General features: G+C 35.0%; 1 protein-coding gene across 2 annotated transcripts; it reads left to right on the plus strand.

The window, feature by feature from the left end:
* The first annotated feature begins 27120 nt into the window (after positions 1–27120).
* On the plus strand, positions 27121–112149 carry LOC149550590 (1-acyl-sn-glycerol-3-phosphate acyltransferase PLS1-like). 2 transcript variants are annotated; one of them, XM_089793576.1, is made up of 11 exons: positions 27121–27513; positions 42824–42946; positions 43199–43238; positions 43342–43415; positions 43656–43715; positions 83685–83762; positions 83857–84015; positions 84735–84860; positions 85093–85185; positions 85367–85453; positions 111390–112149. In XM_089793576.1, exons 1-11 carry the CDS (start codon positions 27433–27435, stop codon positions 111627–111629), a joined length of 1161 nt encoding a protein of 386 aa, XP_089649702.1. In that variant the 5' UTR covers positions 27121–27432; the 3' UTR covers positions 111630–112149. The 2 variants fall into 2 exon arrangements, with proteins under 2 accessions (XP_089649702.1, XP_089649703.1); XM_089793577.1 differs by lacking the exons at positions 85093–85185; positions 85367–85453.
* The last annotated feature ends 32030 nt before the right edge of the window (positions 112150–144179 follow it).

Raw genomic sequence — 144179 nt, forward strand, 5'->3', positions numbered from 1 at the left:
CTAAAAGTTATATATACAAACTTTATAGCAGGAAGCATTCAACGACTTAGTTAATAAGCCTGAACGATTATAGCACCCATATCGGTTCAGGACTAGGCTGGATCGAGACTCCAAATTGAAGAAGTTGTGTTGGCGGCATCAGTTTCTATGTTTCCAACTAGATATGGAGGACTTTGAACAGACTCGGCAAATTTCATGGAGGCGGCAATTTGAGGTTTTGATATTATTTCCAATTCAGTCCAGGTCTGTTATTAGAAATTGAGAATCTTTTGTAATTAAAAATGTTTCCTTGAAAAAAATGATGGTATTGTTACCTATTGTTGCATCTATGTTATTTGGTGAATCCTATTGGAAATAATACCAAACTGAAGGTTGCATAACAAGCGTTTGACAAATTGTCTCAGTTCATTATTATTTTTGAATAACCCATATAGTAAGAGTTAGTACAGTGGCAACATAGCTTGTTGGCTAGCCGTTTGACGAAATGCCTAACCGTTGAAGTTTTAGAGATTTTTGGTGCTGGAGAAAGCAATAACCTGTCAGGGTTATTTCAATTCAGAGCTTATTCTTACATCTAGAATACATGCTTAGTGATGTTTCATTTGGGGGGAGTAGTCACTTTTTGGACATAGTTATTGAGAACTCTTGAGCATTGTTTAACAATGTCTTTTGACACTTGGTGAGATTCTTCAAGTCATGTTGGAGATGATTGAAATTTGAGAATTGGTATCGTGACACCTTTGTCATTGATGTCAATGGGGGAGAGATATACATGAAAAACCTTATTCATCTATGGGGGAGAGTAACATGAATGGGGGAGAATATTTTATGATGGAGTAAGCAAATGAGGAAGAAATATATTTGGTATTTTTGACACTTTGATGTTTTTAATCATATGTTACCATCAATATCAAAGGGGAAGATTGTTAGCATGAATGCCTAAGGGAGATTGATGGATGTTGATGATATACTAAAGGGGATATCATTAGCATGTTTGGGAGATGATTGAGTTCTTTTTATGTGTTGTATTCATGACTTGGTTTGTCATTGATATCAACATATTAACTTTCTAGACAAAACAGTTAGAGTTACAGAGAGATTTTCATTCAATGTAATCAAAGGATGTAGAGTTATGTTTAGCAGGGTTAGAAGAGTATAATTAGATATGTTTATGATATTTTTAAGTGCACAGAAAGAAATATGAAGATTTGAGTGAGTTATAATAGTTTTTTAGAAGATTGTATGTTGATTCTTGAGTTGAATATTTTTGGCGAAGTTAAAGCTTGTTTGACGGGCTTGGATTTTGGTGAGAGACATGTTTACAATTATGTGTTTGAGGTAGCATAATTGGTTGATCGTTATGTGAAGATCGTTGAAGTGTAACGTGTTGTATGTTCATTTATATATCCACTATGTTATATAATTGATGAAGCATGTATTGTAGCATGTGGAGATTAATTGTAATATCTTTTGATGGTCCTATATTATTCATTGTACATGGGGAAACCTCAAGGATGACTCAATTAGTTTTTTTTAGGAATTGGTATAAATGAAAGACATTTTCTTTGGTTTTAAGTGTGATTGTGTGATAGTGAGTCATATGTGATGTATGCAAACTTTGGATGTGAACTTGATGAGATCAGAGTAGAGGATGGTATTGACGATGTGTTGAGAACTTCAAAGGAATTATATTGGCAAGACACATTGTGATATTAGTCAATTCATTCTTGTATACATTATCCTGAATTGTTTAATGTGAATAGTTTTGAAGCAATTTGGATAGTGGGTTCAGTTGACTTCTCATCATCTCCCAAAAAGGTTGAAGAAACTCCTAATAGGGTTGGAATCTTCTAGTAGGGATTCAAAGTCTCCTAGCATAGCTTATATGTATTGATTGTACTTGTTTAACTCCTAATAGGGTCTTATCCTTTCAAAAGGAACTTTCTATATTAGTACGTCATCTTGTGGGCATCATTCTCATTGAGGCTTTCCCCTTAATCGAGGCTTTCCCCTTCTTGTGGTTGTATTTCTTTTTTTTTATACTTTGGTAAATATTATTTAAAGTGCATAACCGATTCACCCCCCGCCTTCAACTATATTGGTGGACTTTATTTCTAACATGAGTTGTCAAATGGAATACGTATTTCCATTATTTTCAACTTTGTAGATTTAATAGAGTGTTGAGGAAGTAATATAGAGGAGAAACCAACACTTAAGCAATGTTTGATTTCTACCTTTGAGAAGGAGGAGATTGAAGAAATATTGGATAGCCACATGGGAAGGAGTAATATAAATAGGAAGTATGAGGAGTACCCAACGAAGTGGAAAGGATGACCTATGAAGACTCAGCTTGGTTATCCAGGGTGGACGTTGAATGTTTGGGTTTTCCTCAACCAACTCAAATGTGACAGGGTCACTTCTTAAATTACCTTGGGTCTCTGATGCAGAACTATCACCCAAAAATATGTCTAGTGATAGTTTCTATTTGACATTTTTGCAATTTTAGGTACCCATTTGGGCAATTTAGAGATTGCAATTCTCAAATTTTCACAACTACCTTTCTAGATTAGTCTTTTAAACACACACAAAAGTCTAGTAAAATGAGCTATTTTGTAGGAGGGCCATAATTATAAAGAGCGGGAGGGTGTGATTTAATAGGAAGGAGATAATTGACATTTTAAGCACTCTGGAAAAATAATTAGATCAAAAAGTTTCAATGTTTGAAAGTTATTGCATTCTAAATTTGTTTGAAGACCTTTTAAAACCCTTTGGAGTTAGATTTGAGGCACTGAATGAACTCACACGACCCCAAAATATGGGGAATAGTTGTAGGCGGTCAATAGCATTACAAAGCACTCAAAAATCTTTCTAAAGATGTAAATAGTTTGTCAATTGCAGTCCTAGATCAAAAGTTATGCTTCCTACAAGTTGGACCACTTTTTTGTAAAACCTTTTATTTTCACACCCACTTCTACTTTGAATTCCAAATCTTCTATTTAGGTGCCCAACCACTAAATTTCAAAATGTAACTTTTATTCTTAGCCTTGAACCTAAAATGGGCTATTTAAGGCCCGTCCTTATAGTGAAAAGGTAGTTTTTGGGGATTTTTGGGAGAAGGTATTGTATGAAGGGGTTTTCTCCATAATCTAATAGTATTATAGCCCATAGGATACATAGTTGGGTATTTTTAGATCGTAATGCATGTAATAACTTCTTATTCATGAGAACAACAATTTCCTTTTCTATCATGTTCATTTTTGTCTCATGTTGTGCCCTCACCACATTGCATAACAATGTTTAAATTGTAATATTTTATTTTATAATGTAAATACTACACTTAGATGGATATGCAACATTTAGATATTGCTATTGAACATTCTCGTTGAGTTGTATTGTAACATTATATTATTATTCAATGTAATTATCTTATATTGGAGAAATAAATTACATAAAGTTCTCAATGGTGGATGTGGGATCATGGGGTTAGGTAGCACATGGTTTTAACACGTGGTTTTATGTAATACCACTCGGTGGTTTTGTGGGAGCTTATTTCTATAGTATCAACCACAAGGATAGTTACTAAGGTTAGACATGTTATCTAGGGTATGATTTGTGAAGGCTGTAATCATGGCATGGGATGTGTGGATTCATGCTTGTTCACATGGATTGCCTAGTGTTGGCTAGGGATTTGAAGTCTTCCATGGTTGTATTGCAATGGTGTTTTGTTGAATAATACATGGTGATGGATAATTTTGGAGGCTTGGTTTTTCTCTCTTATGAGGGTTTTCTGAAGGATATACCTCATGTCATATTTTTGTGTGCACGTTATCTATTCTCTTACACATGGATTCTAAGTATTTATTTTCTTAAGATCAATTATGGTTATGTGGAAATGGTCATTTATTCACTATAAGTTCTATTACAATACTTTGTGGTCAAGCTACAACATCCATATTTTTTCTCCATCAAAGCTTAAATCTCTTTTGTCTCAACTTGCTCGTTTGAAATCTGTAGTTATTCTCTCTCAAATCCTTATTTCTACACACAATATGATATAAAAATGGTGTTGGGTTGTATAGTGGATTAATGAGATAATCCTTAAGAGTATTTAACCTTTCCTACAGTAAATGGTGGATAAAAGATATTTTGGATATGAAGTAGAATGATAAATAATCTTTGAATTTCCTTGTCTTGAAGCCTCAATGAAATTTTGATAAATTTGGGAGGTTACTTTTGCATTTATTCATTTGTGGAGAGTGCATATGAATTTGATCATGGATGCTATCTTCAATTCTTGAATCTTTGAATGTCAAACCTTATTTTCTTTTCTAATTTGAGGCCCTTTTGGATGGGACATGGTGCCTAGCACTATAGTCTAAAGGGGTTAAGGTGCTACGTACCCTAGTCTACTAAGATCAGGATTTTAGGCATCTAAGTCTTTTCCTAATGTTTATAAATAGGTAAAGGAACCAAAAAATGTTTTAGGCTTCCAAAATTTAAAACTAGTTTGAGAAGAATCAATCAAATTCGAGGGCATAGAAGGATAATGCCAATGTGGTCCCTAAATGAGAAAAATATTGTATAAGGATAAAATGTACAATGATATACATGGGAAAATATTATTTATCCTTCTATTTTTTCAAAAGAAAAAACAATAACTTATTTTTGTTAAAAACAACTTTGTAATTATGTAAAATAATATCTATGATTATTGAAATAATAGTGAATTATTATCCATGCAAAAATAATAATTGAAGATTTTACTAACTTATCAATTTAGGCTTGCTCCAAAATAAGCTACCAAACTAAAACTATTGTAAAAATTGACAATCTAGGTATAATAGAGTCTAAGATAAAATAGAAATATATTTAAGTTAAATTCCACATGGTATCATACCTGTATAAAATATATATATTGAACCACATATGAATCAAGATACTCCCATCTTTTGTTTATAAAGCATCAATGCAATAAGTTGACTAACATTTACATAGAATTCAACCAATGATAGTACTAGTACAAAAGATATTTGTGTCAGAGTGGGAGCTTTAAAATAGAGCATGTACATCCATCGTGGATAGACATTATATGAAGTTTTTCAAATGTTGTAAATGCAAGTATCTTAGTAGAAGTTCAAATAAAAAGATGCCTCAAAGAAATGTGTTTCGGTGTTAAATAAGTAGAACCAACAATAAGATGTGCACATTTTTTGACAAGATGCCTTGAAATAGTGTGGTTTCATAGGAAGAAATTACTAAACACATATTTTGGGTTGATGAAAAGGCCCTAGAATCTTTGAAGTAAAATCTATCGGATGTGTATAATAGCTCACTCCTAAATCTTTGCCAACATATTGCCAACCCGTGCATGAATGAGATATTTCATAGTTGATCTCCAATTTTGAGATAAATCCTAGATTAATAATAACATCTAGATCTTAGAAATTATCCCACGCTCAACCACTACCTTAACATTTATTTTCTTTGTATTTTCCTTTAATTTACCACATAATATTTTTAAAGGATACATGCATATGTTTCTATTAACTTAAAAATATATACACATATCCACAAAAAAGATGGGAGGACATAAGGTCATTCCTCATAGTTATGTGGGTAGTGCTAAAAAAGTAGGATAATATAAATAATAATAATTCCACTAAGTGCAAGAATAACACTAATGAGAAGTAAAGGGGAATGCTTATCTTCTATTTTTTCCCATACATTAATAAGGTTTTAGATAACATCAAGGACAAACCACCCCTTGTTTGTTTTAATTTTTCTATCATACTATTTGTCTTGATTCCTTACAAGTGAGATTTTTATAGCCATTTAAGGGAGCCACTTAAAGTATTCATGCCAACCACGAGCACCACTATCCAAGGGCTAATCTATCATTGAGAGTATTTTTATGCCACTAACATAGAACGAATGCATATAGTTGTACAATATAAAAAGGGGAGCAATGCAAAGAGGTAGACCACTTCTCCTTTTCAAAATTACACATTTAGAATGAAGATATCCCAATAGGGTAGGATAATACAAAGAACTAAGTAGGTAATGATCCTTCACTAAATACATGATTTTGAAATGGGAAATGATAATGAGACACGAAATGTGAATCTAGAATAAAAATAGGATATATGATACTTTAGACCTTAATATTAGACATAAGGAATCCTTGAAATGCCTGTAGCAACTATTTTAATATCACAAGGCTTTACTTACTAGTCAGTCAAATTTGAGCCTATTCTAGAGCATATACAATGAGTGATTGATACCAATGAATATAATGGATGATTCATTTTTTATGCTCAATTTTTTCTCAAAACTTATAGGGGTGCTTTGACTATTACCAATAGCAAATTTTGGATACCTTTGTAGCATGTTCCAACACAAAGAAATATGGAAAAAAAAGGTTGAATAAAGGGGTTTTCCTTAATCAAACCTAATTTTGTGAATCAACCTTAAAATTAAGTGATATAAAGGATTGTGAGCTATTATGTAGCATAGGCTAGATCTAATAAATGAAGTATATATCATAACTTGGAAAAAAGAAAAATTGTTTGAATGTAATCAAATATTTTGATGGAATAGCTTTTGCATGACACAAAAATCCAAAAGTAAATCATGAGAGACAAAACCTAATGAAATGAATGTTATAATTTAACATAGTGCTTGATTGATGGAGAGAGAATCAGACTTGAATGAATGTATATCTCCTTTCATGGTAGAAAACTCACTTACTTGGCCTCCAATGGGGAAATAAGCTAGATAAATGGAGAGAAACACCTTGAATTCTTAAGAATAATGTTAGATTGCTAGATGGATATTTGAAATTGATTTTATTCCATGCACTTTATGTTGGAAATATGAGAGTAACTGAGAGGGGAGGGGTGAATTAGTTACCACTAAAATAAATCCCAGATCCCTTAGATGTCAACACATAACATAAACGTCACTGAAAATATTGTTGCTCGGTAAACACATAGGCAGTTAGTTATTACTAACAATATGTTCTAACTCGGTAACAACTAAAATAACAATTGTAACTCAACAAATGCTTAACATGAAAATCTTATGATATTATCTCTAATTAATCTTAATTAACTTAGTTGCATACACATAAAAAAATAGCACGAACACAAGTGACACCAAGATTTAATGTGGAAACCCAATTTGGGAAAAACCACCAATTGTAACTAGTTACTAATTTTTAGTCTTATGAAGTGAGCCCTATTAGGAGCCAACCCTATTAAAGGTTACAAAACACACTATTAGGTGTGACCATGTTAGAGGATTTAATCACCCTATTAGGAGTGGCCTTGTTAGAGGTCTTCAGACACTTCAATCTAGAAATGCCACCTTGTTAAAGGATTTACAAATAGTTGTTAAGCCAACTCTGTTAAGAGATTTAGATCATTGCTACAATGGTTAGAGAGTAAAAATGAGATGACCTGATTTTTTATGCAATTGTATTGTTTATTTTAGATCTCAATTCTAGCTTGAATACTTGATCCTTTATTATCGAATGTATCTTTGCATCTCCACAAGGATATTCTTCTTATCCTTCTAATTTGCTTCCTCTAAGAATCTCTTATTCTTGTATCCACTTGCATACATTCAATCCTCAACTTGACCTTATACTTATACTTATGCATTGTCAATTTGGCTTGAATACAACTTGGAATAATTAATATTCATCTCCTCAGTCAGCTAGAACCAACAAACAAATCTATTAAACTCAATATGCAACAATAAGAAAATCCTTCTTCAGTTGATCTTGCTCGGTAGATACTAACTCATATATGATTTTTCTGTGTTAACCAAGTGAACTCAGTTAACACTTCATCTTCTCTAACTTCCTTTGGTAACCGAGTGAGCTCGATTAACATTGGTTCCATCCAACTTTTCTTTTGTTAACTGAGTGAGCTCAACACTCAACTTCTGTGAACTTTTCTTTGATGCCCAAGTGAACTCGATAGACATTGTATTTTGAACTTGGTAAACATTGGGATGCTTGGCAGACATGGGAAATTATGTTCATCACCTGAGTGAGCTCGAAATACACTGACTGGTAAAAATATGAAATTTTGTGTAACATCAAAGATAATACACAATTAACCAATTATTTTTAATAATCTCCCTATTTGGCATTGATGGCTACACAAAATATCATAATACAATGAAATTCTAGAGAAAAATAATAGCAAGGAAAGTATCCTTAGTTTCATTATGATTCTCATCTTTGAGAACTCCCTCTATCAGTGTGAATTTCCTCTACCTTCTGTTAACAAACATTCCTTGTTTGATATCATCTCTAAATATTTCAGACCAAGTTCTTCCTGTTTGTCATCTCTGATTGAACTCTCTGTAGACTCTCCCTCATCACTAAACTCTCCATCTTTATAAAATTTATGTGAATATGATAGCAAACTATCCCTCTTTAACATCTTGTGTGAAATAAATTATTCAATGATTATTAATGTACCTCATGTACTAATTCATATGCAATCTATCCTTCTAATATTTGCATCAATTGACTGATCTTCAACATATACTAGTCGATGCATCACTAAACTTCATTTCATGAGCTTCAAATAGGAGAATAACCACTAACTTATCTCTTAGATACAAAAATTCATCCTAAGGTAATGGTTTCGTGAACATGTCTGCAATTTTTTCTTTAGTATTTACATATTCCAATCTTACCTCTTTGTCTTGCACCAATTCTCTCAGAAAATGATATTTTATTATAATGTGCTTGGTCTTGGTATGCATCACATGATTCTTTGATATATTAATTGCACTGGTGCTATCACGGAAGATAACCAGTGGATCCTTGATCTCTACATCCATACCTGCCAATAATTGCTTGAACCAAATGACATTTGAGCAATTAACTGCTATTGCCACATAATCTGCCTCTTATGTAGACTGATAAATGCAATTTTTCTTCTTACTTGTCCAAGACACCAATCTTTTACCAAGAAAGAATGCTTCACCACTAGTGCTCTTCATGTCATCAACACTTCTTGCCCAATCAACATCTGTAAAGGCTTTCAAATCCAGATTGCCTCCTTTCTTGTACCATAAACCATAGTCTTCAATACCCTTCAAATACCTCATGATTCTCTTGATTGCCATCATATGATTTTCTTTATGATTTATTGAGAATCTTTCCACCATACCAACTGCTAATGCAATATCAGGTCTTGTATACACTACATATTGCAGTTTTCCAATCATTGATCTATATGTGGTTTGATCTACCTCCTTGGAATCATCATTCTTGGAAAGCTTATGTCCTATAGACATAGGTGTTCCAACTAGTCTTGAATCTTTCATTCCAAACTTCTTTGGTATCTCCTTGATATATTTGGATTGAGTAATGTAGATACCTTTTTTCTTCTATTGAATCTATAATCCAACAAAGAATTTTATCTCTCCAAACATGGACATCTCAAATTTTGTACTCATCTCTTCTGAAAAAACTTTGCACAAGTCATCATTTGCATTAAACAATGTGTCATCCACAAAGATTTATGCCAACACAATCTTATTGTCTGGTCCTTCTTTTATGTATAGGCTATTATTTTCATTTGTCCTTTGAAAACCAATCTTCATCAAATAGTTATGAAGTCTTTCATACCAAGCTCTGGGAGCTTGCTTGAGTCCATACAATGCTTTGTGCAATTTACAAACCATATCCTTTTTGCTTGGATCTACAAAACCTTCTGGTTATTCTATGTAAACTTTCTCTTCAAGAATTCCAGTGTAGCACAAGCAAGTAAGGTCCTAACACCTTCTAATCTTGAAACAAGAGAAAAAGTTTCACCATAATCTATACCTTCTTCTTGATAATAACCTTTGCATACTAACTTTTGCTTTATTTTTGGAAACTTCTCCATCTTCATTTAGCTTATTTCTGAAAACCCACTTTGTGCCAATTACATTTTTAATCTTGGGTCTAGGAACAAGAGTCCAAGTCTTATTCTTTTCTATCTATTTTATCTCTTCATTCATTGCTCAGATCCAACTTTCATTATCCAAGGCATCTTGAATTAATCTAGGTTCAAATTTAGTAAGAAAACATGTACCTTTCAATTTGTTTCTTGTCATTGTATTATTTGAATTGTCTCTAATGATCTAATCAGGTGCATGGTGCCTTCTGACATATCTTGCTAGGAATGGTACTTTGGATTTAGTACTTGTTCCATTTGCCTCACCGTGATCTTTTGTATCAAGCTTCGGTCCCACTGTCTGTGAATCAGGTCCTTCAGACTTAGTTTGCTCTAGCTACAAGTCAATAGCCTCTAATTGTGACTTGGGTCCTTCAAACTATGACTCAGGTTGCACTAGATGCAAATTGGTAGCTTCTGGATATTTTAGGGAATCGAGAGGTGAATTTTGTTGACTTCCAATTGGATTTGGCAATGTATCAGGTTCATAGTAGATAAACTTTTTGTAGTCCTCAGGTTATGTGTTGCTCTCTTCTTCACTCTTCTCTGCAAACTGATCAATTCTCACATGTGCACTTTCTATGATTTTATGAGTAGACAAATTCAAACATTTGTATGGTTTGCTTCTATGGGAATATCCTAGGAATATGCCTTCATCACCTTTGAAATCAAATATACCATTCCTAGATTCCTTCAAGATATAACATTTGCTACCAAATACTTTCAAGTAACTTACATTAGGTTTGTAGCCATACCATAGTTCATAAAGAGTTCGATTTGAGTCTTTCTTCAGCTATATTCTATTAAAAGTATGCACTGTAGTACTAATTACTTCCTTCCAGTATTTGATTACAACATTCTTTTCTATCATCAAAGTTCTTGCACAATCCATGATGGATTTGTTCCTTCTTTTAGCTATACCATTTTGTTGTGGTGTACTAGGGGCTGATACTTGTCTTTTAATTCCTCTTTTAGTGCAGAATTCATTGAATTCACTAGAGATGAATTCACCACCTCTATCTAACCTCAAACACTTCAACTTCTTTTCACTTTCCTTCTCTACTCTTACCAGATACCACTTAAACTTTTAAAAAGCTTCTGACTTCTCCTTCAGAAACATTACAGTCATCATTATAGAATAATCATCAACAAAAGGAATAAAGTACTTATCTCCACTATGGCTCTCAATTCCAATAGGTCCACATAAGTTAGTATGAACTAGCTCCAAAACTTCTTCAGAATGATAGTTTTTTTGTTTTGAAACTTGTCTTGCCCATCTCACCAATTTGATAATTTTTGCATAGGCCCATATTAGGTTTCCTAAAACGAGGAATACCTCTCACTCTTTTGCTTTTACTTTTCTTGATCAGATTATCAAAGTTCACATGACATAACCTTTTATGTTATAACCAACTTTCTTCTACCTGAGCAAAAAAACATGAACTTTCACTAAGATCTAGGTAGAATAACTTACCTTTTGTTTGATTACTAGACCCAAATAGATTTCCTTTTCCATCCAGCGGCTTGGCCTTCCCATTCATGAATTTTACCTTGAATCTAGTGTTATTCAATTGTGCCACACTCAATAGATTAAGCTCTAGTCCTTCAACCCAATAAACATTATCACATCTAAGTGTTAGGATTAAACCTCAGTCAAAAATAACAATTACATGCAAATATAAATCATATCAGAAAATAATACATCATACAGAAAAGAACACAAAACACCAAGATTTAACATGGTTCACCCAAACCCTAGGCTACGTCCACCAAATAGCAAGTCCAATATATTTTATGATCTAGTGATTACAACCTAATTACAATTTATAATCCCTTATAGCTCAATACCGTCGCAAGAACTAATTTTTGCATCACCTTGTGAAATAATCCCTAACCCTAAGCCTTTTTTATACAAGTATTTTTACTGCTTTAGGGTTATAATTAATAATTACATGTTGGCCCAAAATCTCAATAAAATAGGGCCCAAATTTTTTTATGAAGTATGTACAGTACTTCCATGATCAGTCACCACAAACTAACAAACTCCCACTTGGGGACTGATCAAACTCCACACTAGACAACAACTTCAAATGATTAGGTAAAGGTGTTTTGATAGCTTTAGCATTCTCCATAGAGAAATGTTGAAACACCTTCTCAACATAATTAGCCTAAGATAGCGTCAATTTCTTATCTCGACAAATCTTCATACCAAGGATTTGTTTTGCTGCCCCCAAATCCTTCGTAGCAAATGCATGTGCTAACTGGCATTTCAACCCTTTAATATGATTCATATTAGACCCAACTACAAACATATCATCAACATATAAACATAAAATAATGTAGTTATCATCATCCAACCTCTTAAAGTAAATATAATGATCTGAATGTCACCTGTTATATCCATGCTTATGCATAAAATTGTCAGATTTTAGATACCATTGCCGAAGAGCTTGTTTTAAGCCATATAGACTTTTCTTCAATTTTTACACTAAGTTCTCCTTGCCCTTGACCTCAAATCCCTGTGGCTATGCCATATATATCTCTTCATCCAAATCACCATGAAGGAAGATTGTTTTAACATTAAGCTACTCCAAATGAAAATCTTCAGTAGCCACAATACTTAAAATAGTACGGATAGAAGCCATTTTAACAACAGGAGAAAATATCTCATCAAAATCAATGCCTTTTTTCTATGCAAATCCTTTTACAACTAACCTGGCTTTAAATCCTTTCTTACCTCCATTGTCTTCTTTTAACCTAAACCCATTTATTTTGCAAAGCCTTTTTACACGTAGGCAACTTGCATAAATCCCATGTCTTATTTTTCAGCAAAGAGTCCATTTCATCTTTCATTGTAGACTCCCACTGAGTCTTAGTATCCACCTACACAGTTTCATCATAACATTCAGGTTCACCAACATCAGTAATTAAAATAGAATACAAAGAAGGAGAAAATCTTTCTGTAGGTCTACTCATCCTTGTTGACCATCTAACGTTCATTGGGGTGTGTGGTATTTGTTGTTGTGATTGTTGCAGATCATGAGGTATGGCTAGAACATCATCTTTTGGAGTATCATCTAGCACTACATAATCATCTTCTCTCTTCTAATGTTGCTACAACATATCTTTGTACAACACTTTCTCATTGAATATGACATCCCTGCTTCTTACAATTTTACGATTTTCAAAATTCCAAAGCCTATAACCAAATTTATTAATGCCATATCCAAAAAATACACATTTCTTTGACTTAGCTTCTAACTTGGTTCTATTTTCAGAATCTATATGAAAAAATGCTTCACAACTGAAGGTTTTGAGAAAAGAATAACTCACCTTCTTACCAATCCATGCTTCCTCTAGAATACCACAACCCAAAGGAGTAGAGGAACCTCTATTAATCAAATATACAATTGTATTGATAGCCTCCACCCACATGTGTATGGGCAACCCAACATGCAACCTCATGCTCCTTGCACACTTCATTATAGTCCTGTTCATGTGTTCAACCACTCCATTTTCCTGTGGAGTCCTTGCAATAGTTTTCTATCTATGAATACCATTATTGGAGCAATAGTATTGATATTCATGATTGTAATACTCACCACCATTATCAGATCTCAAACATTTTAATTTCTTACCAGTTTCATTTTCAACCAAGCATTTCCATTTCTTAAAAGTTTGAAATACATCAGATTTTCGTCTAAAGAGATAAACCCATATTTTTCTAGTTGCATCATCAATAAACATAACATAATAATGAGGGCCACCAAGGGAAGATACCTGAGCTAGTCCCCATACATCCATATGCACAAGCTCTAATTTTTCCTTTTAATTTCTTACCAATTTCATTTTCAACCAAGCATTTCCATTTCTTAAAAGTTTGAAATACATCAGATTTTCGTCTAAAGAGATAAACCCATATTTTTCTAGTTGCATCATCAATAAACATAACATAATAATGAGGGCCACCAAGGGAAGATACCTGAGCTAGTCCCCATACATCCATATGCACAAGCTCTAATTTTTCCTTTTTATTTTCCTGCCTAGTCTTCACAAAACTCACTCTTTTTTGTTTTCCATACACACAACTTTCACAGAAATCCATATTAACACAATTCAAACTTGGTAAAACTTCTTTGAATTAAGTAGTTGCATACTTTTCTCACTCATGTGCCCAAGCCTCTTGTGCCACAATGTTGTATCAGAATTTACAACAGCTATTTGTTCTCCTTGCTCAACTGCAACAATTGCTCTTGAACATTCATTTTTCTCTAAAACAATTAAGGTAGAAGGAATAATATGACCTGTACAAAGATACAAGGTGCCTACTTTCACATCTTTTGCTACTACAAGAGAACCTTTTGAAACCTTCCAATTTATATCATTAAAAGTAACTGCACAACCCTCATCACCAAGTTGCCTTGTTGAAATTAAATTCCTACTCAACCTTGGAACATGTCTTACTTCATGTAGTAGCCAACGATTCTCGTTCTACAACTTAATCTTAACTTTTCCCTTTCCAAAAATATGACAGGGTTCATTATCTCCCAAATAAACAAGTCCAAAATCCCTTGGATATAATCAATGAAATAACCTCTATGAGGTGTAGCATGAAATGAAGCACCAGAATCTAAAACCCATGAATCATCAACACTTTCTAAAGAAAGAAGCAAATCATCCTCTTCAAATTTGTTATTTACCACATTTGCCTCCTTGTCTCCATTTGATTTATCTCCTTCATTTTTCTTTCGAGTCCAACAATCTTTCTTTTTATGCCCTATTTTTACCATAGTACCACCAATAGTTTGGTCATCTTGATTGAGACCTCCTCCCCTTTGACTTTCCTCTCTCAATCATTTTGCCTCAACTTTGTGCATTTAAAACACTTTCTAGTTTCCCTACGAGTTTCCTCACTCAAAATAACATAGATCACATCATCATATTTTAGGGTATTAGATCTAGAAACAAAATTACTCACAGCCATTACCATGCCATTCCAACTTTTAGGTAAAGTACACAAAATCAAGAGAGCCCTAATTTCTTCATCAAAATTAATATCCACAGAAGATAACTTACTAGTAACAGTATTAAACTTATTTAAATGATCTGTAATAGATCCACCTTCTGTCATTTTCATATTAAATAAACGCTTCATGAGAAATACCTTGTTTAGAGTGGAGGGTTTTTCATACAATTTCTTTAGGGTTTCCATCAAATTTTTTGTCATCTTTTCTTTTGTAATATTAAATGCCACCGATGGTGCCAGGCATAATTGAATGCTTCCAATTACCTTTCTGTCTAAAAGATCCCATTAGTCATTTGACATAGATCCCAAATTCTTTGTTTTTCCTTCCAACAACTTCCATAAATCCTTTTGATAATGATAATCCTCCATTTTCATTTTCCATAACTAAAAGTTATGCCCATTAAACTTGTCAACCCTCAGCTTACCCTCGCTTGCCATCGCTCCCACTCAAATGTGAGACTCCCACTCAATTGTGAGACTTTCCCACAAAGGATAACTTAAAAAAGAACCTGGCTCTAATACCACTTGTTAGAATTAAACCTTAGACAAAAATATCAATTACATGTAAATATAAACCATATCAAAAAATAATAGATCACACAGAAGACACCAAGATTTAACCTGGTTCATCCAAACCCACGGCCATGTCCACCAAATAAAAAGTCCAATATTTTTATGATCCAGTGATTACAACATGTAATCCCTTAGAGCTCAATACTGCTACAATAACCAATTTCTGCATCACCTTGTGAAACAATCCCTAACCCTAAACCCTTTTATACAAGTAGTTTTACTACTTTAGGGTTATAATTAATAATTACATGTTGGCCCAAATTCCTACAAAAAATAGGGCCCAATTTTTTTTTTTTTAAAGTATGTACAATACTTCCTTGATCAATCACCACAAACTAACACTAAGTTCATTGGTTAGTGAGATATGACCTTTTCCCTTTATGCAACATCATTCATTGTTTCCAAACCTTACACTTCCACCATCATAATGTTCCATATGTTCAAATTTTGTTTTGTCACTAGACATATGATGTAAACAACCACTATCAATAATCCATGTATCATTTTTGCTAACATAAGAGATAAGTGCCATTTTATCTCTTCATCATCAGATTCATCTTTTACAGCAATATAGACCATTTCATCATCTTCACTAGAATCTTTAGCCATGAAACAAGATTTCTTACCTTTGTCCTTATAGTCCTTGGAGTTCTTGAGATCCTTCTTGTCTTTGTACTTACTATGCTTCTTTTCATCTTTGTCTTCTCTATTTGGACACCTTCTAGCAATGTGTCCAACCTCCTCACAAGAAAATTAGATTAAAGGAATTTTGCCTTTGTATTTTCCTTTACCTTTGGGATATCTTCTTCCAAGCAATGCTTCAATGGCTTCAAGATCACTGTCAAAACTATCTTCTTCTTCACTTTCATATTGTTTGCCTTTTGACTTTTTAGCTTTCTTCTTGAGTGACAACTTGGATTCAAAAGCATACTCAAGATTGTTAGAATTAGGAACATAATTATCATAGTTATCTAGCTTAAATGTTGTCAATCTTCCAACTACTGCATCCAATGTTATATCATTCTTTGGATTGCATCTCATTTCTTGAATTGTTGATACTCTGATTGCATATACAGGAAGAAGTGTTCTAAGAAACTTATTACCACTGTCTCATCTTCAATATTTCCTCCTGAAGCTTTGATTACACAAACAATGGCTTTGATTCTGTCACTATACTTTGCAACATTCTCATCTTCTCACATCTTTATTTGATCAAATTGTCCTCTGAGACTTTCAACTTTAGCTCTTCTTACATTATCATGTCCTCCATAGATGGCTTTTAGCTTGATCCACGTCTCATAAGCAGTTTCATAGTCTTTGACTTCATCAAATTTGGCATAGTTTAGAGATAAAGCAATATCAATTATCATAATATCATGACTCTTCTTCTCTACAATTTCTTCAACAGTCATAGTTTCAACAAGTGTCACATATTTGGTGTCTAGGTACTTTAGGCCTAAATCTCCAATGGTTTCCAGATGCAGTCTCATGAGTTCTTGCCATGCCTTGAAGTTATCTCTATTTAGCTAAGGGATCTCCCTTCTATAAGACATCTTGATCTCTAGCTTAGGTCCTTGAAACCTTCTCTACAAGCACCAAAAGATTTGATACCAATTTTTGGAAATATAAGAGAAATTATTGAGAGGGGAGGGGTGAATCAATTACCACTAAAAATAATCCTCGATCCCTTAGATGTCAACACAGAACATAAACTTCACTGCAAATATTGTTGCTTGGTAAACACACAGGCACTTGGTTAATACTAACAATATGTTGTCACTCGATAACCACTGAAATAACAATAGTAACTCAAAAAATGCTTAACATGCAAATCTTATGATATTATCTTTGATTAACCTTAATTAACTTAGTTGCATACACATAAAAGAAATAGCATGAACACAAGTGACACCGAGATTTAATGTGGAAACCCAATTTGGGAAAACCACCAATTGCAACTAGTTATTGATTTTCACTCTTATGAAGTGAGCTCTGTTAGGAGTCAACCTTGTTAAAGGTTACAAAACACACTGTTAGGTGTGACCTTGTTAGAGGATCTAATCACAATATTAGGAGTAGCCTTATTAGAGGTCTTTAGACACTTGAATCTAGAAACACCACCTTTTTAGAGGATTTACAAATAGCTGTTAAGCCAACTCTGTTAAGAGATTTAGATAATTGCTACAATGGTTAGATAGTAACAATGAGATTACTTGATTTTTGATGCAATTATAAAGCTGATTTCATATCTCAATTTTGGCTTGAATACTTGATCCTTTCTGATCGAATGTATCTTTGTAGCTCTACAAGGATATTATGCGTATCCTTCTAATTCACTTCCTCTAAGCATCTTCTATTTTTCTATCCACTTGCACACATGCAATCCTCAACTTGACCTTATACTTATACCTTATGCATTGTAAAGTCAGCTTGAATACAACTTATAATAATTAATATTTATCTCCTTAGTTGGCTAGAACCAACAAAAAAAATCCATTAAACTCAATATGCAACAACAAGAAAATTCTTCATTAGCTAACCCCGATAGACACTAACTCATAAATGATTTTCCTATGTTAACCAAGTGAACTTGGTTAACATTGCATCTTCTCTAACTTTCTTTAGTAACCAAGTGAGCTCGATTAACACTGGTTCCATCCAACTTTCCTTCATTAACCAAGTTAGCTTAGTTAACACTCGACTTCTATGAACTTCTCTTTGACACCCAAGTGAACTTAGTAGACACCATATTTTAAACTTGGCAAACATCAGAATGCTTGGTAGACACAAGAAATTGTCTTCATCACCTGAGTGGGATTGACATACATTGATTGGCAAAGATATGACATTTTGTGTAACATCAAAGACAAAACACAATTAACCAATTCTTTTCAACACTTTATACCTTGATCATGATAATGGAACTACTAATAATGGATAATAGTTACCAAAATGAAAAGAGATATAATGCTCATATACCTCACACAATATCTCAAGGGTTAAAACTCATCTCGACCAACTCTAAGTCTTAATCCTTCATTGAATTTCTAGATCGAGGATCTATTGACACAAAAGTTTGCACCCTTGCATAAGGTATGACCCTCAAGAGACCTTGTGTAACATGGAAAAAACCTCCAAGTATGAGACTTGTGCTTTGAGGTTGAATCTCCAAAGAAGGTCAGCTTCCTCACTATCAGGATGCACCTACACTACCACTTTGAGGGAAAAGGGAGAAAGAGAACATGAAAGAAATTGCAGAAATGAAAGAGGGTGATGCACCGAGATAGAATGGTGGTTACAACTCTACCTACAACTACACAAAAACATGAATAAAACAACTAAATATACATATATTGGCTCAAATATACTCTTTCAAGATTTACATGAAGGTAAAACCAATGAAATGTTGTAGGAAAATAGTTCACAAGACAATATTCAACAACAAACTACACATGATATGGAAACATCAAATAACAAACAAGAAATAATCCATACAAGGCATGAAATGCACAATATATCAGACTAGCAAGATGGGATAGAAGCTAAGTTTTCTATTAATGGAAGGCAAAAGATTACAAATATAGAGCATAATGCTACTACCATGAACCCGAGAAGAACATAAAAGAACCACTAGAAAAAGTATTTACAACTTGCCTTTATAGATCAAGCATAACTTAGATCTAAACTATGGAGTTCAAACCCCAACCAAAGTGGAGTTGAGTTGTAGGGAACAATAAATGAATATCGGAGTAAAATCTGATCTTGAAATCAACTTGGTGTAGTGAAGTGATAGGAAGGGAAAAATAAATGCATCCAGCCATAAGAAATCAATTCCCATGGGATTTGATCATTACAATCAATAAAGAGGCATGGAGATGCAAAAGTGTCATGCAAACAAGGCCAAAGAATGTTGTTCAACATTAAAGAATAATCCTTGTAATGTGTCATGGCCACAACAAATGAATTCGCATCGCTGCCAAAAAATGTGGGATGGTATAACACACAATGTTAACCTACCAAAAAGATGTAAAGTTGACCCACATGGAATTAATATGATTTGTCCCAAAAAAGATGAACCGTCGATGTAGATCTTCATTCTGAAATATACAGCTCAGATGTTGCAAGAAATCTCCTCAATAAGTGATTAAAACCCAATTGTAGATGCAAGTCTTCTTCAAAATAAATGGACAACTGAGATGCATCCAGAAATCCCCACAAGATGCGCCAAAATTTGACGGTCATCGCATCTTTGCCAAAGACCTAAGAAATGATGTGAAAATACAAGCACCATCTAATCAAAAGAAACATTAGCAAAGAATAATCCACTACATGGCATGAATCTATTGGTTGGTACATTCCCAAATGCATAGTGGAGGAGCTATCATGTGATTTCACGATTTTGTGGAAGCAAAAAGGTAAGCCTTCCGAAATAGTGAATTTTGCTAATTTGGAAAAAGCAGAAAAGTCATTCTTCGAAATGGAGAAAATGGTTAACACAAAATATTAACCTTAACAGAAAACGTGTGTTAAACCACAACTCAGTAAATGAGGAAACCAAGTTCACTCGATCAAAGAACAAACTGAACTAGCTCGGTCTATGAAGAGACTGAGTTAACACGAAATGTTAACCTTAGCCAAATTGCATGTTAACCCACAACAAAAAAAATAACCCATTGAAGATATCTCTGATCATTTTTTAATGATGGGTTGAATATGAAGCAGAAATGGCCAAAATTCTTGGCAACTCAAAGGGGATGCTTGCATGCTAAGCATAGATAATTGGCCTTAAGCAATCCATTGGGCATGGAGTCACTACCAAGAATTGATGCGTTATCCCACCTGCAACTTCACAAAAATCTACAACCAATAAAAAACAAAACAACTCTCGAGAGCTCTGAAAAGCTCTAGAACAAGGAGCAAATGTGCTCATGCACTTCTTGGAAAGTAGGAAACATCCACTCTAATATGTACAAATGTTTACAACACAAAAATCAAACAAAGCCATTGACTGGTTTGTTGAAATAACTACCCTTCCTCACAAGATGATTTATTGTTCCATGCACATGGGCAACTGAAAATAGTAGTAGTCATAACAAACATCCTATTGCACGGAACACCTCCTTCCTAGTACTGAAAACAAAACTAGGACACCTTGATCTTGAGCAAGATAGACTTGATCCTCCTTGTGAAAATCTTCCTCATGCTTTGGAATGAGCATGACCAGGGGCAACTTGCATTTTCACGACAGGTTAACATTGCATGTTATCCCATCCTGCATTTTTTGACTACGATGTGAATTCATTTTTTGCAGCCATGACACGTTACAAGAACTATTCTTTAATGTTGAATGATATTCTTTGGCCTTGTTTACATGAGACCTTTACATCTCCATGCCTCTTTATTGATTGTAATGATCAAATCTCATGGGATTTGATTTCTTATGCTTGGATGCATTTTTTTTTGTCCTTCCTGTCACTTCACTACAAGAAGTTGATTTTAAGATCAGATTTTACTTTGATATTCATTTATTTCTCTCTGCAACTCGACTCCACTCTGGCTGGGGTATGAACTCCATAGTTTAGATCTAAGTGATGTTTGATCTATAAAGGCAAGTTGTAAATACTTTTTCAGGGGATTCTTCTCTATTCTTCTCGGGTTCATTTTAGCAGCATTATGCTCTTTATTTGTAATCTTTTTCCTTCCATGAATAGAAAACTTAGCTTCTACCTCATCTTGCTAGTATGATATATTGTGCATTTTATGTTGTGTATGGATTATTTCTTTTTTGTTCTTTCATGTTTGCATATCATGTATAATTTTTTGTTGAATGTTGTCTTGTGAACTATTTCCTTGCAACATTTCATTGGTTTCACCTTCATGTAAATCTTGAAAGACTAGATTTGAGCCAAGATCTATGTATTTAGGTGTTTTATTCATGTTTTGTGCAGTTGTAGGCAGAGTTGTAACCATCATTCTATCTTGGTGCAACACTCCCTTTCATTTCTGCAATTTCTTTCATGTTGTCCTCCCTTTTCCCTCAAAGTGGTAGTGGAGGTGTATCCTGATAGTGAGGAAGCCGACCTTCTCTGAAGATTCAACCTCAGAATGCAAGTCCCACACTTGGAGGTTGTTTCCATATTACGTAAGGTCCCTTGAGGGTCATACCTCAAGCAAGGATACAAACTTTTGTGTCAACATGACCCAATTCAAACTTGGACCCAATCTTCAAGATATATAACAATTGAGTTTTTTGATTGCCTCCAATTAGAGCCTAGATTAATACTATGGGTATCAAGCAATGAGAGGATGCGAGAAAACATGGTATAATTAGTTTCAAGGTCAAGAGAGCATGTAAATGCGATTAATAGTAGCATAGGACTTAGTTGATGAAATAAATTATGGGATTGGAGGAAAGATAGAGGATCGCACTAATAAATAAGGGCTAGCTTCAATTTTGAATTTGATTAAAATGAAAGAGGACCTATATCAAATTTTAGGTGTCCATTATGTTCAATATGAGTTCATGTTCTATGGAAAATACACTAATTGGGGTGCAAAGTGATCCTTAGATTGTACATAATTAGGTGCTTATAATTTAGGACAATACATGAGTATATTCTATCCTCTCTTTTTAAAATTAAATATTCATATAATTTGCAAGATCTGCATAAATGCAACATCTCAAAGGAGAAATACATAATTAATGCTTCGATTTCAAATAATTAAAATATCAAACTTGACATTAGTACCATGCACAATAGAGATAATTAAAGCATAACACGTGGGTTTCTAAGACACAAACACCAAAACCAATTTTAGATTTGATTTTCTGAACAAACCCACATATAAGTAACCACAACTCAATAAGATCAATCCTCATAACTATGCAAACATCCAACCATTTAATCTACAACAAAATGAACACAATCTTATCACAAATATACATACCACAAATTTTAGTTAAGATATAAAACCTACAAAACCATCTCTATAAAATTCAAATCCACTTAAACATCCAAACATTCACATTATACATGTCATATAAATAACGAAACAAGTACATATCTATAAACCCAACAACTAAAAATAGGAGAAAATCTACATCCCAACATGAAAAACAAGATGTCTAGGAGCTTAAAATACATAAAACATATGATCTCCACCACTCATAAAGAGATTAGTAGCTTATCATCCAATGATTTCATGTGACCATGGGCTAAAACCATGAACCCAATAAAGCACTTTAATACGTAGTACAAATAGTTGATATTCCTTCACATGACTAGGACACCAATACCCATCCAATTTGAACATTATTTCAATTCACATGACCACAAGGTAAAGGAAAAGAATACACCAAACCATAGGCAAAACACATATTATCAAATAAGAGCTCATTGTCACCAAATCATAACCAACTCCACAAAGATCCACAATCACGATTTTCTAATTCCCAACATAGATTACCTTAATAATCTAGATGGATTCCAACCTCACAAACCTACAAGAAAAGCTTAACTCTTAAAACATTTATTATGGCCCCATTAACCTTTAAAATGTTTTTTATTCCTTCTAAAATATTCCCATAAGCTGGACAAGATTAAAAAACAAAAATAGAAGAGTGCCTAGAACTAGTAAACCATGCTTAGATCCTTCTTCTTGATGATGCTAAATATTAGCTTACATATTATGGTATAGAATCTTATCTTATGTGAATTTATATCAATAAATAAAAAATATTAATGTCACCACAAATCATCAACATAAGAACACCACATAACACAATATTCGTGTGGAGAAGCCCTTGAAAAAAAAACTACTTTAAGAAGAGAGACCAAATATGCATTATCAATAGTAAATGTAATTATAATGCATACACTTCCATTTTCCTCTTTTTCTCTAATATGGTCACACTCAGGTATATAGGAATAAATTCCTTAAGACCCCCATATACCCTTGTTCCTACAAATTAATCCTACATACAATTGTTCTTCATTTTATATATAGATTCTACATTCAAAGAACTAAATTTATAAATTGGATAGAGCACCAAAGTCCAAAGAAGACTATTCATTCCAAGTGACCATAACCCTTGGATTACCTCCATGAAAGATTAACAAAAACCGACTTTGGCTACAATACCTCCCCTCCAATTTGGGCACCTAGTTTTGCAAGATAAACATTGCATTATATGTAATGATTAACTAAATACCAATAGACACATGTTGCCTCTTTCGACTCTCCACTCGAAGAAGCTCAAAGGTTGCTCATTTTTTCACTTCCCAAGTCACTAATATTCCTATTCTAGGCATCCACATTTGGGGAAACCATATCAAATAATTGTGTCACAACCTACCCTTATTGTTGCTATTTGAACCTTTCATCCCTATGCAGGCATTAAAAATAAGAGAAACATTGCAAAATATATTTCCAATAAATCTTAAGTGCTCTAAGACACTTTCCAAGGATATTAGAACCATGTCATGGATTTGCAAGGTACTTGGCATCGTAATCCCAATAGTTACAAACTTAATTCACATATGTAAAAATGATATATATGTTTTCGATTACTAATAATAATACTCATATCATTATTTGAAACATGTGGCTAAAAAATAGATAATATTGTTGAATACCTTTTTGCTAATTTTCTAATCAATATTCTTTTCCTTACGTTTAATCCTTAGATCAAGATATGATTTAAGATCTAAAAAGCATTTGGTAAAAGCTAATGCAAAACAAATGATTAGAGATACACTAACCAATCATATAATATGCTTAGTGATGAAGATGTAAGTTGATGATGTAATGCAATAGTCTTGGAATCAATAAAAAAATATTTGTGTTTAACCCTATATGATAAATGTGGATTGAGTTCGTCCTTTTATACAACACCTAGCATGCAAATTAACACATTTTGTAACAAAGTCAGTAAGTAACAACTAGTAAGAAGGGAACTAGCTTGGACCCACATAAACTTGAATTAATAAATTAGAAGGTCAATTTTGTGCTTGTAGATCAGATCCATACACAAGAGTAATTAAACTAAAGATCATGATTAATGCTTAAGAATGTGTAAATATATAATCAAGTTAGATATATATCAATCATTACATTAGAAACAACCTTGTCAAATTAAAATTTAAAATAAAATAGAGATCAATTTTTTAAATTTTTATTTAATTGATATATTAAAGTTAATATAACGATTTTTTTGTGTAGGATCACCAAAATACCTCTTAGGAAAAAGATAAAATAAAATTTATTTTTTGAATATTTACATTTTCTCAAAAAATCCCTTATGGCACGTATAAGGGATTTTTGGTTTGACATTGCATTTCTTCGAAGTTTCCTGTTAATAGGCATGCATGGAAGGGGATTGGCTTTCAAATCCTTCTCATCATGCGGGAACTTGTGCACATACAGGGCTCTTTTGTTATTAAAAGCATATGGAAAACTTAGGAAGTTGTCAAGCCTTGGCTTCGTTAGTTTGGTGATGGGTTTCGTGATGGGCTCTCTTTGAATCAATAGAACATTTGGTGGTCTCCATTGTTTGTCATCCAGGGTGTTCCTCTAGCCAAGACTCAAGGTGCCAGTGCTCTACGTTTTTTCAAACATGGCATCAAGACACCTAAGGACCTCTTTTCCAGGGTCTCTACGAGTCTCAAATCTTGGGAAGATATGCAAGTCCAATTCCGTCTTGCCCGTTCAGATCAACAAAATTTTGATCAGTTGCTTTCTACAAATCTAGATCACTTAATTCACAAGGTAGGTATTTAGCTTGTCCGACCCTGTGGACTAACTGGAAGTGGTATCCTACCACTCCCTTCACCAGCTACAAACCAAGTTTGGGGTACCAATGGCTTTTTCCCCATTTGCTGATGGTGGATACCCTCAACCAACACTGGCATCTCTAGTCTTCCCTTTCTTAATGGAGTAAGTGGAGAAAGCATTTTGACACTATTTGGAGTGCCATTATAGAACCCAAGATTGCACATTTTTCTTGTTGCCTAGTTTTTCAAGGTTTTCCCCTTGGGCCTCGACTCAAGCATTTTGGGGTTCTAGATCCTCGGTGTCCATTTTTGAGCAACCAAAGTCTTTTTTGTATATTTTTTGGTTCTGTCGACGTGCTCAAAACTATTGGCACTGGATTCATGATTTCTTTAAGTTGTTTCGACTTGAACCTTTTTCTTGGCATATGGTTCTGTTGGGCGACTCCTAGGTTCCCTAGGCAATTTACCTAGACCTGATATACTTTCAGGATGTAGATTTTGTTTACTTTGTGGAAAGATAGGAATGCTGTTCTTTTCACTCACAATTTTCTTGACATAAATATTGCTATGTACACTAAAGCATGCACTTGTAACAATGTAATGATGCAAATTCAAGTCCAAGCCAATAAGGTGGCTCTGGAGATGGTCCACCTGCAAGAGCTAGAAAATCATTGGGGTAATGCTCCCTATACGGTTGCCAGAGTGCCTCCTAACGTCTCGGCATATCACACTCCACCCAGGTGCCACTTCTGGGGGCGTAGCTCATCTGCTCACCGCTCTCACACGCCATGCTCATAGGCTTCTCGCCACTACTCTCCTAGTGGTGGCAATGGTGGTTGGTGTTGCCGCTTGGCTTCTCTGCCTTGCCGTGGCTTTGATTGGTTGCGAAGTCCGGTGGCTCCCCCTCCTTGTGCTCCTCTTGTGGTTTTTGGCAAATAGCCTTTTCACCTAGAGTTGGCTATTTCACCCCCATGAGCTAATACAAAGGACGGTGACCAGGCCCTTGATGCTGTTGCTGATGGCTAGATTGTTCCTACCAATCCCAAGGATGACTAGGGTTTCCATGGTCGTGATGAAGCACCCCCGTCAACTAGCACTACTCTGGTAGCCTGAAGGGTTGCTTAATGTTTTTTTGATGAATAGTTGTTGATTCTGACTTCGGCTTGTGAACTCTCATGGAATGATCTAGTATCCCTTGACCCTTTTTTGTGAATTGTAACTATTATATTATTTATTAACAAAAAAATACTATTCATAGAAAAAATTTCCTTATAATTTATTTTAAACATAACAACTAATAACAACTCTAAACAACACTTTAACAACTAAATTTACACATGTCATTTTTTTAATTCTTTTTATTTTATTTTTAATATGAACTCTTATATTAAAATTCACAAGTATACTTTCCACCACCTCCTCTTTTCTTTAATAAATATTGTACCATCTTCCTTTTATTATTACACCTAATTCAATAGGATATATTCATAACCACAGAATACACCAAAATTAAACACACATTTTAAAAGCGTTACGAAAATATGAAGGACCCACGAAGGTATAGTAAAGACAACAATAAAGCAAACTATTTCTTACCTTTTCTTCAACAACATCACCTATATAGAAAATGAAAATGATATGTCCGCCTTGCCTTAACCCAAAAAAATACGATCACTTTCCTTTTTATTCGAAAACTACACGTTAACGTGGATACCGATAAACATGGATGAAGGGGCCAATTAAAAATTCTACCAGGCATTTATCATTCGCATGTTATGGGTCAACCACCCCAAATAACAAGCGCTCAATATACATTCTGCTCCGCCCCTCTCCCATTTATGGGAGAAATAGCGATCAGCCCATCTGGATGCAGAAATTAAAAGACTTCTCGACAGTAATGCAGAAGAAAAGTTTCTCGTTTTAAAAGAGACTTTAATTGGTCTTAATTATTATTTTCAGAGTATAGGTTGTATTGCGCTTTCAAGGTTTAGCGTTGCATCTACAAGCAGAAGACATTTCCGCGGGCGAAAAATTTCCCATTTTTTTGGGGACTTATTTGGAAAAGGAGGAGGCCTTATTGAACAAAGAGTTAATTGCAATGGAGCTTCCCTCTGCAGTGGTGGTGCTACCCATGGGAGTGCTCTTTCTTTTTTCAGGCCTTATTGTCAATTGTATACAGGTACTTCGAAGCTACCCAATATATTGGTTTATTTTTGGCCCTTTTCATTTAGTTTGTCTTGCCATTCTGGAGAGTCGTATTGAACACCACTTTGTTTTTTCCCTTTTTCTGCGAGACATGTACAAATTCAAATTGGAATTTGTAGACCCACTCAGATTTTCACTTTTTTCCCTTTATCATTCGGTTATGTTCAAATTTGAAATTCGGTTCACTAATTCTGGATTAAGGTTTAAATGTGAATCGATTTTATTTCCGGAGAGACACGTGGAAATTCAGAGTGGAATTTGTACACCCACTGTGATTGTATAGCGCTTTTACATTCGTCTGTGTTTCAATTATAAGTTGGGTTGATAATCCTGGATTGGGGTTTTAAATATTACTTGCTTACTTTTTAGCAGCGTGGTATGTGGAAATTCAGATTGGAATTTGTATAACCAATTTGAATTTAGCCCCATTGTGTCTACTCTTATTAACGGGGACATTTGATTAAATAGATGTAAATTATGACTTTCAAATAAATAATTCTGGATATCCATGCTAAAATATACCTAATTGATTACTTCATACTGCGCTTCTTATTTAAGTCATGGACTAATCCTTTTCACGACCATGTATTTGGCATCTACCAAATTGGGTGAAATTCCCACCTATTTGTGGTGGTTGGAGTCACTAATTTCTTGGTTGTCTATGCCCGTATTTTTGCTATATATACAGCAGTCACCTCTCACATCTTGTAGTTAGATTGAGTAATGTGAGCATTGCTTGAATTCTCCAGCATTTTTTTCTTGTGGATTCTATATTTAGGGTTATTCTCTCCATTTCTCAATTTCGATCTTCTACCATTTGCTGATTTGAGTGTGTATGATCTACGAGTGACTGTGGATCTTGTTTCAGATTTTCATTTCCTGTACAAACTAACATATATGAACTCCTGTTTTGCCATATCCCAAAAGGTTGTATAATAAATGCACGTCATTCCTATCTTGCCAACTCTTTGATTGGTGAAGCCATATGCCGTCCACTCATTTGAAATGAACATTGGCTTCAAATTCATCTTTTGTTAGTGAAGAGTCTGATATGGAAGGAAATATGTAGCAATTCTTTTTACCTTGGTCGAACTAGTGCCCTGCTCTCTACAAAGGAGTGCATAAAAACAGTACAATTATATCTCTCTCTCTCTCTATATATATAATTTTTTTTTCTCAACTCTTGTTTTAAACACGATGTTTTCCTGACTTGAGCTACTATTCCTTAAAATGTGCTAGCTATGTTTTTTGTCTTTGGTAAGTGATTCATGACTATTCAGCAATAAATCAGGTAGATAATTTTTTGGATAGATCCAACATGCTTGAGTTATGTTTTGAACGTTTTTAAGTGAATATTGGGCTTAGCAAAATGTAGCAAAACTTACTAATCTAAACAAAAGCAGCAGCCAATTTGCAATAGGTCAATCATAGATAATAGAAATAATTGACATGTTCTATAGATAAATATATATACATTTACTACTTAAAATTGATATAGATTCCACGATTCAAAAAGATTGACAGCTGCCCAGCTAAATTAACTGTTTTAAATGTGAGCATATTTGATATTCCTTATATATGAAAACAATTACCATGTTATGTACCCATTGAATCCTTATCTTTGATTTGATTGCAAATTGAAAGAGAACAGCAAAAGACAGGAATAATCACAACTCCTTGTTGATTTTGAGTTAAATCAATCTGCTATCCTCTTACTAGATTGATAGATAAATCCCATTGAGAATACTTGTGCCCATGAGTGAACAACTTCAAGCCAAGCACAATTTTGAAAATGGCTGAAAACCTGAAACTATTAGGATATTGTAATGTTTCTCTAATGCTCATCTTAGTTTGTCTTTAGTTTACTAAACTGTTTGTATTTTTGTTTAGCTCACGGTTGTTTCGTTTAGAAACATTGTCTTTGTAAATCTATATTAGAATTTAGGAGCTTTCATTTGCTTTGTTTAATACAACATCATTTACCATAACATGGTATTATAGCAATCAATGAAATTTCATAAAATTTGGCAATTTTTTAAAGAAAAATTTGAGCCTCTTCTGATTTAATTTTTTTTCCAGGTTTTTTCCTAAATAAAAATCATTGGAGCCATTTTTATGAAAATTTTGTGGTTCACCTTCGAAATTTTTGCTGGAAATTGAAAGCTTGGTTGAGGGTTTGATTGTGCAATTTCGTGGTTTGAGCAAAAGTCTTTGAATTTGAGGGTTGCATGTACTTGCGTTTTGCTTGCATATGTTGTTTACCACATTAAGTCTCATGTTTTGTTGCATGAAGGTTTCTCTGATGGGCTATCGTAAATTGTCCCCCTTAAAAAAATTCTGATGGGATTCAATAATTTTTGATGGGTTTTCATAATTTCTTTCCTTCAAATTTTTTTGATGGGTTTTCAATTTTTTTTCCGTTTAAAAAGTTTATGGTGGGTTTTAATAATTGTCCATTACAAAAAATAATTTATTTGGGGTTTATAATTTGGGTTTGCTCCTGTCAAGGAGGGCTTTCAGGTTTTTAGAAAGATTTTATCCATTGTTCCTTAAAAATGATGTTTTTTGTGTTGATCCATGTCTTTGATTTTGTGTCAGCTGTCAGTTTGGTTTTTTGATTTTTCCCTCAAAATCATTTCTAGATTCTATAATTCGCAAAGTTGTGTGGATTCCCTTGTGGATTTTTACGCCTTTTAAAAAAAAAAATGATTGTAATCTTGGTTTTGGTGATTTTTTCATTAAATATTGTGCTTGTTTGCAATTTGTTCTGTTACGTTGTGCTCTTCTACAAAAGTTTGGAGGGTTTGCCATTTTTCCTCAAAATTGTGGTAGTTATTCTTGGCATGTGTCTCTAGCTATAGTGAGGGACAATTGTGTTATCCAACAACTAGTTGGACATTTTGTGATGATTCTTGGTAAGAATTTATGAAGGTTATGGGAGGGGCTAGTGGTAAACTCATCTTAGTGCCAGAGTCAGTGGCAAGACTCGTCTTAGTGGCAGGCTCTTGTTTCTTGTTGTAGAGCATTCTGAAGAAGGGGGCAGCCCTCTCTAATTTATGTAGAGGTATTTTGGCTACTCTTGTTCGTTGTCACTCTGCAGATCTTGGGAGGGTATCAACAACAACAAAATGTTCTAAATGATTTATGACCACAAGACATGTACAATCTTCTGCACGGTAGTTAGAAGGTGACCGTTAAGGGATTGTATTAGAATATTGTAATGTTGCTTTAATGGTCATCTTGGTTGGTGTTAAGTGTATTAGGCAGTTTCTTTTTGGCCTTTGTTTCACATTTCTTTCTTTTAGAAACATCTCCTCTATTTAATACAAAATCAATTTACCATAGTCACTCACATGACTGCTCTTGCTTGTTATTAAAATATAAATTTTGAAAACAAAAATATCTTCAAGCTTCTCTTCAAAGAAAATGAATAATCTTTTGTAGGTTAAATTCAATACCTCTAGTCTAGAGTTATCTTCTAGTGTCTTTTGCATGTTATTAAAATAGGAAAAATATAAAATTTGAAAGCAAAAACATCTTCAAACTTCTCCTCAAAGAAAATGAATGATATTTTGTAGGTTAAATTCTATCTCTAGTTTGAAGTTATCTTCTAGCGACTTCACTCAAAGCTAGAGGATCTCTTTATCAACATACGATCATTTATTCTCCACATTAATTCCTTTGTTGGTGATTTCTTTAATGGTAATTCTTCTTCATCCTTTTTGTGACTGACATGATCTTCATGGAAATGTGTGGTAACCATCATGAGTGTCTCATATGTGCCTTGAACTTGGCAACAAATTTTGTATTGTCATTATTCTTTCTCAATTTAGATGTCCTGAAGGATGCATAATCTCTGTACTCTCCACATTTGCGTTTTGAATAGCCAATTCTAACAAAACTCTGCTCACACAATGAGTTAATTAGGTGTGTTATATTTTTCAAATCTGATTTCACAATATTGCTTGGCATATTGATGTTAATGAATGTTTGAAATCAAGGCTGCTGTCAATCTATTGTTATTATCTTGGTGGCACTTCTAGCTTTCTTCACCTTGCAGAGTCACTATAATGTTAGCAAACTAATTTACCAAAATGTTACGCTTTTCCATCAAATTAAAAGATTTATCAACTACTAGTTGTTTCAGTTGAAAAATAATCCAAGCTATGACAGAAAATAAAATCTCCACTGCTAATCAGCACAATATCTGTTATGTCAGATCAGGAATACACAATAAACAAATAATTCCATTATGTAAAGACTAAAACTGAATGCATTCAATTCCTTCCTGGTCTTGTTTGAAACTGACTCATATTAGGACTTTGAGGGTCAAAATAGCATTCCAATTTCAGAGCTTCAATATTGTATAAAATTATTATGAAAAAATGTTCATTTGGAAGTTTGTTGTATCTCTTTTCCAACACAAACAGCTCAGTTGAATGTCTGAACTGAAGTACTTTTCCAAATAATACCATATGAGAAATAGCAATTTTTCCAAATGATTCCTGAACAACAAATCGTGGAACCTATGTGTTCTTCAATACTGCTATAATTAAATTTGTACACCACTCATTGGAATCTCCCTATAATTAATCTTACCATTCCATAGCGTTATTTTGAACACCACTTTGGTGTTTTCCTTTACCAACGAGGTATGTGGAAATTCTGATTGGAATTTGTATACCCACTATGTTTGAATTTGAATTTGGCTTCTGCAATTCTGGAATGGAGCTTAAATGCCAATCCCTTTTATTTCCGGAGAGACACGTGAAATTTCAGAGTGGAATAGGTACAGTCCCTATGGTTTTTAGAGCGCTTTTATATTTTTTATGTTTAAATTTAAGTTGGGTGGAGAATTCTGGACTGGGTTTTTAAATATTGCTTGCTCATTTTTAGCAGTGAGGTACGCGGAATTTCAGACTGGATTTCGTATTTCCAATTTGAATCTATCCCCATTGTGTCTACACTTATTAACAGGAACTTTTTATTAAATAGATGCAAATTATGACATTCAAATAAATAATCCTGGATATTTATCCTAAAATATCCATAATTGATTAGTTTATTTTATGCTTCTTGTTTAAGTCATGGACCGATCCTTTTCCCAACCGTGGATTTTGGCATCTACCAAATTAGGTAAAACTCTCTCCTATGTATGGTGGTTGTGTGGTTTTGCTATATATACAGCAGACACCTCTCATATCTTCCTGTTAGATGGAGTAATGTGAGCATTGCTTGAATTCTCATGCATTTTTTTTTGTGAGTTCTCTTTTTAGGTTTATTCTATCTGTTTTGCTATAGCCTATTTTGATCTTAGATCATTTGCTGATCTGAGCGTGTATGATCTTATGACCAACAGTAGATCTTGTTTCAGATTCTTGTTTCTTGTAGAATTTAACTAATATGATCACTTTTTTTTTTCACATCCCAAAAGCTTGTAGAAAAAATGCACTTCATCACTATCTTGTTGACTATTTGATTGGTGGAGCCAGATGCCATTGACTCATTTGAAATGAACATTCACTTCAAATTCATCTTTTGTTAGCAAAGAGTCTACAATGCAAGGAACTATATAGCAAGTCTTGTCACCTTTGTCGAACTAGTGCCTTGCTATCTGCAAAGGAGTGCATTAAAAGGAAACCCCTTATATGGTATTTTTTTATCTTGACTTGTTTTAATGATGTGATCTTTTCTTAAACTATGCTACTATTCTTTAAAATATATATTTTTATGTCATTGGTAAGTGACTTGTGAATATTGAGCTATAACTCAGCTGGATAATTCTGAGAATAGATCCAACATGCCTGAATTATTTTTTGAACATTTTCAAGTGAATATTGGTCTAAGCATAATGTGGTAAAACTCGCTAACTGTTAAGTAAAAGCAGCAGCCAATTTGCAATAGGTCAATCAGAAACTGGAAAGAAGTGGCCTGTTTTATAGAAAATTATATATGCAATTATTGCTAAAAATTGGAATAACTTCCACAAGTCCAAAAGATTTACAGGTGCTAAATTAAAAGTCTTAAATGTGAGCATATGCTTATATATAAAAAACAATTATTATGTTTTTTATTTGTTTTTGTTGCACCAGAGGTATCCCCGTGAGTCGTGACCCAGCCCAGTGCCTGCCCTGCCTTGCCTTCGTTTTACTTGCTGCTCTGATTGCAAATTGAAAGAGAACACGAAAAGATAGGGACAATTGTAATTCTTTTATGATTCTGTGTTAAATCAATCTGCTATCCTATTACTAGATTAATAGATCAATCCCATTTGAAAATACTTGCAGCCAAGAGTGATCAAATTCAAGCCAAGCACAATTTTGACAATAGCTGAAACTGACATGACTACTTTTGCATGTTATTAAAATAATTTTTTTGAAAACAAAAACATTTTCAAATATCTCTTTAAAGAAAACGAATAATTTTTTGTAGGTTAAATTCAATACCTGTAGTCTGGAGTTTTCTTCTAGTGTCTTTACTTAAAGCTAGAGGAACACATTATCATCACACTATCATTTATTCTACACATATTCCCTTGTTGGTGATCTCTTTTATAATAATCCTTGTTCATCTTTTTCATGATATGATCTTTATTGAAATGTTTGGTAACCATCTTGAGCATCTCATACGTGCCTTGAACTTGGTAACAAATTATGTTGTTTCATTAGTCTTTCTTAAATTAGACCTCCTAAAAAACTCATAATCCCTGTGCTCTCCACAAAGCTGTTGTTTGAATAGCCAATTCTTACAAAATGCTGCTCACACAATGAGTTGATTAGGCGTGTTATATTTTTCAAAATTGATTTCACAATATTGCATGGTATATTGATGTTAACGAATATTTGAAATCGAGGCTGCTAGACAATGTACTGTTATTATCTTGGTGATCCTTCTAGCATTCTTTACCTCACAAAGTCACAATAATATTCATGTTAACACAAGCTCACAAATTGTTACCAAAGGAATTTACCAAAATGTTTTTTTTTTCCATCAAATTAACAGAATTATCTACCACTAGTTCATTGCAGTTATTTAAGCTATGCCAGAAATAATATCTGCACTACTAATCAGCACAATATCTGCTATGTCAGACCAGGAATAAGCAATAAACAATTAACTCCATGATGTAAAGACTAAAAGTCTAAAACTATGTATTGTCTGATGCATTCACTTCCTTCCCAGCCTCGTTTGAAATTGACTCATATAGGTTATCACTTGACCACATAGCATTCAAATTTTAGAGCTTCAATATTGTATAAAATATTATGAAAAATGTTCACTTGGAAGTTTCTTCAATCTCATTCCATCAAAAATACCTCAATTGAATGCTTGAATTGAAGTAGTTTCCAAATACTTCATATGAAAAATAATAAATTTTCCAAATGATTTCTATGAGAAAAACAATTTTTCCAAATAACAAGTTGTGGAACCTATATCTTCTTCAATACTGCTTTAAAAGATTCTGTTCAACACTCATTGAATCTCCTTGTCGTATATTTTGCATACAAAATCCAATTTTCTTACATCGCAAGCAAACACTCCAATACAGCATTTTTTTTTCGTGCATTGCATTTATCTTTTTCTACCATGTAGTTTTGAAGCTGGCTTTGATAGCAACTGTAATGCTCTTGGGAAAATGACTTTACTACAACATGTAAATTTATAATAAGGATGTACACCTGCATCCACAAAAGATGGATTGCATACCCATATGCAACTCCTTGTTGAGAGGTGAACAAGTGCATACATTTGTACTGACATGAAAATAAGATTATTACAAGAAATAGATCCCTTATATAGATGAACTCTAAACCAAAAACATGGTGGTATTCCACCTATGACATTACAGTAAGAGTGGTATCTACCACTTAATACCACTTGCTAGATTATTTGTGTGAAGTACAAGCTACTAGCTAGAATCATAGTTCATATACTTTCCAATAGTTAGCAGGTTGGTGAGTGCTCTAGGTTTTTCCTTTTGAAAGAAGCAATTCAAATAGAAATGTGTGACTCAACTGGTATGACTGTAAAACACAATATATTTAATTTATGCTTTTTGCCAAGAAAATTGGCCATTGGATGTCGGATTTCTGTAATTCAATGTGGAAAATGATGTGGATTGACTGTAAGTCACTATGTCGATGATGTGGCATGGCTAGAAATCAACATGGAATAACTGTAATGCAGAAAAACACACAAAGTCAGGTTGCGTAGAATTTCTTTATTGTGGTGTTTCTGAACAGTAATTCTGAATGAAAAAGCTAGAAACTTTTGTATGGATGTTCTTTGTGTTTCTGAATTCCATTTGCTACTGAACAAAGCAAAAGCACTAGAACAGGCAGACAGGACAACACAACTCAGTGATGCTTTTTGGCTATTCTTCAGAATCACAACATTTTTGAATGGATTATGTTGCTCATTTCTTTTACATGCTGAGTGACAATCTATGGATCCTGTAGGCAATGACACACCAGGCTGCAAACTCTCCATTGACATTCTTGCGTTTTTGCCTACCCCTCCATATGCGATCTAGTCGACTCAATCTTCTGATCTGGAGTTATAGTCTCACAACCTTTCAGCCCTTTACCATCTATCCATAGAAGATGACAGTAAACTCCCATATAGCTGCACCTTTTTTTTTATGGCACGAATGGCTAAGCCCCTCTCTATCCATTCCTGTATTTTCTTCTCATCCTTATCAACTTGTGTTGCAAATTGCACTAAAGGTTTCTTGGTGATCAAAAGACCCCTCTTTCGACTGAAATCCTTAAAGAACTCCTTGGGGCTGCCATACTATCACCACTTGTACTCTCATTGCTTCTTAAGATTTTTGTTGATTAAAAATTTCAAGCATTCCTGCAAACTCAAATAAAAGGGTATCAAACTTACAATGCCCTTCTTATGTTAAAAAGTATGAAAATAACTTTAAAAAAATGCAAAGCAAATTGAAAAAACAAAAGTAATACGAAGAAATTACCTCTAATGCAGTGGATTTGCTGTCCTATTCTCCTCTTTCAATTGCTGTTCGCTACTCCTTAACATATTGCTCTTCTCTTGCAATTGTCAAACGAGTAATTATTTTTTCTTTTTGGTTTTTTAAACAAGTAAATAGGTTTAGGTTTTGTTTGAAGGGGTTTTGGGGATCCTTGTGGTCTCTTCCAACATTTTTTGAATTTAAAAATGTGTTTTTAAAAATACGTGTGTAAAAAGTGTTGAGCTATGGGCAACTAGCTGTCCATGAGTTAGGTGGGGTATGCTTGGGTGTCTCTTGTCCATCCTAGGAACAGTTGGTGTTCCTTGCCTTTTGTGCCATGTAATGGGCTACCATGATTTTTGGGGCTTGATAAGGGCATTGGAGAGGTGGGTGGGGGCTGTTTTTGGGCTGTCCTGATGTCCTTGAAATGTCCCCTGTGGGGGATGAGGCAAAAAAATCAACGTTCTTGGGGAGTATGTTTCTGTATATCACTATAAGTATATCTATAGCAAAGGATCCTATATTCAGTATAGAATACAATATATTAAATGCAAGTTAGTACTTATGTTTATGTCTAGTTATGTATCATAGCCCTAGTTAGTAGATATTAATATCCATTAAGGAAATTACTTGGGTACAGGAACAACTGATTAAATGAATATTTGAAATGGATTTTATTAGGGACATTATAGTGGTATTAGAGCATATCACTTAAAAGCAATGTTGCACAGGGACAGGGGTACTTGGTACGGGTATTTTTCGTAATAGGGGACGAGGGTACGTGGGTATGTCAAACTTTATTTTTAATTATACTTTTATATTTATAGAAAAACTGAAATTATGAGTCATGGCAATGGTATTTCAAAACAAGAACAGTGATAAAGTTTGCAAATGTAACGTATTGTTTTCAGTTTCAGATTTGCTATATGTTTGTAATAATAATATATGATAAATGTTTAGATGCATAACAGAGAAGGCAGACTTTAAACATGAACAAGAAGATCATAAATCATATGACAGAGACATATTGCAAATGATAAACTTCTGGCGTGAACAGTGATAAAGTTTATTGTTAATGAATATTCTATCAAAGTTTCAAACTGATTAGGTATTGAATAAAGCTTGATAAATAACAAGCTGATACGCAAACAAAAAACTGAAAAAGATCAGAAATCTTAATCAGGGTGCTGTGATGCTCTCCACCGAGTACCTGGTACTTGGGATATGTGTACCTGGTAATGGGTACGTGGGTACGAGTACCCATGCAACCTTGCTTAAAAGATATAGTTGTAGGTCTTTTAGGGAATATTGCTATTTAGATTTGGTTCACGACATTATAATATCCCTAGTGGAAGTGGTCAATGTCAGAGAAGAGGGCTGTAAAACATATCCTTAGTGACTATGATGTTGGTGTGAAAGGTTACATTATGGTTACCTTGTGGTCGAGGGGTTTTTGTAATGTATTATCCATTGAGGATATTACTTGGGTATGGAAATAACTGATTAAATAAATATTTGAAATGCATTTTATTGGGGACATTATAGTGGTATTAGAGCATATCATTTAAAAGATATAGTTGCAGGTTTTTAAGGAAATAATACTATTTATATTTGATTCAAGACATTACAATATCCCCAGGGGAAGTGTTTAATGTTGGAGAAGAGGGCTGTAAAATATATATCCTTATTGGCTATGATGTGGGTGTGAAAGGATAAAATTACGGGTACCTTGTCGTTAAGGGGTTTTTGTAAATTAGATGTATAATCATTTAAAGAAATGAAATCATCTTCCATGGTAGTGAAACGATAGAAGGAAGAAAAAATGTGATGTACCAAAATCCTTGGAGAGCTTGAAGAGGAGAGCTTAAATAGTTCAAAGAGTTTTGTAGATGAGATAGAACCTCAACCTCAATCATTGAGGAGGTCCGTTTAGCAAAGACTACAGCTAGATATTTATACTACCTCTAATTAGAGATATATTTGCATTGATTACTAACATTGTCAAGCCTAAAATTGTAAATGAGTCTATTGGTACAAAGATGACCATGGACAAGAAGACGGTTACTTTGATTACAAGTAACATACACGACTAGTGCTTTTTCTTGATGGATGAAAGCCTATTGGATGCAAAAGGATGTTACTTTGAAAGATATTTTTAGTTCACACATTTTGTTCTTCTACGTTTGAATAACATTGACTTTACATTTAATCCATATTTAAACATTTGCTAGCTTATGTGTTACAACTTTGCCAAAAACCTCAACTAGGTCAGCCACAACAAAGATATTAAATATCTACACAAAGTCGATCACCATGAATACTTGCACTCAAGGTGGTCTACCCCAGGAGGTAAAGGGGACTCAAATACAACATAACGTGTCTCCCTCAATTAATTTAATAGAAGCACACACAATCCAATATCCTCCATTAAGAACATCAAATGTAACGTGCAACAAAAGTTATAACATTAAAACATGTTAACAAGCCAGCCTAAAAGCACTTTACGATGCACATAACATAATGAGGATCCAACCATGGCATGGGGAGGTCCATATCAATCTCATAATTCTTCCTCCAAAGAATATCCACACCGAAATGTTATAATTTGAACAACATAACACATTAAGTCGGCCAGAGGCCAATGGAGACAATGACACTGAATGTAAAACGACATCTCTTCACTTGCGAAGCATACTAACACAATATATGAATTCGAACACTACACAAACATTCTTAACATGTCCACCAAGCCGCACATCCAAAAACGCTAATGCAAAGCATTTTCTTTGAACTAGTTTTGATGGTAATTTGAATAAAATTACCAAGGAAAGTAAGCTCATTTTGCAACATGCTATTGCATCTAAAAAGCCCACCTTTATGCTTGAATACACTTCATCCATGCTTATTTTATTGGTGCCATATGACTTAAAACTCATGATGAAGGTTGTTTGCAGAGTTGCTTATGATGAAAACATAATAATTCATTATAAGTAAATGTTATGCCGCCCATTTTCCATGCATTCTTCACACATAAAGCATGCTTCCCGCAAATGTTAATACACTACAAAAACCCATCTTTCGGTTTTTCCATCATATAAGCACACACTTTGATCTTAAATGCATATGTCTATTCACTATCCCAAAATTTTCCAGTTATCCTCCATATGCAATGCTCCTAGAAAATCATGTTTTTGAGTTTTTCCCTTATTGGAAGAATTTGTTTTGCCTAAAACCCTTCTCCTTTTGTTACTCAAAGACCTTCCAGTTATATCCTACATGCATACTCTTCCAGATATGCAAAGTTCAAGCTTGAAAGATCATGTTATGGGCTTTTCTGGTAACTAAAGAATGACAATGTAAAAAAAAAAGTGATAAAAGATGGAATGATAGCCGGCATAGAATGCTTTCAAAACAAAGATGGAAAGAAACAAATGTTGTTTGAAGAAACAACCACCGTTATACTTCAGAACATGCAAGTTTCTATTCTAGATCAAGATATTTCCACAAACATGAGCACATCGATCACAAAACATCCTTGTAGCAGCATGAAGACCAACAATGGATGATGTAATGGGGGTTGTGTCTTGTTAGACACTTAGAAGTTTTTCATCATGCATTTGTAATTGTAATTGACATGTTACATGTAATGGAAAAACAAGATGAATTGCATGTGATAGTATCATGTGCAAAATTGTGACATGTAATCATGTTGCAAGTGCTTTAAGCCTTGTAGCATTGAAAAAGTCAAAATTAGTTTGTTAGAGAATAAGTCAAGGTGGTTAAGGCTTTCCCCCTTATTTCTCCACTTTTCTCTCCTCTCATCTCCCATATAAACGAGGGAGATTGTTGCAAATAGTTATCTTTTTGCAAGGCAAGAAAATACTGCTACTTTGTATATACATTCCTAAGACTTTAAGCTTATATGTAAATCTGAGTTGCTTTCAATAAAAGAGGCAGGTTGTTTTGAGATTGTGTGCCAATCCAACCTATTACATGATGACATTTTCTTAAATTGATTGTGAGTTATAATGCTTTGTTCAAGAGAGATTTAAATTCAATTGTGTATACTTTGAGCTGCCTATTGCATTTAGAGCCAATTTGAACTTTTGAAGACTTTGTGCTGTAAGAGGACAAATTGTTATAATTGTTAGCGGCTGCAATTACTTAGAACTGAAGACTTTGGGCTTTAGTTGTAAGTGTGTTTTTATTAAGTTTGAGAGTATCCACTAAGAGACTTTGAGCCTTATTGGATATTCTACTTGAATCTTAATTTGGGATAATCGCTAGAGACTTCGGGCTCTTGTACTTATTCCACAAAATATAAAAAGTAAGCTGCTGCCCCTGGTGTTGTTCTTACGTCAATTTGAGAGTCACCAGTATTATCATAGCAATAAGGCACTTTGTCAAGTTGGAAAGTTGTTGTATGCAAATCATTCCTGAAAAAAGAGGAATTGATTAAGAGATCTTCCTTTTGTGTAATTTCAGTTAAGTTCACATTGAAGCCTCCTACGGTAAGAAGGGAGCCTCCCCTATTGCTGAGAGGAGAGAGAAATCTCATGAGATGTTGCCTAAATTCACATTTTGTAAGTCGTGGTCATAGTGACTTACAAAACTTTTAGCCAGCAATACCCATTTGGATATTATATGTGAAAGAAAAATCAAATACCCCTTATACTTGGCACCAATTTTTGGATTTTTAGTTTTGAGTAATTGACAGATGTGAGTAAAAGAACCCTTCACCCAAAGGCACAATTAACCCGATTCCCACTTATAATATATTATCTCAATTATTTTCAAGGGATCGTATTTCATGGGCATACACAATAAGGGGAATTGGAGCAAGAGAGGGAAACACAAAATTGAGCTCTAACATGCCTAGCATGGTCCTGTGCTTGGATTTTTTTAGGCACTTTATTAAATCCATGGTTCAATACAATGTTTTTGACTATCATTTTCTTAACCTGACCAAGGAATTGATCTTGAACTTGTGCTTGTCCTCTAATGTTAATTGTTTGTATGGAAGATCATGTGCGCTTTATCAGATTAGATCACACTGTTCCAATTTCTCAAAGTCTAAGTAAGTCTTTTTATGTTAAAAGTAGGTTGTTCACAGTGTATTAATTTGCAAGAGTCTTCTGGATCAGCCTACATGGGCAACTTACCAGAATGGATAATGGGTTCACTTGGATAATGGGTTCACTTGGCAAAAGTGGGGCTTCTCAAGGTGATTATTGACAAGATGTAGCAGACAGAGTTGTTGACTTGAACCATATGTCAATTTTAGGGGTGGTTGTCTGTGCATTAGTGAACTTCGGCAGTAAGTCCTAGTTATAAAACCTACTCCAAGCACCTGAGTCAGAGTTCTTTGCTTTAAGCTATCCTCAGTACTAATCCTCTTATCAAAAGTTCGAGTTTCTCATGTAATACTGTCATATCTTGTAGGATTTCTGATGGGAGTATTCTCTTCCAACCTATCATGCCAGCACATTTTATTGGGAGCAATGGACGCATAGCTTGCTTTGATGCTTTTTATTATTAGATTTTGTTTCTACATTGATAAAAGCCACAAAGAGCTACTATACTATATCTTCTATATCAGACATAGTCACAAATCAAAAAGTACGAAAAAAACTGCAATTTATGGGAAAAAATAACAGTTAAAGAAAAATGAAACTATAAACAAAATACAGGAGCGGCATCATGAAAAATAATTTTACTTTAAAACATGCCTTAAATGAGGAAAGTGAAGAAAGGACAAAAGAAATTGGAAATGCAATAAAAAAATGGAGACAAAGATTGATATAATCACAAAACTTTACTGACAGTTAATGTTCTGGCCAAATACATGCTGCCTACTTTCACATTAATAATGCTTAATTTTGGCATACGAGGGCACTGAAGTTATGGAGCCAGTGAGAAAGATGCTATGAGTTTCAGAAAACTTTGTAGTTTTTAGTGACCATATTTAGAAGTGAAAGATGATTTCCAAAAAAAAAAACTTTTATTTACAAATAAAGCTTGGCAGGTGAGTACAGGTGGATTTGGTAACAAGGTAAGGAATTTCCAAAATTAATATTGAGACTTAGAAGGTTCACTTAAATTTTTTAAGGTGATATCTGGTAGAAACGTCTGGTAATCCTTGTTAGTTCATCCTTCCTTTGTTGAAAATAATTTGAAACTCCAATTAACTAAGTTTTCTATGTTTTTCTTTCCTTAATGGTTCTTTGAACTTACATGGCTGTATTTAAGGCAAGGCGTAAAAGCTCTTGTTTCCTTTGGAGTTGATCTAATGTGTCCGTTTCTTTTGCAGGCTCTATGCTATATCATTCTGTGGCCATTTTCAAAGCGTCTATATCGGAAAGCCAATAGAGTCGTGGCAGAGTTACTTTGGTCCGAGCTTGTGTGGCTCGTTGACTGGTGGGCGGGTGTTAAGGTGTTGCTTTTTCCTTGCTACAGGCTTCTAGAATGTGAAAATGTTTGGAGTTAAATGTTTTTTGGTATTTTAAACATTGGTCTTTTGTATCATTTGACCCTTAATATAGGCAGTATTAGATCAAATATCCAGTATGCTATTTTTTGCATTTGATGTAAGAATCAAGCATGATGTGATTATATATGTTCATTTGTACATGAGCACATTAACTCTAGTCCTTTTGTTAATATGAACATTGGATTGTACATGCAGATACGTATATATGCAGAGCCTAGTACAGTACAATGCATGGGTTAGTAGCACATGTAATTATTGTGTATTGGTATTTTAGATTATTGGACTGAGTTTAAGATGATCTTAATTTTTTTTAATGATTATCTTGTTCAACTGTGCAGGAAAAGAACATGCTCTTGTAATCTCTAATCATCGTAGCGATATTGATTGGCTTGTGGGATGGATTTTGGCTCAGGTAAGGAACTTATAAATTGTATTGCTTCAAAGTGAAGGATCAAAAACATGGCCTACAGATAGGATGGATTGCTGACTGCAGCAAAGAGCTATGAATTTTTGCATTTTCTCCTGTAGCAAGATCTGTTAATTATGATCTTGTCAAATTTGACTTGGCAATAAATTTAATGGTGCTTTTTATGGTAGATGAGCTGCATTTGTGATTCTTCATGACTCATTCTCTGTTTATTTTGTCTTGCAGCGCTCTGGTTGCCTTGGTGGCGCTCTTGCTGTTATGAAGAAATCATCAAAGTTTCTTCCTGTGAGTTTCTTCCTTTTGTAATTGATAAGATATCTCTTGTTTATGGAAGTAACATTTATATTTTATCATAAAAAAATTGTTGACTTAATCATGTGGGAATGAGTTTGGAGATTAAGTTGGAGAAGGGTCTGATACACTAGAAGCAAAAAAATGGGATTAAAAATTAGCTTTTAGAAGTCTGGGCAAATTGAAACTGCAACAAGTGGAGTTTCAGAATGTAACGAATTGAAAACACAATTAATCGAGTTCTAATTTCCAAATGCAATTGGGATTTCAATTGCTTCTGCTGCAGGGTCATATTGTTGGAACTTGGGACATTAATGATACAACCTACAATTCATACTAATAGTATTAGGAGAGTGAATTTTTGTATTGAGTAAAATATAATCAAATAAGCCATTGTAGATTCACCAACAGCAGACAAAACAAAAGCAAGTGACAAATTAAAAATAAGGTATTAATATTATTTACAAGGAATTTGTACATTTCAAATTGCACTATTTGATGAAGTCTTGATAGATGGAATCCTAGGAAAACATGCCATTGAATTAGTTTGGGCTTTATAAATGGTAAGCTAGGGTACGATAAGCATAATGGATAGAGTTATATCCAAATTAGAGATTCTGCATAAATTTCAGGTTTCACTGCTTAAGATGCATTCATGAGATTGGAACCTATTCACAGGAACATAATGGTTTGCTAAATGAGAATAGACTGATCTAAAATATTTTCAAAGCTGATTGGCCAGAAAATATCTGTTGAGTGCATATCTACAGGATGGGACAGTACACCAAAATTATTGCAACTTGTTCTTTAGTTGTTTGGGAGGATCCATGTTGTAGTTTTGAAAAGTAGTGTAAAGTTTCTGCAAAATTCTGTTAAGAATCAGACTTAAATTGTACCTTTAATGCTTGCTGTAGGTGATCTTCAATATACAGTCTTGAATGAATGGAGAAAATATAATTCTGGAAATTCTTTTTAATATCTGCAAGTCGTCTTAGGGCAGTATTGATTAAGGAGCAGACTTGTTTTCTTGCTTGTCCTTAAACTTCAACCACACCCACCTCTTATACCATAACCAAAGGGCATGTCCCCTAAAGGGACATGACCATCTCTAGGTTGGCCCACGCTACCTTCTTGAAATTGGTGCTCAAAGGAGATGACTAATGGTTAACCAACATAACTAAATAGTTATTGTTAGTGCATAACAAAAAATGATTGCCAAGGATCACCGCTCATTCTTTAGCCAAGAGTAATTTTTTTAAACGCCTTTAGAATGGTATTCTAAGAGAGAAGAGTAATGTGTGGTCTACACAATCAGACCAGTATGAGTATCGATGTTAGAAGTTTAACACTCCCTCTTAACTTGATAATCATATTGAGAGAGATAACATATCCAGCATCATCAATTACGATGAATAAGCATAGACTGATACTCTGTATCTCTATCTAAATCTTCTAAGCAAGCGGTATCATGGAACACATTATACTACGTTATATAACCATCTTGTGATATGACTTATCACTTATACTAGTGATGTCAGTATTGCATGTAATACAACACACACAGGATAAAATCCGAAGAATGATTAAATTCTTCATTTATCTAGGTTGTGACTCGTAGGTACTGGCAATCCTATATCACAACTTGATCTTGAGTTAAGATCTACTAGAACACAGGATAAGTTGTGAAGAATAAATTCTTTCTTTATCCGAGTTGTGATTCATAGGCATAGAAATGTTTATGTCACAAATGATTTTGAACTCCTCTAGATCTAATAGTAGTTCTCTATTGTTCAACACATTATTTAAGAGATCGTCATGTTTCATAATGTCTTCTATACAAGTACTCATTATCTCAGAGATCGTCACCTCTTAAATAATGAATACAGATGGTGGAGCCCATAACAATCCATAGCCTGATAATAAAATTATTTTATTAATAATTTAAAGAATAAAAAATCTTATAATTCAACCATACCAAGTCTTTTCTTGTAGTGATCTATCTTCACTCGAGAGATAGGTTTGGTAAGAATATTTGCTGTCTGATTTGTAGTACAAATGTATTCTAGTTTTATAGTATTCCTATCTACCATATCTCTAACATAATGGTAAAGAATTTCAATATGCTTGGACCTATCATGGAAAATTGGATTCATAGAAAGTTTGATGGAACCTTGATTATCATAATGAATAATTGTAGGATTCATGGCATGACCAAATAATCTCACAAGTAACTTACTAAGCCAAACTGCTTCCTGAGAGGCCATCGCTGTTGCAATGTATTTAGCTTCTGTGGAACTCTGTGCTATTGAAGATTGCTTTCTGCATATCCATGATATCATTGCTGATCCTAAATTGAAACAACATCCTGAAGGACATTTTCCATCCTTAACACTTCCACACCAATCTGAGTCTATGAATCCATGTAAATCTAAGTCAACTTTCTCATATTTGAGCCCAAGGTTAAGAGTGCCTTGTAAGTATCTCATAATGTGTTTGATTGCAATTAGGTGAATCTCCTTTGGCTCACACATAAACTGACTAAAGGCATTAACAATATAGCAAATATCAAGTCTTGTATTTACCGAGCGCATAAGGGACCAAATCATCTGTCTGTAGAGAGTAGAATCTATGGAAGGTGATTTTGCTGCTGCTTCTTTAAGTTTATGTGGATTAGTCCCCATTGGAGAAGGCATAGACTTGTAGTTTTGCATTCTAAATCTCTTCAAGATATCTAACATAAACTTCTCTTGATTAAGCATAATGCTGTTAAAATTCTGACGTACTTCCAGTCCTAGGAAGTAATGGAGGAGTCCCAAATCTTTCATCTCGAATTCTCTAATTAGATCATTCTTGCATAGATCTATGAGATGATCATCACCTATTATTAGTAAATCATCAACGTATAGTATCAAAATTACCATATCATTTTTATCCCTTTTATAATATAGATTTGGATCGGCTTCATTTTTGGAGAATCCTAAGCCGGTAAGATACTTATCAATTCTTTCATACCAAGCCTTTGGAGCTTGTTTAAGCCCATAAAGAGCTTTCTTGAGCATGCAAACAAAAACTTTAGGATCATGAGTTTCAAATCCTTCAGGTTGCTCCAAATATACCTCTTCTGTAATTTTTCCATATAATGTCCCCATTTGTTGCCAACATCAGAATTTCAGGGATTAGCCTAATATTGGATCCTCGTAGACTAATGAGGATGGTTAGAGGGTATTCCGAGGATTGATTCATCTCCAACATTCAGAGAGATTTATGGATTTGGCCTTCATTCGATATCATTTGGACTCCATTTGCCATACTTACTATGTATAGGAAGTCAGTAGTAATATAGATGGATCCTTTCTATTTTTAGGAAGTGTATTTGGTCACATGGGGAATTATGAGGAGAGATTCCTAATTTAGACGGCATGGCAATTAGACAAGTATTTCAAGAGATATTAAAGTTCAAGTGAGTCAAGTGATTTATTTAAATATTTTAATACTATTATAAAGTTATAAAGTGACTTAAGCGACTAAAGGACAAAATAGGCCTTTTATCCTACATTGCTTAGTAATTCGCTTCTTTCCTCACTTTGAGGTTATAAAGACAAGCATCTACTTTGGGATTATCACCATGAAAAGATATTAACATATTGTTATGAGAATTGGTTGCTTTAATGTGACCGATTGCTTTAAGGACGCAAACCCTTAATAGCAAAGGGAAGAGCTGGACGTAGCCCCAACTGTGTTCTTGGACAAGTGTCTTACTCGTATTTGAACAGTGACTAAAGGATCATCAGCTAATACAGGTACTACTTACTGGAGCTTTGTAGCACCCATGAAAGTTCGTTATGCATTCAGTGTAGCAGCTGTAACCTTTGGAAATATCAGTACTGGTACATCTGATATATAACACAAATTTATATGGTGAAGATGGGAGCTGTAGCAGCTAGGAAGGCATTTGGGTTGGAGATCACGTGACTTCCAGGCAGTTGTGGGTGGTGGCATTTATAATACAGAGCTCCCACATCAGAACCAAATGTGTGGAGTGACGGAGATAAAATGCAACAGGTCTGTAGCAGCAACAGGGACTAAGTGCAGATGTGGTGGTAGTGACTGGAAATCAGCATGCAGACCAGAAGAGTGTTGTTAGCTGTCGGGGGTGAAGTAGAAGTTGCTGCTGGTCATCCAGGTTGCATTGGAAGTAGTAGCAGTTGCAGATGGTTTCATTGTTGCTGTCAGCAGGCATTGCCAAGTCAGGGACATTCCCCAATCGGGTCATCACTGTGGAAAGAACAGATCACAAGTCTGGAGATATATACTCCAGGTTCCATTATTTCTTTATTTGGGGTTGAAAGACTTTATTTAAATGCTTCAAATAATGTGTAATGCTATGTGATCTCATTCCATTCTCTTTGCTTTGCTTTCAAACAGTAACCCGTACATAATATTAAATCTGATATTATTGTTTTTAAGCATTGTTATTGTAAGTGATCTCCACATTATATAAAACTTTCCTAGTAATATTGGCTGCATGATTAGAGTCAGAATATTTTAGTGGCATTGGAGCTTAATTCAAGGATTACACGCCAACTGTTTGACAAAATTCCGTTAGTCCAAATTTAAATTTTTTGATTAGACCAAGCAAGAGTTATTACAGTGGTATCAGAGCTGTGCATCTTGCCAGGCTGTGAAACATACTTTCAGCCTGTGAAACATATTTTTAGGGAATTTTAATGAGAGTGCCAAACTTGCCACTCTGTTGGGTTTATTTTGCATTTGTGAACAAATTAGAAATTGCATAGTTTCCAGAAGTATATTATTGTTGTTATTGCAAAAGTGTTTTGGCAAAGTTGTGGACAGCACCCAAATAAGTCAATTATAATATGCTAGTGAATTTTGTGGTTATTGGTGGTAGCATAAACATCCGATTGGATTCAGTGTGCAGCCAATCTATTATTCATTAGAGCAGTGTATTCTGCCAACCTGTGTGGTTATCGGAAATTGTTTATTAGAAATTCTATTCAAAGATTTCATCAAAAACATTTTAGAAAAGGTTTAATTTGAATGGTTTATATTTTCTGATAAATGTTTTGAAAATTGTATTCTATTGGAGGTTTGGAAGAGTACTTCTATGTGAGAAATAAAGTGATGCTATTGCCAGAGCTATAAATCCTGCTAGCCTGTGGAGTAGGAAAGTTATTTTATTTTCAGATTTGCTATTGCATTTGGAGTGATCAGCACTCTAGCTTTCTTTTTCTATGGGTAGACATAGGAGGATTGGGAGCTCTAGACGCTAGTGGAGTAATGAGGAATTTAGCACGGAAATGAATGCTTTGCAGGAGGGTATGGAAAGACTTAAGCTTCATCAACAAAGGTTGGTGGAGTGCTTTTCGGATCCAAAGATAGTTGAGAGGACAACGGAGTATATAGTTTCTGCCTTTATAAAGCCGACTTTGAGGTTGCAGGGAAGGAAGCTTCAATTTTTCCCTACAGATGTCCTTGATGCAAATGTACTTGTATTTAGTATGAGACCCGCTAGTCCTATTTGTAGTGTTGATGATGGACCCATTTCACAGAGATTAGTAGATGTATCAGTACCCTTGGTGGATAGCGGCACTAAGGTTCAGCACGTTGAGGTCCCCAAAGTTGTTACAGTTAGTGCAGAGATAGTTGAGGCAGTTGTTACTATTGATACTTCGGGCTCTCTTGAGGAGGGAATTATTATTGGAGATTTGTATGCGAGTTGTCACAGTGTTGTTCCAGTGTAGGAGGTATTGTATTTCTCAGGTGGGACCGATGCATGTATGGAGTCACCCAACTGTGATGCCGGTGATTTGGGTGTTACATCGGAGTCAGTAGATGTGGGTTCATGCTTTAGCGTTATTGATTCACAACCTGGAGTAGAGTCATGTGTGCAGAGTCAGGTGATGGCATTTGAGACTCTATTAGGTGATGGGGATGCAAACAGTGTGGACACCTCTAGTGATTTGTTGGATGATGCTATGATTTGCACTGGATATGATACCCTTGTTAGATATTGGGTGATGACTCTTACGAGATTTTGGATGAGTTCGGGGATCAATGTTTACAGGATCTTACTATTGAGGTGGAAGCTAAGACATGTGGGGAGATTGAGATTGCAAGGGCTTCTATTTCTTTGGAGGAGTTGTTTGAGGTACATAGTAGTTGTATCTTGGATGCATAGTTATGTAAGGATGATAGCACATGTATGAGTGATCTTGTGTTGGACAGTTCCGATTCAGTTTCCTATCATGGTGCAGTTAGTGAGACACAGAGCTTGCATAGGAGTCAGGGGTTACAAAGGCATCATGTGACTTATCAGCTGAAGGTGAGTGATAGTGACATTTATTCATCTCTTGATCATTATGATGCTATTCGACATATGCTAGCTACATCTGGTTGGGGTTTCCTAGTGTTAGATGAGCACGGTGATAGTAGTCTTTCCCTAGAAGAGGTTCATGCACTTCGAGAGGCTGTTAGGATCTTGAAGCATAGTTACTCTTAGTTAGTTGATGATAGAGATTACCTTTTGGAGTGGGGTAGCACCTGCTATGAGGCATTGTTACAGAAAGAGGAGGAGGTGGTTGAACTCACCTGGGAGCTTGAGGTGATGGTGGACTCTCTTCAGTATACTTGGTTCTTCAGGAGTCATAGTCACAGTTGGGTGAGGTTACCGTGGAGTTAGAACAGGTATAGTCAACACCAAACCCATACCTTGTTCAGTTACATATTGTGGTTAGTGGTGAGTTTGCTTCTACGGTGGAGGATTGGGGACGTGATGATGTGGTGAACACATTCTTCCAGGATATGAGTGTAGTATGTACAAAGGAGGCAAGAGCATCAGTGGAGACAGGCTCTCATGATGATTTGCTTCCTTCTATTGGAAGTGAATCTATTTCTTCTTTTCATACAACTGGTAACATTGGACAGATGGCATTGTCACATTTTCAGAGAGATCAGATGTGGATTGCAGGAGAGTAGAGTGATGCTTCCACATATAATTTCTACTGTATTGAGTCATCCATGAAGTATTTGCTTGAGAGCTTGGATTTGCAGGAGGTTTCATACATTATATCCGAGGGTGCTCTCATTTGGGGCTCTCGTGCTATTCGACGATTGGTGAGGAAGATTATAGAGATTGTGGCTACGATGCTTCCCAATAGGGATTTTGTGGGTGGACTTGTTGAGAGGGTTGCCCAGAATCCTGCCCAACCAATACTTCAGAGTCAGAGATTGGAACCATCTTCTGATTTCTAGTTTGATGATGATGAGCCCTTGATAGAGAGATTGGGAGTTTTTATTGGCATTACACTGTGAGGAGTGCACATCACTTTCCTTTTGACCCACAGATAGAGGACTTGGTTTTCAGCATTATGTATGGTGACAAAAGGTTTGGTATTCATTACACCCGCAAAGGGCGTACTTCTCCGCCAATGGAGGGAGATTATGAGATATAGGGTATTGTGAAACAATTGGATGTGCTAGTGAATGAGATGAATTAAAATCAGAAACGGATGACCCGACTGATTTCAAAGCCAAGATTTGAGAAGAGAATGATATTACTTTTTCTAAGAGGGAAATGTGATGATATAGTTACGACTTCAGATTTGCGGGACATTTCTTATGAGATATTGCATGAGTTGGGCACAATTGAGGTGGAATATGATGAGGATTTATCTCAAGTTAAGTCAGATGATGTAGTTGTTGGCATGAGTTCCCTGAATCATGTATATGATGGCGATGCAGCGATAGTGGGAGTAGGAGCATGCAAGGATACTGTCATATCAGCAGCCACTTCTGTGTTGGTTGAGCCATCCAATGAGGAGTTTAGCAGTATGCAAGTGGTTGTATTTGTGTGCTCTGATGATAGTACACTTGTTATTGTTGATGAGGTGAGTGATGTAGTGACAGAGTCATGTTACACTATTGATCAACAAAGTGTTGATGTTCACTTCATGGATAATCCTACCTTTGACATGGATGCAATATTGTCTTGTGACAATCCCTTGTTTGAGTTTGAGGTTGATCACTCACCTGAGTGGAGTTGGGCTTAGTTTTCACCATCTGTAAAGATTCAGTTTTGTGTTGCGGTAGTTGGTAATGTTCCCATGTCCACAGATTTTGACATGACTACACCAATGGTTGATACAGTTGGCATGAGTGCATATTATTCTCTTGTAGCTATGTCTCTTCAAGGGATTGTTGATTAGGATTCCAATCTAGTTTATATTATATGGGTGGGGACCAGGATGAAGATATTTTTTGTGGGCTATTCTTTTGGTGATATTCCAACTCCTACATCATTAGCACGAGTTTTGAGTGCTCTGCTGCAGGTTATGTTGTTGGTCTTGATGATGCTAATGGTATGTAGTTAGTTCAATGTTAACAGGGGTGTCACATACTACTTCATTTGGGATCCAGGTGGAGGTTGGAGTTCACTGTGATTGTTGGATTGCTTGAGGGCAAGCAATCTCAGGAAGGGAGGATTGTAATGTTCCCATTTGTTGTCAACTTCAAATTTTAGGGATTAGCCTAATATTGGACCCTCAGGCTAATGAGGATAGTTAGAGGGTCTTTTGAGGATTGAATCATCTACAACATTCAGAGATTTATGGATTTGGCCTTCGTTCAATATCATTTCGACTCCATCTGTCATACTTACTATGTACAGTAAGTTAGGAGTAATAGAGATGGACCCTTTCTATTTTTAGGAAGTGTATTTGGTCACATGCAGAATTATGAGGAGAGATTCCTAATTCAGACAACATGGCAATCAGACAAGTATTTTGAGAGATTAAAGTTCAAGTGACTTAAGTGATTTATTTAACTATTTTAATACTATCATAAAGTTATAAAGTGACTTAAGTGACTAAAGGACAAAATAGGCCTTTTATCCCACATTGCTTAGCTATTCACATCTTCCCTCACTTTGAGGTTATAAAGGCAAGCATCTAGTTTGGGATTATCACCATGAAAAGATATTAATATAATGTTATGAGAATTGGTTACTTTAATGTGACTGATTGCTTTAAGGACACAAACTCTTAATAGCAAAGGGAAGAGCTAGACGTAGCCCCAATTGCCTTCTTGGAGATTCATCTTTAAAGAATTGGTGAAGTGTCTATTACTCTTATTTGGACAGTGACTGAAGGATCATCAGCTAATATAGATACAACTTAGTGGAGCTTTTTAGCACCCCTGAAAGTTCATTATGCATTCAGTGTAGCAACTATAACCTTTGGAAATATCAGTACTGGCACATCTGATATACAACATAGATTTATATGGTGAAGACAAGAGCCGTAGCAGTTAGAAAGACGTTTGGGTTGGAGATCACATGACTTCCAGGTAGTTGTGGGTGGTGGCATTTATAATACAAAGCTCCCACATCAGAACCAAACGTTTGGAGTGAAGGAGATAAAATGCAACAGGTCTGTAGCAGTAATAGGGACTAAGTGCAGATGTGGCGATGGTGACTGGAAATTGGGGTGCAGACCAGAAGAGTGTTGTTAGTAGTCGGGGGTGAAGTAGAAGTTGCTGCTGGTCATTGCAAGTTGCATTGGAAGTAGTAGCAGTTGTGGACGGTTTCATAGTTGCTATCAGCAGGCATTGCCAATTCAGGGACATTCCCCAATTAGGTCACCATTGTGGAAAGAACAGATCACAAGTCCGGAAATATATACTCTAGGTTCCATTATTTCATTGTTTGGGGTTGAAAGACTTTATTTAAATGCTTTGAATAATGTGTAATGCTATGTGATCTTGTTCCATTCTCTTTGCTTTTCTTTTAAACAATAACCCGTACATAATATTAAATTTGATATCATTATTTTTAAGCACTGTTATTGTAAGTAATCTCCACATTATATAAAACTTCCTTAGTAATATTGGCTGCATGATTAGAGTTAGAATATGTTAGTGGCATCATAGCTTAATGCAAGGATTACATGCCAACTGTTTGACAAAATTTCGTTAGTCCAAATTTAAATTTTTTGATTAGGGCAAGCAGGGGTTATTACATTCCATTCATGAATGCTGTTTTTACATCCAGCTGATGTACTTTCCATCCCTTCGATGCTGCAATAGCTAGGACTACACTTACAGAGGTGTATATGGCAACATGAGCAAATGTTTTTTCATAATCAATCTTTTATTTTTGAGAGAATCCTCTGGCTACAAATTTGGCTTTATATATTTCAATGCTACCGTCAGCAACATGCTTTATTTTAAATATCCACTTGGAAAAGACAACAGACTTTCCTTTAGGTTTAGGAACAATTTCCGAAACATCATTCGTCATAATGGATTGGTATTCTTTTGTCATAGCACCCTTCCAAGCTGTATGTTTAATAGCATCTGAAACATTGTTTGGTTCTGATTTAGACAAATCATTCATGTTTGCTATATAACTAGAAAATCTTTTGGGTCTTTTGCTTTCTTTGATTGTTCTAGATGGGGCAGCGAAGTCTTGTGCTTCCTTTGCTGTCTTAATGGCCCAAAGTGGTATTTTCTTAGAATTTTGAGTTTCTTCAAGATTAAGATTTTGAATTTCATCTTCAATTTCTTCAATGTTCTTCCTTTTGGACTTTGATTCAGTATTTCTTTCAGAACTCGGTAATGGAGAGGGTTCTTCAGAACTTAAGGCTCTTTTGAATGCTAAATCTTCTTCAAAAATTACATCCCTACTATGTTCAATATTTTTTTGCCCAGGTATGCAAATCCTATATGCTTTAGATGTTTCACTATACCTTACAAATTTCCTCCTGGAGGGTTCTAACTTAGTTCTCTTTTCTTTTGGAACATGTATATATACCGGGCACCCAAAAAGCCTAAGATGACTTATATTCGGTTTAACCTTAGTAAAGACTTTTTCAAAAGTTTTATCTCTAAGGTAGGAGTGAGGACTTTTGTTTTGAATATAGACAGTAGTACAAGAGGCTTCTACCCAGAGATAATATTCTAGATTTTGATCAAATATCATAGCTCTTGCAGCTTCAATAATTGTTCTATTCTTCCTTTTTGCGACCCCATAATTCCTATTTCTTTACAAAACTTTTTAGACAAATTTGAGGTGTATTCCCCTCCATTATCAGTCCTAAGAGTTTTAATTTTATGTCCTGATAAGTTTTTAGTTAAGGTTTTAAATTCTTTAAATCTCTTCAGGATTTTTTCTGATTCTTTGCATTTTAAGAAGTAAATCCAAGTTTTCCTAGAGAAGTCATCTATACATAGTATATAGTACCAGAATCCTCCAAGAGAAGGAACAAACATAGTCCACATAAATATGAGTGGATTAATGTAACAAACGAATTAACAACAGGTGAATATATATGATGTATTGCAAGGATTTGGGTGCAAGAGGAGTATGGTATTTGGCGGAAAAAGAAAGAGTGTTCAGACGCAAACGTATATGATGGAAAGAACAGTAGATGTAAGAAATATATGCCTCCAATTTTGATCATGACTCCTAAATAACTAAGCCGAGACTCCTCGGCTTCCATTCATTTTTCAAGAAGTCTATTCGGATGCATCAAGAGTTTCAATTTGAAAAGAATTAAAGCAGGAAGAAAATGAAGAGATTTAATCTTTTATTTTATTATTATAAGCTCTTATGTACTTTCATGTATGTATATGGATGAGGTGACATCATTAAATTATATAATTATAATTTATTGGTGCCACTTCATTTTTACATATATGTGTTCGTATTTAAGGGTTTATAATAATGATTAAATAAGAAAATTCAATAATAAATCTTCAAAGGTAAGAATTATATTTAATTAAAATTATTTTAAGTTTTTTATTATTATTTTCCTAATAGCTCATGCGGTCCCATGATGTAACTTGTGGTCAAGTCTTCGTATCCTTTCTCAAGGTAGTCTTAGGTCTGAATCTGATTTTATTTTGGATAAATCTTTCTTAGGTTTGTCATTCTTTTGATTACCCCTTTTCTTCTTGAAATGCTTCTTCTTGTTTTTATAGGAATTTGTATTAAGAACATGAAGTTCTTCATCTTCTATTTTCAATTTTCCTCCTTTCTTAAGTTTTCTGGATTCTTCAAGAAGATTATCTCTGGCACTTACTCCTTGTGCGAATGTTTCCCATGAATTTGGTAATCCATCTATAGCCATTTGTGTTAGTTTTGTGTCATTAATGATGGTTCCTATACTTGCAAGTTCATCTCTTAGGCTGGCTACCCTTAGGAATTAAGAATTTATTGATTGTCCCTTCTTTATTTGTATGTGATTTAGTTGCCTTTTTAGTGTGAGAACTCTAGTTGCATTGGTAACCTCATATGCATTTAGTAATGCATTCATCATATCAAATGCTATTTGATGTTTCATTAGCATGGGTACTATATCATTTTTTACTCCATCTAATATGATCTGAATGGCTTTCCTATTTCCTTTACTTTAGATAGTTTTATGAGGTTTAACAGTAGGTTGTCTGGAAGCTGAATCAACAAATTATTTTACATCATTTTCTTCAAGAAACATCATGATTCTGAATTTCCAAGCATCAAAGTGTTCTTTCCCATCAAACCTGTCCTCGGCTCTAATTGCGTATTGCAGATCCTAGGTTTGACTATCAGAGCTCTGATACTATGTAAAGTTTCTGCTAAGTTCTGTTAAGAATCAAACTTAAATTGTACCTCACATGCTTGCTTTAGATGATCTTTAATATACAGCCTTGAATGAATGGAGAAAATATAATTCTAGAAATTCTTTTTAATTTCTGCAAGTCGTCTTAGGGCAGTATTGATTAAGGAGCAGACTTGTGTTTCTTGTGTGTCCTTAAACTTCAACCACACCCACCTCTTATATCATAACGAGTCTTGATTAAAGAGCAGACTTGTGTTTCTTGTGTGTCCTTAAACTTCAACCACACCCACCGCTTATACCATAACCAAAGGGCATGTCCCCTAAAGGGCATAACCCTCTCTAGGTTGGCCCACACTACCTTCTTGAAATCGGCACTCAAAGGAGATGACTAATGGTTAACCAACATAACTAAATAGTTATTGTTAGTGCATAACAAAAAAATCATTGCCAAGGATCACTGCTCATTCTTTAGCCAAGAGTAATGTATTTAAACGCCTTTAGAATGGTATTCTAAGCGTGAAGAGTAATGTGCGGTCTGCACAGTCAGACCAGTATGATTATCGATGTTAGAGGTTTAACAAGTAGGCCTTATTAGATAGTGTGTTAAAATTTGTGGGAAATCAACAAATTAACTGGGAGATATTCTTTGTCTACCATCATAAATGTGCCGTCCAATGTATATCTCTAAAAAAGGAAATTTAACAATTCTGAGTTAATTTCTAATAAGTGAAGTATGGTTTGTAAAGGCTTTCTGGCATCAGACTATGAGGAGAATCAGAAATACAGGATGAAATTCAGTGGCGCTTAGTGTCTGTTAGCTACAGTGCCTTCTTCAATGTTTACATAAAATCTCTGCATGGTTTGTAACCACCTGAGTTGACAAGGGATCAAAGTCTCCATATCAGTTTGAATTTCACCATTTTTTTTGATCTATGTTGTTCACTAGAACTAAATCTCAAACACACAGCTCTTAATCTAGTTAATGGCTTTGGATTCTGCTACTCAAATTTCTTAAACCTGCCCAATAGATTCTTTTCACTAAATTTTGTGAAATACTTCCCTTATTTATCATTTCTGAATATCTTGAACTTGCCCAATATTCTTTTCACTAAATCGCATCAAATACTTAATTTCCCTTCTTTATCATTTCTAAACCAAATATTAAAATATTTTTTGATAGGGATATGGAGGTCATTGATTCAATTGTGGGTTTTCTTGTTTGGAAAATGTCTATGATTCTTGAGGAAGGAAGATTAGTTCTGCTAATAATTTCTTATGCATCCTTATTCCATTTTCTTCTGTTAATTTCTGCTAACAATATCAACAAATATGGAGCATGGAAGGGCTAAAATTTGTGGAGACCCCTAAGTTATAATCTTAAGCATAGAAATAATACTGATAAAATTCACAATCTCATAAATCAAAAAGAGGATAACAATATTAATGATAAGATTTCTAATAAGAAGACATAAATTAAGATAAAAAATATTAAACAGATTTATCTTCATTCTTATTTGAACTTAACTGTTTAAAAAAATTACATAATTGATGATGACAGATTTATCATTGTATTAAGATGTAGCATTCTGGATTTGATTGTGTGCTGATATTTTTTGCATTAATGTTTTGAATCACACTTGGTGATTCATCATCAGGATGAGAAGAGCTAGAGGAGAAAAAGATTTATCATTATTAATAATTTGAGTATGTGTTAATTTTTTTGCCTTTAGAAATAATAAACCCATTTAAAAATAAATAAATAGGTAATTTAATAAGAGTTAATATAATTGTAGGGAAGATCTTCCTAAAATTATAATTATTATCCTATCTTCTTTAAGGAACAAAGGGCTAACCAAAAATCACATTAATGTTAGACACATTAGCATATGGAAATAACGGTTTAAACTAGCAGTAAACTTAGGAGCAATTTTGAGATTTCTTTTTGGTATTGTACCATAGCTTGTTGCATTGGTAGCATCAATGATTGTCGAGAAGGCTGCCCAACATGCATGGTTAACAGGATATCATTTTGACCCAGACAACCTGCTGAAGGTGTTGCAGTTGTAATAGTGCAGCACTTAACAATAGCAAGTGTTGTACTCAAGAAATCAATAGTTTGTATGCTTTTAGAGATTATTAAATTATAAACTTTGGGATGCATTAAATAAAAAATTAAATTACGGTCTATGGAGTCATAAGATAATCAGCATTTATTGTTGAAACTATAACTTCGATCCTCATAGTGGTCTGACTGTGCAGATCGCACATTCCTCTTATTGCATATAAAACTGTTGTAAAGGCTATTAATACATTGCCCCTTGAATAGACATGATCGGTGATCTTTTGGGGTGATTATAAGTTAGCATTAAACATTAACTAAATTAGTTATGTTTGTTTTTAAAATAAATCTCCTTCTAGGTGCCGATTATGAGAAGACATTGTGGGCCAACCTAGATAGGGTCATGTCCCTTAAAGGGACATGCCCTTTGGTTATGGTATATAAGGAGGGTATTGTTGTAGTTAAAGGACACGCATTAGAATACAAGTCTGCTCCTTTAAGCAACTCTGCCACAAATCGAATACTTGCTGTGATAAATATATTTAAGAAGGACAATTAATATTATCATCTCATTTCAAGGTCAGACATTAAGGAAGATTAGAACAACAAGCTTAAGAAGGTTTTATCTCAGATCTGATTATTCAGAATTTGCAGAAACTTTACATGGTATCAGAGCTCTAGTAGTCGAACTTAGGCTCTGCAAATTAAATAATCAGACTTGATATATATCTAGCATCAATCTCCTAACTTCAATGGCATACACAATCAGACCCAAGGACAGGTTTGATGGGAAAGAACGCTTTGATGCTTGGAAATTCAGAATCATGATGATTCTTGAAGAAAATGATGTAAAACAATTTGTTGATTCAGGATTCAGGCACCCTGCTTTTGAACCTCATAAAACTATTTGGGGAAAGCCATACAAATCATATTAGATGGAGTGAAAAAATGAAATAGTACCCATGAAAACGAAACATCAAACAACATTTGATATGACGTATTCATTTAATAATGCATATGAGGTTAATAATGCAACTAGAGTTCTCGCATTAAAAAGACAACTAAATTATATACAAATAAAGAAGGGAGAATCGATGAATTCTTACTTCCTAAGGGTTGCCAGTCTAAGAGATGAACTTGAAGTATAGGAATCATCATTAATGACACGAAACTAACACTGATGGCTATAGATGGATTACCAGATTCATGGGAAACATTCACACAAGGAGTAAGTGCCAGAGACAATCTTCCTGACTTCAATAGACTTAAGGGAGATTGTCTTCAGGAAGAATCCAAAAAACTTAAGAAAGGAGGAAAGTTGAAAACTGAAGATGAAGCTCTTCATGTTCTTAACACAAATTCCTATAAAGGCAAGAAGAAGCTCTTCAAAAAGAAAAAGGGTAATCAAATGAATGAAAAACCTAAGAAAGATCTATCCAAAATGAAATGCTTTAGTTGCGAAAAGTTTGGGCACTACAGATCTAATTGCCCTGAGAATTCTAAACAGCAAGTGAACTGTACAAACATTACTAGGGAAGAAGATAACTATGCTCCTGAGAATCGTGTATTGTGTTTGACACTATCAAATGAAGTCTCAAGTAAGGCATGGGTGATTGATAGTGGATCATCTCGCCATATTACAGGATACAAAGAAGCACTAGACTCTATATTAGAAAAGGTTAATTCCGAAGTCACCATCGGTGATAATTTAACACATTCCGACAAAGGAATTGGAAATTGCACTTTGAAACTAAAGTCAGGTAGTTCTCTTCTTCTCAAAAGAGTACTCTATGTACCAGGAATAAAAAGGAATCTAACCTCAGTTACAACACTTGAAGATGATAGGCATAATGTTGCATTCATGGACGATAAAGCCATAACTCGAGCTAAGAGCTCCTCAGTTAAGAAAGCAAAAGTGATTGGTCAAAGAAAAGGGTACTTGTATGAATTAAATTCAGAACATAGTCAACCTATTCAAATCTTAATTCATGAAGCTGCTAACATAAATGAAATATGGCACAAAAGGTTAGGATATTTAAATTTCAAAATCTTATCAACTATGGAGAAGATGGTTATTGGTTTATCTAAACTGAATAAAGATCACTCAAGTATATGCAAAGGATGTGCTTTGGGTAAGAATACCAAAAGTCCATTTCATGATAACATTAGAAAAACTACCAATGTTTTGGAATTAATCCGCTCAAATTTATGTGGACCTATGTCTGTTCTTTCTCTTGGAGGATTCTAGTACTATATACTTTTTATAGATGACTTCTCTAGAAAAACTTGGATTTATTTCTTAAAATGCAAAGAATCAAAAGAAATCCCTAAGAGATTTAAAAAATTTAAAACCTTAATTGAAAACTTATCAGGACATAAAATTATAACTCTTAGGACTGATAATGGAGGGGAATATACTTCAGATTTGTTTAAAGAGTTTTGTAAAGGAACAAGAATTAAGAGAGTACAGTTCCTTATAACCCACAACAAAATGGGGTAGCAGAAAGGAAGAATAGGACAATTATAGAAGCTGCAAGAGTTATGATATTCGATCAAAATCTAGAATATTATCTTTGGTCAGAGGCCTCTTGTACTGCTGTCTATATTCAAAACAGAAGTCCTAACTCCTACCTTAGAGATAAAACTCCTGAAGAAGTCTTTACTAAGGTTAAACCTAATATAAGTCATCTTTAGATTTTTGGGTGTCCAGTATATATACATGTCCCAAAAGAAAACAAAACTAAGTTACAAACCTCTTGGAAAAAAGGTATTTTTTGTTGGGTATAGTGAAACATCAAAAGCATATAGGATTTTCATACCTGGTCAGAAAAATATTGAGCCTAGTAGGGATGTCATATTTGAAAAAGATTTAGCATTCAAAAGAACTCTATGTTTTGAAGAATCCTCTCGCTTACCTAGTTCTAAAGGAAATATTGAATCTAAGTCTTAGAGAGAACATTGAAGAAAGTGAAGATGAAATTCAAAACCTAAATCTTGAAAAAACCCAAAATTCTAAGAAAAGACCACTTTAGGGATGTGATATTTGAAAAAGATTTAGCATTCAAAAGAACTCTATGTTTTGAAGAATCCTCTCACTTACCTAGTTCTAAAGGAAATATTGAATCCGAGTCTCAGAGGGAGAACATTGAAGATGAAATTCAAAACTTGAATCTTGAAAAAATCCAAAATTCTAAGAAAAGACCACTTTGGGCGATTAAGATAGGAGAGGAAGCAAAAGACCTTGCTGCATCATCTGGAACACTCAGAGAAAGCAAAAAGACCCTAAAGATTCTCTAGTTATGCAACAAACATGAATGATTTCTCTAAATCAGAACCAACCAATGTTTCAGATGCTATTAAACATACAACTTGGAAGGATGCTATGATAGAAGAATACCAATTCATTATGAAGAATGATGTTTGAGAAATTTTTCGAAGACCTGAAGGAAAATCTGTTGTTTCTTCCAAGTGGATATTTAAAATCAAGCATGCTGCTGACGATAGCATTGAAAAATATAAAGCTAGATTCGTAGCCAAGGGATTCTCTCAAAAAGAAGGGATTGATTATGAAGAAACCTTTGCTCTCGTTGCCAGATACACCTCTGTAAGAGCAGTCTTAGCTATTGCAACATCTAAGGGATGGAAAGTATATCAAATGGATGTAAAAACAACATTTCTGAACGGAAAGATTACAGAAGAGGTATATTTGGAGCAACCAGAAGGATTTGAAACTCGTAACCCTTAAATTTTTGTTTGCAAGATCAAGAAAGCTCTCTACGGGCTTAAACAAGCTCCAAGGGCAGGGTATGAAAGAATTGATAAGTATCTCACCGGCTTAGGATTCTTCAAGAGTGAAGCTGATCCAAATGTATATTATAAAAGGGATAAAGATGATATGGTAATTTTGATATTGTATGTTGATGAGTTACTGATAACATGTGATGATCATCTCATAGAGCAATTCAGGAAAGATCTAATTAGAGAACTTGAGATGAAAGATTTAGGACTCCTTCATTACTTCCTAAGACTGAAAGTATGGCAGAATTCTGACAGCATCATACTCAATCAAGGAATGTATACATTAGACATCTTGAAAAGATTTGGAATGCGGAACTACAGGCCTATGTCTTCTCCCATTGAGACTAATTTACATAAACTTAGGGAAGCAACATCAGAATCACCTTTCATAGATTCCACGCTTTACAGATAGATGATTGGGTCCCTTATGTACTTGGTAAATACAAGACCTAACATTCACTATGTTGTTAATGCATCAATTTAGTTTATGTGTGAGCCAAAGAAGATTCACCTAGTTGCAGTCAAGCACATCATGAGATACTTACAAGGCACTCTTAACCTTGGGCTCAAGTATGAGAAAGTTGAATTAGACCTACATGGATACACAGACTCAGATTGGGCTAGAAGTGTTACTGACAAGAAAAACACTTAAGGATGATGGTTCAGTTTAGGCTCAACAATGATATCATGGATATGCAGAAAGCAGTCTTTAGTAGCACAAAGCTCCACAAAAGCCAAATACATTGCAGCAGCGATGGCCTGTCAGGATGTAGTTTGGCTTAAAAAGTTATTTGTTGGATTATTTGGTCAAGCCATGAAATCAACGATTATTCATTGTGATAATTAGAGTTCAATCAAGCTTTCTGTAAATCTAATTTTTCATAGCAAGTCTAAACATATCGAAATTCCTTACCATTATGTAAGAGATATGGTAGACACGAATACTGTAAAATTAGAATGCATTGGCACTGCAGATCAGACAACAAAGATTCTCACCAAATCTCTCTCTCAAGTGAAGATAGATCACTTTAGGAAAAAACTTGGTATGGTTGAATTGTAATTCATTTGTATTGTTTAAATTATTAATAAAATAATTTCATTGTGATAATTCGAGTTCAATCGAGCTTTCTGTGAATGTAGTTTTTCATGACAGGTCTAAACATATCAAAATTCCTTACCATTATGTAAGAGATATGGTAGACAAGAATACTGTAAAATTAGAATACATTGGCACTGCAGATCAGACAACAAATATTCTCACCAAACCTCTCTATCGAGTGAAGATAGATCCCTTCAGGAAAAGACTTGGTATGTTTGAATTGTAATTCATATGTGTTCTTTAAATTATTAATGAAATAATTTTATTGTCAGGCTATTGACTGTTATGGGCTCTACTATTTGTATTCATTATTTTCATTATTTTAGAGGTAACGATCTCTGAGATAATGAACACTTGTATGAAAGACATTATGAGAGATGCTTATCTCTTTGATAATGTGCTAAACAATAGAAATCTACTGTCAGGTCTAGAGGAGTTTAAGACCACTTTGTGATATAGACATTGTTATGTCCATAAGTCACAGTTTGGATAAAGGAAGAATTCTATTATTCTCCAGAGTTTATCCTATGTTCTGGTATATCTTAACTCAGGATCATAATGTGATATAGGAATGCTAGTACCTATGAGTCACAACTTAAATAAATGAAGGATTTAATTATTCTTTGGATGTTATCTTGTACATTGTATTCATTGCAATACTGTTATCACTAGTATAAGTGATATGTCATATCACAAATATAGTAATATGACATATTAGGGCTTCCGATACCACTGATTCGATTAGGGTTTCTAATACCACTATATCATTTAGGTTTCCAGATTACCACTGAATCAATTAGGGCTTCAGATTCCTTTCCTTTCGATTATCTTAACTGTGGCAATAACTCAAAATTAGTAAATATGCTCATTTTCGATATTCATATAAATGAAAAACAATCCATAAATCTCTCTCGCATCTAGATGTAAAATATCTGTAACGATGAAATAACTCATTAATCTTACCTTCTCGCATATACATCATAAAAGTGATAATACCTGTTTCCGACAACCAATTGAATGTATGGCTTATCTTTGTCCGATGCACGTTCGACAACTTATGGAGAGGTGAAACATTGTCATGGGCTTAACCACCCAACCTCAAACCAAATCTTATCCTCACACAATCTCTAACGAGAAAGGCCCTCCCTACCCGAAATAGGCAGGGGTCATCTTGCCATCCACCAGGCATCCTGGTATTTTAACATACAACTTGGTAGCAAGAGATCATAATTTATGCATGAGCTATTAATTAATTCATATTAAAAATGATAAATGTTGTTATGTCATAACTGATATTGATTCATGTTATTGAAGATTCCTTTTTCTCACCTCATCACCCATCTCCTCTGCTACACAGTTGGGTGAATCCGAGGTGTTCAAAATTCTCAGAACAATTGGTTCTGTCAAATATACAAGAAAATTTCATGCATCCAACATTTCACAATCTGTGATGTTCTTAAAGGATTCCAGAATTTGTTTCTAATTTCCAGTGGCATAATAATTTATGGATCCATACCATGTTTACTTGACTTCCACTTGCCAAGAACAAGGTTAAATTTAAAGGTGGTCAATTTGTAAATGTCAAACTAAATATCATCAAATAATTTTGAGAATTGCTGCTATGAATTTCAATGCTATTGTACTTTTTAATTCAAGTTTTATTGCATTTGGAAAACTTCCCGCAAGAGATACTATTTAACTCTTTTTATGATGATTCTGGAAAACTATGAAGGTTTTGAAGAACATCATTATCAATTACATTGATTATACAACATAGCTTATAACGTGATCCGGAACAAGAAGGAACTTTTCTGAGTCTAGCTGACTGCTATAGAAAATTGAATATAACCTGCAATCTACTATTATGGAGTTCATGAAAGCCCTTAGCAAGTATTCATATAATGATTCCAGTTTTATTAATAATCTCTCTTGACCTAGCCGACTAAGTATGGATACTCAATTAGAAAAGAAAAGAGCTGGAACATATTTGATTTATTCTCTGACCTATCATTATGTATTGACTGAAATAGATATTATACTCAGTGAAAAACGAATCAGGAATTACAGTGCTTCAATGGTTTCCAATCTTGGAATGAGAAATCCAACTGCAGTTGGCTTATCCTTGAAAGAGAGAAAATAGAAACAAGACTTGTGACCTGCAAAAAGAATGTGACCCCCCCTGCCCTGGCTGGAACTCTTGTTCACTCGTTAACTTGAGACTTATTTGCAGATTTCTTTCACTGGCAGATTAAGGGAGAATCAAGGCAATAATGGTTTATGAAAATCAGAATGATTGTTCAACTGAAAAAGTTTATACTCGGCTTGAAAAAGTAGACGCAATGCAGAAAGAAAAAGAGTTGTCTCAAACACGATACATGATACTCTTTTTAATGGTCAGCCGTGACCCTTTGGTTACCATCGGTTTCAAACTAATAAACTATTTGAATTCCAAAATGACCATTCGAATACGTCATAAATTCAAATTTAAAGATAAAGAAAAAAAAGGTTGGAAGAGAAGTTGGAAAGATTGAAAAACAATTCGAATTGCCAAATATTAAATCGATTAAAAGAAAGAATATTAAAATGGAAAACAAAGAATTAGAAGATAATAATTCCATTATTATTAAAATTCGAACGTTATAATTCAAATGTTATTATATTTTGAATATTATTATTATAATATTATATTTATAAATGTACATGTAAACATCACTTTATTAAATTATTAAAATATAATGATGCCAAATCATTTTTATATTTATATGCACGTATACAAATATTTATTAAAATAATATGATGAAAGATAAATTAAAATCCTTTTAGATACATTTCATATTTTAACCCAATTATTTTCTCAATTTATTTGTTTTAATAGCTCATGCGGGTCCCACAGATGTATCTTGTTTCAAGTTGTTAGGTCCTCAACCTATTTGCGTAGTGATGGTGATGCCTTGCCTAATTCTTTTTTGATAATGCTTCCACCCCTTTCAACGTGTTTCTTGTAAGGAATTTCTCCGTAATTAAATTTATATTATCATAATAAATTATTTAATCATAAATAATCACAACGGTTAACCATCTTCTCAATTTTATGAATTTGTGATAAATGATCAACTAACTTGATATCTTCACTTGAAATTATAATGACCAACTATCTTACCATTTCACTAGATTATAACAAATTAAACTGCCAATTGACTTCATGTGAACCTCAACGGCTATATTTCAGATTAGGTCAAAAATTGGGATGTAACATACCATTCCCCTTGTGGTTCATTGTTTTCCATGAACTTGTAACGAACATTATTATGGAGTATTTTAAAATTGGAATGTAACCATTCCCCTTTGTGTTTCATCATCCTCGATGATTTTCTACAAATTATATACTAAAAGAATATTCCAAACACAAGATATATGTAAAGCATCGTGATATCATCAAAATCATGATTGAAACTCAAGATCCATTTTTACTTCAAAGTTTCCATAAAGATACTTGCATGGTAACAATTAAACACGTACTCACCTGAGTTCACTTTATCATACTTGTGTTCATCTTAGCATCAATTGAGTTGATTCTATTTCATGTTCCTGTCATACTCATGTAGACACTCACCATATCATCAATTGGATTCCATATTGATATCTTTAATTAAGAAAATTTTCATGGTTCAATAACAGAAAGTAAGATAAGTAATCAAAATTGGAATTCTTCAGCTAGTAAGTTCTAGATCATAACTTTGATCATAATTTAAATCACTTATACGTACCATCTGGCATATGACACTCATTAATGGGTAGATCATCCTTGTAACTTACTGATCACTTGTAAAGGTTATTAGATCCATGTTTTCCATTTATGTAACTTTGGTATTCATACATATCTCATAACATTTCATTAGAGTAAACATCTCATGATAGGATAATATACAACTTCTTAGTATGTAAAATCAACATTGTATGTGTATTGTTCATGTATAATAGTGTCTCAAGGGGTAAAACATGATTTACTATGCAAGATCATCATACATCTAATCAAGATCATAAGCACCTAAAACAATTTCTCATAAGATTCTTGTCAAGTAGCTCATCATACAATTGTAAGTATTTGGGAATTTATCTTTTCCGTTTTTGTGACTTAGGCTTTCATGCCCATCTTGTTAAAAGTTTACATCTGTAAACAAGCATTGATAGTTTTGATTATGCAAGTGTGTTTACTCCATACTAGAGCACATAATGATTTTGTCGTTTAATCAACATCAGAAAGGATCATGGTTCACAGCTTCGTTTTCCTTCAGTTCAAGTTCAAATAGGTAACAATTTATTTCTGCCATTAATTGCATAAAGAATTATTTAGCCATCGTCATGGATTTCGATAACATTTTATCAAGAGGATAGAAATTGTTTTGGATTGCGCAAGCCTCGGCATCTGGACCCAGTTTAATCTTCTCATTCTCTACTGAGAATTGCCCTCCCTCTTGGGATAAGGCACATGTATCATTTTGCTTCTGTCATCTGAGTAATCAGGTGGTTTGAGTGTCCCAACAATTATTCCCCAAAATAACTGAAGCATCTGGACAAACAAAAAAGATCTCATGATCGACACATCTGCCTGGTTCTACCTTGGCCAAGGATTTCAAAGTTGGGTTCGTAAACTTGATCTCCACCACTTGACTTGCCAATCAGTTTTATCTTCTTAATTAGGTTTTGTCTTTATGATATTATAGTTTATACATTTGTCCATTTTATATCATTTGAGCCTTCCCAACTATTCTGAATGATTTTCCAGTGTGATTTCCAGTTTTGATTGGAATATTCAGTTATGTAAAATAAATCTTTTTCATCATTGCATTTTCAGTTTCTCAAAAACAGTGCTGGTCCCAAGGTTTCAGCATTGAAACCAGCGCTCTGATACCATATGTAACATCCTGTTTTCCCGGGTCTTAATTAATAAATAACATACTCAAAGAAATACAATTATTAATTCATCTTCAAAGGAAGTCAGTTAAATCAGTTTTCGTACATATGAAAAGGGATTGACGGTTAAATCAGTTAAACAAAATTTCTTAACTAAGATCTGAAAAACACCATCAATGAAAATTACTGTAGAAGTTAAAAACCACATACCATGAAATTTGAGATCGAAATCAAAACTAGGGATGCTTCTGCAACCACCCGGGTTAGTCCAAAAATACCACTATAACATATCACATGACGATTACCATCAAAAAACCGCTATTTCAAAATCAAATGATGATTACGATTAAATACCACTATATTTAAAATTAGGGCATCACATACCACTGTATCAATTAGGGCATCGATTACCATTGGATCATTTAGGGCTTTCAATTACCACAGTATCACTTAGGGCTTCTGATACCATTGATTCAATAGGGCTTCTGATACCATTGATTCAATTAGGGCTTCCGATACCACTACATCGTTTAGGGTTCTAGATTACCACTAAATTGATTAGGGCTTTAGATTCCTTTCCTTCCGATTACTTAATTGTGGTAGTAACTCAAAATTAGTAAATATGCTCATTTTCAATATTCATATAAATAAAAAACAATCCATAAATCTATCTCTCGCATCTAGATGTAAAATATCTGTAACGATGAAATAACTCAATTAATCTTACCTTCTCGCATATACATCATAAAAGTGATAATACCTGTTTCCAACAACCAATTGAATGTATGGCTTATCTTTGTCCGATGTACGCTTGACAACTTATGGAGAGGTGAAACATTGTCAGGGGCTTAACCATCCAACCTCGGACCAAATCTTATCCCCACACAATCTCTAACGAGAAAGGCCCTCCCTACCCGAAATAGACAAGGGTCATCTTGGCATCCACTGGGCATCTTGGTATTTTAACATACAACTTGGCAACAGGGGATCATAATTCATGCACGAGCTATTAATTAATTAATATTAAAAATGACAAACATTGTTATGTCATAACTGATACTGATTCATGTTATTGAAGATTCCTTTTTCTTACCTCATCACCCATCTCCTTAGCTACACAGCTGGGTGAGCCCAAGGTGTTCGAAATTCTTAAAACAACCGGTTCTGTCAAATATACAAGAAAATTTCATGCATCCAGCATTTCACAATCTGTGATGTTCTTAAAGGATTCCAAAATTTGTTTCTAATTTCCAGTGGTATAATAATTTATGGATCCATACCATGGTTACTTGACTTCCACTTGCCAAGAACAAGGTTAAATTTAAATGTGGTCAATCTATAAATGTCAAACTAAATATCATCATAATAAATGTTGAGAATTGCTGCTATGAATTTCAATGTTATTGTACTTTTTAATTCAAGTTTTATTGCATTTGGAAAACTTCCCGCAAGAGATACTATTTAACTCTTTTTATGATGATTCTGGAAAACTATGAAAGTTCTGAAGAAAATCATTATCAATTACATTGATTATACAACAAAGCTTATAATGTGATCCAGAACAAGAAGGAACTTTTTTGAGTCTAGCCGACTGCTATAGAAAATCGAATATGACTTGCAATCTATTGTTATGGAGTTCATGAAGCCCTCAGCAAGTATTCATATAATGATTCCAGTTTTATTATTAATCTCTCTTGACCTAGTCGACTAACGATGGATACTCAATTAGAAAAGAAAAGAATTGGAACAAATTTGATTTATTCTCTGACCTATCATTATGTACTGACTGAAAATAGATATTATACTTAGTCAAAAACAAATCAAGGATTACAATGCTTCTATGGTTTCCAATCTTGGATTGAGAAATCTGACTGCAGTCGACTTATCCTTGAAAGAGAAAGAAAATAGAAACAAGACCTATGACCTGTGAAAAGAATGTGACTCTTCCTGCCCTGGTCGGAACTCTTGTTCACCCGTTAACTTGAGACTTATTTGCAGATTTCTTTCACTGGTGGATTAAGGGAGAATCAAGGCAATAATGGTTAATGAAAATCAGAATGATTGTTCAGCCGAAAAAGGTTATACTCGGCTTGAAAAAGTAGACGCAATACAAGAAGAAAAAGAGTTGTCTCAAACATGATACATGATACTCTTTTTAATGGTCAGCCGTGACCCTTTGGCTACCATCGATTTCAAAGTAATAAACTATTCGAATTCCAAGATGACCATTCAAATATATCATAAATTCAAATTTAAAGATAAGAAGAAAAAGGTTGGAAGAGAAGTTGGAAAGATTAAAAAACAATTCGAATTACCAAATATTAAATCGATTAAAAGAAAGAATATTAAAATGGAAAAAAAAGAATTGGAAGATAACAATTCCATTATTATTTGTAATGTTCCAACCCCACAACGACTTGAACAATCTGTCTCTCTCCCTGCGAATTTTGGTACGGTGAGATGGTGTGGATGTATGGCATAATGAAGATGATGCTTGTACGGAAGATAGGGCGGAGCTGCTACAATGGTTGTACGGTGGAGGCTGTACGGTACTAGCCGTTCGTACGGTGGGGCTGTTGTATCAGTGCAATAGGGGAATATTAAGCCGTACATGGACACAAGTGGAGTGGCCGTACGGAGCAAGAGATGAAGTGGAGATGTCAAGCTGTACGGTGTAATGAGAAACCATACGGGATGTGGAAGGCGGATGGACGGACTGTAATGTGCTGACCGTCCAGATTATTAATGGTTTCTGTACAGATTGAGCAAGGGAGATGGAAAGGTGCGGGGTGTTTGGAGGATATGAATGAGAAGGCCGTATGGGATGTTATGGAGATGGTTGATGTGGTGCAGGGAGATATACTATGACAAGGGGAAATGTAGAGTAGTTTGGTGACGCAATATGTAATGCAATTACAATTTATTTAACACAAATAACTTGCAGGTAACACACTTGCATCGAATAATATTCCACATACAATGATGTTTTGATTGTCTAGATTCGAGCCAAGTACATAGACGAAATAGGGTGAGGGTTGAGTCCCACCGAAACTGCATGAGCCAAATAGGGAAGATCTTTTACTTCCGAAATGGCGAACAATTCCAAACTCCGACAGGAATCCACAATATAGAGAGAAATAATCCAAAGCATACCCACAGACATCCTACTAGCCGTGCTTAAATACCCATCGGGGAAACCTTTCCGAGGGTGTACAAAAATAGTTGACGGCAACACAAATTTCGAAAACAAAACAAAAAATAAAAATGGGACTGAGATAATTTAAATCAATTGGTCCGATACAATTATTAATTAAATACATTTATTTTATGACAGGGACATTACATTATTAAAATTCGAACGTTATAATTCAAATGTTATTATATTTTGAATATTATTATTATAATCTTATATTTATAAATGTACATGTAAACATCACTTTATTAAATTATTAAAATATAATAATGCCAAATCATTTTTATATTTATATGCACGTATATAAATATTTATTAGAATAATATGAAAGATAAATTAAAATCCTTTGAGATGCATTTCATATTTTAACCCAATTATTTTCTCAATTTATTTATTTTAATAGCTCATGCGGGTCCCACAGATGTATCCTGTTTCAAGTTGCTAGGTCCTCAACCCATTTGCTCCGTGATGGTGATACCCTACCTAATTCTTTTCTGACACCCTACCTAATTCTTTTCTGACAATGCTTCCACCCCTTTTGACATGTTTCCTGTAAGGAATTTCTCTGTAATTAAATTTATATTATCATAATAAATTATTTAATCATAAATAATCACAACGGTTAACCATCTTCTCAATTTTATGAATTCGTGATAAATGATCAACTAACTTGATATCTTCACTTGAAATTATAACGACTAACTATCTTACCATTTCGTCAGATTATAACAAATTAAACTGCCAACTGACTTCATGTGAACCTCAACGGCTATATTTCAGAGTAGGTCAAAAATTGGGATGTAACACAGACCTATTGGGTAACATCGATTGGTAATCATTTATTGGTCTCATAGTGGTTTGGGCCCATGACCACATTGGATTTGGAAAACTACTTCACATCCTGGTTGAGGAAAAATCTTTTACATGAAAGAAGCACCACAAAGGAGATCTAGTTTGACCATAAAGACTTAACAAAGGATAGGGGAAGGACCCATAGACCAATCACTGTCAACTAGAGTAGAGAGTATAACCTAGGGACCTAGTATTAGTTCACTTAATTTCATAATTATAACTGCATTATTACAAAATTTCTTAATCATATTATAAGGTAAAATTGAGGTGTAACATGTTAACCCATTGCAATAGAAATTTTTGTTATTTCTTTGATTGTGGAATATTTATTGATTCTATCTAGTTCATGTTTAGAAATATGCGTTAAATTGTAACGTTCCCAATTACATTTTTTTTTATTAGGTTAATTAATTAAATGGTCCTAAAATTTAAATAATACTACAAGGACTTAATTAATTAATAAAGGGGCTCAATTTTTAATAATTATCCGTAGGTGTTTGCCGTGTTAGCATTCTCTGAAAACTCTCGAAAGTTTTCTTCGAAGAGGTATTTATGTGTGACATGTAGGAAGTTGTTGTATGTGATTTGGATTATTTTTATTGTATCACAAATTCCTATTGAAGTTCTATATTGTTTGCTATTTTGAAAGTGAAAGATCTTCTCTATTTGGCTTTACATTTTCGATGAGATTTAACCCTCACCCTATTCCGTCCTCTGTGTTGCTTTGCTTCAAATCTGGCACATATGGAGCTCCATCCTTGTTTGCAATTGAAGTCATATTTAATTTGTCTACCTTTTTTTGCTTATCAATTATTCAGTTCTTGTAATATCTGGGGTTTCAATATTCAATTCGTATGCACAAGTTCAAATCAATGACAATTATTTATTAGTCTATTGTTATCATGATATTATCACCACTTCATCATTTGACATTATTGAGAACTCCGACAGAGCACACTAGAATAATTCTTGTGTGGACAATTCAGTGGAAATCCAAGCTCGCACGGAAGGACGAAATCGACAACACTTGTAAAGAAACATTCTTGTATAGTCATTAGACTATGCAACGACAAATGCAATACGATCACAGAATGAAGTCACTAGATGTACATGGGACCCAACAAGCATACTAACAAGGATAAGACACACCATACAACATTAATTTGGAGTCGGACACCATATGATAGTCATTGGGATTTAGACACCGTACAACTTTATCTCATTTTATCGTACAACCTTGAGAAGCTTTTGACATCCGTACAGACTCTGACCGTATAACATCCCCACTCATCGTATGACATCCACAGTTGCTCCTTCACTATTGTATGATCACTTCTAGCTTCTGATAGGGTGAAATATGTTATACAAGTAGCGTAGGGAAACAAAACATTATAGTGACATAAAAGTTGGTAATTCTACTAGCTTGTTGGAAGAATAAAGAGTTTGGACCTGGATCACACTATGACATGCAACAATTGCATATGGTCTTTATCTCAGTTTCTAGTCGATTAGAAGGCATACTTCTTGGTCAAATACTCCAAGAATGCTTTTGCATGCAAATTGATGGATGATGACATTCAGGATAATTGATACATGATAATTGATGCCAACATCATCTACTACAAAGACAAAATCTATTTGGTACCCGAGTCGAAGATGAAGGAAAGGACTTTGGAAGAAGACACTTGCACAGATATTGTTGGACCAACACCTAACGATCAACTTGATGGAAATAAGAGTTCTAATAGCAACCCTTTGAATAAGCAAGCTCTACCGGTGGTTGTTCAACTTGGTCATGTGGACTTGATCGAGGATTGTTTGTAGGAGCAATCTTTACAGTTGGTTGAATATGGATTTCACCCTGTGCCTGGGCCCGAGGCACACATGATTTGCCACCTCTTCATGTGAAGGGCGTCTACTTGGAAACTACAAGTTGTACCTAAGCTATGAGATCCTTGAAGAAATTTATGAGCATGATGGTATGAAGGCTTTGGATCTGATCATTGAGGTGTCTCAGTGGGATTCTAATGATTGGGCATGGCCATGTTTATATTAGAGTGGCGCAATGAAAGTCAGATATTTACTTTTCTTGCCTACATCCAAGTGTGTGTACATGATCATGATGTGGCATTACGACTTTAGTAGGTAAAACTATTAGTGTCCACTCTTGGTTTGGGATCTTGGAGCTGCAATGGGAAAACTGTTTGACGATGGATTGCTTGAGGGCAAGCGATCTTTGGGCGGAGAGGATTTGTAATGTCCTCAATTTTTAATAAAATATTTTAACTAGGTTAAGTAATTAAATAGTCCTAAAAATTAAATAATATCACAAGGTCTTATTTAATTAATAAAGGGGCCCAATTTTTATTAATTATTCGTAGGTGTTTGTTGTGTCGACATTCTTTGTAAACTCTTGGAAGTTTTCTTTGAAGGGGTATTTATGTGCGACATGTAGGAAGTTGTTGGTATGCGATTTGGATTATTTTTATTGTACTGCGAATTCTTGTCGAAGCTCAGTGTTGTTCGCCATTTCGGAAGTGAAAGATCTTCCTTATTTGGCTTTAAACCTCACCTTTTTCTAGTATTGTTTACCATTTTGGTGGGATTTAACCCTCACCCTATTTTGTCCTCTATACTGCTTTGCTTTGGATCTGGTACATTTGGAGCACCATCCTTGTTTACAATTGAAGTCAAATTTAATTTGTAAACCTTTCTTGTATGTATCAATTATTCAATTCTTGCAATATCTGGTGTTTCAATATTCAATTTGTATGCACAAGTATAGATCAATGACAATTACTTATTAGTCTATCATTATCATGACATTATCACCACTTGACCATTTGACATAATTGAGACCTCTGATGAAGTAGGTTAGAATAATTCCCGTGCAGACAATTAAGTGGAAATCTAAGACCGTACAAACTTTCACCGTATGTAAGGACTAGATCGGTGACACTTCCAAAGAAACATTCTTGCATATTCACCATATGTACGTGGGACCCAACATACATACTAACAAGTAGAGGATGCATTGTACTACACCCATTTGGAGTCAAACATAGTATGACAATCATTGGGATTTCGAATCCGTATGACTTAATCTCATCTCACCATGCAACCTTGGCAAGCTTTTGACATCTGTACAAACTTTGTCCATAGGACATCATCACTTTGATCGTACGACATCCATAGTTGCTCCGTCACTTTCGTATGATCAATTCCAATTAGTGACGGGTTGAAATACGTTATAAAGGGAGTGTACAGAAGCAAAACATTACATAAATTTTGATTGTTGATTTGCTCGGATCATCTAATTTGAAGTACTATAGAAGACTGTCTAGTTTGACAATGATTCCTCAATTAGGATGGGAGAAGGATCCAAGTACCAAGTGGTGTCCACTAGAGCATTGTAGAGCCTAGAATATCACCTTGAGTCCAAGGAAAATCATCGTTGAGACTGCACTAGTGTAGAATTTCAACTTTGTAATGTAAGATAAGAATAAGGTGAATCGTGTTGTGAGCCTATCGTGGCATAGACTTTTGTTGTTATTTTGATTTTACAATGTTTCATAGCTAGCCTTTAAAAACACCATATTTGTGTGCATTTGGAAATAAGTTGCACTTCAGGTGGCTCATAATGGATAGTAAAGAAGGGAGACATGAGCTTGTGCCTTGCACACATGCCTTGTAGACAAGGACCTCCATTTCTCTCACACCCTTAGTTTAGCTTAGCATTTTATCATTTCTCTACGTTTGGAGTGTTTTTGTCAATATTTTGCATTTCATCTTTGCATTTAGGGAAATTGAATTTATTTTGCATCATAGAGATTAAGCTAGTTTAAACTCAAAAGCCTACTTATAAGTGAATAAGAAAGGATTTGCATTAAGTGAATAAGAGAGAATTGGGAAATTGGAAAAATAAGTATAGAATGGCTAGAGCTCCCATGGTTATCTAAATCTAAAGTGTCATTTTGATGTTCCCATGATTTTGCAATTTTCAAGTGTCATGGAACAACTAAGTAGAGTTAAAAAGAAATATGGCTAGGTAATAAGTATGGACATTTGTAATGCCCATGGATATCTCCATCACAAATAGACAAGAAAGAGAATATGAAAGGAATATCATCTAAGAGAATGTCAAAATTTTGCTTTAGGTGGAAATTTCTCCTAAAGAGAATTCCACAACGAAGGAGTGGCAGACTTCTAGCAATGATGGGGAGTAGGCTATGTTTTGGATAAATCCAAAGGGGGTAAAATCCCTAACATTGGAAAATATCCAACATACCAAAATCCCTGACATAGTATAAAGGCCACTAGAAAAGAATGTAGATCCTAGTGCTTTTATGATCATGGTGAGGATAGTGGCATAACACGGAAAATCCAAAAAGGCGTGAAATCCTTTCCCTATCTATCAACCTGCCATTCTTCCAATCCACTCCATTTTCATCTCAATTCTACTTGCCATCATTCTTGAGCTCTAAAGTCTAATTTGAAGACATGAAAGGCGTCTCATTCTAGTCTAATTTCCCTCGACATCTGATTTTCCCAAGGCTAAGATCCCAATCCAATATTCCAAACATGAATTTAAAAATCACCTGCAAATCCCAAATTTCGAAGAAAGCCTCCAAATCCGGAAATCCAAAAACCCTCATCACACCTGCCAAATCCGAGTACCCTCCTCATACCAGTCATAATGCAAAATGAGCTATATCCTCCTTTGGTGGGCATTATAGTGTAAAATCGGAAATCCAAGCATGCAAATCCAAAGATCCCTTCCATGCCTGCCTTTCCTTCCAATTCCAAAATCTTCAACTTGCACCAAGATCCAATTCTTCATTCCTTATCCAAATCCACAACTCCCTTCCAAGTCTGACATCCCTCTGTAAGCTGTGAGGTCTTATCTCTTCATAACAGTCCAAATACAGAATATTGGAAGATTCTCACCACTCCTTTCCATGCTTGAAAAGTCCAATCCGAGATGTGGAGAGTTCACTCCATTCTAAAACTATGAATTTGGAATCCTCTTTAAGGCGGAATCCCATTCCAAGATATGAATAATTGCCCACCATTCCATTGCAAGACATAAAATCCATTCATCTTTAGAGTGAAAATGCTAATCCAAGGAGAGCTACAAATGCTGCCATTTCAGCTGAAGCTGGAAATCCTAATTCAAAATGTGATGAATGGATAGTGCTTTTTCCAAGACTTAATGAAAATCTTAATCCACTCTTATCTTGGTCCAACCTGACATTCCATTATTGTGAGTTAAAGTCTATCCAAAGTCTGAAATGATGCTAATCCTCCTATGCTATGCTAAATTTGCGATCCATTGATGCCTATCTATTGCATTGTCATTACTCTTTGATTCTAACAATCCAAAATGAATGAGTGTAATGAAATTGAATTTCAATGTTCTTGATTATGCCTAAACAGTTTTTGGTGTTCTCGTGTAGATATTTGAGGATATATTTGTGAAACATGAAAATATGGACAGATGCCTCTGAAAGGATCAAAGAGTGATGTTCCATCAAAAACACTCAAGATTGACAAGTTACAAGATCATTCAAACTGATTATGACTACAAGGGCATTCAACATTCCTACACACAGGCAAATGTATCCATTGAATAAGCCCAAGGAACAATTTCAAAATTCTTGGAATAAAGAAGAAGTTCTTGGAGAATATCAGTAGAAGATTGAAATATTTAGAGGAGACATATTCAAAATTAGTAGTTAGTGATACAGTTAGGAAGCGTAGTTGCTACAGCAGTAGGAATCGATGAACAAGAATCATTGTAATCAGCATCTGAAGTTAATGCGAGTGGAACATTGAAATTATGGTATCTTTGTGTTTTTCTGAAGAATGCATGGTTTCTATTCCTCAATTTTAATTTGGTTCAGTGATTTTGATGGTGAAATGTGAAGATATTTGATTGGTTTCTGGTTCATACCATTTGTATCTCGCTGATGTAAGTTAGTGCATGATAAGTCTGAACCTAATTGTGCATTAGTTCAATTGTGAATGTATGTTTGAGTTGCAGTAGTATTGGCCCTTGGATACTTGAATGTATGTTTAAAATATAATTTTTTTTTGTTTCCTTTGAAGATTTCACTATTTCTTTGGTGTTGTGAGTAGTCTGATTAAGTAGAAATCAGTTTATGGGATCCTTCTGTCTGTAACATCATCCATTACTGTATTGTTTTTAGGATTTTTAATTAGCTTTCTGAACCTTATTTCATTTTGCTATTTATTTTGAAGCAGTTTAGTAGTGGTAGTAAAGTATTATAGTGAGAGAGAGAATTGTTCACAGTCGAGGGGCATTTGTGTAAGTGCCCTTGTGACTACCAGCAAATCGTATCATACAACTGAGTCTATCCAAGTTAAGTCAAGACTTGACATTAGGAACCTTGGCGTTGTCTCATCCAATCTGGTCTAATAGCACCTGAGATTTCCTTTTTCAAGAGATGATAGAATATACTTGGTATATGTTGTTGTGTTGGTGGTGTGCAAAACCCTCATAAACAAGGCCAAAGTTAAGAAACTTAGCTGCAAAGATCTGAGGTTAGCCTTTAAATACACTTGTAGATCTGAACTGGGGAGATGAATGGGCTAATAGGAAGATTGAATATGGTTAATAAGATGACGGTGACAAGCTAGGATAAAAGTATTTGCTAATTTCCATGCAACCATCTTTGCACACTAGTCAGTACATAAAAGGGTAGGGTATGCAATTTAAGCATTACCAGTATGAACAATTTATATTAACTGCTTGGGTTTCTAAACTATTCTCCAGTGCCAGTAAAATTTATATTATGCTTTGAGTCCCCATTAAATATTCAAATGGTTCCTTGTGGTTTGTGAGTTTCATAGTATTCTTTATGGCATATAGGTCCTTCCTGTAACAAAGTTATAAAGGACCTGCTAGTAGTAGCTAGAAACTATTGTCAGCTATCATGCTAGTCCTTTAATTGAGTGTCCATGTGGTCAGGGTTCAAGATACAAGGCAATTACTGTTGGGTGGATATTTTGCAACCGACAGTTTTGGGTAAAAATTCAGTCGCAAAATAGGATGACCAGCCACAGCGTGTGAGACAGAGTCTCTCCTACCTTAAAGAGAAGGCTCCTCCTTCTCACTGTTCTTTGGATCAACTCAAGGTAGCAAGAAATTGAGAGATTTATAAAGGTGGTGTTACTATTATCCTTTCTTCTTAACTTTCAAGAAAGGATCCACTTATTCGTAAGGCGAATAATGGGCAAGGTGAATCTCTAATTACACTTCTATCACGAGCTGGAAACAGTGATACCGATAAATTTTAACTAACTCAAAGGCTAGCCAAAATGTACCAGTTTGGCTCTAAGTCCTTTTGTACTTCTATGTAGTAAAAGTTTTACAATTAGGGCACAAAGACTCCTAAAAGTAAGAACAATCTAACTATTTTGCGAATTAAGATGAAAATACAAGCCACAGACAAAGCTTCTAGCTGTGGATTTTCACAATTGTTCCTGGTCAAAGCTCGGGCTTCAATTGTTTCTTAACTCTCTATGCTCTTTTATTGAACAAACAATAATAACATGAATCAAGACAATAAGCACAAATTATAGTCAAAGCTTCTAATTTGTTCTATCACAATTGCTTCTAGTCAAAGCTTCGAATCCAATTGCTTCTTTTATTCACTTTTCTCCCAAATTCGTACTACACAATCAAAGTTATGCTTGCACAAATGTGGCAGAGCTTTCTTGTATACAACAAAAGATAATTTTTACAATGAGGGGGCACTGCTTTATACAGGCAAAGAAGTTGAGAAAAAGGGGGAGGAAAAAGTGGGAGCAACTCAACCAACTTTGACCAAGTCTAACTACAAGAGAAAATAAAGGGTTACATGCAACTGCACGTGCAACTCACATTACATCTTTTACATACACATGTAACTCGCATTACATGTAATTACACTTTTACATGTAATACATCTTCTCCAACTACAAACATGAAAGAAGAAGAAAGAAGACAGAAGAGAAAAGAACAATTTTGAAAGGACTTGTACTTGACGATGCAATCCTAGATGATAACAGGATTGGGAGTTCCTATACCTTGTACTGCTGCATTCACGTTGATAATCACAGTGTTGCGTCTTTTGATAACCTCTAGCTGTCTTTGATGAATTGTCCATTATCATGTGGAAACTTGATGTGATCCATCTTTTCTCGCTCAAATTATCGTGAATTCTCCTTTGTAGATTAGCACAAACTGGAGCCTTTGACACTTTGAAAACCTTCTTGACGATGTTCGGATGTACACTCAGAACAACTTTCCATCAGCACCTTTAACTCATGTACACTCAGAACAACTTTCCATCAGCATCTTCAACTCCTTTTTTTTTTTTTTTTTTTTTTTTAAAGTAAAGTGCTTGGCGCATGGGAATGCGTGTAAATGGAAATTACTGATTTTCAAAAAGTGACTTGGGCTTTCAAGATGTCACTGCATGGAAAATGGATTACATGTAAATGCAACATGTAGCGGAAGGTGGAGGGTGAAATGAGATGCAAGTGTAAGTGAAAGATACGCTTTACATGCATATGCGGATGAAGGTTAAGATGAAAAGCATGGAAAGATACGGAAACATGTATTTGCTCATGGAGGTGTGAATGCATATGGAGAGGAGAAAATGACATCTTTTTGACTTTTCAAAAAGTGACTTTTAGTCAAAATTGGACCTTTTAGATGCAATTACACGTAAGATATTTCGTGTAATCGTGTTGTGCGAATGAAAGCGAAAAATGAGATGGATGAAAACGGAAGTGGAAAATGGGATTACATGCATATGCGGATGGCGAATGGGATGAAAAACATGTAATCACATTTCATTGAGTGAGAGATGAAGTGTTGTGAGATGGAAATGGAAAGTGGAGTGAAGTGAAATGTGCTCAAGTTCTTGGGAAAGAACTTGCAATTTCTTCCAAATGGAGAAAAAACCGAAATGCAAACAAGCAAAACATAAAAACAAACACAAAATAAACACATGCTTTTGGCAAAATACTCAAACATGTCAACAAGGAAACCACTTCAATATGCAAATTCGAATTTGGAGTTTGGGGAAATTCCAAAAGTGTGAAAATGAGAGTTTTCATCATTTTTAAAGGCAAAATGCACTTTTCATGGCATATATATGAACAAATGGGCAATTTCAAGCTAAAATATGCATGGAAATAGCAAGATTAGCACAAATTAAATAGCAAGAAAGAAAGGGTCCACTTGTATGAAGATTAAATTCCAAAAGTGAAGGAGAAAGAGCCAAAATAGCAAGTTTTGTACAGACAAATTCTCCCTTAAATCCAGATTTTCAAACAATCTTTTGACTTTTTCCGCACTTGTATGTAATGGACATTCATTGGTCGGATTTGACATGAAAGTGCCAAATAAATGGTCTCTAAAAACAATATCATGCATTTAAAATTCAAAAACAATCCCTCTTGATCAAAGGTATGGGCTGGAAATGCATTTTTTGAATTTTTTGAACAAAAAAATGACTTTTTAATTCAAAAATCTGGGTCGTTTTTGCAAAAACGTGACTAAAAAATGCATGTTTTAAAATCATTTTTGACTTGTGAATGCAAAAACGACTTTCCCAAATGGATATACATGGATCAAAATGCAAAAAAGTGACTTCAAAACACATAAAAGTGGATTAAAACTCCAATTTTCCGGGCATTTTAAGCAAAAACGCGTTTCTCCAAGCAAAAATGATTTGTTGTTTTAACACCAAAATGATGATCACAATGTAATGGAATCAACAAATAAGGTCAAAACAATTTGATTCCAAGCAAAAACATGTTCCAAATTTGAAGATTTATGGAGTTTTTTGCAAAATTGTGCCCTATCTTGCGAGTTTTGAACACATTTTTGGGTGCAATATACTGATTTTTGATGAGGGCAAAATGATCACCTCTCCAAAACATTATGAATGCAACTGATTTCATCCAAATCCATGGAGAAAATTAAAAGTTATGATCAAAATAGGAGGTTTCTGGAGCAAGAACATGTTTTCTTCACATAATAGGACATTTTTATGTTCATTACATATTTTAAAACATGTAGGAAGGCAAAAGAGGACCTTTTAGAGTTCAATGCATGTTTTAAAATATGTCTTGAGATATAATCTCACTTTTTGAAGCCCATTACATATATTAAAATGTGCAAGTCTCCAAAATCTCACTTTTCGGAGTTACATATTTTATAAACATATCTCACCTTTTTCATGCACAAGTATGAAAAATCAACTTTTCATGTCATTGCATCAAAAAGGTCCACTTTGACAAGCTTTTGATGTAATGACTTGAAAAAGGTCTTAAAAATGAATTTTTATATGCATTAGCATAAAAAGTTTCCACTTTTCATAGTTTTTTACATGCAAATGCATATAAAATGTCCACTTTTAGACTTTTAAGTTATGCATTTCACTTATTTTTATAAAAATGTCAACAATATGGGTCAAAAATAATATTTATGTATTATATTAATCAATATAAGTCACAAACATTAAGTTAAAGTGACATTTATATAAGTATTTGATTTAAAAATCAAAAATTTAAAAAGTAACTATATAGTTCTATAGTCACTTTAAGTGAAAAATTAAAAAGTAACTCAACTTAAAATTATAACATAAAGTGCACTATAGTCACTTTAAGTTATAAATTTAAATGAAAAGTAACTTTAAAACATAACAAAAAGTGAGTAAAATGTTATATTTTCAAAAAGTGAATGTCAAAATGAAAATGTCCACTTTTGAGGCACTAAAATGACCATATCTTTTGATTGACAACTTCGATTGACCTCTAGGTTAGACCAAATCGAAGGGGAAAACGAAAGGCATGACATGAGCAAAACCAAAGGACTAAAAACAAACAAACGCAAACTCAAAAGCAAAAATAAAGAACTTTGAAGGCTTCAAAAATCAAGCAAAGGCTCGACAGAAAGCAAAACGAAAAAGACTTGACGAAGGCCTTCAGTAAAAGGATTCATTGTATCAATTGGTATCGATTGGTTAATCAGTACTAACCAATTAAATAATGAAATAAACTCAAATTAATGCGAAACTAATTTGAAAAAGTTTCGTACTGTTACCTATATTTTGTGGTGACAAAATGCAGGACAACAATTACTAATTTTTCTTATTATAAGCAGAGGTTTGCCAATCAATGGACGAGTTACCATCAAAGAACAAATTATTGTAGGTTTGCTACAATTTGCATTTTTTGATGTGCTGCATTTGTGACATTTAGTTACAAGAATTTCTTTTCAGGATGGTTATACATGCATATGTAAAAACATACAATCCAGTGACAGGCTAAGGTACTTTCATTGTAACACCTCATTGTATTTCATTTTCTGTTCTACTTCATTGATTCTTGTTTTATGCCTAATTTTATGTAGGTGATGGGCTGGTCTATGTGGTTTTCAGAGTATGTATTCCTTGAGAGAAGCTGGGCGAGGGATGAGGCCAGATTAGAGGTATTCACTGGCTTTCTGTAGAATATTGAACAGGGTGGCTGATTTTAGTTCACTCGCTGGACCATAGCTAATCAACTGTAATTTGCCATTTCAGTCAGGCTTACAGCGATTGAAAGATTTTACTCAGCCTTTTTGGCTGGCTCTTTTTGTAGAAGGCACCCGCTTTACAAATGCTAAGTTGCTTGCAGCTCAGGAGTACGCAGCATCTAAAGGGTTGCCAGTTCCAAGGAATGTGCTGATCCCTCGTACTAAGGCAAGTTTCTTTAATTAAAATTTGAAGGTTCAATTTAAAAGGAAAACAATCTAATTATACCTACTCATTGTAATCTTGCTGTTTGCAATTGTGACTAACATGGTTATGCAGGTAATTTTAGCTTTTGCCCTTGCGATTAGTTAGATTTTATATAGCTAGCATGCTTTCTATTTCTAAAACTTATCTGCAGAGTGCTTGTCTTTCAGGCTTTCATCCATGCATATCTTCTTGTTATTTGCATTTTCCTACAAAATTTTAGTTTAGGGATTAGAAATCACAATATTACATTGTTTCATTTGACTCTTGAATGTGATTTGTCTGTTTGTACATGCCAAATTTTATTCTCTTAACAGTGATCATCTAATATGTATTTAAAATTCATTTTTATCTGGTTTTTGTAATCTCTGCTGGGCAACATATGTTTTTGCTTCCATGGAAAGTTATGCTTTGTGTAACCGGGCATTAGAGGTTTCTAGAAAGAGTTCATTGAAGAAGCAAATTCTTGTATCCACTTTCATTTCAATTACCAACAAATGCATACATCTAGAAATATGGATATCATTTTTTCATAAAAATATACTGGATTCGACTTCTTTAGTACTGACCTTTCTGTAGAAATTGTCTTCATACAATTAGCAGAATGTAGTATGGTATGAGTTGTTTCCTGAACTAGCATCATTATCTTTCCAATTCTGAAATGATGTTGTATTGGGTTCCAGGGGTTTGTTTCAGCTGTTAGCAACATGCGATCATTTGTTCCTGCCATATATGATGTCACTGTTGCTGTTCCTGTTGATGAGGCTTCTCCTACAATGCTACGTCTTTTCAAGCGCCAACCATCTGTGGTGGGGGTTTGAATAATTGCATTCTACAAATTAAATGACCTTCAACATTTTTGAATGTTTCTATTTAGTGCTTCCCTCCGGAGTTTCTATGTAAACAGTTTTTAATTATATGAACCCTTATTTTTTTATATCTTCATCTTGTATTTGAATAAGATAGATCCTAAATTCTGAGTCTAGTTTTAAAACTTTTTAAGCTGTTCCTGCTTATTGAACTTGATTTACTGTTGCGTAGTTGCATGTCCATATCAAGCGACATCTCATGAGTGAGTTGCCCAACACAGATGATGGAGTTGCACAGTGGTGCAAAGATACATTTGTTGCAAAGGTGTGCTTTGAAAAATTACAAAAAGGATTTTGTTTACATTGCATGGATTGCTACAAACAAATTCAACATTTTCAGCCAAAATATAAATGCAATAATAAGTGGATGTGCTATGGTGAACCTTCAGAGGTGGCTTTGAAATAGTGGTACATGCTAATACACATTTGTTGTTGATGATGAGCAGGATGATTTATTAGATAGACATAGAAGTGAAAACACATTTGGAGAGGAACTCTATCAACCAATTGGTCGTTCTATGACTCCATTGTTGGTAATATACAATTTAAATATACCAGAAGTTCTGTTTATGTGAAACATATTTTATTATTTTCTTTTATGAGTTTTATCCACTACAATGTGCAAGTCTATTACCTCATCAAATTTTCCAAGTAAACTGAATAAATGCTGTAACTACATGAGTGTAAGGGAAGTGAGTGTAAAGTTGATATAAAGGTTCAGAAAATCTGCTAGGGCAAATATCAAATTCAATTCGGCAAGGTATTTTCATATCATAGCGAGCCTCCATAAAGAGACACGCCTTAATTTACAAGCTTTAGACTTGGCTGGTTTTGAAACAAGATTCTGACTTTTCTAAAAGTTAGACTGAGTGAGGCTGTAGGTCATGGAAGGAATATATTTTTAAATAGTATAAGCTTTTTATTTGTGTATTTGGGGATTTTGACATGACATACCATGGGATGGGTGCCTACTTAGACATGAGAGAAAAATCAAGGCAACAGATTTGCCTATTGGATTTATATCATTACATAAAAGCAGTGTAATATAGGGACGTGCACCCGCCTCCCAAACCTCGAAGTACTCGTCCCTGAGATGTCCCCGCACAGGGTGCTTGAGTACCCAAGTACCCCCACCTCCACCATTCCGCAACCATGCTGCTGCTGGGATGGGTACTTGAATTTCTATTTGAATTTTGATTTTTGAATGTTACCATTGGGTATGTAATATCTTACTGTGCTAAATGTTCAATAGTTCTAGCTCATGTTGCAATTTTGCTATATTCAATTTTTTAAATTTGTTACGTTCTACTAAAACATAATTTCATAACTAGCATTTCAAATTCTATGTGTATACTATACAACACCCCTCCCTGCCCTGTCCTCCCATTGCTGCCGTCCCTATGCCATTCCCTAGTCGTCTCGAAAATGAGGATCATTTTCCCTGCGTCCCATAAACTCATCTCGACGTCTTGACATACCCCAGTACTATGGTAACACTGCATAAAAATCTGTCAAAAATAAGCTGGTTTATGATGCAAGAGCATCTTGCATCACAAAAACAAAGGGGGCATGATAAAAAAAAAAATTGTGGAGGAGAGAGTGACGAAAATTAGAGGAAAAATAATAAAAAAATAAAAAAAAGAAAGAGGGGAAAAAGGTATTTCGTTTACCAAGGTGCTTGGGTGTCATAAAATAGAAAAGTAAATAAAAATGGTTGTCATTTCATTTATCGAGGTCTGTAGGTGACAGGTGTCATAAAATAGAAAAATAAATATAAATGGTTGTCATTTCATTTATTGAGGCGTGTAGGTGGCATTTTAGAAGTTTGTGGAAAGTCTCTTAAATCATGCATTTAATATTTGTTTTGATCCACAACGGAAATGTAATTTTCTAATTGGCTACATGGTGGTGCTTAGTTGTACTTGAGTGGGAATTTAATATTTGTTGTAAGGTAGTTACATTTACCTTTTATCTCACATTGGTTGTGTTTGTAATATCTTGGATGGTAAGTGCCTATATAAGCAAGGCATATGAACATTTGTGATCAAGCTCTCAAGGTGTGATCTCTTCTTGTATAGAAGCTCTCATGGTGTAATCTCTTGTAAGCAAGCTTGGAGGTGAAAGATCTTAGCGTGTAAGATCTTGAGATGAAGTCTCTTCTTGGTGAAGCTCTTCTTTGTGAAAGTTCTCTTGGTGGACGCTCTTGGTGAAGCTCTTGGTTTGAAGACTCTTCTTGTGGAAGTTATTAGTTTGTGAAACTTTTGGTTTGCAAGCTAGTTGGAAGCTCTCTCATATTGTTAGAGTTTGGAGTTCTCTCATTTGGATAATTTGTAAGGATTTTCAAGTATAATAAAAGCATGCTTTGTGAAGTATTTTGTCTTCTCTTTATCTCCATATTATTGTGTTTATGATTAAAAAGTTGGTAAGGGTGGTGTGGCTCGTCATCAGTTTAGTATGTGCACATTATACTCTTAGTTTGAACTAATAGGCTGTTTTAAATTGATAATTTTTTTTTAAAGGTGTTGGGTGGATATTTTGCAATCGACAGTTTTGTGAAAATCCAGTCACAAAATAGGTAGACCAGCCACAGCGTGTGAGACAAAGTCTCGCCTACATTAAAGGGAAGGTTCCCCCTTCTCACGATTCCTTGTATCAACTCAAGGTAAGCAAGAAGTTGAGAGATTTGTGAGGGGTGTTACCAATATTCTTTCCTCTTAACTTTCAGGAAAGAATCCACTTACTTGAGAACCGAGTAATGGGCAAGATGAAATCTCTAACTATATTTCTATCTAGTAGCTAGATACGGTGATACCAATAAACCAACACCAACTCAAAGGCTGATTGAAAGCGTACCAGTTTGGCTCTAAGTCCTATTTTAACCTATTCTATCAGAATAACCTCTACCATTGGGGCACAAAGACCTTCAGAAGTAGGGAATTCTAACTATTTTTTGTGAATTTGAGATGGTAAGCTACAGTCAAAGCTCTTAGTCTATGTATCACCACAATCTTTACTAGTCAAAGCTTCGGTTCCGATTGCTTCTTAACTGACTATGCTCTATTATTGAACACACAATATAACATGAATCAAAGATAATAGACACAAACTATAGTCAAAGCTTCTAATTTGCTCTATTACAATTGCTTCCAATTAAAGCTTCGAATCCAATTGCTTCTTTCATTCATTTTTCTCCCAAATTCATACTACACAATCCAAGTTATGCTTGCACAAGTGTGGCAGAGTTTTCTTGCACACAACAAAAGATGATTTTTACAATGAGGGGGCACTCCTTTATATAGGCAAAGGAGTTCAGAAAAAGATTGAGGATAAAGTGGGAGCAACTCAACCAACTTTGACCCTGTCAAACTAATAAGAGAAATTATTGGATTATATGTCATAAGGACATGTAAATTGTATTACATGTAATTACACATTTTGATGTAATATATCCTCTCCATCTACAAACATGAAAACTAAAGAAGGAAGAAGACGAAAGAGAATTGAAACAATCCTAGGGATTGTTCTGAAGGGCCTTGTACTTGGCGATGCTATCCTAGATGATAACAGGTTCAAGAGTTCTTATATTTCGTGCCACTGCATTTACCTTGATAATCATAGTGTCGCATTTTTTGATAGCCTCTGACTCTCTTAGACGAATTGTTGTCATTTGCAAACTTGATGTGATCAAACTTTTTCTCATTCAAGTTGTCGTGAATTCTCCTTTGTAGATTGGCACATTTTGGAGTCTCCAACATCATTTGAACACCTTCTGTATGGTGTCCGCATGTAAACTTGGAGCAACTTTCCCATCGGCACCTGCAACATTTTTTTCTTTTTCAAAGCAAAGTGCTTGGTGCATTCTCACACAAACTTAGGGTCCAAAGCTGCCATTGGGAACGTGGTGACAAAATGAATTACTGCTTCTTTGATTTGAAGCACACCTTTATTTGATGTCTTCATTCTTTATAGAAATTCAGACATATCTTGACTTGCTACAACATGAAAGTTTCAATAGGATTGAATTTATCATTCGAAGATATGGATCCTGACTCCATGAGAATATTGGCAAAATGGATCTCTAAGGAACAATATATTTGGAGTATTCATTAGATACTCATGGAACATATGCAATGAATTGGATGTGATATGGAAAGTACATGTGGAGGGCTAAAATAGGATTTAGGAAGATGGATGACATGTAAATACGTATGGGAAAAGGATGAGTTCTTATAAAGATGCCTTGAGTAATGAAGGCTAAGTGCATGGGAATGTGTGCAAATGATAAATTTTGACATTAAAAGTAACCTTTAGTTAAAAATAGTTTCTGTGGATATCATTACACAAAGTGAATTACATGTAAAACGAACGTGCATTTAGGTTCGGAAGATGGAAATGCGTGTAAATGGGAACGAAGGATGAGATTGCATGTAAATGCGGATGAAGGGTGGGATTACATGTAATTGCATTTGGAGAATGAAACACAATGTGCTATGGCATGTAATGAAACGATGCACTTGCATGAAAAGGGTGAAGAGATGGAATGGAGGGAAAAACTCTTAAAGTTCTTGGGAAAGAACTTGCAATTTCTTCAACAAGTAGAAAAATGAAAAAGCAAACAAACAACCAACGAAAACAAGCACAAAGCAAACACATACCTTTGGTCTTAGAATCAAACATGTCAACAAGCAAGTTTCTTTCAAGTGCGAATTCGAATTTGAAGTTTGGGGAAAATCCAAGAGTGTGAAAATGAGAGTTTTCATCATATTTAAAGGCAAAATGCACTTTTCATGGCATATATATGAATAAGTGTGCAACACAAACCTAAAATATGCATCAAAATAGCAAGATAAGCATGAATTAGTAAGCAAGATTGCAAATGTCCACTTCGAGATCAAAGAGCCAAAATAGCAAGTTTTATAGACTTGAAGACCAATTCTCCCTCAAATCTCGATTCACAAACAACTATTTGACTTCCTTCGCACTTGCAAATAGTGAATGATTAATGAGCATTCAATGGTCGAATTTGGCATGAGAATGCCAAAATCGTGGTCTCCAAAGGCAATAGCATGCATTAAAACTAAAAAACAACCTCAATTGATCCAAACATATGGGCTGGAAATGCCATTTTTTGGGTATTTTAAACAAAAGTGTGCTCTTTTCATGCAAAAATCTAGGCCGTGGCAAAAAAATGCAAGAATTTGAGTCTTTTTTGTCTTGGATGAGTAAAATCGTGACCCCCAAATGTATGTGTATGCATTAAAACTCCAAAATGCCCCCCTTGTGATGGATTTTGAGACATTATATGAGCAGATTTAAGCATTTTTGATGAAAAATGTGTTCTTGGAGGAACAAAACATGAAGTATTTTGGCCCTGGAATCTTCAAATTCAAGTTCACCTTTTGCAAATGCATGAAATACATACAAAACACATTCTCTAGGAGAGATTACATTTTAAAAAATAAATACCTTTTTCCTTTTTCATGCCAAACAGACTCTTGAGGAGTGTTTGCATGTTTTAAAACATGCATTTGGCCAAAAATGCACTCTTGGAGTGCTATTCACATTTTAAAAATGTCATATTACTTGCCCATGTAAAACACGCTTTGAGTGTCATTACACATTTTAAAAAATGTCATATGACTTGCCCATGTAAAACCCACTCTTAGAGTGTTATTACACATTTTAAAAATATGTCATATGCCCTCAAGGTGTAAAACGCAGTGTTGGAGTTGCATTGCATATTTTAAAAATATGAAATTGATAAGCCATTTTAGTGCAAAACGTACTCTAGAAGGGTGATTTCACATTTGAATAACTTGAATATGCATTGCTCACTCTAGAAGGCTTATTGCACATTTTAAGTTAAAGGCATTTGCATGCCTTAAGTTCAAAACTCATTCTCTAGGAGCCTTTACATATTTTACATGCAAATGGGTTAAAAGACATGTTTGCACAACTTAAGTGACCAATAAAGCACATGTTTAATTCTTTTTTGAAAAAATATTACTTAAGCTCTTAAATAATATTTACACTATATAATTTAATATATAATGTGCAAATACCATTCAAAAAGTAATATTTACTAAGATGTTTTGAATTAAAACTCAAAAATTAAATCAAACTATATAGTTAATATAGTCACTTAAGTGAAATTTAAAAAGCAACTCAACATGAAAATATAACATAAAGTGTACTATAGTCACTTAAGTGATAAAGTAACTTAAAAACATAACATAAAGTGGGTTTATGTTATATTTTTTCAAAAAGTGAATGTCAACTTTAAAATATAACATAATTTTTTAAATCATGCAGTTGCACCTGGAGAGTCCACTTTTGACTGCCAAGTCCGATTGTGCTCTAGTATTGACCAAATCGAAGATAGTGATTTGAGCAAAATCAAAAGACCAAAAGCTAACAAACTCACACTCAAAAATAAGAAAAAGGATGATGAAGGCTTCAAAAATCATGCATAGCCTCAACTATCAGAAAAATGAAAAAGACTTGACGAAAGCCTTCAAGAAAAGGATTCATTATATCAATTGGGGTTGATTGGTTGATCAATATTACCCAATTAAATAACGAACTAACTTAGAGAAATGCGAAACTAAGTTGAAAAAGTTTTGTATTGTTACCTGCATTTTGTGGCAACAAAATGCAGAACAACAAAAGGCTTAATTGTTAGAAATGGATCTGTAAACATGACCAGCCTGTCAAAATCTTGCCACTATCAGTTTAAGAGTAGCTATAAGACTTTGTGGTGGTCCAGAACATCTTAGAGAAGCCAAAAAACAAAGGAGCAGGGGCCAAAAGTTGAAGTGTTCAGTGAGGGAGGAACGCATTCGAAGCATTTGAAACCTATTTTACTACCAAAAAAGGGACCTGACATCTGGTGGAAGGGGTGGTTTTCACTTCTAAGTTCATAAATTCAATTTTTGACTGTAAGGGGAAACAAAGGTTTTGCATGGGGCAGTAGCCATCTGCTGGTATAGGAGCTTGTTTTACATGTTGTATGGGGTATAATATGCCTTTCAAACAATTAGTACTCTTCTAGAAGACACAAAAAACACAGCATGTGCAAATTTTTATCATTTGTCTATTGTTTTCTTTCCTACTTCTGAGTTTTTCCAGGCATATCTCATAAGGGAACTGAATAAAGAAATTCAATTATTTGTGAAGTGAATGTTTGAGTTGATTTTGTTAAATTTATGAACCAGAGTATAAGAATGCAATAATAGTATGCAATAACACAAAATTAATGCTTAAGACTTTATCCTGGGAAAAACCTCCTCTTTGAGGAGAACAACCCAGCCTGCAAAAACGATGATGCCTTTATTCAGATATCAAAACTGATCACAAAACTTCTCCTCCTTATTAACATCTTCAGCAAGATGGTCAATAAGCTTAACCAAACGAATCACACAATTTCTTACTGATCACTCCATGATCAGAAACAATATAAAACAACAGAGAATTTCTGACAGAAGCATGATGCACACATATATTGCAATTGCAGTATTAACAAAGTATGCAGAAAATATAATGATGCTGCTCACACACAATACTGAATTTTTTTTCCATTTTCAAAAGAACCCCATAAAAGTCGCCCATAACAGCGACGAATGCCAAGCAATGAAAAGCCATCGTATACAATGAAAAGGCATTTGCCCATGACAATTCCTTGGATTGGTTACAAAAACCACTGCTGAATGAAAGGTGAATCAACACACATAATAAGTGTCGTAATAATCATAAGATTACCGATGACGATAACAACCGTCATGAAAACTGTTGACATGCAGAGCAGAGGAATAGTCATTTCCAGAATAAAATTGTTCACACAGAGGATGAAAACGATTCACACATCATTAGCAACACAAATAAGTCAAGAGGAGAGACAGAGAAACACTTCCAGCAGGACAGAACACATGCCCAATGCCGATAGAGAAAACAATTGAACATAAGAAATTGTGCATGCAAAGGTCAATAGATGCAAAGCTTAGCCAAAAAGGAAGTAATAGAGAACACCCAGAGGTGGGAGAAGAGAGCAGGAGAGCAGCTATGACATATACCTGGCAAATGAACTGTAAATGACTTATAAACAGAGATTTAACAAAATTGCTGAAAATGAACTGTTGGCAAACATCAACAGTAAGGAGATCTCTTTGGTAGCTACCAGATTCAACACTCCCTCTTAGCAAGAGAGAGATCTTCCATATGTCATCACATGACAAGTGCACATAGTTGCAACCAAAAGAGATGTCGACAGAAAAATCTTATTACAGATTAATAAAATTTGTTATCTGAGCATAACAATATTCACCATAGCTACTCCTAGAGGGTTAATCAGAAAAGTAAGGATTAGTCATGGGGTCACACACATGACTTCCACCATTGCTACTCCTAGAGGGTGGGTCCACCATGGCTACCAGATTCAACACTCCTTCTTAGCAAGAGATAGCTCTTCCATATGTCATCACATGACAAGCACACATAACTGCAACCAAAAGAGATGTCAACATAAAAATCTCATTATAGATTTTCTTAATTAAATTTATTATCTCAGCATAACAATATTCACCATAGCTTCTCCTAGAGGGTGAATCAGAAAATCAAGGATTAGTCATGGAGTCACACACAAGGGATTTCACCTAGAATTTCTATCGCAAATAAGAACACATTAAAAAGGGATTTTACCACAAACTTCTCGCACATAAAACTAATTAACAAGGGATCACACTTTGAACTTCTCTCATAGAGAAGAACTCATTAACAAGGGATTGCATCTTGAGCTTTTCTCATAGAGAAGAACTCATTAATCATATGTGGAGAATTACCGAAGTTGAGATTCTCTCTCAGCAAGAGAATCATTCTCCACGATACCAAGCTTATCTTGTAACTAATAAAAAATCATTCTTGGAAGTGGCTTGGTGAGAATGTCCGTGGTCTGCTCCCTTGTAGAAATGTACTCTAGTTCAATTGCTTTCCTTTAAACCACATCTCTCAAGGAATCATATTTAATTTCCACATGTTTTATTCTATCTTGAAAAATTGGATTAACTGAAAGCTTCACACAACTTTGGTTATCACAAAGAATCACTATAGGTTCCAAAAGGCTGCCCAAACAAACTTGTAAGCAATTTTGTAATTCTCCATTTCAGCAGGTCCCAATTCTAGGGTTTGGTTAGTTCATTATTGCGAAGATTGTGAGCTGATAGATTGATTTGAGGGTCTCTGTTGATAGACTTGCTATTTATAGGAAGTCAATTATGGGTGTTTTCTATTTTTAGCAGTGCGGTGGAGGCGAGGCACCTAGTGTTTGGCTTCATCAACATTTCATGCGGTCAATTTATGGAGTTCATGTTGTAAGTTGTTTATTAAGTCACTCTTAATAAATGACTTTATGTTTTAAGTGTTATAATTTTAAAGTGTGTGCAAGAAGCATCTTAAGGGAAAAATGTGTTGGAGAAGCCACACTTTATTTTGTGTAATAAAGAGACTTCATGGAGAAAAGAGAATTAATTCTCTTGGCTATTGTTTTTATTATTTGGTGAAGTTGTTGAAGGTTTCAAACAATAATTTTTAAAAGACTGATTCCTCTTATGATTCACACTTTGAGCCATTGAAAGACATGGTGAATTGTGCCTTCATCTGATAAATTATTCTGATTATTCTGATCACAATCGTGGTGCTGTTGTATACAAAGATTAGTTCTTTATTTGCAACGAATTATTTTATTGGATTGGACGTCTGTTGGGTGGATATTTTGCAATCGACAGTTTTGGGTAAAAATTCAGTCGCAAAATAGGATGACCAGCCACAGCATGTGAGACAGAGTCTCTCCTACCTTAAAGGGAAGGCTCCCCCTTCTCACTGTTCCTTGCATCAACTCAAGGTAAGCAAGAAATTGAGAGATTTATAAAGAGGGTGTTACTATTATCCTTTCTTCTTAACTTTCAAGAAAGAATCCACTTATTTGTAAGGCGAATAATGGGCAAGGTGAATCTCTAATTACATTTCTATCACAAGCTAGAAACAATGATACCGATAAATTTTAACTAACTCAAAGGCTAGCCAAAACGTACCAGTTTGGCTCTAAGTCTTGTTGTACTTCTATGTGGTAAAATCTTTACAATTAGGGCACAAAGACTCCTAAAAGTAACAACAATCTAACTATTGTGCAAATTTAGACGAACACCCAAGCTACAGACAAAGCTAATAGCTATGGATTTTCACAATTGTTCCTGGTCAAAGCTCGGGATTCAATTGTTTCTTAACTCTTTTTAATCAATCACAAGATACAATATCAATGACAAAAGATAGTACGAATCAAAGGTAACTTGAATGAATTATAGACAAAGCTTACAATTCACATAAATAACAATCTCACTTAATCAAAGTTAAGTCTCAGATGCTCCTTTGTATTCACTTTCTCTCAAAATAGTGCTACACAAACAAAGTTCTGTTGGCACAATTTCTCCAGAGCTCTCTTGCATAAAGATAATGATCATTTTACAATGAGGGGGCACTCCTTTATATAGGCAAAGAAGTTGAGAAAAAGGGGGAGGAGAAAGTGAGAGTAACTCAACCAACTTTGACCAAGTCTAACTACAGAAACTAAAGGATTACATGCAACTGCACATGCAACTCGCATTACATCTTTTACATACATGCAATTCGCATTACGTGTAATTACACTTTAACATGCAATGCATCTTAAACAACTATGAAATAGAAATTACATAACAATCTTAAAGATTGCTTCTTAATGCCTTGAATTTCACAATGACGTCATGCACTGTAGGAAGATCAGCAATCTCCATAGTCTTTGATATGGCTTTGATTCTCACTGCATTTTCATATGCTGATTGTACGACTTTGGAATTTGTTGTTGTAGTATCTAACAAGTGTTTTGTCAAGGATTTGTACAAAACGAACATATTCATTGTGTGTGAACCAAAATCTTCGAAATCTACATCAGCATTGATTCCGATTGTATATTCTGAATTCACTCTCTCTGCTGCCAAAAGATTACCAAGATTATCAATAACACGGCATCCCAATTGCTCCAAATCACAAGTAACGCTTGTTTCAACTACTTGACAATCTTCAAGAGCCACTTGCAATTTTGTGATCAACTTTTTTAAGGTCTCTTCCTTGTAACCAATGAGTCCTTGAAATCTGAAGAACATTTCACATGATGGAAGAACGTCACATGAGACCATAGCATTTAGATCAAATTTTATCATTTCATCCCAATCCTCAAGGATTTCCTTTAGGTTATCTGCTTCCTGAGTCAAAGAAGAAATTAAGCTTAGTTACATTTTGTTCATCTCTTTGATACGCTTTAGAACTGCAAGTGTCTCTGTGATAACTCGAACTCCTTCAACAATGATTTCCTGTATGCAAGACTTAGCAGCTTCAATCAACCTTCTCCCTTTAGATGTTTGTGATGCAACAACAACATTCTGAGAAAATTGCTTCTGGATGACCTCATTCAAACGAGCTATTTCCTGTTTCAATTGATTCTTCTTTTCCCAAAGCTCATGACTGCTTTTTGATACATTTGCCAATGCATCATGAGCATCTTGCAAAGAACTCAAACGAGATTGCTTTCCAACTTCAACCTTAGTAAATTTATAATTAGAGCTAGTGAGTTCTTCAACAGGTTTATCTACTAAGGGCTCAGCAATCTCAACATACTTGGTTTTGTCAGAATCAACCAAAATTCTAGAAACAATCTTGTCCTTCAAAGATTTGGATTTAGTCTGCTTCATAGGAAGATTGTCAGGAGGAACAACCACCTTCCTTCTCTTCGTTGTTATTCTACTCAACCATGCAGGTAGGCTGAAACTTTCATCTGTAGAAGCAAGCACAGTGGAGACCATTGGCATTGATCCAGATTATATATTTGTAGCGACTGAACAAGATTCAGTTTGCATTGCTGTAGGCATAGGAACATGTTGTGAAGATTCTGTCATGAAAAGTTCAAATCTTGTCAAAGATGTATCAAGTTGGGAAACTTGACCACTAGTAAGAGTCGGAAAATCTTCAAACACATTTGCTAAGTGTTCAAATTGATCATGTGCAGGAACACGAGGAGCAGCAGATGAAATCGGAAGAGCCATGGTATTAACTTTTGAGACTGGAATAGAGTGAGTGAAAACAGTAGAAAATGAATCTACATCATCATCAACCTCATGCAAAAAGGGCTCTTCATGTGGAGAAGACGTGCAAGCTTGGGAGGAGATATGATTTTTATTTCTCCTTCTTCATCTGAATCTTCTTTCTTGGATTCTGTTTCCAATTCTTCTTCTGATTTTGTCACTGATTCTTGAATTGGTTTAGGAACTTGGGATGATTTAGTCCCTTTTCCACCCTTTAATTTGAATTTGAGAGTATTCTTGACATTTGAAGATGAAGCACCATCTTTTCCTGTAATTTCCAGTTGTGACTTCCTGCCAGGAGGACCAAAGCTTCCACAATCCAGACCCATTTTAGGATTTACTCTTTTTAGGCCTTTACTTTTCAACCACTTGTTAGTGTTTGCTAAGATGGATTGAAACCTGTCCATAATAGATGTACCTTCTTTTTGTTGCCATTGAATAGGAAAAGGACATATTTTATCAAAACCAGCTTGATGAAATTCCGGATCAAGGATGTCGCCGTCATCTTCAACTTGGAAATTTGGAGGGATTTCCAACATATTAAGATCGATTATTTGTTGCAAGGTTAACTTGCAATAATCCATTTTCATAATATCAAGCTCTATTCTCATGTCAATCCAAATGTCTTCAATGCGATGAACATGAGTATAAGCCCTCTTTATCTGAGAGTTTATCTCTCGATAATCAAAGTCAAATCTAGCCTTGAACCTCTTCAATGTAATCAATTGCAACTCTGCTTCCATATTCTTCGCTTTAAGCACAGAAACAATTGAATAATTGCCAATAGATAAAGGCCTAGCTGAGGTGATGCCAAATCCGGGCCTCTATGATGCATGCTGATCACTCTGCACGTCCATGAGTTGTCTGGCTAACTCCATTAGAATGATTCGATCTGTTGCATACCTAGGTAAGGTATATGACTCTCCTTTGAAATATCCACCTCTCAAGTATGTGAAAGTGGGAAATTGAAGAAAAATGCAGCCGTACTGGTTTACCTTTTCCCATGCTGCATCAGATACTCTTTTGATACACAACTGTTTGTCGAACAGACACTTGTAATGTCCAAAGAAAGCATCTTGGACTCTTCTGTAATGGTATTTACTATTAGCCAAAGTAATTTGGTCATAGTATTCCAAACAGGTACTTGAAGACGATCACCTTTGGTGGAAAGCTCCAAAAAAGATCCCATGGTAGCAGCAATGTAAACTAGATATGAATTCATGTAAAAAGGTACTGATGTTCCTACATTGCATATCTGCTGACAGATCACAGTACTGATAAGCTCTCCCCAAAAGATGTGTTCTTTGTTCTCTATGATTTGAAACATAAATTTGTACATCCATGGCTCAAAATCGGAAGAATCCTTCAGACCACAAATTCTGCTAAGAAGGATGATGAGATCCTTGTATTCTTGTTTAAAATTTGACTGATGAAGAGTCTTTGGCCCTCTGGAAAAATTGCTTCGCTTCTTGTCTAACCAGTAAAGGTTGACATACTTTTGATAACTGTCCTTTTGCTCATTCCAACAGGCCAATGATGATCCTTTAGTCAAATCAGCACATTCTGATTTACGAGGAACTTTGAAGACTTGTTCAATCACTTCAAGGTCAAGGCTAATAATAACCTTGCCGTCAGCGTCTTTGATATTCCTTGTCTTAGGAGTGAAGCGCCGAGCACATCCGTAGACAAAATCAGGTTCTATGGCCGCCATGGGAAATGTAGAAACCAAATGAATGTTGCCTCTTTTAATGTGTTTCATCTCATGCGCAGCTGGAGCTTCAATCCTTTGTAGAAAATCGGCTACATCTACGTGACCAATCTTGGTGTCTAGTATGTTATCCAGAACAGACGTAACTGAAGAAGGAATTGCATGAGCCAATTCTTTGTCATATTGGTATTTCATCTTGCCCTTGGATTTGGAAAGCGAGGACATTTCTTGTGCTCGTACTGTAACACAAAAATTCCAAAACACAAATACATCGTCAGAAGGAATCTCCATGTAAGTGGATTCCAGAGTAGCAGTGAAGATTTGAAAATGAATGACTTTCGAAGAGAAAGCGTATGCATATGCAACGGAATGTGAAATGAAATGAAATGAAAGTATGAATATGGAAAATGGAATGGAATGAAAATGCGCGAAGGTGAAATGCATGGGAATGTGTGCAAAGTAAAAGTTGCTGATTTCAAAAGTGACTTAAATGTTTCCAAAGCTTTATTGAATAAAACATGCATATATGTAAATGCAATATGTAACGGAAGGTGGAAAGTGAAATGAGATGTAAGTGCGAATGCGTATACTTTACATGTATATGCGGATGCGGATGGAGGGTAACATGTGAAATATGTTATGAAGTGGAAACATGTATTTATTCATGTAAGTGCGAATGCATATATGAAGATGGAAATGAAACAATGGAGGTGAGATAATGAATTATATAGTCACTTTTGGAGGAAGAAAGAAGTCAAAATTTACGGAAAGCGAAAATAACATCTTTTTTGTCTTTTCAAAATATGACTTTTGATCAAAATCGGACCTTTTGGATGCAATTACACGTAAGGCATTCCGTGTAATCGTGTCGTGCGAATGGAAGCGAAAAATGAGATGGATGAAAAATGGAAACGAAAAATGGGATTACATGCATGTGTGGATGGCGAATGAAGTGAAAAACATGTAATCACATTTGTCGGATGAAATGTGAGATGTAATGACATGGAAACAAAATGTGAAAAAAAATGAAATGATAATGCTTTCGCATGTAGTGAAGGAAAAACAAGTTTTTGGGAAAAAACTTGCAACTTCTCCAAAATGGAGAAAAACCAGCAACAAGCACACAAAACCAAAACAAAAGAAAAACATACCTTTGAAAATAACTCAAAATATGCCAAGATGCAATGCATTCCAAAGATGAAATTCGAATTTGGAACTTGGGGAAGAACCAAAGACATCAAAATGAAAAAGAAATTCATATTTAAAAGAAAAAAGCATATTCTAAGGCAAAGATTTTTACAAATGGCATTCATTCAACGATTTCATGCATAAAATCAGCAAGGATAAGCATGAATTAAAATGTAAGAAAGAAGAGGTCCATGTACATGAGGAATATGTGCTAAAAAAGATGCTCTTTGTTTGAAATTTTCTTCAAAAATGATGAGAACTTTTCAAATCTCCAAAATCTGAATGATGAAGGGCAGCAAACAAGGAGATTATTATGCAAGATCCAAAACGTGCCCTAAATTAGCTCCTCCTTGCCATGTTTTAAAGCTTGCATGTTCTTGAGCCGTTTTTGCCAAAACAAGCAAAAAACGTGATCTTCTAAGTAAAACGTTTTGATGATTTAACACCAAAATAATGATCCTCAACCAATGTAATCAACTAATGAGGTAAAAACGACTTGAGCTCATGCAAAAATGTGATCAAACTTGGCAGATTTATGGAGTTTTATGCAAAAACGTGCCCTAGCTTGCGAGTTTCAAACACGTTTTTGGGTGCAATAACTTGATTTTTGATGAGGGCACAATGATCACCTCTCCAAAACATGATGAATGCAACTGATTTCATTCAAATCCATGGAGAAAATCAAAAGTTATGAGCAAAATCAGAGGTTTTTGGAACAAGAACATGTTTTCTTCACATAATAGGACATTTTTATGTTCATTACATATTTTAAAAACATGTAATAAGACAAAATCGGACCTTTTTGAGTCCAATGCATGTTTTACAATATGTCTTTGATCATAATCTCACTTTTTGAAGCCCATTACATATTTTAAAATGTGCAAGTCTTCAAAATCTCACTTTTTGGAGTCACTTACATATATTATAAACATATCTCACATTTTTCATGCACAAGCATGAAAACTCAACTTTTCATGTCATTGCATCAAAAAGGTCCACTTTTACAAGCTTTTGATGTAATGACTTGAAAAAGGTCCTCAAAATGAGTTTTCATATGCATTAGCATGAAAAGTTTCCACTTTTCATGATTTTTTACATGCATATGCACATAAAATGTCTATTTTTAGACTTTTAAGTTATGCATTTCACTTATTTTTATAAAAATGTCAACAATACGGGTCAAAAATAACATTTATGCATTATATTAATCAATATAAGTCATAAACATTAAGTTAAAGTGACATTTATATAAGTATTTGATTTAAAAATAAAAAATTTAAAAAGGAACTATAAGTGAAAAATTGAAAAGTAACTCAACTTAAAATTATAACATAAAGTGCACTATAGTCACTTTAAGTTATAAATTTAAATGAAAAGTAACTTCAAAACATAACAAAAAGTGAATAAATGTTATATTTTTGAAAAAGTGAATGTCAAAATGAAAATATAACATCATTTTTTAATTCGTGTTGTTGCACATAAAAGGTCCACTTTTTGGGCACTAAAATGACCATATCTCTTAACTGACAACTCCGATTGATCTCTAGGTTAGACCGAATCGAAGGGAAAATCGAAAGGCATAACATGAAGCAAATTCAAAGGACCAAAAACAAGCAAACACAAACTTAAAAGCAAACAACGGACTGTGAAGGCTTCAAAAATCAAACAAAGGCTCGATAGAAAGCAAAAAAAAAACGACTTGACGAAGGCCTTCAGTAAAACAACTTGATATTCGAATTGAAATGGATTAATCGATTAACATTAAGCAATTGAATATCAAATTCAAGCTTAGAGAATTCGAAACTAGCTTGGAAAAGTTTCGTGCTGTTACCAACATTTTGTGGTGACAAAATGCAGGACAACAACGTCTAAGTTTTCAGCCTTTCATATTGTGGCTACTGTGACTGGAAGGTATTTCTTGTGGTGCAATTTACTGTTAATTTTGTCTGCTATATACACCAAGCTGGGCGATCATTTTGTACTGGGTTTGGTGTGGTGTTTGGATGCTTGATTACCCTTTTGGGTCACTGTCTTTGGATGCCATTTAAGGCATTTTTCTGCTGTGGATTTCCCATGCCATTTGTGTGAGTCTGCATCACTGTCGTGGCCTTATCCTGGCAGCCGCAACCTGCATTATTGGAGCTTGATGTTACCTTGTGAGGCTGCGTCTAATAGTATCTCAGTATGCATTGGGCTGGAAATAGAATGGTGTTGTATGTGGTCTTCATCAATTTATTTGCTGCAAGTTGATCCTTATAGCAGTTATTCACAGGTTCTATTACTGCAATTGCAATTTACTTGAGATCTGTTATAATAATTTGCAAATACCATAATTGCAAATCGTTGTCTTGCTTGACATTTAAGGTTTTAATCAGTTGCATTAAATTCTACTATCATTGGAGTCACAAGGAGTTGAATCTCAAGAGCTCTCTCGTTGATATTTAGTTTTTATGCAACTGTTTGCATTAATGTTTAACTGCTGTAGGTGCATATTTACCTTGTATGTGACATCTATATGCATTCGAGAGGTCAACAGAATTGCAATTGCACTTAAGTTCTTTGCTAGACATCATAGTAACCATATGGAAGTATTTAAATCACATTTGGCATCATTTCAAACAATCATTATCAATTTAAAAGCAAAGGACAAGGAGATAAAGGATGCATGCAAAGTATTTGATGAAATGTCGGACATCCAAAAATGAGGTAAATTGATGTTTGTTGGAGTTAGAACGTTTGGGGTTATAATAGTGGTATCAGATCTCGCTTGCAAAGTGTTTTACAAAATGTCAAGCAACTGAATGGTAAAGAAAAATGGCGTTTGTCAAAGTTAGATCCAGCAGGGGTCTTACAAATTTTTGTAGCCACTCAATTTCTCTTGCAGCTACACAAGTTGCGACATATTCTGCTTTAGATGTACTTTGAGCAACACAAGATTGTTACTTTGAGCAACACAAGATTGTTACTTGCTGAACCAAGAAACCATAGTTGAACCTAGATTGAAACAACATCCTGAAGCTCTTCTTATCAGACACACCCTGCCCAATCTCAATCAAAGAACCCTTGCAAGTTCAGCTCCACACATGAACATTTTAAACCATATTCCATTGTACCACAAACATATCATAATAGGTGTTTGGTTGCCACAAGGTGAATTTGTCTTCTTTCACACATGCACTAACCCAAATTATTAACAACACAATAATCAAGCCTTGTTTTGAATACATTAAAGAACCAATAAACTGCCTGTACATAGTAGGATCGGCTAAATCTGAAGTGGCTACAAGCTCATGTAACTTTTTTGGATTTGCTTCCATAGGAGTCACCATAGAGTTACACTTTAACATGCCAATCTTGTCAAGATATCAATTGCATATTTTCCTTGACCCAATATGATTTTATATGGCCTTCACCATTCTATGGAAATAGTGCAAAAGGCCAAGATCTTTCATCTCAAATTTAGAAGCTAAGTCCTTACACTTAACAATGAGATCATCATTACCAGTGAGAAAGAAATTATCAACATACAACACTAAGATCAGTATTTTGTTATCACATACCTTGAAATATAAATTTGGATCGGCATCATTCTTTAGGAAGCTTAAGCTCAAAAGATAATGATCAACCTGTCATTCCAAGTGCGAGGAGCTTGCTTAAGGCTGTACAAAGTCTCTTTCAGCCTGCAAATCGCAAATCTCTTTGGCTATTTAGTATGTATCCTCTTCATCTATGCCATTCAAGGATGCTGTTTTCACATCCATTTGATGAAAGTTTCCAACCCTTAACTGCTGCAACCGCTATGGTTGTTCTGTTACAAGTGTAACGTGTGACAGGTGTAAAAGTCTCCTCATAGTTTATGCATTTCTTTTGAGAAAAACGTCTAGCTACAAATCTTACTTTGTATTTTTCTACAGTTCCATTAGTTGCATGTTTAATTTTGAACAACCACTTAGAAGAAACAACAAATTTACCTTGAGGCCTACGAACAATGTCCTACACATCATTTTTGATGACAGATTATGCTCTTCCATCATGACATCCTTCCACAACCACTAATTTGAAGCCTCTTCAAAACTAGAAGGTTCGATTGCTATAATGTGACTCATCAAAGCTACATAACCTGCAAACTTATGAGGTCTTTTTCTCTCTTTGAAAGTGCTGTGAGAGGCTGCATATTTTTCAGCCTCTTCCATAGTGTGCCTAGCCTACAATGGTCTTTTCTTATTAGATGAAGTATTACTGGGATTGATATAAGTATCTATGGGATTAATTGGATCAACAAGATCAACAAAGTCTTCTAAATCTGTATTTTCCCTTTGAATCTCTAAAGATGAATCTGGATCATCCGTATCTATGTAATGAGGAGGCTCAAAGTCTCGTCTTTGGATTTCTTGCAAGTAACATCTTGATCAAAGGAGACATCCCTGCTGATTCCAATTTGCTTCTGACTTGAAATGTAAATTCTCCATGATTATATTCACTATAACCAATTAAGATGCCTTTCGTTCCTCAAGGTTCTAACTTAATTCTTTTCTCTTTTGGAACATAAATGTAGACAAGACATCCAAATTTTTTGAGATGACTAATATCTTCTTTGATACCTAAAAATGCTTCTCCTGGAGTCATGTTGTCTAGAATATGACGAAGACTATGATTTTGAATGTCAACTGAGTCCTGCAAGCTGCATCCCTTAAAAATGTTTGAAGGCTTTGATAATGAATCATAGTATTCGCTGCCTCTAACAATTACCTTGCTCTTGCTTTCAATTACACCCTTTTGTTGAGGATTATAAGGGACACAACTCCCTCTTAATCCTAGCTTCAACAGAAAAGTAATGCAAAATACCAGAAATATATTCTCCTCAGTTATCAGACCTTAGAATCTTAATCTTCTTGTTAGAAAACATAATACCGAAAATTGCTAAGGGAAACAATTGACATAGAAGCACACAAATCAGAATGAATTAGCTTTAGGATTTCCTTTGCTTTACTTTCACTGCCACGAAAAGTACTTTTAATGTTCTTACCTAGAGCACATCCCTTGTAGACACCTTCATTGTTTTGGTTTAGCTTCAAAAGACCAACTACCACCTTGACCACTGAAGACAAAGTTCTGAAATTCAAGTGACCAAACCTTTTATGCCATAGCTCATTGGAACTTGTAGAGTTGTGAGCTGACATTTAAATAGGACGGGCTGAAAGTTTGTTAAGACTGTCATGCTGAACACCAATCTCACGAGTTGACTGAATGTTTGCGTTCTTCCATGCAAGAACTCTTGTCTTTAAACGCTGAAATAGAAATCAGATTCTTATTAATTCTAGGAACAAAAATAATGTCACTCAAGTGAAAAGGAATTCTAGAATCTAATTGGAAGGAAGTAGAACCAACACCCTCCGTGGAATAACCTGCATCATCACCAATGAGAACTTGAAGATGAGAATCTTTTTCCTTGAAGTTGGAGAGTTGCTCATAATAACCAGTAATGTTGATGAGGATGCTCCACTATCAATCAACCACGTGTCAATGTTAGTAGGAACATTGTTGGAAAGTGCAGATTAGATAAGATAAATTTATTAATGTTCAACAAGAGACCACGTGCAACCATGAAGACAACATACAACAACGGGAACATGCAACAAATGTCTATGGAAATTTCACTTTACTCTCTTTGAGGAGAATGTAATGTCCTCATGTTTGGCGAGTCTGTGCGTTAGCTCATCATAGCGACCCCATGAGCTGATAGGGTGATTTCGGGATCCCAATTGTGGACTTACTATTTTTAGTAAGTGTGTTTTTGGTAATTGCCATTTCTGGCAGTGGGTGGCTCTGGCAGTTGGTTGTCACCTATAGTGGATGTGGTATTAGTTGCGTAAGCTCTTATTTATTAATTATTAAAGTTGCATTATTATAATAATAATATTTTATTATAATAATGTCATTTAGAGATATTTCTAAATGAGTTGTGTTGGAAAGTTTCAAGAGCTGAGTTCTTTTAGAAAACTCTGCAGTTTCTGGAGTTGAGTTTTTTACAGAAATTTAAGTTGAGTTCTTTTAGGAAACTCTGCAGTTTCTGGAGTTGACTTCTTTTGGGAAACTTTTTGGCAATAAAGGTTTATAAACACGAGCTCATTTAATGGGGAAAGGCATCCAAATATTTATTTGCTTTTGTTGCTTTGTGCAAAAGTTTCTGGGTTTACTGATGTCTTCACCTTTGTTGTGGTATAAGGATTTGAAGTTGAGTGCACAATTCATTGCTGGGGTATAGTGATTTATGAGATTCTGAATATTTTTCTTGTATCTCCTCTTACTGTTTTCACTGTGGCTTGGAGGCTTGGGTTACCACTAAAGATATTTTCTATTGCATCTTTAATTCTGTGTTTGTTTGTCATTTGGGTTTAGCATTCAATATCCTTGTTCACCATGTGAATCTTCCTACATTAAGACGCTAGACCTTGATGCACGCTTAATCTGTATGACCTATGCTTGTGGCTGTTTGGTTATTGACGTGGAAATAATTGCAATTTGGGCGTTCATAATGGCCAAACCTGCTAGGCTTTGCATCATAAATTGAGTGCCAGCTTACTGAGTGGAAGACAAGAGGTTGGGATGACATTTTAACTGTTTTTGGCACTTTGATTGGAGTGGGGTTTGCTACTAAAAACCCCTCTTTCAGGCATTTGATCTCTGCATCTCAAACGCCATTGTTATCATCCAGTCGTGCCTGGATATTGCAATCTGAAACTCCTTCATTGGCTGTGATCTGTTCAGGGAATCACCAGCACAATTGGCATTGCATCATGTTGAACCTGTGAGTCTGCTGCATGCAATTCTTTATGAGGTTCTAATTTATAGAGTAATATTTTTCTTGAACATATGGGTTGTGCAGTCTGCTGTTAATTGTTCATATACTGAAGGATAGCAGAATTTTATGCCTCTATAATTTTACAGCAGTAGTTGTGAAAGAAATTATATAAACATATTCTATGAGATTCAGTGTGGTATTTTGGGTAATTTTGTTGTGCAAATGATAATCGGTTAGACCTGAAAGATCAATTATACATTGTTATTCAATTTGCATCGTTTCATCTCATATCTAACTCTGAATTTTATAAACTACACTGCAAAGCCCATCCATGTGTCATTTTTTTACTCCAACACAAAAAAATTTCTGCATTCGCCCATTTTTTTTCCCTCATAAAATTACTGCGATCTCATACAATACGCGTTGCTTGTGGTATCCACCATTTTTTGGTCCAGTTCTGCAAAAAACAATTGTGCGCCCAAATTCGCCATTATTTGAAACCTTTTTGCAGCTGGCTAGGGTTTTGCTTAGACACATAATTTTCCATACCAGATTCAAAATATTTATACAAATTCTTAGTGGATTTTTTGAGAGCTCAATTGGGTTGTTAGATTTTTCCGGGTGCCTTGATTTTCATGCCTCAATTTCCAAGCCAGCAGATCCAAAAACTAACATTCTTTTGGGTTTTTCAAGCTCTCTTTTGGGTACCCTTTCAATTTATTTGGGTCTTCCATGTTTTGCCTCCAAGTATGTGCCTTCATATATTTTCATTGAAAAATGTGCTATGACATCACTAACTAATATTTTGCTCGAGGGCAATTCAAAATTCAATGTTTGAAATTATAGCACATGGAAGCAGTGAATAGAAATCTTTGATTATCAGAATAGTGATCAGATTGTTTTGGGTATTACACATTGTCTGGTTGCAACTGGTACTGATCAGGATAGATGGGATCTAAATAATTGGGAGGTGGTGATGATTCTCAAATTATCCATAGTTGATGATCAGCTCCCTTAGATTCCATTCGACAAGACAGGTGCTGAGATATGGGAGCATTTCAAGGAACTTCATGAGACTTCAAACAAAAGCAGAGCCTTCTTTCTCAAGAACACTCTGTTTTCTATTATCATGGATGAGCGAAAATTGCTTCAGGAACACTTGAATAGGATTCAAGAAATCCGTGATCAATTGCTTGCCATTAGACGCAAGATAGAAGAAGAGGACATTGTGGTCATAACCTTCAAAAGTTTGCCCAAGGCCTGCGGACATTTCATCAGGACTTTCAACATCACTTCTACTAGTGTTGATCTGAAATTCACAGATCTCTGCACACTTCTGCTTCAGCAACATCGGTGGAAACAACAGTTCGGTAGCAGTTTCAATTCCACATACACCTCCACCTCCACCTCCACCTTCACCTCCACAGAGCAAGCCTTTGTTGTTAAATCCTTTCAAAAGGATAAAGGCAAGTCTCAACAGTCTTCTCAGCATAAGTCCTCTGCTCCAGCTTTAAAAGGCTGTAGGAAGAAGAACATTCAATGCAACTATTGCCACAAGTATGGACACATGAAAGTTGAATGTTGGAAATGCTTAGCTACCCAATCTAAGCAATCTCTAAAGATGGGTCAAGTGGGAATGGATCATTGATTATTATTGCCCCCACAATGTAAAATTCCCACTCTTATATTGTTCAGTATTTGATTTAGCCATAAGCATCGTGTGAGTATCTCCTCTTTCAACCAGCTACATATAGTAGCCTTTGTAGCAACTAAATTATATTTTTCTCGACATTTAGAAGCTGAGATCTCTTTATGATTTTATTCACACTCCTTCCTGTCTGCTATTCCGTACTGGTTTTCAATTGGTAAAAGATGAAATTTATAGCCTCTTCAATACACAATGAAAAGATGTTGAATGATGAACTCCACTAACTCTGCAGTTGCATGTGTAAGAAGGTACCTTATCAGGCCCACAAGAGTACTCCCAAAACTGTTCTCAAAGATGGTGTAATCAGTAGAATATGTAAAAGTTCTATCATATGTATATATCTAGTTTGGCTAATCAATACATGTGGCTTTCTGATTGAATTTGACTCTCTTCATTTGCAACCAGCAAGTGGAGTATCAGTTGCAAGCATTTCAATTCATTACCAAAGTCTTCATTAATCTTCCTTCATTAATCTTCTGTTCAATGTCTTCCATACATAAATTTTGTCCACCATTATTTCCTGGCCAAATTCTAGCTGCAGCAACAATTGAGGTAAACCTTCAGATACAACATCTCTGTCATCTTTTATCAACCAGGAGAAATTCATCATCAGTCACCTCAGGCATACTTTATATTGTTGTGTAATCTCTTGGACATTCTTTGCCTTATCCTTCCTGATCGCAGAATTTAGGTACACAAAGAGATGGTATTTTGTTTTTATATTCTTTGGAGAACCAAGCTTCCGTTGTTCAATCCAAACAGCATCTAGGCTATCTTCATCAATATATATCAAATATATATAATTCCAATGAAACTATAATGTTCCCAGCTTTGTTTCGGTTTAACAACATTTCCTGTCCTTCCTGTCAATATACCTATGCCCCCAAACAGTAGAGACACCTCATAATGCAATGTTGTTGGTTGTTTATGTTCATGTTATCGTCGTTATGATAAGAATCAGATTTGGTATACACAGGTTTGATTTGTTATCACTCTAATAGTTCATGTGTTTCCCATCCTACGGATTGCATGCTTGTCAACTCCAAGCAATGGTAATCATAGTCAATCAAACATTGTTGTCAATGATAAATCATCTGTTAAGGGAATAGCTATTTTCCTAGTACTGGGAGGAGTAACTAGTGTTGTGCAGATCTCTTCCTCTAAATGGATTTCTCTGTATATGCCTGTGTTTTGATATGTCTTCTTGGTGACATGTTGAATAGAAATGATAAGCAATAATGCCCATACATGAAGGGTCTCTATCTGATTTGATATATATTCGTTACGAACTCATCAATGGTCAAATGCTTCTGCAACGAACATATAAAGTAGTTTTCCTCCAGACACAGTAGCAACAATAGAGATATAATTTTATTGCACACAAATGTATATACTTAAGCACTCAAGGCATTACTGTATCCAGGTCTTTAGTGCCCTGACATTTGTTAAACTGCCATTAATTTCAAAAATTTGACATGTTCAACTTTAAAGTTCATGTTTTAGCACTTCTTCCCGTGGCCAGTCGCTCAATAAAACCTATGGACTGTTACAATGTATCGGTAATATATCAGCAGAGATGTAAATTATTCAGTGCAAGCAAATAACATTACTCAAGAATTTTGTGCCAATGACATAGTTGCACGGGTGTGGATGAGCGACTACTTCATGTGCTATGATAACTCCAATTTCAACACTAGATACCAATTTCATTTTTCTGATGAACATGCAGAATGTCACAAGAGTAAGTTTAATAGCTTCCGAAGGCATAACCTTCAGTCTTCAATCTGATAGCTTGCAAAAACAGCATGATTGCCCTTGAATCAATTGGAAGACACTCGTTGCTGCGTGAGTTCAAACTACCGAGCGCATTTTATTTTGAATGACGAGACATTGACAGTCAACAACTTATAGCCTCCAATGCGATTCAACACATCAACATCGACATCGAATGTGGGGTTATACAGACGGTGAAATTGCTTCCTCCAGTGAAATCAATGAGCCCAATAGTAGCAATTGCTTCAACGTGGAAATCGAGCTTCAATGCCTCCGCAACAACATTCCCTGGGATCTACCATTGAGCATGTCTGCATACAGTTGGGCAATCCAATATTCTCAAGAACTCATAAAGCCACTGCAAATTCAATAGCCTTCAATGCCGTTTTCATCTGCCCTTATTACTAACAGGTTGGGAGTCTCCTGCTCTGAAACCATGTTAAATATTTCAGGATTTTGGATACGCTGTAACTTGTATTAGCACTTGTAGATTTTATGTGTGTTTTAAGTTACCTTCTCAAAGCATATGTATATGGTTTTCATGGGCATGTCTCCATAGAGACATGTCTGTTTAGCTCGCATTAGTTATCAATAACATTTACCAATTGCCATGACTAAGAGTATGATAATAACTTTTATACACACACACACACACACAAAGTATTTAATATATATACAAATATCTTCATTGCGCTTTATCCGACTGAAACTACACTAACAGTCTGATATACTTCAACTATCCTATCTGACTTTGTTTTTGTGCTCTATATCAGAAGAACATCAATACAATTTCCTGATGTGATGAAGCTAGAACCCATGCAGAGTGCATTCTTAATTGTTAGAATATAATTGAAGGATTTAAAAAAGCTTTCACCTGTCAAAATTCTTTGGAAATGCAATGAAAGTTAATGACCGGGGAGCCTGTTGTACATGATTTTCAGCTTTATATATTTAATAAAGTTTGCATGATTCCTTCTCGTGTAAACTTTTTTCTAACCTTAGGCTTAAATTCATCTCTGTTTTTTTTGGGTAACTTGGTCTTAGCAAGCTTGCAAATGTATTTATGTATATTAATTCTCCCCTTTATTGTGATGCATGGTAAATACTGACTTTTCAAATCTTGTAGGTGACTTTGACATGGTCTTCTCTTCTAGCAGTGTCTGTATATAAACTTGTGAGGCATCTTCTAAGCAGTCGGCAGGGATCTATTTGGCTGGCAGTAGGTATTCTATTGACAACACTTATCATGCAAGTGTTTATACGCTTCACACAGTCAGAGCATTCCACTCCTGCAAAAGCTACTCCCACAACAGCCAGGAACGGAATAACTGAACCACCAATTAGCAAGAAAAGTGCGTCGGAGTAAGATATTGAGGGACTTACTTATATATTTGGGGTGAGGGTTCCATACAACTGGATTTTGTATGAAATAAGGTACTGCAAAGCAATGTCCTTGCTCACAGATTCTGATAGATTTTGCAATTAGGTAATCTAGATATTTAGGAGGCAATGTGCAAGGCTTATATATTGTAGCATTGGTAGATTATTCATTATCTTTGGTCTGCAAACCGAACACTTGGTGATATTGTATAGTAACGACAGGTACATTCTGAAAACATTAGTTAAATTTTGAATGTATAGTAACGACAGGTACATTCTGAAAACATTAGTTAAATTTTGAAAATTTAGTTCTTACATCAAAGTTTGCATAACGTGGTTGACACTGGCTATGTCAAATGTTTTATAAGATTGGAACATGTGTTGAAACGGAAGTCAATCCATACAGCATGGCCATGCTTTGGAACCAAATACAATGAGTTGGCATCACAGGAAATGTTCTGTAGATGTGAGAGAGCTTATATTAACAGTATACCTTTCTTGTTTTACTGAGGATTTTGTTGTAAAATATTTACTCTTTTGCTTTATTTTGCTAGGTTACCAGCAGTGATATTGGCATTTGTTTAGATGGATTATAACATTAAGAGAGTGGATGGGGTCAAACTATGGACACATTATTCAAATATAAGCAATCATAAATTTTGGCCTGTGGCTGATTACAGACAGCGCTTTAAGGCATTCCAAGAAAGTTTACATGCTGTTCTGGCAATGTGAGAGTCCCTTTGATACTGAGCATAAACATTTGTTGCATACATAATAAAAAATAATAATTTCCATTTAAAAAATAAATAACAATTTTTTTCTTATTTAATTATTTTAAGGCTTTATAATTATATAAAAATAAACTTCGAAGCATTTATATAGTTCTTAAAACATGTCGGTTATATTATGTCAGACCCATGCCGTTTTACTATTTGACATTATAATTTTGAAAGGTTGTAGTCTGAAATGTTTTTGATAATAGCGGCAGCCTGACAGCCATAGGGTTGTCAAGGAAAGAACAACACAAATTAGTGTGCTAGAAAATTCAAAAGAAGGCACTGACGACACCCAATCAGCAAACACTTTAGATGAGGCACAACTAGGAGAACACAAAGATAGAAGAGGCCAAGTACACGGAGAAAAAGGCTCCCTCTGACCATGAACAATGCAAGTGTCAAGAAAGGCATTTGTGGGCACATTGTTAGCCACCCACAATCTAGGGCACAAATAGGTCTTCCTATGAATAACAACAGCTTGCCTGTCGATCTGGACATTAGTTGCAATCACCCCTTGCACCTCCATAGCAAAGGGAACAACCTCAATAGGAACAAGGAGGGAGATCAACACAAGACACAAACCATTATATCCAAAATAGATAAGCCCAAAAATTCTCCAACACAATATGAGGCTCAACAACCTCCAAAATCACGAAAATAGTCACCATCTCAGTAGGAGACTTCTCCACCTGCATAGGAACTATGAAAGAAGAAGCTAACTGAAAGTATCTAGCCCACCTCTTTAGTAATGGCACACCACAAATAATTGAAGGGTTGCGAAACATCCCCGAACCAGATGCAAGCTTCAACCAAAGACAACACTCCAATGAACCCTTTGAAAACTATCATCATTCACTTGGCAACACAAAAAAAAGAAACAACTGTCCAGGCCAAGCAAAATGGGCGGTCTCTCTCAGGAAAAGAGAGCTAAAAGAAGAAGGCCCAACCATCACAACCAAAAGAACACAAGGTTGTAAGGGGCTTGCAAAACAAACTATCCATGGCAAAGAACTAAAAACATTCTCCAAATACTTGGAGAGCCAACCTCGAACATAATCTTCACCTCAAAATTTTGACAGTGAGTCCCACTAGGGCAGCTAGAATCAAACTCCCCCTCCAATATTATCTTGTCCATGGAGTACCCTCAAAACCTTCATTGCCACCAATCATATGTTAAGCAACCTAACACACAATGTGTAGGAAGCCATAAACATACCCAATAGCAAAGTCTCCAAAGTAGCTATAGTATGCCATACTTTGCTACCCCTCCAACACGCAAGCATGAAAGTACCTTCAAGAGCAACAAGCACCCTATGTTATGGATAAGGCAAACAAGGCACCAACCCAAATCACCACCATCAACTATAGGATAGACACCCTCAACCCTCAAAAAGATAGTAGTTCCCTGAGTAGAACCAATACTAAAGCCCTTAATAGAAAGGTACTTCCACCCATCCCTCACAAGAGGAGCATCAACAAAGAAACAACAAAAAATAGAGGATTACTTCAACCATCCATGAGACTAGGCCCAGTGGATCTATGAAAATAGAGTCAAGCATAGACAGTTAGCAAGGCATAGAAATAGAAGCCAACTCCAACACCCACCAAAAAGACAATGCTCCAAGGGTAGAGACAACAAAACCCAACAACTACACACAACCGCCCAGTGGGAGTAGTGGAGTTGCATCTTCCATCACAACTTACCAAAGAACCTATAAGCTGCAGACAACACCTAGAGCATTGATGCAATAAACATAACAAACCCCAAACACAACAATGTAGATAGGCAAGGCCATCGTGTCTTAGGTAATAAGGTTGGAGGACGCAACAACAAACCAACCCAAATGAGTGGGCTAAGAACAAAATGCATCCATAAGCGTCCATCAAAGCCAACAAAACACAAAACAACACACGACCTAGGGATGAGAAAAGTAAAGAAAACCTCTATGAAGCATAGATGCAACAATCCAACAAGGAAAAGCTAGCCATTATCTCCACCAGTAGTCCAATGCATAGACCATCTTAGGGCTTCAAGATCACAATGCAAACAAATAAGAAAACCTTCACCAAAAAGGCCACTCGACCTCTAGCAAAAAGGCCACTCGACCTTTGGGCCTGTGTTTTTGAAAACACAAACTCCAACTACAAACTCCCACCAGGGAATTTCTCCTCACTAGGTCAACATTGATAATACCAGACTAAAAACCAAACACAAACCCTTCCAAATGCACATACCAGCCAATAAAAGCTTTCTCCTTATGGGCCCAAATCCATCCTTCCCCAAAGGGAGGACATAACCAGGGTGAAGGGGAGCCTGAAAAATGCACATGGCCAGAGAGAACTCCACCAACAAAACATCGAGTATTAAGTGTTATTTTCGAAGAATCATTGTAAATGTAATAACATTGACATAATGTTTGGTATGCACTTTCCAAATGGAAGGGTCCTCTTGTATTTTTAGGAAGAATAAACCAAGAGAAGAGACATGAGATAGACATATATATATATATATATATATATATATATATATATATATATATATATATATATATATATATATATATATATATATATAATATTTTCCATTATATTGATTTCTCTTGATCTCATAGATGTATCCTACTAAAGCTATTAAAACATCAACACTCCTTAACTAGGAAGGATAAACACAAGACACGTATTAGACCATTGGTACTATTAAGTATGCAAATTTTAAAGATATCTTTGATCAGAAGATATTTGCCATTTTGATATCACGTATGGCATCAATTGTATTGGCCTTCATAATATCACCATATGACATTCACCAAAATTTTGAGTAATGGTCTCCAGAATATCAATACTTGATATTCACCATTACTCAATAAGGCAATGGTCTCCAAAATATCAACATATGATATTTACCATTTTGATATCACATTTGAGTATTGGTCTCCAAAATAACAATATATGATATTCAAAGGTTAAAGAAAAAAAATACAAACACTCCCAATAGTCCTTTGATTGGCTTAGATTTCACTCTTTTGGGACTAAAGGGTTCTAAATGGTTTTGTTGAGTTGTAATTTGGTGGCAGAAGTGTCCTGTGTTATCTATGAGGCCACTCTGGTCACATTATTTTGGTTGGTGACCTGTTTCACCTTTGGTCTGTTGTATCTTTTGTTTGGGCTCCATTGAACATATTTTGATATGTAAAGGGTTTCAAACACCCTTCAAAACTTGTTTTCATTAATAAAAAACAATATATGATATTCACCAAATACTCTTTTAGTAATGACCTTCAAAATGTTGAGATGCAAGATACTTACCAAGAATTATGAGTAAAAGTTTCCAAAACATCAATTTGTATTACATTCACCATTTACTAAAAATATGTTTATAAAGTATGTGCACATGCATTCTCATAATGCTTACCATATAAACATCCACCATGCAAAGTATAATCTATCATGATCTACATAGACATTGTAAGATATCCATTACAATAAAAAATAAGTTATATTAAGATCGTCACCTTTCAATAACTTCTGCAAATACAAGTGACATCATTTGGAAGTCATGACTTCCTCGTGATGTACACAGGGGGTAGGCCCATTAAAATCTCAGTCACGAGGTATATTCATAAATCACAATCCTCTTAATTGCTACAATTTATTGATCACTGAAGAATACATCTCAACATGGTTTACTCCCTCTCAATAAATATGATCGAGATTATCGAAGGTTGATTGAATCATATTCTCTATCTGCTCTCTCTCTTTCAAAGTTACCTCTAATGAAATGTCAGACTCCCTCTAATCATTAGTCTTCTGAGCTTCTTATCCAAACTTGCTTCTGTTGGAGTGTCAGAATCTCTCTGAATATGATATCAATCATTTTTCCTATAATAAGAATCTCAAACGAAAAGATCAAGGCGCATAGCTCTTATAGTACGTATAGAAATACATATAAGAGATTCACTACAAAAATATTAGTTCTCAAGATTTAATAATTATAAAATACTTATCTATGTTAAAGGATGATGCTAGAATAACGAATCTCCTTACGATTTGGGACAGAAATATAATATTAGGGAGTTTCTCCACATAAAGTCTCTCCTTCATATACTTTTATATTCTACTATCTTCCATTCACTCGTTCTCATTTTCTTACTTCCATTTGATTCATTTAAATTTCTTTTATATTTTTCATTGTAACTTTTCACACAAAGGTTGTGACTTTTAAAAGCTTAATCATACCTTATATTCACACTTTCCCTTTATGGTACAACGACTCATACTAATCAGACTCCTATCTTTCACCACCTTCATATTCAACCAACCGTGATGGGTCCTTGCTCTCGTGGCATATGCGGCTCCTCGTGAAATGTTTGCTTAAACTTCTTTTGTAATGTCTATGTGGAAGAGTTGCTACATGGTGAGATGGTTATAATCCATATGTCACCTCAGTGACCATGTGTGAGATGTAATTTTTTTTAGTGTTTGGATACATACTTGCTAACTTGAGATCTTATGTTCCTTCTCTGTATATCTGCGAAGAAAAAAAATGCACATAACATATTCCTTGTACTTAAAAAACAAATCCAATACGAAAGAGCACACTTCATATTGTCTTTGTCCATTGTTGCTCTCTACTTGGCTTCCTATCCTAACTTAATTTCACACGGTTTTCATGTGCAACTTTGTTGCTCATTGTACGCGGACTTCTTGTATATTTCTCCTTGCTAATGCTTTATGAGACGACAAATTTACTTGCATTTAACAATTTCAGTAATCAATTTCTTGCTTCCTACCAGCTGTATTACCAATCTCTCCAGCTTCGTAGGATTGAGCAATATTGCCTATGGTTGACGGCAAATTTAGTTGCATTTACCAATTACAGTAATCAATTTCTTGCTTCCTACCAATTTTATTACCAATCTCTCTAGCTTCGTAGGATTGAGCAATATTGCCCATGGTATCATCGTTTGCATGCGTCTGTAGCCTTTGCTTGCCCCTGTTTATATCCGCGCCTCCTGTGCTCTTGCTTGTAGCAAAGTATGCACTCGTTCTTGACCCACAAGTTCGAACTAGTACATTCCATGGATACATAGCTCTTGTTTGCCTATATACAATAATCAGCCTAATGATATTTGAAGGGGCACACTTAATGTTCTTGGAAGGCTTGATTAATATTCTCTTAAATTTTACTTTTGAATGATGATATCCCTTCATGCCATTGTTAAAGTTTGTTTTCTCCCAATTTGGGCTCTAAAGGGTAAGCAATTATAATGAATGTTTATGAAAGTTCCCTCCAACCTCTCAGTGTTATATTATCATATGATTAAATAGGCAAATAACTTTGGTTTGAGTAACTATCACTTATATATTGGGGTTGAATCTAATTAATGTAAATGCATGTACACCACCCGTTACACCAATTATATGCTCATCTACTAATTTTAAGAATAGCTGTGTAATTCGTCTTTAAATAAATGCCGACAACTGCCCATGTTCTAGTCTTTGTTACAAATCTAATCATCAGATGAGCTAGCTATAGAGCTTATCACTCTAGGAAACCAATGCCACTTATGTAAAAATATAAAATATTGTGTTATTTTATATTTCTCTTTTTACTATGCTCAACTAGTTCTTAGGTCCTTCCTTTTGCATTTGCAACCTAGCTCTGATACCATGTTAATTTTCAAAGAATTGCTCCAAATGTAATAGGAGTGTCATAATGTTTGGTATGTACTTTCCAAATAGCAACACCTCTATTTGTATGAGGAATAAACCAAGAGAAGAGACATGTCCCTTCATGGGACATTCCTATTCATCAATATAATTAATATATGACAAACTTAATATTACACACACACACACACACACACACACACACACACACACACACATCATTGTAATTATATTAATTTCTTTTTGATCTCACAAGTTTATCCTATTAAAGCTACCATAACATCAAGGCAAGGGGCAATATTGTTCATAAGGACCAATCCATTGCTAGGAAAACCGCAATCAACCTTAGAGACTCAAGTAAACTAGTGCTCATGGCATAAACACAAAAAGTGCCAAAGAAGGGAAAGAACAAACCACCAAGAGAGTGGAATTCTTACCAAAGCCATCAAAACCATCCTCCTCTCATCAACATCCTCCCCCTAGAAGTCTTATAATTTGAAAATCCACATAGCCCACCCCCTTGCACCGATTCTTTCTCAAAACCATGTTGTAACCTGATATGTTATGATTTCTACACAAATATTATATAGAAAACATGAGAAAATGAGGGGGCAAACATAGACTACCCTTATAAAAGACAAGTAGAGTTACAACTAACAAATAAGTAGTTTAAACAAATACAACTCTTGGGACATATTCCATCAGCTACAAAGATAACATAAGAATTTTGAGGTGAAGCGACACATCCATTATTTGTTGATAACATAATTATTTTTCACCCCTCAACCTTAATTTTCTTCAACTTGCACAACATTAGTCTATTCACTTGTACATTGTACGAAATGTGCACCAAAGCTTGAACGAGGATACTAAATAACATGAAAGATCCTCTTGCATTGTGCTTTGTAGATTTTGTTTGTGAAAAAGTCTAGAGATGTTAACTCCCTTGAAAAGTCTAAGTCAGCCTTGCTCATTAGATGGACACTATTAATTATTTAATTTGTATTGAAGAAATTATTATATAATAAAAATATTAGGTTTCATAAGACTAAAGACAATTAGATAATTAGTGCTTAGAGCAAATTTGCAAGCATGAGTCAATTTTGGGTGTCTATAACCGATTCATAGGGTCTTTAAGTGGACTTTAAGAGTAGGAAAGAGTTTTGATATGTTCAGAAGAAGAGTTATGGAACAACCTATTTTGACACGTATTATTAAGTTATTTCAAGTAGATTATGATGCTAGTGACAACACTATTAGGGTTGTTTTCAACCATGAAGGAAAACTCTAATCTAGTAAGAGTTTTATACTACAGTTTAGGAATTGAGGAAGTAGGGACGTTATCTTTTGCCTAAAGATGTTATTTTGTTTATTGATCATCAAACTTAACAATATTGGAATAGCCAAGGAAATTTGAATCAAAGATGTTTTAAATAGGTTGAGTTTTTGCAAAGTTGCAACATTGTTTTGAGGCACGAGATTGGAAAATATAATAGGGTTGCAAATGCCTTGAGTAGGAAGAATAATTTTTTAACAAAGATAAAAATCAAAGTTGTGTTCTAGGAACTCAAAAGTTTGTATTGAGAATTTTGATTTTGGTGAGGCTTGGAAAGTTTGCACAAAACCAATTACTTTAGATTGGACAAGATGGTTGGATTTTATAATCCAAGATTTGATGTTATTCAAATGCAATCAATAATGAAAAATCTAGAGAGTTCCATGAGGGAGAACACAATGAAAGAGAAGCATAATGGAGGATTGGTTGGACACGTAGGTCAAGATAAGACCATAGGTCTAGTTAGTGAGGCTTATTATTGATCACAATTGCAACATGATGTTATGAAACTTGTGCAATGTTGTAGAATATGTTAGATGGAAAAAGGACCAAGTAGAATACAAGGTTATGTTAGTCATTGGCCATACCAAAGAGGAAATGAGAAAACACTACTATGAACTTTGTTCTTGGTTTACCATGGACTCTAAGAGGACATGGTTCCATTTTTGTGATGACAAACATGTCCTTTAATATCCAAAACTTTTATTCCTTGTAGAAACACATATGATTTTAATCACGTGGAGATTTTTTTTTCCAAAGAAGTGGTGAGACTACATGGTCTTCCAAGATCATAGTTTCAAATCAAGATATGCTAAAGATAGATTTTAAGTTTAGCTTAGTTCGCCATCCAAAGACATATTTGTAGATATTATAGATGAATAGGAGTCCGAAAAAATCACCACTCTAGATTATATATGGAAGTAGTTCTAGAAATGCTTCATAATTAAGAAAGTCAAAAGTATTGTCAAAGATAAAGACTCTGTGAAATGTTTAAAGAATTTACATAAAGAGGTGATAAGTATTTTATAAATAAATATTTAGTATAAAGCTTAGGAGAATAAAAAAAATAAGATCCAAGAATTTTAAATTGGAGATGAAGAAGTTTGAACCATGCAAAATCCTAAAGAAACACAATTCAAGAAATTATTTTGAAGTATAGTTTCCTAGTGGACTCAATATTTCACCTGCATTTCATATTTTAGATTTGACAATGTATCATGAACGAAGTATTAAATATGAGATAGAAGAAGCACAATAGGATATTCTAGCACCTACTTCAACTACAGAGGAGATAGAAACCATCTTGGATAGTCACGTTGGTAGAAGCACAAGAAATAGAAAATACAAAGAGTACCTAGTCAATGGACAAGAAAGTACGTTGATGATTAATCATGGCTATCAAAGGAAGAGGTAGATTGTCTTGGTTTTCCTTTATATACCTTAGATGTGACAAAGTCATAAAATCACCTCATGTATTTGATGTAGGGGCATCCAAGGTGTAAGAGAAATCTTGCATCACCTAAACAAATATTGTCTAGTTTTCGAATCGGCCATGGTTGCTATATTTTGGCAAGTTTACTATTTTTAGTAAGTATTTTGTTTGAACATAAATTGTTCAAATTCCTTCCCTGGAGGTTCATTTTGGACATATAAGTCTACCAATAAAGTTTTGTAGAGAAATTCTATAGGTTTTTAAAAAATGGTTATAGTAGAAAATTGGGTTCATGGTTCAAAATTCTCGTCTTTTAAAAGTTGCGACATCAAGAGTCAAGTTTCGATACAAAAGGAAGAGACAAAATTCACTTAATATAAGAAATTGAAGCATTGGGTGCCAAAATGTGAAAACTTGACTTTAAGAATATTCTAAGATAGTTATTAGTGCTAGATATACATGGATGAAGATGGATTTGACTTAGTTTGATAAGGGTAACTTGCGGCTTCATCTTGTAGATTGTTGTAATGGGTATGCCAATCTTATTGTAGCATTGTTTTGTTTTTTAATATAGTAATGCCATTTCATTGAAGATAATAGAATACAAGTTTTTCTCTTCTTGCAATAATGTGCTTCTAATAATTGGTCGTTTATTTGTTTGTTGTGTTGTGTGTATTTGAGTTAGTAAGGATAGTATCGTTCATCTAGTTGAGGGAAACTCTTCACAAAGATGTGAATTTTTATTGAGGATAATTTATTTTAACTTTTTTTACAACAATTTTAGAATGGGGCTTTGGATAGGTTTAAGCAATTACTATTGTTAGAATGGAAGCCTTAATTATACTATTTGGGAAAGTACAACCTTGGCGAATTAAGGAATAGATGACCTTTTCAAGATCAAAATTAAACCTACCCAAAATATATATTATTTTTATGATTCAATGTAACTCCATGGATAAGTACGGATTGATAACCCAATGGATGACATAGCCTTGCTAATTTTAGAATAAAAACCTTAAAAGTGGTACTAGTTAATGAGTAACATTCAAGGGCATGTAGTTAATCAAAATTTACAAATGCTTTAATAATACATTATGAGTAACAATAGACGGGAAGCTTTTCAACCCAATTTACAAATTTGAAACAAATGAGCTTTTAGCAGAACATAGTGCTTAACGTGATCAAAAGATGCAAGCTTTGGATTCTTTTAATTTTTTTTTTTTCATATTTGAGAAACGTGCAAAAAAAGGATAGGTGAATTCCTTGTCGTTCATAACTAGAAGGAAAAGAAATAGGTGAACCTTGAATGCTTGAATGGAATAGAGAAATGAAAAACTCTATTGCTTTAAAGGGTGTTCCCAAGCCTCCTTGCTTTCACCTTGCAAATGTACTAAGAGAAATTGGGATGTCTACGATGGCTTGTCCACATGAAGTATATTTGTTCTTGCTTGCTCTTCCTTGCTTGATTTCTTGGGGAATTCTCACTTATCATCGATTGTGTATGTCTAGCCAAATAAACCAATTGGGGATGCTGATAAAGGATTTTGGATCAATTTTCTCATGTCGATCGACTAGGCAATAAAAAAGGCCTATGATCATACCCCATTATAGGGCCTAAAAGGGAGGACTCAAAATGGGACCCAAACTTGTCCCTGATTGGTCCAAAAAGGATGCACTATGTCCCTGATTGATTAATGATACAATGCATCCCTATTACTTAGGTGCAAAAATCCTTGGGACTGCCTTGGGATCCCTTAATATGTCACAAAACTCAGAAGATGTGTAGATTTCAAGGAAATATCATTTCGTTGCTAAAAAGGAGTTAAGATTATTGGAAGGAGAGAAAGGGGAGGACATACCTAAGTAAATAGATACTACCTCAATTTTTGCATTATAGGATAGGAATGCCAAGGAAGACTTATTACGTCCTACCTAGATCCCATTTAAGAAAATTGTAGGGAGATATGCAAATGCATCCTAAATGTAGATTTAACAATAAATTGTACTAAAAAGGCACTAAATGGTCATAACTTAAAGTGTTTCCAATTTAAGAGGTTACACTTAGCCCCACTTTAGCTGGATATGACACTATGTGAATATGCAAACTAAAGTAAAGATAATTTTCACTTAAAGAAAAATGATATAACAAAGTCCACAATGCCAAGGATCTTGCAAGAAAGTATTAGTACCCGCGCCCTAAAAAATACACATTAGTGAGAAACTCAAAATCACCTAGAGTGTACTCAGAATTATTATGTTAGGTTAACATGTGTACATATGCCCTCTATATTTCAACTTTCTCATTTCAGGAAGGTTAAACAAGGTGATATAGCTATCTCTATGAATGAGATATGAAAATTGATGAAAAACACCTTTAAACTAATGAGGAAGTTATCAAAACCTCACTAAACTAGCTTCAGAGGGAGGGTAACTGAATCACGATTCCAATGGTTGTAACAATAAGAAAATCAAAGCTATGTAGCTCAAGTTATTTTGAAAAGAATGTATGCCTATTCTAAATGCATAGAAAGGAGAAACCCTAATTATAACCCTAATTTGCTTTCAAAATTTACTCTATAGATTGGAGAAGTTGAAGAGAAGAAGAATAAGCTAGAGCTGACAAAAATGGAGGTTCTAAGAGAGGCCATGACAATTGATGAGCCAATTCTCGAGGTAATTGTTAATATTGAGTGTATTTTGATTTTATTTGCATTTTAAAAACCTTTATTACATCATATTTAGAGTCTTTTGATGTATACCCAGGAGTTTGATTTTCTAGTTTAGGCATATGTAAACCTTGATTAGGAAATTCTATCCTTATAAGGGAAGTCGACAATGCTTAGGGAAGTCAACCTTGACCATAAAAGTCAACCTTGATTAGGAAAGTCGACCTCGGTCAAGGAATTCAACCCTATCTAATCTGAGTAGAACTTCCTTTCATTTACAAATCATGGTATTGATAGATGGTTTGGTGTGATTTGTAAGAGATAATGTCTCTTCAAGAGCATCCCATGTCACAGGCGATGCACTTTGTCTAAGAGAGCATGCAGAGTATGGGTGAGGATGAAATCCAATTACTAATATATGTAGGCCTATAGTGGGTAGGCCGACTACCTTACATGAGATTTCACTAAGGCATGATTTTGGCCTTGAAAGAGAGGTTTGTCCTTAGACCATGAAACCTTGCCTCTACTGGGAAAGAATTAAAGTTTTCACCTAATTCCTTTATGAGTTTCTGAGTGATCATTGGTTTTTCCTTAGACCATAAAACCTTAACTCTACTGGGAAAGAAATCTTTGATATAGAAAAAATATAAACTAGTAGGGATCCATATTTGAGTGACTACTTCTTGTCTTTCCGTGTTCTCTTTGTGTTTTCCATAAGTTGAGTTATGATCATTTCACACAAATCATAAACCACATCATCCTTAATAATTTGATATATAGCATGAATAACACCACTAGGTACACTTTTGGTCTACTTGACTGGTATACTCAACTGATGATGCAAAACAAGCTTCCTCATCTTTAGTATCATCAATTTTCATAGCTCTATCATAATATCTTGATTTGGTTAGCTTGGTAACCAATTTTTTTGCCACCATTCGCAATGTGCATTCTTTGCTTTATGCTAAAAAACATGTAACTCTATGAATGATTGTTTTTGAAATTCCATGTCATTTTTCCAACCACATATACTAATCATGAAATCTAATCATCACATAATGAATCTAATCAGGATAGAATTTAGTGGGAATGTTGAACACATATGTTAGACCATTAGTCTGTAGGTTCTTATGCTCACTCTTCAATATTCAATTTACAAACATAACATTATATTCTTCCTTGATTATTTCTTCTCCTAACACTTCAATTTTGCATTGGATATAAAATCAAACATCTTCAATCAAAGACTAACTCGAGGGATAGTGGTGTTGGTAACTATGATTGGAACAATTTTAATATTGTCATTGATGTGAAACCTCCTAGAGAGACATTTACTAACAATGTAGAGTGTCATATTAGTTGATTGATGAAGAGGATTTGAAAAGAGAGATAACTAGGTGAACTAGTGAAGTTGTTGAGTGAAGAGAAGCAAGTATGTTGGAACTACAATGGACACTTGATCCATTAGTCTTTGACAAGATAATGCTTTTTTTAATCATTATATGAAGTGAACAAGACTATTGATTGTATGTATAGAAGAGAAAACAAGAAATTGAGTAAAATGTTAAGCTTGACCGAGTGATAATTTCACTAGGTCAATGAAGGAGTTTAAGCAAAAGATTAAGGAACTTCAGAGATAGCCGAGAAAACAATATTAGACAAGAATTAGTTATGACCGAGCAAGATTAAGAAGGAAAATGTAGTAGTGGCCGAGCATAGTGAAGACTGAGCTAGCCAATGCAAGTTAAGCAAGACAAAAAAATAGTGACCAAGCTACACGATGATGGCCGAGTAGAAGAACATAGTGATGGCCAAGTGTCAACATTTTTATAGTTTGTGAAGAATCGAGGCTTGAGGCCGACATAGTTGAATTTTTAGTTTGGTCAAAATGCGTAAATGATAATGATTGATGAGATAACACATTTAATGCATGAATTAAGTTTGTTATAGGATCAAAGGAAATGATTGATTGAGAAGTTTCTAGAAGTATCAAGAAAGAAGAAGGAAAGAATAGTGGATAGATTCATTGAATCTGATCAAACCCTAATACCTACGATGATGTTTAAGCGACAAAAGATCATAGCTACCTAGTTAAAGAGGCATAAGAGATATTTTTCAAGGTTGGTTCATTATTGATTGATGATTTTGTGTAGAACCTATTAAGAACTAAGTAGTAGAGGAGAAGGGAATATTGGAGAAATGTGATTTATTGAAGGGTTGCCAAGCACATCAGAGATGGAGAGTATAATGAACTAGAAAATGAGCTGAATGGAGATTTGAATTTGCAATGTGAGTTGTATCTTAATAGATCAAACCTAGTTGTTACTATCTAACCATCATGGTAGTCAAAATCCTTTAATCAAGGTTGACCTAACAATTATTTTGTAAATGCTTTAATCAATGTGACAATCTAACCTTTAAAAGGGTTGCCTCTTAACTAGGCTCACTTCAAAGGAGTGAAAAGTGGTAGCATGTTACTTGGTGGTTTTTCCTAAATTTGGTTTCCATGTTAAATACTGGTGTCATATATGTGTGAATGTAATATGGGTGATGTGGACTATTTACTATTAGTCGACATATATTGAATAGAGGGTAAAGTGATGAATGAATATGTTAAGTTGCTAATATGTTGTTATATTGATTGAGTGATTTTATGAGTTTGTTGAAGTTGTTTGAAGTTAGTAAAATTTGAATTGGTACATCTAGGCCCGAGGATAACTAATTCACCCCTTCTCCAAAATTATTCTGAGTATTCTAACAATTGGTATCAGAGCCTTTGGTGCTTGTAAAGAAAGTTTGAAGGAATTAAGATAAAGATCAAGATGTACAAGAGAGAGGTACCTAAGATGAACAAGGAGAACTTACCTGCATGAAAAAGACTAATGAGATTGCATCTATCCAAAGTTGGAGATTCTGTAGTGTATTACCTAGGAAATGAATATATTAAAGTACCCAGACCCATGACTGTTGAAGGAGAAGGAGCACAATCAAATGACGATAGATCTGGCATCTTCTTTGAGTTATGTTGAATTTGATGACATGAAGGAGTGCACTACTATAAAGAAAATGTGAAATAAGTTGGCCAAAATCCATGGAGGCGACAAAAATGTGTTAAGAGATAAAGCAGAAAGTTGGAGAGGCAAGTTTGATGACATGTAAATGAAAGAAGGAAAAATTGTTGCACAATATTGTGGCTGAATCAAGTAGGTTGTGAATTCTATTAGAGGAGCTAGAGGAGACATACCTAATGAGATTCTAATAAGTAAGTTATTGACAATTTTACTTCCTATCTATGCAATTAGACTATCTGCAATTTAAGAATTAAGATGTACACCTGGTAATGATCTGGCCTTGGATAGTCTAATTGGTAGACTCATTGCATTTGAATTATCAAATTTTGATAATTATACACCTACTACTATTGAATCTACTTTCAATTCTCAACTAATCATTTATGGATCTAAAGAAAGAATAAGAGTAAGCATGTGGACAATGATAGTGAATTAGATGACGATCTTAATGATCTTGAAGCATTATTGGCAAGAAGGCTACCAAGAGGAAAAGAAAAATACAAAGGTAAACTCCATATTATATGTTTTACATGTAAAAAAGTTGATCATATTGTTGCTAGATGTTCTAATAGAGATGAGAAGGAAGAAAGGAAGGATGAAAAATACCAAGGAAGGAGAGACAACTGAGGTAACAAAGACTATAAAGGCATGTTGAGCGGTTATTTTGCACGATGCTTAACGACATAAATCCTTTTGAATCTCTCTCTTGAAAATTTGATCAATGATAGACTCCAAGGTTTTAGATGACTATTTTTCAACCTGCTGGGTAACTGTTGTCACAAAAGCTTACACCCTTGTCCAAAGTTTTCATCTAAGGACAACCTTGTGAAACATGCAAACAACCTCTAAGCTATGGGACTTGAGCTATGAGGTTGAGCCTCCAGAGAAGGTCGGCTTCCTCAATTATTAGGATGCACTTAAACTACTATTGAAGAGAAAAGGGAGAAGGAATACATGGAAGTAACTACCTAATCTATTCTAAGGAGGTGATGCACCAAAATAGGGTGTTCAGACCAATTTTTCCCATACATGCACAATACAATTATCATGACAATCCAAAGATATATGGATTTAGACTTGCTTTAATCTATTAGCTACATATAGATCAAAAAACCAAGTGAGTGACATGAGGAAAAAGAGCTTCACTTCTTATCATTCATAGGTCAAAAGAGATACATAAATGTAGGTTATAGATATCTATAGTGCATCTAAGAAAGGTAGACAAAGCTTGCACAGTACATTTGTGGCTAAAGGAGATAAGACATGATGCCATATAATGCAGAGATTAAGAGGCAATTTATAGTAGTATGCCAGGGCAATACTAAAGAAACAAAGAAGATCTGACCTTAAGAAAGAGTACAAGTCCTGCTTTTATAGTGTAAGCATAACTTAGATAGCTTCCACCCTAAGATAAAATTCAACTACTGCATTCAAATATATAGAGAATAATTACTACAAAAAATAGAAAAGGTTTGATCACAATGCAAATCCAAACATGAGAAGATCACTTATCCACCAAATAATCTTTGAGAGGATAGGAATGGTGGCCATTAATCATCTGACTGAATAGATGGATCAATAGGTATCAATGGAGTTTTCTTCTACATTTATCAAGCCTAGGGAATGATGAAAGTAGTTGTAGAAGATCTAAAATATTAGATCTATCATCAAAGAGGTGCTTCCTCTATCATCAACTTGAAAAATTAGATAGAAAGAATAGGTCAACTATTTTCAATTGTCGCTCCGTACCTTTCTTGCTACTTGATTGGTCAAGAACTTCTCCTTGTCCAACTTGGTGGGTGAAGCTACTTATATATTTTGGTCAAAAATGGTTCTCACAATCTTATGAGCTTCAATTGCGGTCAAAACCATTCATGTCACCTTTTCTTCATAACCTTAACTTCTACGATCTTACGATTGCCAATATCTTGTAGCATCGAGCCCATCCTCCTTTCTCTTTATGATCGTTTAAGGTCAATAAGTCTTATGATCTCATGATCTCATGATGATAATACCCCTATCGTTGGGTTGTGGTATCATTATTCTCTCTTTGCAATGTCATGGGCATGGTTGATTTGACCTTTACGATCTTACGAACACATTCATCATGATATTGGAAGCCATGACAATAACCCTTACGATCCTTTGATCACAGTTTAACTATCTTTTGTCGTGACCTTGGGAGGCATCCTTATTTGTGCTTGTAACCTTACAATTGTAACATCATATGACCAACCTTCCCCTTCGTAGCATTGACAACTTGAGAAGTCAACCCCGTAATCCTACTTTTGTTGACTTTCATGGCATCATAATGCATCTTTGTGACACCTACAATCTTTTGATCACTTACTATCATAACAACGGGCAAGACCTCTTTCTGGATTATGATCTCTCAGCTATCTACGATGTCATGACAACTCGATCAATAAGAGCCTTGTAGCATCTTATCACTGCTTGATTTGCCTGACGATCTTTTGATATATGAGCTATCGTAAGATCAGGACCATAGCATTCTGCCATGGCCCTGAGAATTAAAATATAACATGAAAGTGACTATTGGGTGGGTTTAAATATTTGAATTCAATCCTTGGCGGGAGGGTACTTTTGGCTAACATTCCTGGCAACTCGAAGGGGATGCAATCCTGCTTGACATATGACTAGTGACCTTTAAAAGATCCATCGGGCTACGAAGACTCTTTGCAACTTTTCAAAACTAGGACCAAAACTCTCTGCAATAAAACATATGCTTGACATTTCATGGAAAACAAGAATAGACAGAAAGCTACTACTCTAACTATGTACAAGAAACCTCATCCTTTCCTCAGAAACAAGACTTGAGATACATTCCATTTATTGGAATAGGCAGAATTTCACCATCAAGTTTTCTTAACTGGAAAGCATTGGCCTGTTTGCAACTAATGATCACATAGGGACCACTCCAAAAGGCACTAAATTTTGGGTGTCTCCCTACTTTTTCTCTATTTTCATCCCACTCTAGCACAAGATCACCCTCTTTGAAAATTTTGGACTTAACCTTCTTATCAAAGTTCCTCTTCATCTATTGTTGATGTGTCTCTAAGGTTTGTATGGCCTAATTTCTTTTCTCCTCTAGCTCAATCAAATCTACTATTCTTACGAACATAGCATCATTTTCAATTAGTTCCAAGTGATGAGCTAGCTCTAGGGATGGAAAATCTAATGAAATAGAAGTTTAGCTTCTCTACCATATACCACCATAAATGGAGAATTCCCAATAGCCCTCTTAGGTGTTATTTTGTCAACCTATAGGGTTGTCTTCAATTTTTGCTACCAACACCTTTTATTATCCTCAATAGTCCTCTTAATGATTTTGATCAAATTCTTATTTAATGACTTGGCCAAACCATTACCTTGAGGGTAGTAATTGGAAGATGTCTTCAAATAAATACAATGATCAATTACCCATGCACAAATCTGAGCTCCTACAAATGATTTTGCATTATCTGATATGATGGTGGAAGAGCACCAAATCTGGTAACAATTCCATTAAGGAATTCCACTACTGAAGCCTTTGTAGAATCTTTCAAGGCTATTGCCTCTATCCACCTTGTAAAGTAATCTATTATAGCCAAAATCCCCTTGTGACTAGAACTAGAAGGCAGATTAATGGGACTTATGAAATCTAATCTCCACTGAGAAAAGGGTTGATTGAACTGGATGGGATGAAGTGGAAGGGCTGAAAGTCTTTGTTTACCTGAGAAGAAAGCACACCTTTCACACTTCCTTACATGTTTGTGGAAGTCATGGAACAAGGATGGCCAGTAGTAACCTACTCTCATGATCTTGATTGTAGTAGTTCTTGCTGAAAAGTGGCCACCATCAAGACCATCATAAAGCTCTTTAATCATTCTTTCTACTTGGTCTGCATCAATACATCTTAGCAAAGCTCCATTGAAGTCCTTCCTAAACAAAATACCATCGACTGTAGCATAGGGGATTGATTGCAATCTGAACTGTCTCCTTTTAGCCTTATCCAACCCTTGAGGATATCAATTTCTAGCTAAGAAGGTCTTCATGTCATCTATCCAACTCCTTGGATTATCATTTCTCACTTCTTATTGTTCTGCCAAAACCAAGGCAACTTCCTCATCAGGTTTGTGAGATGAGATCATTTGCTTGCACAACCTTTCCCCTCTTACTAGCCTAGTAACCTAGATGTCCACATAATACTCTATCACCTTAGTGATCCAACCTACTCTTTTCTCACTAATATCCCTACTCAACAGGAAATCTTTAACACTTGCATGAGGGACCAAAAAGTGGATCCTATTGTGGGATAGAAGATGTTTGAATTTCTTCAAAGATCTTATGACTGCTAGGGCTTGCTTCTCTATATAGCTATATTTGTATTCATACTCCTTCAATCCTTCACTAAAGAAAGCAATAGGTTGTTCTCCATTATTATCATTTTATTGAGTCAAAACAAAATAAATACTTGACTCACCTCCTAAGGTATAAAGAATGAAATCCCCATCAAAATTCAGATTGATGAGAGTAGGGGCTGAAGCTATGGTTGCTTTGATCTCTTCAAAACTTGTTTTCCCTTCCTTGGTCCATGAGAAGACCATATTATTTTTAAGCATGGTTTTAAGAGGTTTCACCATGGTAGGTAAATTAGGAATAAATCTCCTCACAAAATTTATTCTACCAAGAAAACTTTTCAGACCCTTCTTGTGACTAGGAAGGGAAAGAGAAAATATTGCCTTTTTTCTTTAAGGATCAATGGTCAGACTATCCTTAGATACAATGTGTCCTAATAATTTACCTTGATTAGTGGAAAATGCACACTTTCTTGGGTTCAAAGATACCCCATACTCTCTACATCTTATAAATACTTTTCTGAGATGATCAAAATGATCTACTACATTCTTTAAATACATTATGATATCATCAAGGCAAACTGACAGAAACCTTTCAATCATGTTTTTGAAGCCCATCTCCATTTCCTTTTGAAATGTGGCACCTACATTTGTTAGTCCAAAATCCATTTTACTATAGGAATAGGTGCCCATTTGGTAGTGAAAGCAATCTTATATCTGTTAGCCTCTTTGACTAACACCTGATTATAACCCGAGAATCCATCCAAGAAAGAGAATCTCTTTGAACCACTAACTTTGGACAATATATGTTCCATGGAAGGAAGGGGATGGTGATCTTTAAGGGAGGCCTGGTTTAGATCCCTAAAGTCCACACATAGTTTGATTTCTCCATTCTTTTTCCTAACAGGGACGAGGTTTGCTACCCAAGAAGAATGCTTAATAGGGAAAATGATATTGGCCTCTTAATTTTGATAGCTCATTTCTCATTAATGGATCAATCTTGGGATTTACTGGTCTCTACTTTTGCCTGATAGGCTTGACATTATCAATGAGATCTATGGTATGTTGAAACAAGTTTGGGTCAAAACCTTTTAAATCATCATATGTCCAAGCAAATACATCATAAAATTCTTGACATAGATGAATAAAAATTTCTTGCTTAGTTTTAGAACATAACTTCCCCATGTTTAGTGTCCTTGAATCAACAAGTGCAACTCACTTATGATCATCTTTATTTGTAGCAAGATTCATGCCTCTATTCCTTGCTTGGTCATCAGGATTGAAGACACTCTCTAAGGTAATGAGACCCTTAGGAAACTTATTGGAGCTGAGGTTGATGATTTTATCACCATACTGGTCATGCAATATCGACTGATTTCTATCTAAGAACTCTGCTTCATTTTGCAAGAAACTCACAATTTGTGTATCAGATTCAAAGACCTGCCAATTGTTATTATTATCAGGGATAGTGGGTCTAACCACCACTTTAATCTTCTGCTTCATCTCATCTTCTAGGATCCTTGGGATATCATAAGATGCAGCTATTGCCGCAAGTCTATCAACATGTCTATTTCCTCTTCTAGGGATGATTTGAATATTAAATGCATTGAAACTTTCAATCAAATCCCATACTCTTTGTGTATAAGACTTGAGCAAACCAATTTTGTTGATATTTTGATTTCTCACCTGATTAACCACTATCTCCATATACACTTAATGCTTGAATTCCTCTTCTTTGAGCAAGAAAAAGACCCTAAATCAATGCCTCATACTCGACCATGTTATTTGTACAATTGAATTGAAGTCTAAATGATAAATAATTACCTTTCTAGCATAGGAGAAACTATCATCACACCAGCCCTTGATCTATTCTTATTTCGAGATCCATCAAAGTACATGCTCCATATCCCACTTGTATCTTCTTTGATTTTCATTAAGTTGGGAACAAGAGTATCTTTTTCTAATATAAAATAAGTGCCAAGGCCTATCTCCAAGGTTTCTAACATAGGATCAAATTGATATACATTAGCCCATTTATCTAAGAGGAAATTAGGTATCTCTACCAAAGAAGTGGCAGGCTCATTTGATGTGTCATTCTCATCTATCTCTAGGACGGTATAGCTCATATTGATGAGATTAGGAGTGTAGGACTCAATATGATGGAGGGCTAATGGTTCTGATATGATTGAAGCTTTGGTTTCATATCTTATTCTAAAAAATATATATGACCAATTAGAATATATGTAACCACCTACTTGGGTAGTAAAATTTCTCAAAAGACAAATGGAAAAGTGTGTTTTAACCTCAGCAATTGATATATCTTAAACTATAGTACAACCAGGGCATGCATGTAAGGCCATTTCAACATTTCTAAGGATTCCTATAGTTTTGATAGTACTACCATCTAAGTGTAATACATCCTTAACAATAGGTTCATATTTCACTTCTAAGATATCAACAAAACACTTGGGCATTATTGAACTACGAGCCCTTGAATCAATCATACAATTGTGGACTAGCTTATCTCCTATAATCAAAGAAACATAAAATGGAGGAGGTCTAACCTTTTTACTTGTTTTTGCTTCCTTAGATGGCTATACCAAACTCACAACATTCTCCATGCTAGGCGGCTAGCCTCTACGTTCAATGCTTTCCAACTCCTGCTATAGTAACCTCTTCTATGATGGTATGATGGCCACAACACCCCACATAGAAATGTTCACATTGGTCTTCTTCATTTGATCTACCACACTAAAAGATGCATTAGATGTTTTGGTAGAAGCCATAGATGTAGAAGGTAGAGATGGAACAACTTAGGGGTCATTCACATCTCATCTGCTTTGATTTTTTCCTTTACTTCTGAGGAGTATTAGCAAGCTACTTAGCATTGTGTTGCTGGGAAACTATTTGTACATGCGGCATTGCACTTGATGTTGAAGCCTTATTAGCAGGAGGAGTAACCTCTTCCACAACTCTTCTCTTGCTTCTAGTATTGTAAGCATAGGAATCCTGGTTTACATTACAATGCTCTTCCACCAAATGATTCATGCAAGAAAAAACATCCTACTAAAAGGTATTAGTAGGTTGATTAACATTGTGTTATTGGGAAATTTCTCACTCTGGTATAGTTAATTCCAAGTAAAATTCTTCCTTCTAACACATGCAATATCCATAGGAGTAGTTACAAGAAGGGCAAAAATCCTGATCTTGGGCAAGATTATTCTAAGGGACTAAAGCCCTATTTAGGTTGGTGTTTGTAATCTGGGGGTGGTCGATAGATCTATTCTAATTGTGAGGGTGGTCTATAAGTCTATTCTAATTGTAGGGGACATGACTTTGGTTTGGGGTCTACTATGAATGGGACCTTAACTGTGGAGTTGGAGAGGCTTATTATTTTGAGCTTATCACCTCTTCATTTTCACCAACTCATTTTCCATCTTTTGTACTACTGCACTATTGTCCACCATTTTCTTTTCTTGATCCTACATCCTCCTATCCACATTCTGCATCAGTGTTTGCATCATGGCCTTGATTCTATCAACTCCATTAGAGGATGTGGAGGCTATTGGGACCACAACAAGAGGTTGAATTGCAGAGCAAGTATGTATAGGGGCTACAATAGGCTAATGATTGGGCATTTCAAGGAAGAAAGGCATTGGGGGCCTTGGAGACAACTTCCCTTCCTATATCAAAATATTTTCCACTCTTATGGAAACCTCATAAACATTTGGTAGAGTGTCCCCTCAAATAGATTGCAGAGTGGCAGCAATATCACCATTGAAGGCTTTGAGACAATACAAGAATGCAATAACACGAGAGGACTTCACTGTAGTAGATATTTTGTCCCATGTCTTTTGAAATCTATAATTGAAATCAATCATACATTCATGGGGGGCCCTCTCGATAGTTGTCAGCTATTCTAAAAGTGATAGGTGATCATTTTTATCCTCAAAATGCTTGCGTAGGGCTACTCCTAACCAATCCCAATCAACAATAGAGTTATGAGGTAAACATCTATACCATTGTAATGCTTTCCCTTTTAAAGATGATGCTAGAAGCTTGACTGCTACGTCATCTTCAGTGATGCTATGAATAGTGGAGAGATTAGACACGTCTTGAATATGCTCGATAGAGGAAATGGGGGTTTCACCAGTAAACTTAGATATACTTTTAAGGGATGATAGTGGTATGTCATGCCTTTGGGATAATAGAAGTGGACTTCTACCACTAAAGGTAGCGAAAGCATGAGCTCTAGCCATGTAAGTGAGCTATCTATTGATATGAACAGATGGCATTCTAGATTGAGATCTAACAACATGAGGAGTGGAGATGGATCTTGCAGGGGTATGTGTCACCACTGCACTCCTAACTGGTGATAGAGATACCCTAGCCTTTCTTCTTAGATTAGAAAAAGAAAGCTCTTGGTATTGGAACTTACCCCTAGAAGATGCCCTTGTATGTATATTGGGTATGAATCACAAAAACTTTAGTACAAAAACTAGATTATGCTTGAGGCTTGGAGTCACCAAGTACTTTGAACAAACGATCCTATTGAAGGCTTTTAATACTGAAATTTGTACTATCTCCTCGGCATGGACATGAAATATTTCTTTAACGCCAATGAACTTAGAATGTCTAGTATGATGGTCCCACCATGCATGCCAAAAACTATTATCAAAAAAGCTTGTACCCTTGTCTAAAATTTTTACCTAAGGATAACCTTGTGAAACATGGAAACAACCTCCAAGCTGTGGGACTTGAACTATGAGGTTGAGTCTCTAGAGAAGGTTGGCTTCCTCTACTATTAGGATGCACTTAAACTACAATTGAAGAGAAAAGGGAGAAGAAATACATGAAAGTAACTACCTAATCTATTCTAAGGAGGTGATGCACCAAAATAGGGTGTTCAAACCAATCTTTTCCCATACATGCATAGTATAATTATCATGAAAATCCAAAGATATATGGATTTAGACTTTCTTTAATCTATTAGATACATGCAGATCCGACAACCAAGTGAGTGGCATGAGTAAAAAGAGCTTCGCTTCTTATCATTCATAGGTCAAAAGAGTTACAAAAATGTAGGTTATAGATATCCACAGTACATCGAAAATAGGTAGACAAAGCTTGCACAATACATCGATGGCTGAAGGAGATAAGACAAGGTGTCATATAATGTAGAGGCAAAGAGGGAATTTATAGTAGTATTCCAGGGCAATACTAGAGAAATAGAGAAGATCCAACTGTAAGAAAGAGTACAAAACCTGCTTTAATAATGTAAGCATAACTTAGATCGCTTCCACCCTAAGATAAAATTCAACTACTGCATTCAAATCTACATAGAATAATTACTGCAAAAACTAGAAAAGATTTGATCACAATGCAAATCCAAACATGAGAAGATCATTTATCCATCAAACAATCTCTGAGAGGACAAGAATGAGGACCATTAACCTTCTGATTGAGTAGATGGATCAACAAGCAACAATGTAGTGTTCCTTTGCATTTATCAGGCCTAGGGAATAATGAAAGTGGTTGTAGAAGATCAAAAAGATTGGATCTATCACCAAATAGTTGCTTCCTTTGTCATCAACTTTCCAAATTAGATAGAAAGCATCGTTCAACCATTTTCAACTGTCACTTTGTACCTTTGCTACTACATGATTGGTTAGGAACTTCTCCTTGTCTAGCTTGGCAAGTGAAGCTCCTTGTATATTTTGGTCAACAATGGAACTCATGATCTTACGAGTGCCAATTGCGGTCAAAATCCTTCATGTCACCTTTTGTTCATAACCCTAACTTCTACAATCTTACGATCTCCAATATCTTGTAGCATCAATCCCATCCTTCATTCTCTTTACGATCCTTTGGCAACAAGTCTTACAATCTCACGATAGAATGATGATAACACCCCTGGCGTAAGGTCATAGTATCAATATTCTCTCTTTCTGATATCACGAGCACAATTGATTTGACCTTTACAATCTTACAATCATAATTCATCGTGATATTGATAGTCGTGACAATAACCCCTGTGATCCTATGACCACGGTTTAACTATCTTTTGTTGTGACCTTGAGAGGCATTCTTGGTTATGCTTTTGACCTTACAACTATAAGATCATATGACCAACCTTGGCTTTTGTAGCATTGGCAACCTGATAAGTCAACCTTGCGATCCTATGATTGTTGACTTTCGTGGTGTTAGAACACATCTTTGTGGCACTTATGATCTTATGATCGCTTACTGTCATAACATCGGGCAATACCTCTTTTTGGCTTATGATCCCTTGACTATCTATGATGTCATGACAACCCAATTAATGGGAGCCTAATAGCTCTTATCACTTCTTGATTCGCCCGACGGTCTTATGATAGATGAACTATCATAAGATTGGGACCATACCATTCTGCCACAGCCCCAGGAATTAAAATATAACATGAAAGTGATCATTGGGTGGGTTTAAATATTTGAATTCAATGCTTGGAGGGAGGGCACTTTTTTCCAATAGTAACTCAATTGAAGATAAATGTGTGTGTTCACAAGGATACCTTTATTGGTACCCACCAATCTGCACAACTTTTGCTAAAACTTAACCACAAAGGAAGATATAGTTTTGTATTTTCTATTTTAACCAAGTGTTTGAAAAGAAAATAACAAAGAAAGAGTAATGAGAGATTAAAGAAAATTACTGAAAGAGAAATTCCTAATGGACATGAACCAAAGTAACAACACATCTATGAATTAAATTATCAAAAGGATCTGGTAGCAAACCAATAAAATTAAGAGCATCACTTCCTCAACTCCACTGATGCAATCATTGACAAGAACTTCAATAATAAGTGAAATATGTTTAATGTTTCATCAAATCGTGAGGCCATGGAAAGTGTGCTCATACGAGACAAAATGCTATGTAAGAACAAAGATGATCCTTTCTCCAATTTATCACAACAACGAAATTCATTATCATAAGGAAAACACTAGAATTAAAATATTTTGCAATTATAACAACACAATAAAACCATTAGCTTCACTATTATTCATGAACGTGCATTCACAAAAAATAACACACTCCGACAATATTCACTACACTAGGAATGAGAGCACCTATAACATATATTATTGCATCAAAATAAGGGCCTGGAGTACATATTACATCCATTTGTTTAAAAGAAATCCTCTCCTCTCTTTGTGTTAAGAGTAAGAGCTCTTTCAATGCACCTCATGCTAAAAAATTGATAAAATAAGGATATTTACATACTAATTGACTCTCAAAATGGTACTAAGTAGGTCTCCACCCTTGTTTATATCAATAAATGGGTGCATGAGCCTTTACATGACATAAAAGAATAAAATAATTAGAAGATAAGAAGATAGAACCCATGAGATGATTTAGGAGTCACTAAGAGCTCTAAAAATGGAAGCTTGACCTTCTCCAGGTGTCTCTAGGAGTTGAACTATTGTCAAACCATGTTTTCGATGCATGGAATGCTCTAAAATAGCAACTGGCAGTTAACTATTGGTGCACTTCTTCTCCTTCAAACATTGTTGGTGCACCTCTAAAAAGTGTACCTTCAAAAAATGCACTTTGGTAAAGTGCACCTTCAAAAAGCACACCTTGGTGACAGGACCCGAAAATCCAAAAAATCTTTTAAGTGTTAAAACTTGATTTACAATGTCTGGGTTTTTTCGCCTTTATACCAAAATGATGTTTGGATGCTTGTTTTTAAATTTCTATATTATCTCTGCCACTTCGTTAGCCTCCAGTAAATCCAATGAATCATACTCATTTCTAACTACTTTCCACTAGTTGCTCACCTCTATTCTTGTATCCACAAAATCCTCAAGCTTAAAAACTAGTTCTAACAATGCTTCTTCAATTTGGAATGCTTTTCTTACATCATCTTTTGACAAAGCATTTTCAAATGTATCCCTGAATTGATGAATTACTATTTGTACTGAGGAAAGTTTTTTTTGACTCATCTTAAAAAATCTCAAGGATAGCAGTGTTGTAGTGTCTAGCTACTTCCAAAAAAATTTCTTGAGCTTTATTCTTTATTTGTTGAATTCCTTCATGCAATCCTTCCATGAATTTATTTCCAAAGGATATCTTCTCTATCCAGTCATCTAATTTATCTAATTTCATCGCAATGTATATCTCGATAAGCATCTAGTACATTTTCCCTTTAATAGATTTGAGTGCTGGCAAATCATTGGTCCAAGCATGCACTTCATCCATCAACCCAAAATCTTGGTTTATAATAGTAACCAATTTTTTAGCATTGGTTTGGATGTTGTACAAAAGGTTGAAATTACTTTGTATTATTTGTACTTCTTTATCCTCATAATTGTGATGCCATTTCTGACAAGCATCCAAAATTGAATCCATTGGTGACCCTACCTCCTTCCTTTCTAAAGAAGCTTTGAGAGAAATTCTAGGATTAGCCAGGCCTATTAGCCTTCCCCACTGCCTCATTTTGATATCCCTTCAACAATTGATTTTGTTTCTACAACACTATAAGCTCTGACTCATCTTGAGCCAAGTGTGAAAACACTTGTTTGAGGCTTGTGGTAATGAAGATTTTCACTATAGCCACTGTGGATTTTCCCAATATGACTTCCTTCATCTGATAGTCCTTCGAAGTGAACTCTTTAGTGTCTACATGAGGAGGTAGAATGGCGATATGCGCCAAAAGGTCTTGATCTTGATTCTTCATTATGAAGGCAGGTGTTCTAGCATCACCCTTAGGTGGCTTAGTTTTCTAGATTGCCTTTATTAATTCCACCATTCCCTCTTCTTTAGTTAATTCTATCTGTCTCCTTTTGTCTCAACATAACCTCCTTCTTCAACCATGATGGTGTTGTACCCATTGGTGACATATATTGTACTGAAGAGGTTGGTTTTGCTACAAATTCTTTTCCCTTATCACTCCTCTCTAGAGTCTTCTCATGTTGAGGAAGAACTCAGAAGTGAGTTTTTGTGTCAAGTTGGGTTGTAGACCTAGCTTCTATATCCAAAGGAGCTTGTTGCCTTTCTTCTACTATATGTCCTTCCTTAGATACTTCATTGGTATGCAACTGTACACATTCTCCTTCCTCTTGATTTTGACTTTCAGATTCACTCATTGGAGGAGGTGGAGCCATAGATCCTTGATCCATTACTTTAGGCATACCCTGTGCTAGTGAAGAAGGAATGCCAAGAGGTCCCTATGCTAGTGAAGGTAGTTGATTCCAATCTTCCACAAATGGCTCATTCCAAGGGTTGTCCCATATTTTATCTCCTACCATCTTGGAGCCTATAGGCATAAAATCAAAATTTGAGAGGTCAAAAATGTCTATTCCCTCACCTTCAATTTCCACAATCCATTTATGTTGCTCATCTTCAAAGGTTTTAACTTGGATGGGCTCCCTAGAGACATAAGGCAATGTCTGAGTCAAACTTCTTCTCCTCTCTTATTCTATTGTAGTAGCTGAGAAAGTCCTCTTATTTAAAGGGATAAAATCAATTTATTCCCCTTCCTCCTCATCTTCTACCTTAATGATAATTTATGTCACCTATGGCAAGGGAGTGCTCTTCTTCTTTAGTATCCTCCTTTTCACACCTATCAATGTCGTCTATGTTCAGGATATTTTGGGCACCAATGGGAAAGCTTCTTTTTGTAAGGCTCAAGGTAGTGGAACTTCTTCCTATGATGGTTGCACCTATTTTTTTCTCTCATTGAGCTTATTTTGACTCTTTTTTAGTTTCTTCTTCTTGAGAAGTTAGATCTTCTCGAGCCTTAGCCACTTTCTCTCTTTCTCGAGGGGCTCCTTTTCTCTTCTTACCCTTTCCCTTTTGTGCCTCAAAGTACTCAACCTCTTGCTCATGTTGGTGTACCATCTCTAGCCTCACTAGTGATTTGGAGAGGTAGGTTGGTATAGTGACCTTTGTTCCTTTACCTCTTTTAGGTTGAGTTGTGATGCACAATCATCTTGGGTGTAAGAGCAATCTTGTATCACCCAAAAATATTTTTCATTTTAGTCTTTTCTATTTTAATAAGGACTAGTAGACAGGGTGGTTACTATTTATGGGAACTTTCTATTTTTAGTTTGTCATACGAGCTTGGAATATTCTCATTTTTTATAGGAAGGTTCATTTTAGAGTTATATGGCTACCATAAAAATCTCATTGCTCTACCTTAAGTATCATAGAAGTTATTGTGGATTTTAGTGGAAAAATTTATAGAAAAATCTTCAAGCTAACTGTTGGAGGCCTTAGAGTTCCCAAATGAGGTCCAAAAACTCAACAGAAGGGCACTAGCACTATTTCAAGCCTGTAGATCACAAGTTGGCATTTTTGAAAAGTGGTTATAATAGCCAATCACAAAAACGGTTCGAGAGTTATGGACTTTCAAAGTTGGGCTACCGAAATATCTAAAATAATTTGTCAAAGATGAATTTAGCCAACTTTATATGTATTGTTAGGGTCCGTCGGCCCTAGGTATTAAGTTTAAGCATCTAGAACCTTCTCGGGCGATGTAAAATTGCCTATTTAAGAAAGGCTTGAACATTGTCTAAGACAACTCTTGGTGGTAGTTCACAGCTTAGTCTTGCAAATTATTGTAATGAAGGCACCCATGTGGGTTAGCATATTGTACTTTTGAATTCTGTAATTTGGCATTTGCGACACAAATAAGAAGTCCATATTTTGTTCTCACATTTGTTGTTGTTTCTTTGTTTCTGTTATGTGTTAATGGTATTGAGGGGAGCACCCTTCATCAAGTTGTGGCTTGAAGAGGTAAGGCTTGAGGAATTGGATCCATCTGAAAAGGATTCCTGATCCATTCTCTAGTTATCTCAACTACATGTTGGCCTCAGTTATTGATATCATCATTTTCATCACGCCCAATTTCTGCATTCATAATGGGCCTTTCATTAATCTTGTCCCTATTGTACAAGGGATCCAATATCTCAGGGACATCCTTGTCCCATGCTTTGAGAGGAATCTTTGTATTCAACACTTTCTCTATGAACTGCAAGCTCATCCTATAATAGTCCCTAATATGGACATCATAGTCATCTACTAGATTCATCCAATGATCTTCTAGGGCTTCTTCAAGTACAAATTTCTTCCCCACTAGGTGTTGCACCATCCCAATGTTGTCAAAATATGGGCGAGGAGCTTGGTAATCCTTGAGAGGATATTGATCCCATTCTGAATCAAATGTAGCTATCTTGCTTTTGCTTCACCTAGAAGGCTCCAATGGTTATTGGCCATACCCAAGTTTTCTTGTGTTGTTTCCTCACTTTGTCATATGCAAAAGAAAATTTTCAAGCTATCCTCTAGTAAATCAACCTATCTAATGGATATTCTAGGAGCTTCTTTGGGCACAAGAGAGTACTAGCTACCTGGAGATAGGTGAAGCTCTTAAACTATATATAATATGCACCCACCTCCATTAATCAAGTTGCAGCCTCTATTGACATCCTCTTTGCATAATTCTCCCTCGATGAACCTAATGATGGCGAATATAAAACCATCATTGACCACCCTATATTCCACACTTTATAGTGGAAGCTTCTTCTTTAGTAGCTATGGATATTACATAGGGCCAAGCATTTTCATCCTATATGCTTCCCTTTTTATGCAATCCCGAATAATCCTTAGTCCTTGCTACTAGGAGATACATCATATATGAAGTCATATAAAAATGGGGGTCATTCTTCATCAAGATCAATTTCTTGTCTAGATTGTCACTGAGAATTGTAGCCTAGTCAATAGGCATCTTGGCTATTGTGATGGTTTTAATGAAGTGTACCATCCATGTCTCCAAATGGCTTGCTATGGGAAGGTCCGTGGCTCTACTCAGGAGAACTATCAAGTAGCCCATATATTCAATTTATATCCATGTGTCATATTCACCTTTCTAGCTCTTCAGCCCAAGGGTATCCTGTCAACAATGTACTTTGATTATACCATCTCCTTGGCTTCTGCTTCATTTTCCCTATACCACCTGTCTGCACCCTCATAAGATATCTAGAGGTATTGATCTACGTGTGGAAGGTGGAAGACATTTTCAATGTTCTATGGGCTAAGATCCAGGATAATCTCCCCTTTTATACTCTTAACAACCTTCTCTACAAGTACATAGTGTTGGGCCAATACCATGATCAACTCAAATTATTGAACCTATGTTAAGTGAGAAGCAACATCTACTAACCCACTTTGGATCTAAGCCAACACCAAAGCTAACCTCTGTTTAGGTTTTTTGCATAGGGTGAGGAAGACGTTCCAATCAATGTGTCCCAATTCAATGTCTTGGATCTCCATGTGTTTATCTTGGAATCAAAACTTCTTCAATACACCTTGGTATTTGAAAGCTATGGGCTTCAGTGCTATCTTTTCTTCCATGGAGGATGATGATGATGCTATTATATCTGCACAAAAAGAGTAAAATGTTGGTATGTCAAGAGAATATGTTGACCCTCAGACGAGACCTAGGGTGATGAGAAATTGACCCAAAATAGAGAAAATTGATTAAAAATCCCCCTAAGTGCCTAAAATGTGTACTTGCACACCTAGTGCACCTACACAAGTGGGCATGGTGTGCAAGTGCATATCTATAATGTGACCTTGACATTAAAACATACAAAAAAGTGTGTAGTTGTGCACTTTGTGCACTTGCGCACATGAGGTAAGTTCGCATGTGTGCAATTGCACATGTGATAATGTGTATAGTTGTGTCCTTAAAGGGAATTTTGATTTGTTTTAGGTGCACACATGCGCCCTTGAATAGGTTTTTTACCTTTAGAAAAGGTCGAAGTTGTATGTCTTGGCACTCTGCAAAATTGTGGATCTTTGAAAATGCAATGCAAAAGTGGGTGCAAAGTTGTGTTGAAGAGAAGTAGCAGAAGACAAGTGAGAGAGAGGGGGGTTCTATTTATAGACTTGGGGATTATTGCACACCTCTAAAGGTGTTCACATGCACAAGTGTCCATTCATGCATTCTTAGAGAGAGGTGAGTGTGAATGTCATGTACACTTTTCATAGGTGTGCATGTGCACACTTCTGTAGTTAAAACTTCAAATTTTGATTTTTCAACCCCTGCTACTTCCTAATACCATTCGATTGAAGATCGACGACTGACGTAGACCTAGAGGAAGGTCCAAGTTGACCAAGGACTTTTGGCCAGGTGCTCTAAAAGGATTTTGAAACTAGGGGTCCCTATTTTGTGACTCAAAATGGGG

The sequence above is a fragment of the Cupressus sempervirens genome, chromosome 7 (genome assembly GCF_028749045.1).
Source record: "Cupressus sempervirens isolate cs-2001-9-10 chromosome 7, ASM2874904v1, whole genome shotgun sequence".
In the NCBI taxonomy this organism is placed as follows: Eukaryota; Viridiplantae; Streptophyta; class Pinopsida; order Cupressales; family Cupressaceae; genus Cupressus; species Cupressus sempervirens.

Coding starts and splice junctions, on each gene's coding strand:
- LOC149550590 (XM_089793576.1), top strand. CDS start 27,433: ATGGAGCTTCCCTCTGCAGTGGTGGTGCTACCCATGGGAGTGCTCTTT. Junction 43,716..83,684: donor AATCATCAAAGTTTCTTCCT/GTGAGTTTCTTC, acceptor AATTTTATGTAG/GTGATGGGCTGGTCTATGTG. Junction 83,763..83,856: donor GGGATGAGGCCAGATTAGAG/GTATTCACTGGC, acceptor TTGCCATTTCAG/TCAGGCTTACAGCGATTGAA.